Here is a 139,058-nt window from a genome sequence, read left to right on the forward strand (position 1 = left end):
CAGTGACTTGATCCTCGCAGGGGGGTCTGGGGAAGCATTTTGTTTTTCAGTTGCTAAATCCATCAATCTGTTGCAATTTGAGAAATTACATCATCTAAAACATTTCTGGGGGAAAAGCAGGAAAACAAAATGACTGCTCCCTTCTTGAAAAAGTCATGCTGTTCAAGTGGGATCAAAGATGCTCTTTAGAATATTGATCTTTGGAGATCAATGCAAATTCAATAATGGCTCAGTTGAACTGACTGTAACTGGTAACTTTCAGGTTGTGCCACTGATCAGTTTCTATTCATCAATAATGTACTGAAATTAAAACAAAGTGTGAACAGGTTTGGTACCTTTTTACATCATACATACTGTACAGTACATGATAATGTTAGGTCACAGAGTAAGATGAAAAGCATATAGACATACTTCTGATTGTATTTGGAAATATAGTCGCATTATAACCAACTAACACCGATGTTAATCTGATCCTGAGAGCAAGTTCCAGTGAACAGATGGATTCAAAACTCAGAAAGGTTTTTATATCAGCGTGGTTGTTGCTGAAACAAAAATTTGCAGATATTTTAAGCACAGTCATGATCTTTGTTGAACTAGGCATGCTTTTGAAGACCTACATTGCCCTTACCACCTGAACACAGCCACCTCCTTTTCAATACTCCCTGCTCTTTTATTAAAGAAGCAAGCCTGACAAGTTTTGACAGTGCTGCCTTTGGGAGTTGCTGACTTTCTATTTTGGGGGATTTTTTATTTGTAACTTTCTATCTTTAAGGTTTTTCTAGTTTGGGAATTCTCTCTCTCTCTCTAGACAAGCACCTGTAGTCAAACTGAAAGTCAAATCTATTAAACCCCAGTCCACCCAGCTTCAAATTTGACAATTTTGACACATTCATAGCTGTACAGTAAGTATGGCTGGATTTACACTGGAGTAGAAAATATTTCTCTCCTTGACCTGCACTGCTCACACTGTTAGAAGCCTGTGACAAAAGTCTGCACCTTTTTTTTCTCGAAGAATGTATTGTATCACTTGTGTTGTTTCAATGATGACAGTAAGCCAGCCAAATCTAACTCCAACTCCAGTCAATTCAATTCCATTCTACTCTATTGTGTTTTTTTTAATAATAATGATCACAGTCTTTTCTAAACTAGACACCAACCACTCCTGGCACCCGGCGCCGTCAGTCAACCACAAATAACAGCCTACTTCAAAATAAATTCTCATGCTCTCAACATAAAGTACCTATAAAATCTCAAAGGAATATATAAAAAGACATCCAGGTCAACACTGACTACATAAGTTGACAGCCTAAAATGAAAGGTTTAGTGAATAAATTAAGTGGTAGGCTATACTAAAACAGACCAGGACTTTCCCTGGCCCCGTCTGTCAGATTTAGGACGATGCAAGACCAAACACCAAACCACCAAACTAAAATAAAAAGGGAATGTCCCAAACATCAAAATGCTGATGTCCTTAACATAAAAAAAATGTCAGGCACAATATTTTTTTGTTTCTCTTGCCTCTTAAAATGCCCTAATAGTGTTTTCCATAGGAGTTTATGAATGGATTCCAATAGCTTTATGTGTGCAGTGTACAGTTTTTATGGTTTGCTATTCATTTTACTTCGCCTTTTTTCCTGATAATAAAGACTTCCGTAAATTCCCAAGATCCCAGATTCAGTTTGATTCACTTCAATTTACATGTATTTGTTTTCAGAGTTGCTGTAATGTCCCTCTATTTTTGCCTTGTGTTGTTTTTTCATATCCCTAGTGTTGTCGTTGGAGTGCTATGTGTGCATTTCTTCTACCACCAATGAAGAATGCAACCGCAGCAGTCAGAAATGCCAGGCGCTGCTGGACACATGCATGACCATCGTCGACAATTTAGGTAACACTGGACATACCGCATCACATCCCAAGGCAACAACACTACTTGCAGACTTTTATAAAACCCAGGAGGGTTTATCTGAACGTCTTACTGGACCGTTGTATCTGACTAATTGTCTACTAGGACTATAAAGATCCTTAATGATTAGTACCAGTTTACCACTGATTCTGATTGGATTATTAAAGGACATTTGGTGAGTGAGGAGTTTAACTAAAGCTTTGGTCCCATATGAGCAATATGTTCAGTGCCAGTATACTAAGAACTGAGAAAGACTTTGGCAGATTCAACTATAGCATTGCACATCCTCTAAAACCTTGGTTAACCAAATTCTGAATTTGGGGCACAGCCGTAATTGGAAGATTTAAGGCTAAAATAACTGATGGAAACAAATGTCTCAGCAAATATCTCAACTAATGTAACTCCCCTCCCACACAGCATCTATCCTGCATTAGTGCTGTGGGACTTTCCAAACAATTCCTCCAGTTGTGGAGCAACAGGGCAACAGTGCAGCAGCAATGCAGCTAGCATGTAATAGTGGGATTTTTGCAATGACGTCTGCATGGAATGTCACTCTCTCTGCCTCTCCCTCTCACTCCAACATCCTGTGTGTGTGTGTGTGTGTGTTGTTCAGGTAATATGAAAGCCATAGTGAAGCAGTGTGCCAGCAGGGCCACATGCATGGGAGCTGCCTCTACCGCCTCAGTCGACGCCGACGGCAACGGAAACACCATCAACTGCTGCAACAGCAGCAACTTCTGTAACTTTAGTGGAGCGAACGTTGTTCACGTACACATGATACTGCTGGTTCAGTCTCTATGTGTATTACTGCTGATTTTACACTGAAGTCAGCAACATGCTGATACAGTCAACAGCTGCACAGGCAAAAACCTGTGTGACTTTAATGGAGCTTCTGTTGCACACATACAGTACACAGCACTGCTGCTGTATTGTAGTGTTCTCTGGTAAACAGCACTAAATCTATCTGAATATGTTATAATGTAAATATAATGTATAGAGTATGTGGAGTTGTAGCATCAGTTATCTGTGTAACTCCATTGGAACTGGTATTAATACCACATGTTGCACATGTATGCTATTTACAATATTGAGACTTCTAAGACAATGTAAATGTGTCAGTGATTTACAGTAACTGGTCCCCAAGTGGCTGTATTGTATACCATGTGAACACTGAATGTTATGCTAAAAAAAGGCCTGGTGGGTATTGTGTGTATTACGGCTTTGACCCTCACTGAATACAAATTCTTCAGCAATGTTATACAGTTTATATTGAAACCTCAGGGATTGAACTTGATTGCCACTCCTAACTGAAAGACACATGTTATATTGTGCTTGAGTATTCTGATGGAGAGTCCACACTACAACCTAAAATCCAATTAAGTCTGATCAAAATGGATTGAATGGACCCGATCTCCGCTTTGTAGCAAGGACAATTTTAAACTGAGACAATCTCTATAGTAAAATATTGTTCAAAGCCATTAAACACAATCAAATATTGACATAAATGTTTACAAATTCCCTTTCCATTTTGCATAGAACTTCAACCAAATTACAAAAGAATACAATTGAAATTGCAATATTGAATACTGTTCAAGGCGGCCGTACATCTTTCCTACCATTCTGTATCCTAGCTGTGTCGTCTATAGTAACACTGATATAATCGCATTGTGTAATAGTTTAATCATGAGGATGGAGCCAACTTCATACACATAGAAACCACACTGATGCTGCTACTTCTCTATCTGCTACTGACAGACATGACATGATGTTATAGTGGTACTGATATTAACCTGTGTAACTTCATTGGAGCTGTACTTGCATATAGCAGGCTACTCTTTTATACCACTATGTTTTACTGACTGACCTGAGACAATATTAATGCAACACACAGATATAATTACCAGGCATCAGCGTGTCCCTGATTGAATTAAACCAAATCTCTCCTCCCCCAATTCTGATATGAATATTTTAATAAACACTCTGTAATTCTAGACACTCTGTAAATAAATATTTTGAGAGATGGTTTCCCTTGTAAAGACATCTGTTCTCAAATAAAGCTCTCTCATGGATAAGAATGTGGACAGACCGTTTTCCATTTTGGCATTATTTTATTTCATTGTTTTTTCCTCCTATTTGACAAGATGGCCGACTTAGCCCAGAAGACAAAATAAAAACCAGTGTTTACTAGTAGGAGTCCTGTACAGTTTACCAGCGAGACACACCAGTATAGCTCACAATATACCAACATGGGCAGATTTACGCAACAACAAGGAAATAAAATAATTTCTCATCCCTGTGACGCTCAGATATTTGATAGTTTCATTGCTGGCTAAATGTGGAAATCAAATCTGGGTAAGATAAGGTTAAAAAAAATTGGGATTTTTTTTTTGTTGCTGTGCAAATCCACTGATATTCAAACCAGTATATCACATTGTACTAGTATGATCACCAGTACATATTCATATAGCAGTATGCAATACTCCAAGTGGGGTCAGTATTAACAAAGAGACGGGTGTAGTTTCAGTTCAGTGTTCTGTGTCTGCAAGAGAGGAAAGGTTCCAGTTCTGTGGTTCCACATTTCCTGTGTGTGTTGTTTCCCTGGGGACTGTTCTAAGGGGTGACACCAGAAACAGGGGGACAGTTTTAAAGTGTGACAACGGACAGAAACTCGGGACTCGAAGCACAAAAGGTTCCAGTTGTGTGGTTCCACATCTGCTGTGTTGGTTTGTTCCCCTGGTGGGGGGGGGGGTTTAAAGGTGTGACACCAGTCTGTGAAGGGCCGACTCTGAGAGCGACTGGACGACTGTGGGATTGTGGGAGAAAGAATGAGGAGACACTGCCGTCACAGCCAGACAGAGCTGGAGTGTAACTCGTGCTCTGTGACTCGTCTGGAACATCTTGCATTGAACTGTAGTGTGTGTGTGTGTGTGTGAAACTGTAAAGGTCCTGTACACACTGAGCATGCCCACATACGTGATCCTGCCTGTGACAACGTTATCCGCTCCTCCTCCTTCCTCCCAGTTGAGCGGGAAGTATCCAGTCGCTCAGTCTGCATCTTCAGAATCCACCTTCTGTTTCTGCTCATCAGAGTCAATGCTGGGATTGAATATCTGCCTGTATTCCACGTTTCAAACCGAATGCTTTCAGACTGGAGGAAGAAGACACTGACTGTCTGAGCCATGCCTGCTCAAAACAACACCAAAAAAAAAGAAAAAGAAAAATGGAGCCAGCCAATAAAAAGAGTGGAGTAGATGAGCGTGTATCCTGTCTGCGGTGTCTACCAGACAGAGTTGGATTCTTCACAGTTGGGAGTCTTTAGAACCTGCTCAGATAGGAGCTGAGGAAGACTGCAGGAGAGAGGAGAGAGGGAGCAGGGAGAGGGGAGAAAGGAGAGGAGGAGGGTGAGGAGAGAAGGAGCGAAGGAAGGGAGGGGAGGAAGAGGCGGAGGAGGAGGAGAGAGGGGAGGGAAGGGTTGAGATCTTCAGGCAGTTAACCACGGCTGGACTCTCCTCAAGGTTTAATTAATCCGCTTCCGCTTCTCCTCCTGCACCTCCTCTTAAATTTGGGACTCTATAAAACCTGGTGCGAAGGGAGGAAGACTGGAATAGACAGGGGGGAGGAGGGAGGAGAGGTGGAGGGAGGGAGGCAGCGTCCTCCAGCCTTATGACCAAACCTAGACTGTCCTATCGGCACCACACATCACCAGAGCTGACAACACGACGTCTCATCTGATCCACCCCTTGAAAAGCATCCATGGAGAAAACAGAGGTATTTCAACTCACATCCAGGGGATATTTCACGTTTCTAACATGGCTGCTGGCTGATGTCTAGTCCACTCCTCCTGTACTTTAGTCATATGGGTGTTGTGTTTCAGAGTTTCTATTTTTTGGAAACAGGATCAGGGCATGCCCATTCGTATTCTAACCCCGGAGATCTGCAGTCCACACGTAGTCCGATCAGGTCCCTGTTCTGCAAGTTGGATTCCACCAAGTCCGATGCAGTCAGGCAATATACTATCCTCAGCCTCAATTCCAGACCGATCTCATCAATTCAAGACTGGTTCTCTACTATAAATAAAGTGTTTCTTTCAGAGGTTCTTAAACCTTTTAACCCTGGGACCCAAACTGAGTAAATAGTCACTTCAGGTCCAGACCCGTAGTTTAAGAAGCACCGGTGTGTTCCAGCCTTCTCTCAGCTCCTCCTCCTCTCATCTTTCCATTCCAGTCCAAAGAGACTGAAGCTGCCAAGTCCCTGATTCAGGAGTCGTTTTTGCTCTGTTCTCCTATTAAGAGAGTCACAGTGGTGTGGAGAGTCCAATCCCAAAAGAATCGATGACCTCGGTTCACACAGCAGTCCCTATCCTTGTGGCCCAGAGATGGAGTCAGCTTCTGATGATTCTTCATCGACTGTTGTCAAGATATCGGAGCCGTTGATTCTCCATTGATTTAGTCCTTTGATATAAAGCAGTCAGCTCCATTCATTCTCATGTCAGGAGTCACGATTGACCTCATGAATCCAGGAGTCTTTTATTCACCGCTGCCAACGGCAACCGTAACGATGCTGTCCGTCAAATCCCAGGCCAGCTCCTATGGGTCAGCTCAGCTGGCTTGGGGCTAGTGTGGGCGGGACTGGGCCATCATCTTGAGCCGTGATTGGTCGATGACATCCAACAGGTTCTTGGCATCAACAGCGAGGGCGTGAGCCGCCGTCAACATTTGTTTCTTATAGTCCTGTTGGAGACTGGGACAGAAAATACCAAAAAATACATCACTTATATAACATGGATTTTACTAACCAGTAGACATACAGTATAATATCATTATTATTCTTCTTCATTCAGCCGGAGAATAAAAATACGGTTTTAAAAATTGTAAGTCAAAACTTTATGTCTCTGAATTTGCCTTTATTTTCACAGTAACTCACAGCTGATGTCTCCCTTGTGAAAATGTATTGGAACATCACCTGCTTTTTCTCATTTCCTGATTAGTTATGTTTTTGGAAATACGAGTTTTTGCATTCAATACATAGATAGAATAACAGACTGTAACAGAATGTATAAGACAAAAAGGGCAGAGGTGCAGAGTGTCTAATACATGGATATTACATAAAAGTCATCACATACAATATAAGGTACAGCAAGATAAATATTTTAGTAGATTGCCAAGTTGTTGGTATTTGCACCTACCTGGTCATCACATATTGTTGGGCTAGCTTCATTTTCCCAATTAGCTCTGCCAAGTCAGAGTTCAAAAGCTTTTGGGCCATCTCGATCTGTTATAACAAAGAATACCAGAGCATAAAACATTAATATATTACTTCAAACATTCATCTTCTTTATCAACTCAACAAGGTTAAAAATGTAAGCAGGCATCTCTATCTGTTATAGGATATAAAAAAAATACAAGCTAACATAAACGTGATACAAATGTAATTTAAAATCTTTTAGCCATCTATCTATACTATGAAAATATAACGGTACACTTCCATACTACTCAATATTTTAAGCATATATGAATTATTTCATTATGGTCTGGGCCAGTACCCACCAGGCTAAACTTCACAACATTCATTGCTGTCAATGCTGACCCAGAGAGATGACTCTCCACCCGTTTCAAAAATAACTAGGGATTTTTAATGTTCACAGTCAACCAACAGTCCCTAAATAACACACTTCCTCCATTTTTTCCACCACACTTTTACGTTCAGCTGGTGATTTCACAATGATCCCACGCTTAGTCTTGTACACTCATCTCATTTTAGAATAACACAGTTTTTCCCCTTTTTTTTTGTTGCCGTCTGTTATTGTGTAATGACTGTTTGACAGAGTGTGTGTATGATGATGTATGAGATGAGTACTGGAAACACTGTGTGTATTATATACTGTATGTTACAATCAGATGGTTTGATCTTAATCCTTTCTCGTTCACGTCTCGTATTCTCACTGCAGACCTTGGAATGGATGAGAGAGAGAGAAAGAGAGAGAGAGTGTGTGTGCCTTTACCTCTCTATGCGTACTGGCAGGGAGTTGTGGAATGGTCTCATCCACTGTGGCCAGTAACGTCCTCAACGCCAGACCCACATCCTGAAACACACAAACACACACACACTACAGTTGAACATCTGCTTCACTTTCAAAACATTTTTTCATTTTTTTCTCATGAGTTACTTAACCTTGAGGGGCAAGATAAAGAAAAACAAGATTGGTAAATTGATTGATTTCTCCTTTGGCTTTTAAAATGATATTGAAATATGGTAAATCCAAGTAAACCAGAGGGATGTATTGCCTTGTCTCCATTAGTTCTGTTCAGGCCACTGAGGCCTGGTTTAGTATGCAGGACTTGGTTTGCATCTCCATCGATGACCCAGCAAGTCAAAATTATAAATTGATGAGCACATCTCACATACCTAGAATCAATGTTTATTTTCTGCACCAGTGCAAGAGGGCAAACCAATGACAGACGACTGACTGGCAGTCGACCAGACAGAGCATGAATCTAAACTAGCCAATGGAGGCAAGGCCACAGCATATTGCTGATATCAACTGTATTGGCCCAAAATAATATGTAATAACAAAAAATATTAAATAAATGTATATAGCGCTTTTCAAAACACCATTGAAAAATAATAGTAAGTGATAACAAATAAAAGCCCAAAACAGGATTACAGATAATAATACAGGCAAAAAATAAAATAAATATTTCCGATGTTTAGCTTGAGGTTTAAACATGAGTCAAAGATTAGTTATCAAAGATTATTAAGATTAGTCCTAAACGTTTAGAGAGACAAACTGGAAATTGAAAGTGAGCTGCCGAGGCACTGTACTGAGTAAGGTCCCCGGTGAGGAGTGAGATAATATCGGCACCATGTCTCTTTTACCTTGACCATGGGGACGTATTCCTCTGGAGGAGCTGGCTGGATCTTGCTGGACATCTCGATCACAGCTTTGACCAATCCCGTCACGTTCTCATACACCTTGTCATTAGAGCGATCCAGATTGGCTGTGGGGGGCGGGCTTATCTCCTGGGGCTGCAGCTGGACCGATGAGAGCACAAACAACAGTGAGCGGCAGGCTTACTGAGCGAAGAAAGAGCAACAGGCTCGTTTCAGGACGGGGCAGCCAGGAGATGATACACAGAAAATGCAGATGGGCAATATGAGCTTCATGACAACATATTGTTGTCATAATTATTGGCACAACTGCCCATACAACGCGTGATAGTGATGTTCATGATTCATGGCTTTGAGGTTTTGTCCACTGAGGGCCTCTCGGTACAGCACTGACTGTTTTCTCCTGCTTTACAGTGGAAAGATTTTGTTGAACTAAGCATGGTTTTGGCACTATGCACATCTGGTGGTAAAAAGTGGAATCATTTCAACTTTAGGCAGAAGGTCACTGCTTTTCAAATACTGGTTTTCAACAGGTGCAGATTAAGAGCAGGAGCCATGACTAAAAATTCTCCCAAGCATCTGCTGAGCGCTGTAAGCTTAAAAAACAGAAGAAGAGGTGCTCAGTGGACACAGAGCTTACAAAGTGTAGTTCTGTATTCTGGCCGCTAGATGGGAGTGCAAAACTGGCACAACCACACACACAATCATGATGACTTAATCAACACTTAATGAGGCTGGGCTCACACTACACAACAGGTTTATCCCCAATGGACCAGGTGCATAAACATGGCAGTCTGCTGGATGGACATTATTCAGTCCTCCTGGTTCACCCCACAGTGCATACACAGTATTTCTTAACTTACTCTGCCACCTCCACATTTATCTGCCCTCTCATCTCCTTCTCTGTTCCCTCTCCTCTAGATCTGGCTGGCTCTCCTCACCTGACCCTTGGTTGTCTGCGTACTTGTGGATTGTGAATACAAGGATTCGGGCAACTGTGGCACAAAACTAGCATGTCACTCAACCTCTCCCACTTTCGCTCCTCTGCTCCTTCTCTGAATCAATCTCTGCCGCTAAATCAACCTTGTAGCGTTATAAAATCCAATCATCTGTATCTAACCAGAATCTGTATCTAACCACAAGAATCCTATCCCACTCTCCCACATCTTCCTCCTCTACTTGCTCTAAATTGCTCTTGACAGAAGTTAAAATAAAATTCTTTCTACTCCACTCCTTAGCCCTTATTTCTCTTCTTTCGTCTCCATGCACTTCTCTATCTTATATAATTATGTTAGGGTCTCAAGAATATTTTAAGTAAGTCACTCTGCTCTGCATAAGAGCGTCAGCTGAATGTGTAAAATATGTAAAATGCTAAGTGGATGTTAATAGCTAGTTTGCACTGTGGGACAGTGAAATACCTTCATGCAATCTTTATGCACTTACTCCATTTGGCTCATCATCAAAGAGTTTTTCAGAGCACCCTAGTCTAGAAAACTGTATAATTAGTGCATAATTAGTTCAAAACCTCTTCTAGTGTGAATAAGATCAAAGAAATCTGCAGGATTATCAAGTGTGATATCAGGGCTTAGAAGCTTTGTTAGTGTCAGTATCAGAAAACAAAACAAAACGGTTTCCATTTTTAGAACAAGTTGGATATTAGTTCTGAGAGGAATAACACAAGACAAACGAGGAACATGGCAAGTTTCCCACGTAACAAAAGGGGAAATTACATAATGGAATGAATATGCTGACAATGTTTGATTTATTTGATTGACTGATTGATCAAAGAACTGATGGAAGAAGGGAGCAAGATGAATCCCTATGTGATCAACTAGGAGACAAGACGCACAGTAAACACACACAGACAGTGTGCTGCTTACCCGCCAGGGCTAGGGTCAACAGTAAGGCAGAGGGCAGGAGGAGGAGGAGGAGAGGAGGAGAGGAGGAGGGGAGGGGGTGGGAGAGAGGGAGAGAGAGGGAGCAGCCAAAGGAAAAGATAAAGGAAAATATTAATGCTCTAAGCATTACAAAAACATGCAATGTGTGTTTATTTGTGCAACTGGTATATCCTTGTCAATATGTCCGTGTGACACTGTTCTTATGGGTAACAATTGGGTGATAATATGTGTGTTTGTATCTATATGTTTCTATGCATATTTGTGTGCAAGTGTTTTTATTTTGTTTGTGTGTGCATGTGTGTGTAAAAAGTGTGTGTGTGTGTGTGTGTGCGTGTGCGTGTGCGTGTGTGTATACCTTGAGTCCGTCGTTGTAGCTGTCCCCAGTATTTAGACAGGCCAGACTGCCCAGGTGGCTAGGGGCCCCGGGTCGGGGCGGTTTCTTAGGGGGGGCAGCATGCTCTGCAGGAAATAACATTTCAAGTGAATATGTTTCCCAAGTCAGCGCCCACTCTTCTCCTTTCCAATACATATAATTCTTAATTATATTCGATACAATATTACACAAGTTAGAGTACTGGGCATATTGTACCTTAGTCCCTCAGCAGCACTCAGTTTGGAGTCTGCACACTCAATGGCAGTTCACATTAAATCAAAATCAATATCAACACTTCACTGAAGCAAAATGCTTTTTTGAGTGGATTAAGTCTCGGTTCCTGAAATATCAGATATCTTGCAACTTGAACTGAGAATTTTCCTGTTCTAAAGCTATTTTTAGAGGGATGTGTTATTATTTTCCCTGTATTGCACTGTGTGCAGGGGTTGGTGCAGTCATGCTACAGTACAGAACGTACTGCACTTGACACACTCTGTCTGAGGCCACATAAACACAGGTTGGCTCTCACTAGGAGGCTACTAGGCTGTACAGTTCACATCAGATTTCCATATTATGGCAACAGACTGAATACTCTGCAGACAGACAAACTGAGAGCAACAGATATTGATGCTGCTGAAATAAGAAACAGAGAGAGAGAGGGAGAGAGAGAGAGACAGAGAGAAAGAGAGAGACTTGTAGTGGGAGAGACATCTATATACTGAGAACGAAGGAGAGCAAAACAGAGCTACATGATATATACATTGGGAGATGAAGAGAGAGACAGACAGAGAAGGGAGAATAAAACAATAGTGGTTGTGAGACTGTAATTACAGAGGCTAACAAGCCTGTCTATTACCTGGCTTGCCAACGGGCTGGTATATGTGCTGGTTTCCTGTCTGCACAAACAAACAAACACAACGACAAAACAACTGGTTAGAAATATCCACAGACACACAGTTACAGCAAGCGCACACACACAGAAACAGAAGCTTCACAGGAACTGTCAGCTAGTTTTCTTGTCACACAACAGTGGGTCTCGATTTGGTCTTGTTAAAAAAAACAAAAACAAAAAACAAAAAAACAGCAGTTGTATGATTCATAGTCATCTCCAGTCTAAGAGTTTCCAGTGGTGCTTGTTATAGCAGGACGTCACTTATATACAGTATATAAAAAAACATTTTGTTTGACTATGCAATGATAACAGAAATGATGTTTCCTCTGTTACCTCTACCTGTCACAAAAAGAAAAAGAAAAAACACAGAAACACAGTTTATCTTACTTATTTGATGGTTGGAAGCATGAAATAATGCCGCTCTGTAGTGGTGACAGGCATGTGACACATCAGCTTCTGTTGTATTAATATTGAATCTTTGTTTTGAGAGTTGTTCTCTCTTGTTTTTGTCTCAGAAGGCAGTACAGAGGGTTTGCAGAGGGTTTAGAAAGCCTTGGTGCCATCGGAGTGTTGTGGTCTGACAACCACCGACACCCAAAATACTCTACTACAGCTTTACACACACACACACACACATACACACACACACACACACACAGAAACTCAACGAGGGAGATTTTCCCACCACAAACCACAGCCATTCAATGGGAGGAGGAGGACAAGCGAGATGAATTGCAGACAGACAGAAATATCTGGCCCATGGCAACTTCAAACTGCTACAACAACTTCTGCTAGCATCAGGGACGACATGCACAAACAACTCAGCGGGTTGAAAAAAAAACAAAAACACTGAATTTCAGCTTGGAAACATGGTATTTAGCTCTTTGGATTCTAGCTTTAGGATAAAGTTACACAAAAGCTCTGCTCAACAACTTAATTTAGTTCCAGGAAGAAGAAACTAAAATCACTGGAGGCTTGGAAAAAACTTTACGACTTCTATTCTGTTTCAAGTCTACAGAAGGATATGAAGGGAGGGAAGGAGTGCTGAAGCGACTTTTCAACACCACCCGTGTTAAAGCTGTTAAAGATGTGGTAGCAACATATTACCACAATTTGCCTTTCTTAATGCAAAAGTGCATGCATCACCTAACCCTAACTGGGGACAATCATCATCTTCTACTGGTGCTTTTTTAACCCTCACTTTCTAAAAAATAATGTGATCAAATTCAAGCATGTTTTGAGCGATGATAGGAAGTCTTCAAAATGTGTTTATGAATATGCATGTGACCCATTGACTTTTAGTGCAAATTAGCACATGCTGTGGGAGAAGTGACAAGTTGTCGGCTGTCTCATTTACACTGGCTAATGTGTTAAAAACAACACCTTTTAAAGTGTAAGATATACATCTTTGACTGCATCTGGAGGCCCACAAAAACTTTCCGAGACAAATTCCACCGCATTTTCTCTCATAGTGTTTTTCACACCCTCAATGTTAAAAACTAATTATAGATGGAGCGATTTGGGCAGAGCCCAGTAAACTAAAGACTGCTAGCGTGCTGATTTACTGTGGGTAACACTGGGACAGAGAGATGGGTTAAGATGGCTACTTTGTTTCCTTGCAACAGCATTCTATTAATAACTGGCAATGTTATGGGAATCCATTGACCCCTCATAGCTGACCCCGCCCCTAACAGGTCACTTCCTGTCCCTGATCAATCCCCTGGGCTCTAATCAAAACAAACACATGCTTCAGCCAATCGCAGGGAGTCTAACCAGGCTCTGGACTTCCGTCAACATTTGTCTTTATCAGACATTATCGTCTCTTAAAAACACAAACAACTTCCCCCTATTTTTAAAATGTATGTGTGTGTGTGTGTGTGTGTGGGGGGGGTCATGCGACAAAGTCATGATTTTGACAGTGAAAATAAGAAAGGGACTATGTGAAGTCTAGTACAGTTCAGCCAGAAGAAGTCAGTTCAGGACAGATTAACACTAAATTAGCAATTGGTAGTGTGGCTGTCTATCATGCTGGCGGGCAGAGGACTCATGGGTTTGAAACCAGAAACATGAGACACATTCACCTGTGTACTATTACTGTAGTTCTGCCGCGCATGAATGACACCTCAGACACCTACTCATAGTCAAAGAGACAGAGAGAGAAAAGCTGCAGAAAAAGACAAAGAGGAGTAACGTACCGGTGGCTGGAGTCCACAGTCTTCTCTGTCCAGACTCCCTCTGGAACTCCTGGTGTCTGGCTTCTAGACACACACACACAAATATATTATCATCTATTGACAGTATTTACAGTCAAATTGCTGAGTACGGACCCGACCCATTACTTTTACCGGACAATACAGATTGTATACCGTTGGGGCCATTATACAAAATGATTGAGATATAATTTTTTTTTTTTCTCCACTGGAGAGATCCAACATCTTTGTAAAGATCTGTGAAAAAGTATATCAAATCACTCTACAAGTCGTTCTTGGTATTGGATTTCAATACTGAGGATAATTAAGCTCTGACACTAATACCCTATTTTGGCATCAGCTCAATATCCCATACAGTGTTGGAACTGGTGCATTCCTACACTTACATCCTACACATCAATCAGCCAGTGGATTTACTTAAGAATTCAAACACTGAAACATTTTTGGCATGAGAAAGTTATCATATCCAGCCATTTAAGAAAAAAAATGACTGAATGAATACTCTGTCATTAGTACATGGACTGCAGTTTATATTTACATTCTGACTTGACTGGAGTGAAAGTGAACTGACTCCAGCCTTAGATAAACCCCAAGTTAAATCCTGAAGTCTTAACACTGCGTGAGTGAATGAGTGAGTGAGTGAGTGAATGAAGGAATGAATGATTGAATCACAGCAGAAAAGGACCAAAATCTCTCTCTTTCACACACAAACCCACTGACGTATGCATTCAGACAGTTTCTCTGCACGAGACTTCCAATAAAAACAGGAACATACTGTACAGAGTCGTAGGATCCCATAGGACAGGAAACCCCCACATACACACACACACACACACACACATACACATACAGACACTTTTTCCGACCTAAGCATAACTTTTCAATTTTCAGCCTAACCCCACATGCAAACACTTCCCCACCCTCCACACCCTCCACACTCACCCACATCCACAAAACTACCACCCAGCTACCCATGGATACTGTACTCTACTCCCATCCTACTCCCACCAGCCACCCGCTCACACCCCCATCCTCTCCTACCAGTTTTCCGAGGCAGGACTTGAAGACCAGCATTTCCAGCGTTCATCCAAGCTGCTTGATGAGTCGTTTTTTGTCTGAGTTGTTGTTTGAGTCGCCGCGTCTGTGTTTCTATCTTCTAATCTTATTGTTGCTGTCTCTATAGCTCCGTCTGCCTCTCTGACTGTCTGGCTGACTGTTTGGCTGTTTCCCTGCCTGTCTGTCTACTAGCCTGTCTCTCAGTCCGGGCCAGCAGTTCCATCAAGAGGAGAAGAATTCAGATGCAACTCCAGTTTCCTGCCTCCAGCACACTTATATCTGACTCTGACGCACAGACAGAGGGAAAGAGAGAAGAGGGAGGGAGGGAGGGAGGGAGGGAGGGATGGAGCGTGCTGCCAACAGGCCGCCAGGCTGTGAGCATGCCTACCCTTGTTTCCCAAACCATTCTTCCTTTCCCTCTTCCCTCTCTTTCTCTCCCTCCTTCTCCCCTCCCCTCTCTCTCTAGCTCCTCCCTGGAGTGACAGTGTTATAAGAAAGCTACCACTGAGCAGCCTATAACACACACTCACATGTACACATACACACACACACACATACACACACCAGCCTCCCCAGCTTTTCAGTAACCCTGTGTGTTGTCAGTTAGTGGTTGTGGGTCAAAGACAGACTGTTGACTGGGCTGTCAGATTCTCTAAGCCTATCATTAGCTTGGAATTCACACAGGCCACACCTGCCTACAAATGTGCGCACACACACACATACACACACACACACACACACACTATAAAACGTGTAAGCAAAAACCCCAGACAGCCCCTTCAATCAAAGCCCACAAAAATATGCATCCTAACTGAAACCTTCCTCCCTCCCTCCTCCATCTATCAAACAGCAACAAACTCCTGTTTCCTTTTGTCTGTGTGTGTGTGTGTGTGTGTGTGTGTGTGTGTGTGTGTGTGTGTGTGTTTGTGTGTGTGACCAGAGGAAGTGGTCTGACAGAGATGATGAACACAGAATAACTGACAGCAAGTTCGTACTCCCCTGCTAACATTAGCATCATATCTTGCCACTAATTTCCTGTCTTCAAGGAAAGACGGAAAGTAAAGAATGGGAAGTGGAAAATAACTGAATATTTTTTGAGTAGTACAGTATGTGTGTACATTTAAAAAGGAACATCGGTGACTGTAGAGTGGGCCAACAAATATGTTTTCCTTCAACACAACATGTGTTACAGATGTGTTAGTGGCGACACACTGACACTACATGTGATGCTACCAACACGTGCTGAAAAGTTAAAAGTTACAAGCTACAATCAATCATGTGTTGAAAATGACACATCCCTTTTTAAAAGTGTATGTCGTAGATAATAGTTGTGCAACAAAATGTAGTTAGTCACTAGTTACAAACTAACAAGCTGCTAAGCTTCCGATGGGGATTTAATGCCCAAATTTAGAGGAATTTGAAGCCGGTATGGGCAGAGAGCAACTATTTCAGATTATGCACTGTACTTAAGTCTAGCTCATAAAAACCCATGCAGCTCTAATGCAGGTAATGGTAATTTTCCCCACCCTGCAGTAAGCCTCCAAATAATGTGATACTTGAGGAAATTCTGCTCTCTCTTTCTCTCCTCCAAGCAGGTCAGAACAGGGTCTATTTCTTAATCTTAGGGCTTATTTGGGGATGAAGTTGGTCTTAAATTTTATTTGAACTGGCATTACAAAGGTCTTAAAAACTTCAAAGCTTACAGAAACCTGTAGTCACCCTCTGTATGGTTTGTTTTCGCTTTCCCTCAGAAATAAAAGGGATTTTTTTCAGTGATAATTGTCAGATTTTGCTCAAAATACTGTGATATCGAGCCTTGAACCCAGTATCGTGTGTCGAACCAAACTGTTAGCTGAATGTATCATTACATCCTTAGTCCTCAAGTATAAATGTGTATTGTGCATGTTGTGCAATCTGTGCAGTGTTTCCCCACTGTGTATGTGTGTGTTGTTTCACCATGTGTGCATGTGTGTGTTTGGGTGTTACCAGCAGCCTTTCCTCCTGCTCCAGCCACCTCTGATCCTCTTCCATCTGCTGTTGTTGTATCATCAGCTGTTCCTCCATTAACAGGCACTGCTGGCCTACACATTGCTGCATGTCTACTGCCCTGTCCTACACACACACACACACACACACACACACAGGCAAGCACGAACAGATACACACACCGACACACACCAGAAGACAGACATACAGCAACACACATGCACACCAACACAGGGACACACAGACATACACAGAAAAAGAAGTGCACACACAGAAACACAACACAGGCACAGACGCACACAGACGCAGAGAAACATGCACACACACACACACACACACACACACACACATACACACGAGGAGGATATGAAGACAGACAGACACATACACCAGACTGATGAGAGGCTGAGCTGATATGGTGGACAGACATGCTGAAAATAATGGGTGTCAATGGACTGTTGATTTCTATCAGGGATCAATGCTTTGGTACTCTTATGGACAAAGTCAGCTTATAGCAGCAGCACAGCCATCTATCTACAACAGTAGAGCCATTAACATCACTGAGGCTCCAACAGCTCACAAAACCCCCTGACAGAATGTTTCATGTGTCAATGCTGCCAGGCAACAAATGCAATTCCAGCTGGTAGGCAGAGTTTTGTTTAATATTGCTAAGCAACAACATTTCATTCCAGGAAGTAAAAACTAAATCACTGAAGACTTAAACAAGATCCAACCTCTCAGTGTTTAATACTGAGCAATAATACTGTGCAATAAGTATATAATAATAATAATTTCTGAAAAAGATAATTTTGAAAAAACAATGTGGAGCTTTGGAGTTTTTTTTGGACCGCTGAGACGGTGACTGCTTTGGATGCTGGCTAGAACATGAGTAACCTGGCTTTGTCCATCACAAACCAACAGTATGGTTCTATGGTTGACAACATCCCATCCTGACTTACCTCTGTGTGTGTATGTGCGTTTGTGTGTATGTGCGAGTTTGGTCTCCTTACCTCCATTGCAGAGCCCCATAGTGCCATGTCCTGTCCGTGGGGCTGGGGGAGGAGCTGGGCGTGCGAGTGTGTGTGGACGTGGTGGCGTGGGTGTGTGTGTGCGTGGTGTGTGTCCAGCATGGCGGCCTGTGGGGGGTACAGGGCGCTGGGCACCGAGGGGAGGGTGTGGGGGCCCGGGTATCCTGCCATCTGAGACAGAGACACATTGTTAGTTAGACTAACCCTGTTATCAATTCTTTTTTTCTCTGATTACTGCCACCAAAAACACAACGTGCTGCAGACTGTTAACTGCAGTAAATTTGTGTTGAATTATGTAATAACATTTGAAGGGGATGATACACTTACAATTATGTTTACATTCTAGATAGTTAGCTGAGACTCCTACCTTGGTGTACCAAATGCAATAGTAGGAGGAAAAAGAAGTTAAATCAAGTTTTGTTGACATACCTGGTAGTGTCCAGGATGCTGGGGACTGGGGTAAAAACCTTCACTAGAGCGAGGACTGGGATAGCCTGGTCTACTAGGCTAGAGACAGACAGATATAGATAGAGATAGAGAGAGAGAGAGAGAGAGAGAGAGAGAGAGAGAGAGAGAGAGATACAATGGCAAAGAAAGGGACAGATAGAGAGGTGGAGACAGAAAGAGAGAGGGAAAAACAAAAAATCAAATTAAATGCTTGTTTATTTTTTCTAACATAAGCTAAAAGTTAGAGGGCGGGACACCAGGCATTATGACAGTCAACACACAAACCCCCAGGAGCTGTTTGTGTGGCTGGGTTAGCTGTCAATCAAAACAGGGAGCACCAACTGGGCTGCAGTGACCAGCAAGCTGTTAGTTGAACTGTACAAAACTTGTCCCTATGTTACAAACATCAACATCCATGGATAAAAAAAAACAATGTTATAGTTGTGGATTGGTTTGTGGTTCTAGTTGTGGACTTGGACTGACTACTTTGGCTAGGTGTGATGCTGGTGGTAATAGAGGGTTGCATGTTCACCAAAGACCTCTCTTTCGAGCACTGGCATTTTCTCACTATTTGAAAAAAAAAAAGAGTGCACTGCTGTTGACAACGCTGAGAACTGGAAGTGTAAAATATTCCAAATTAAGCAAAACAAATGGGGTTTCTCGTGTCAAGGAGCCACAACTACTGTGTCCCCCAAGCTTCTGCTGAATGCTGCTGGCTAACAAAAGAGGAGCTTGGCGGACGGCAGAGGGCCTAATGCTCTATTCTGTTCATCTGCTGAGTGCTGACGGCTAAAAACAGAAGTGCTTGGTGAACCCACAGCCTAATTTCTTCTGTTGGTTTCTGGTGGTTGGTTGAGATGAAGCTGTCGAAAGTTGAAAAACAGTCTCCCCTCTTGGACTGACTGACGACATTTCTTAAGGATGTAAACATCTAACATAGAGCACAGCAGTAGTGAAACCTCTACCTTCCACAGTCTCTCATAGTAGGTGTCTCTGGACCACACCTCCGACAGCAAGACAACACAAAGACAGACAGGGATACAGGGAGGGAGACATACAATAAAGGAAGGAAGACAGTGAGGGAGGGAGGGAAGGAAGGAGGGAGAGAAGCAGACAAGACAGAAACTGAGGACGAGACAAAAAGCTGCTTCAGACATTCAGACAGATAGGCAGTCAGACCGACAGACAGACAGATAGGGAAACATACAGCATGTTGGACATGCTGACACATGGAAGGATGTGCCACTACACTTGTAAGAACCAAATTATACCCTAGGAGCTTCAATCTGCCTCAAACAGATTCACAGCACTGCAGTGGCCAAATCAAGCCGCGATGAGAACATTTTCTCTTGGAATACCCAGGTTAAAAATAGCAAGATAGGGAGAACAGACTGAGAGAATGGTGTAATGGTAACTATGTAACTATGTAATATTATTGTAAGATAGAGTCCGCACACTAGAGATTGCGCCAAAGGTTTTTAATTACCACCACTATCTTACAATAATTGACTGTCCTTCTGTCCAGCACCTAGGTTTAGTTTGGATGTGCGTGCTTCCCTGCATCTTTTGTCAATAGTAACTACCTAAATCTCTGTTAGTCAAAGACTGGGCTGGGACAGAAAGTCACAATAGGGGAAGATAAAAGTGGGTTCCTATCTGGAATCACTGGCAAGAAAAAAAAGTGTGGCTATTTTGTTGCCAAAACCTTCCCAAGGTAGGCAGAGTAAAAGCTACCTTGCATAGTGTGGAATCAAGATAAACTTTGTTAGTTGAATCCTAAACAACAAGATGCATAATCGCTTTTGGGTTGTGAGAAAAATTATCTTGAAAAACTGTCTCCCTAGAGAAACATGGAGCTTGACAAACATTCCCAGAATTTAACTCACAGCTCCATCTATTGGACATGACTTCAGGGACTTGCACAGATTTAAACATTTAGGGGCAGCACATTTTCCACACATAGTAATTAGGATGTTTTTTTTAGGTTTTTTTTAGTTAACATATCCCTGTGAGACACATACTCATGTAACTTCCATGTAGGCCTATAGCACAACTACATGAGGAATTTTAGGAATGTAGAGCAGCACAGTGTAATTAAGATTTGCTTTTATATTTCACATATCGCCCTGAGGCACATTTACTCCCAGACAGACACATCTATCATCAGAAGGGTCTCAGTGCAGCATCAGCTTAGAAGGGACCAAGAAAGTGTCTCGCTCAAGGACACTCGTGACAGGAATGGATTCTGGCTGTTGCAGGGATCAAACCTGTGACCTTTCCTCCAGCTGAGGGCCAAACAGCAAACTGATAGCGAGTGTAAGCCTTGTCCTACTCAGTTACATTGGATTTCTGTCAAGTTTTAATCACTGTTGTTGCACTGGTGCCATGAGTACCTCTGATTGTCATAGTAGTAATTTTCAGAAAAAGCATTTGCTTTCAAGCATGTAACTCATAATTTAAGCACTTTAACAGCCTTGACAATCATATTTCTTTGGGTAATGGGGAAGTGAGGGAGGAGGTAGGGGGCTGTTAGAGCTCATGGGGGATGAGGGAACTTTCACACCCCAAAACAGGGTCACCTGCTAAAACACACTTATATGCACCGCTACTGACCAGCACCCAACAGCTAGGTCAAGGTGACAGAAAGCAGTTCAGTAGTCAATTAGTCTCCAACAGTCTCCATTGGAGCTACAGCCTTTAGTTAGCTCAATATATAACATATATATATAGTAACCATGTATACCTACGCTCCATACATTCTTATTAACTCCAGCACTAGACACAGCCAGAATACTGGACAGAATGCATTCTGGGATTAATTGTAATGCATCCCCATTCTAGCAGGTCAGAGCCTTTTGAGTTGGGACCAGAGCTGGAGAGTGGAAAAGTTGTTGCATTTAGAGCACCATTAGTTCTGCTTTTTGTGTCCCACCTAGCGTAAATAGTGGGTTTGAAATCTTTTTTGACATCATTCCAGTTCAAAGTGACATTTAAAAGCTGACCGCGAGACTTTTCATTGACGCATATCCATGACATATAAATTCCATGTGTGTTAGATGGGTAAGACTGTAAGCCCAGTGGAATTGGGAGTTATCACAGGCATCTTCAGCAGGCTGGAAATAGGGTGCAAAAACCAGAGGACACATCAACACTATGCCGGACACACAGGCAAACACACACATAACTGTAACTGTAAACGCTCAATCAAGACAGAGGTCATTTCAACAGCGTGTCCTACATAGATACACAGCATGCTACCAGGACAGGCATAAACATACTGATTGCAGAGTCACTGCTGTTGGCAAGCACTGTATCGAAATCACTGCAGTCAGTTATTATTAATGAATGATTGATGATTGATAGTTTAGTCCTGCTATGGATACCAGATATTAAGGTGATATATCTAAAAATGTTGCAACATTCCTTTTTTAAGCCTGCAGCAATTCAGAATTTACTTCCTGAAAATAAACTTGGATGCCATGCAATACCAGCCAAAATTATTTCGTGCTAGAATTGTATTTTTTGGTAAAATGTAAGTGTACTGTGGCTGATAAAGCCCCTTGTTGTAAATTAACTGCCAAATTGAAACACCCCCGTTTTTTCCAGTTGTATTGGATCCTTTTCAAGTGGCAGATTGAATAACACTGCATACTTAACTTTAGTAGTCATGTGGTGCTGGTGAGCGGAGGGATCTTGGTAAATTACAACACTTCATCACAAAATCGCTCCTGGAATGCACTGAACAACATGGATCAATGCTAAATAACACTGTAAGTGTATCTGAGGGTGGAATTTTCCTTTAAATGTTAATCAAAAACATTCCACACCCCTGAATGTTGCAACTTTTTTGATATAGACACACGGGTTCAGTTGGGTAGCAACTAGTTGATGCAATTCTAAACCACCTGCCTTGAAGGGTCTGGACAGGAGACGAGTGGGTCTGTCTAAGTGGGGGAGGGGGAGGGGTGTTTGGTTGGGTGTTCGGCTGGGTGGATGCGGGTTAGTGGGGGAGGGGGTACTGGGAGGGAGAGGGAGGACTCTGTCTATGTGTGGAAGAGCGAGGGGGGAGGGACAGACCGGGGGGGGCCTCGCACATGGCTGCACAGCAGGGAGTCGGGGCTGGGGTGGGGTGCGGGGTTGAGGGTGGCAGCCGGGGCTACAGCTGGGAAAGGGCAGGGCTTTAAGGTTAGAATTTGACTTGGGATGGACGTTTAGGTGGGTTAGGGGATAGGCATTTGACTTACAGCAGGGCTGAAGGTTTGGGTTGGGGCTAGATTGGGAAAGGAGTGAGGAGAGGTGCGTAGGCTGGGAGTAGGAGGAGTTTGACTTGGTGTGGGGCAAATGGAGAGGGTGGTGGTAAGTAGGGGGGTTTGTCTTGAGGGGGCAGTTTCCATTGGGCTGGAGGTCAGAATTGGTGTGAGGTGGAGGATGGGAATGAGGTTGGGGGTAGGAGTTGGCAAGGGCTTTGGGTTGGGGATTTGACTTGGAGTGATAGTCACCATTCGGCTGGGGGAGGGAGGAGGCAGTGTGGGAGGCATAGTAATTGTAGTAACTGGTGTTCTGAAGGGGAGGTGATTGAGGATTTACAGGGGACGCCACGAGAGGGTTGAGAGGAGCAGGGTGAGGAGCGGAAGAAGAGGAGAGGGGATGGAGATGGGTGTAAATTTGCGGAGAAGAGGGTGTGGGGATGGCTAGGAGAGAGGAGGAGCAGGGAGATGAAGGATGAGGGTGTCCAAGGCAGAGGGAAAGCTGTGAGGCAAAGCGTTGGCTTTGATGATGATGGTGGTGAGGAGGAGGAGCAGACAGACAATCCAGAGTGAAGCTTGGCTGCAGGGAGGGACGACGACTAGGCTGCAAACAGACAGACAGGTGGGGTAGAAGGGGAGGGAGAAACACAGGTAGAGCAGGGAGAGACATAAAGCAAAGCAGCATCAGAGAAGCAGATAGAGACCAGTAGCAGACAGACAGGTGAGAGAGACAGGAGGAGACAAAGCACAGACAGCTATGGAGAAGAAAAACTCACACTAACTGTAACCAAAGCCATACAATGACAACTTAAGGGTATAGAACCTTTTTAAACCTCCAGTGAGTAGGCTTTTACTTCCTGGAACAACATTTTAGCTCCTCATGTTGTCATGGAAATAACACAAATCCAGCTCAGGCTTCAAAAACGCCAGGCCTCTAAATCTCTGAACTACTGTTCAAGATATATGGCTTTGGTTGTAACCAAAAGAAGCAGTTAACAGATGTTAACAGCAGGGGCATGGGGGTAGCAAGCAAGGATGAAGCAGCCAGCAGCTGGGGCAACAAGCTGTGAGGTGGGGTGGGGTGGTTGTAGTGGGGGTGGGGGTGGGCGTAGGGTACAGTGGGTGTGTGAACTTATGCTGAGGGCAATTTGAGGAAGAATGGCATTTTTCTTGTCAAAGTAAATTATTCAACACATTACCCTTAATACATTTGTAGGGAGCAGTTTTACGTTTTATGGAAAATGTGAAACAGCAAAAAAAATACCTTCCCACCATATACCTTGTTCCAATTTTAACTAATCCTCCACCGCTCATGTGGGAACAGTTTGGGGGGGGGTGAGGGGCTTAGTGACAGAGTATTTCCGAGACCTGTTAAGTCACCTGCACTCTTATTCACTGTGGGCTGTAATATCAACCTCAACCTACCCATCACATGGTGGTTATCATAGAGAGAAAACCCTCACAGCCAACTGACTCCAGTAATCATTTTGATAAGCATATCATCAGGGAAGAAGTTATGTTTATCCAAAAGGTTTTTAGGATTTGAGAAAAATTTGTTGATTTACCAAGTGATGTTTGTGTACTTTAGACATTAAGTCAATTTCAGTACAACCACTTTACTGTAAAAACAGTCATTTGTTATAAGGTTATTGCTTTAGAAATATGTCACAATAGCTACCCATATACAAGATTGTCTTCATAGTAATGGGTGATAGAAAGATAGAATCAGATATAATCATGTAAAATGCAACACAACAATTTTACCCTAACATGATTATCACATGATATGTCAGAAAATACATCAGAAAATGTTCATGAAAGCCTATGAGAATAACTGGTCGATAATAGAAGTGGCACATCCTGCAGTAATGACTAAATTACAGTAATCCCTAAATGAAGAGTGGAGTGGGCTTGCAATGATAAGAGTCTCAGTGAGCAGATTGTGCATGATTTTTAAGAACACACTTAAACTGATTGATACTGCAAATGAAGACTGACAGATGTGCTGTTAATGAGGATTACCTCTTTATGACTGCACCTGTTGCTTATACACTCTCACACAAATACACACGCACAGAGAGAGACCAACAGAGATAGCCAAAGACACACACACACACACACACACACACACACACACACACTTGCTGTGCATTAGTGTCTTACTTTAGGTGGTGCTTCATCAGAACCTCCAGAGTCCCAGGAAACAGTGACCTGCCTCCTCATCTCCATCCTGCTCCTCTCCTTCTGCTGGAGCTTCTCCTCCTCTAGTATAGTACTGGAAACAAAGAAACACATAATATAATCCGATATAAGATAAGAAAGGATCATTTCTATTTTGTTTCTCTCCTGCTGCACCTTCTCCTCAGTTAATATAGTGCTGGAAAGAAACAGAAGAGATTATCGCTGAAAAGAACAGAAATGTAGAATAACATCCCACATCCCAATCTCATCGCTGCCATTCAGCAATATGGACTGAGGTTCACGGCTGTGGTACAATATTGTTCTGGGTGTTGTTGGGCCAGTCATGAAGTGGATGATGACTGAGATGAGATGGACAGCTAACTGAATGAAACCGTTGTCTATCCTTTTGGAATCAATGTTTCTATAATAAATAAACTCTGTGTGTACTGATAGTAGGACAGGTATGAAAGCTCCAAGAGAGTGTGGCTTGTCATGAAAACATATCACTGTGCCACTGTCTCGTTGCCAAGGAGAAGGTGAGAACGGCCTGTTTTATAACATATTATATACATCAATATAATGCCATCTCCATCCTGCTATTTTCCTCTAGGAAGGTTCTGGATGAAACAGGCAGAGACAAACACCTGAAGCCCTTCACTGTAGAGAATGTGAGATGGGCTTACCATTTGCTATTTTTACTAACTGACCTCCTCATCCATACATGCACCCTCCATACACACAAACACACACGCTCGCACACACACACACACACACACACACACACACACACACACACACACACACACACACACAACTCATTACAGTGTATTCCTTGTGCTCAAGAGGAAACTCTCTGTCTGCTAGAGTGATATTCTACCTCTGGTCGGAAATATGAAAACCCATTTCATTCACATGCCCCCTCTCCACACACACACACACACACACACACACACACACACACACACACTCTGCCTGTCAGAAGCATTATTACTATGCAGACGCGCACGCAAACACACACATACAGAGATTCTTCAAATACACTGTCTGAACAGAGCATCGAAACCAAAACTACCGTGGGCCAAAGCAAAACAGATACTATCAGTCACACAATGTCTTATTGTCCAATCTCTAGCAATCTAACCTCTACAAATGTGTCAGACTGCAACAGTCAGACATGGAAATGTCTCATTCCAGTCTTTACCAGGATACCCAAAAAATCCCCAGTACAATATTCAGTAATCCAATACTGCCAGCTAGTAAGAACGATTCCAGACAGTATCAACAGTTTTGGCTACAACTGCTTGGCAACCAAATTTCAAACCCTATTCATATATAACTAATATCCTATAGCGCTGGGATGGTCAGCTGTTTTTTCAATATTGACTCACCTTTAGTGAAATATGGATTTCACATCAAAAGGTACTGAATATGAGGCTGTCAGCTTTTGAATCAGTTTTTGTCAGCTTTAACTGTTTAAACAATTAATGGCGTCAAAAAAGCACTCTTTAGCGTGCTGTCTTAATATTTAGGATGTAAGAGACTAAATTTAGCAAAATGTCTCAATACTTAACACGATTGTATATTCACTATAACTATCCATACCATACCTCTGTTCTGAACTCTGGGTGACCTATTCCAGCAAGTAAGAAGGAATTCCAGCTAATATTGCTCAACAACAAAACTGAATCACTTGAGGTCTTAGCAAAGTTCCAAAGTACTCCTATCCCAGCATTTTTATGTCTAATGTAGCCACAGAGAATATGTTGTATTCATTCACTAAAATTACCCAAACTGACCTGTTCTCTGGGAAAACTGCTCCAAAACCAAACCCAGATTCCCAAAGGAAGGATCCAAAATGAGTTGATGCTGGAGAGCTGAAGGTCCCACAAAGCAGAATACAATCTGTACTGCCGAACAATCCATCACACACACACACACACACACACACATACACTCTCCACACACTCTTTCTCTGTCTCCACAGGGGTAAGTGCTATTTCTAGCAACACCAATGCCCTCCTGTTCTGTTCTCTCCTGCTGTGTGTGTGTGTGTGTGTGTGTGTGTGTGTGTGTCCGCCCACCTGTCCTAGTCAGTCTCCTGTCAGGTCTAGTCTGTCCTCTCCATCACAACACACACTCTCACACATTTGTACAACAAAATCAGCAGCTACTAAAATAATAGTCCCATTAAAAAAAGCTGTGAAAATAGATCCAAGATCATACAAAACATTGTCTTAAGGATGAACTGTAGTTATCATACCTAGAATCATTTTTCATCACATCTGGATGTGTTTATTTGGTGACCGCACCCTGTGTGTTTGTTTCAGTCAGGGTTGAAACAAGCATGCAAATATTTACATTAATTTTTTATTCTTATTCCTTTTTTTTTTAAACATCAATCTTCAGTTTGAGTTTTATTTTTTAGTAGATTTAATTAAAGGTTTTGCAAGTAATGCCTGTGTAGAGCGTGTTGGTAGCAACTGTTTTGTGTACATACTGTACAAACATAAATTGTCTTTGTACGTTGATAATAGATCTGGGTCCGTTCATTACTAGAGGATTCTCTCTCCACTTCAGCATGGCAATGACCAAAAAAATAAAACTCAGGGTAATTTAGATTATTTGTATTTTATGCCAGTTAGTTTAGGAGGTGAAGATATTTATTGATATTCATTTGTTCTTAGTTATGAAGATGATTCAATTTAGCTTCAGGTTTTCCTGTTTTAGGTTTTATTTTAGTTTACTTAAATATTTTTCTATGTCGGGTATTAGTCTCCTAGCTTTAGTTAACTATGATAATCTTGATTTCACCTTAATTTCAACTATAATTCATCATTATAATCCCTTTCTAGTTCAATGTCTTGATCAGATTTCTGAGACACAAATACATTCTGGAAATTTGTTTGTCCCGTCTTCTCACAGTTCTTGTCTACAGGGAACGTTGTGCTGAAACCTCATATGTTGTGTTCTTATCAGTGGAACAAACAGAGACAATTGACATTAAAATACACCAAACACAAATGGCATTAAAATAACAAGTGGGTATCTAAAAGTAAGCCCTAAAAACATGACTGCTCAATAACCTGCTCACCTCGCCTCACAGTTTAACAGTAAATGACATCATGTATAAATAGGTGTGATGATGATAACCTCACCACCTGGCAACATCAACGCTGGCCCTCTCCTCCCCCTCCTGCACCACACCACCACCTGGAATAACAAGGCCTGTTTAATTTATTTACCCAGGCTAGGTTGACTGCGCAATCTTGCTCGTTTTCAGCAACGCCCTGCTTGACTCTCACGTAGTTACTAACATTCACACCTGGGAGCTGCCCAGTACAAGCACAGTCTTCTACCATTGGCCAATGAGCAGCACCAATGGACTATTTGGGCTGAAGTGCCTTGCTCAAGGGCACCTTGACTGTAGTTCCCCCACCTAGACTTTCCATGTCAGTTCAGAGATTCAAACCGGTGACCCCATGGCCACTACCTTGTCTAACCCTTAGGTTAACACTATGCCAAAGGCAGGATTAGGCTATAATATGGGTAAAGATAAAAATCCTGTATTTGCTTCAGCAAACTCAAGTTCTAGATCAGGGTGCTAAGCCAAAGCCATGTAGTAAAACGGCTGCCAATTTTCATACATCTTGTGTTACTTTCAACACAACACTTTCAATGCAATAACACCTCTTAGGTAAATTACAAAGAAACACAATATGTCTTATATCTCACTAAAAATAAAACTGCATTGAAAAATGATTAAAAGATGGCTAAAGAGGGCCTAAGTAGAGCTAAATCCCAGCAGCACCTTGTGCTGTCCATCAGTCCTAAATACGCTGGTGTGACTTACTCCTTTTTGGTGTCCCAAATTCAATATGCAACAAAGGTTTGTATGTTATTTTGCAAAATATATTAAAAAAAAGTTGTGTCACTCATCACTGCTGAAGATTCAATGTTCCATCAGCAACTTTGAAACAGACACTTAGCTTGCTCTCCAAGGAATTGCAAAAACAGAATTATGTTTTCTCTGTTTCCTCTGCCTTGATGAAAAGATGGGAAATGAGGTGGAAATGGGTCTCCAAAATGTTTTTAAAAATCTGAAGGTGAAATACCGACTTTGTACAGTATCAAAGGGCAGCAGGATGGCGTAATAAGTAAGGAGACTTCCCTTCAACTGGAAAGTCCAGGTCCAAGCCCTCATCACAGCAAGCATGCACCCTGCTGAAGTGTCTTTGAGCAAGACATTGAATCCCAGCTCCAGAGGTGCTGCTCTGTAGCTGAGCCTGACCTCCCTGTTAAGGAGGGCGAGCAAGAAGCCAAATATCTCCCTCGGGATCAACAGAGAATGGCCAAAAAAAAAGAAAAGAAAGGTGTCTAAGAGGGATGCAAAATGGCTGTGGATGGGAACTGTAACATCAACTGGAGGCAAAGCAGTTGAACATATAACCACTGCTGGAGACAAGTGGCACACAAAAATGACGACAACACCCGATGTTAATGATACAAACGTCTCCAAGATAAGAAAAATAATACTTAATACTTAAAGCCTTAAAGTGAAAATAACCCAAACAACTTCATCATGCAAAAGTCACTATCCTTATACTACCAAGTTGAAGTCTTATAAGAAAATGTAGAGAAACTCAGAGTAAAACACCAAGAGGAAAAGCTCTACTTTACCTTCAGATAAGACCAAGCCAACAGCACCACAGTGTATCCAGTCAAACCCGTTAGGAGAACAACATGCCCACTAAAAGGATGATGAGCCAGCAGCACTCAGCACTGACTTGCTGATACGACAGGAACCGTAAAGAATCCCAGCAACACAGAAAAAGGTTAAAACTACATGAAAACTACGTTTGTCTGGCACACTGACTTAAATATGAACTGTTCCAGTTGAAGAAACCCCCACAAGACTACAGGCTACAGTACTTCACCTTACACAGACTTCACCAGCAGGATAATATGGTCCGAGCATCAGGAGCCCTGGTACGCTAGCTTTGACCATGTACAGCACTACAGTACTTCTGCCTGCCTTTTCCCTTCTCTTTCTTTCCTTCTTTCTGTCTATTTTCCCTCTCTCTGCTTTGGAAGGCTGTAGCTCCTGGCAGCTGCCCACTGTGTAACACACACACACACACACACACACACACACACACACACACACACACACACACACACACATACACACACACACACACACTGGTCTGCCGACTAGGAAAACTGTAGTAGTAGCTGAGAGTTGCATATTTGGCAGGGGAACCCTATAATTGATATTATGATATAAAAGCTGGCCAGACCAAATGTAAACCAAATCATATACCCTTGTATGGCACAGCCTTCTCCTATTAATAGTCTGTGACCACAGTTAACATGGTCAATATTGACTTGGTCTCCAAGACACTGGATGGGGCACAGCAAGGGTTCCTCAACTTTGCTATATACCAACATCTCATATTCAATTAGAGGAAATGTTCTTAATTTTTTCAGTTCAGCACTCAAATGTAGTTTAAATGTAGTTTGCCACCCTAAGATGTCAGCTTACTAAAGCATATTAGCACATACATACATGTAACATACTAGCACACTAATGTGGGAACCCATCAGCAACAGGCCCATGACTCCTTTGGAGCCTAAGATCCCTTTTTAAGAAATTGGGATCTAAAAGTAGAGGGCAGAATTAGAGAAGACGATGAAGGTAGAAGAGGAGAAAGACAAGGAAACAAAGAAAAGGAGGAGAAGGTCAGGAGTGGAGAGGATAAAGAAGAGAAGAGAGAAGGTGGTAGTGGAGGTTGAAAAGGAGAATGAAGAAGGAAAAGAGGGTAGAAGAAGAGTAGAATAAGGAGAAGACAGAGGAAAGCTGACGTGAAAAAAATTGGAGGGGGAATAGGGGTGGAATGTAAGGTGTGAGTCATGCTGGTTTTAAGCAAACTCATAAAACCACAGGAGCTAAATATGCACTCCTATTTTCCTGTTTCTGTGTGTGAGAGAGAGAGAGAGAGAGAGAGAGAGAGAGAGAGAGAGAGAGAGAGAGAGAGAAGGAGAGAGACAGAGAGAATGCATGTGTGTGTGTTGAAGGAAACTGATGGCATCTTGCTGTGCTGCTGATACTTGTGGTGCTGTGCTTGTGTGTAACTATGAGTTTGTGTGTGTGTGTGTATTTTCCACATATATCTCCAACCTTTTGTTTTGCTTTGTTTTTTCCTGTAAGTCCCAGCTGGCATTGTCTTTGACATTGTAAATGTTTTGGGATCCTGGGACCAAGCCACACGATACATGATGTATTGTAAAATGTCTACAATATGAGTGTTGTAGTTTCTACCAGTTGCATCCAGTTTTGAATGGCAAGCCAAAATGGTATGAAAGCTTGTTGAAACAAAGTGACAGTTTTCTCTCACTTCAATTCTTCGTGATATTCTCTAAGTTATCAGTTATCAGTTTTTACAAATATTGCAAATGTGAACAAACTTCCAAATACATGTAAAACTCTACGATGTGTAGATGTGCCATAAAGTCACTGATAACCGTACAATAAATCACAAAGTGAACACAAGTCAGGACAATAAAATGCTATGTAAACAAAGCTAGTTGCTGATGGACACTTGCTTTACAAGCATCCTTATCCTGCAGATCCTGTTGTGCCCAGTGGTTAATTTGTTTAATTTCAATCAGGACAATCCCTCTCTGTGTAAAAATGAGAAAACGCTAACATCTGGAAGACCACTGTCATCACCTAGTTACAAAAATAAGAAAAAAGAGCAAGCAAACAAGGTAGTTAGTTCCCACAAATTCCAGTGGTGCCTGCTCTGGGACTGGGGCTCCACCAGCATTACCTACTGTAATCCATGTGCTTGTAAATTGCATATGAGAGATAGGCCAGGGTTACAAGTCAGCTTGATCAATTGTTTCCATTCTAATGATGGCAATAAAGGCTTTCTAGTTCAGGCTGTGTTGTGCTTGACTACAGCAGCCACCTAAGATTTGGAATCTAGTTAGTTAATACTACCACCAGTACTACTACCATTACTGCTATAAATGCTGCCATTATAAGCCACCTTTACAGTCTGCTTGAGGTGAGTGTGAACCACAAAAAAAAAAAAAAATCAAAGCTAGTTTAATGAAGCCGTTAATTCAAGCAGTTTACCTAGCAAAACTACAAATGTTAACGGTAACATCTTGAATCTACCGGACGTATAATTGGCCTCGTTTTAAACCGATATCACACAATAATTATCCATGAGAAAATGTTTATTGCTGCATGAGACACAGTGGTTCCTGTGGATCCCCCTCCCACAGTGTAAAGATGACTAATTCCATCCCGGCTCTGCTACGGTATTTTAACCGCGTCAGCTGTGCAAAGATGGCGGGAAGAGAGTCAATGCTGAAACATCACTTCCAAAAAGCTACAAGTCCGTTCATGTCTGAATGATTATGAATTGTTAAGTCACAGGAGCTGGGAAGAGCTCTACCCTCCCTAATACAATTATAAATGAATCAGAGAGACTCCATTTACTCAAGAACATGAGTACTGGATGACATTATCACATCAGTAATGCAATAAGATAATTGCAAAAAATGAGAGTTCAGCACAAACATTTATGGTTACTTTTTAAGACTGACACATTTACTGTATACCAGAAGAAGAGCAAAAAATAAATCATTATTTCACATGTGGTTAGTTTTCTTGTCTAGTTACCACTATGACATCCTATGACTAATGTATAGGCTGGACCCTTTTGGTGAGAATATTCCAGTGTTGCATCACTCTGGGCCTTATTCAGCACGTCTTGAAACTGCAAACAGCTCTGTCTTGGGAAAACCAGTCCACCCGCGAAGAGCAGTCAGCTCTATCTTATCTGATCACAACATGCCCAGGCTATTGTCTCTTGATAAGATACGGTCTCTCTCATTGCTAATCTGTTTCCAGGCAAAGCTAAGTTGACTGTTAGACGTGATACGGGAGTGATGTATCATTCAGCTAGGAACTAGCCAAGACATCTCGTTTACTCTATCTCTGTCATCATCACATCCCTGTTACCATGCCAACTGTGATGTCATCAGCCCAAACAAGAAGCGTACGAGACTGCTGGAGAGTAGACATGGCCCAAATTTGAATACTTCACGGAACTGTCATAGCCAAAACTATCCGCATACACAGGATATTTTTCAGGATATTTATGAAAATTAGTTGAAAATTAAAATAACATAGTAAAATCCCTTCTTTGGGGAGACACTGATATTAATAATGCTAATGGTCAATTTTTGGGGTGTATGGGACCCTTTTTATCCTCTTATTACCTATAGGTTTTGCAAAGGAAAGGACTTCCGCACCACCTCCCTTATTGAAAATGAATAAATCCTATACTGACATTAGGGGGTTTGAATCAGAGCCTCAGAGAAACAAAACAAAACAAAACAAAAAAAAACCACACCTCTCCTGCCAAGACATGAATATGATCAACTCCATCATCTCATTACAAATAAAAAGGTGCGTCTGTGTGACCTCAGCTGAAAAAAAGACACTGGGGCTAATTCATAAAACTCTGAGTTAACAGAGTAGCGGCATGTGAAATCTGCACCCCGGGAATTTTCCCTGATTCATAAATTTACCACACCCGTGAATACCATGATGGAGCCACATTACCACTGTGTTATCCTCAGCTGTAGCCCAGGTGACAGCCAATCAAAACCAACACGTTAATTAAGCTTTACATATGTAACACCTGTCTGCCTGTGTGTCGATGGGCAGCAGAGACGGAAGATGAACCTCTTCCTCCTCAGTCACTCCTACTGCTGTAATCGCAATGTTGGCCATGATAAACCGAATGTTTATGATGTCACTTACTGAAATTATAAATTGACCGGTGGTGATCACCTGATGAAGACCTATCAAAACGTTGTAAGATAAATATATGGGAGCAATGGCAGCAATGTGCAGCGTTCTCTTTCTTAAATACTTCAGCTCTACTTCACTCCAGCACCTGCTAAAAAGTTTATGGGATGTGCGTATGGTCATCTTCTCTTTTTTATCATGATAAACTGAATCAAATCAGATGTAAACTGGCGTTTATAACCGCAATCAGAGCGGTGATTAATAATTTCAAAGCCAGTGTGTGAGTCATATTTATTAAACATTTTCACATTTCCAGTGATAATTAATGCCCCAGGACACAATGTGACTTTATCTATTGATTTTTGTAATAATTCATATTTGTTTTCATTAGTTAACATTCATTTCTACAATATACCGTCTGACTTGAACAGGTGGTATTTGTTGCGGCGCGGTGTGCTTTTATGAATCGCTTTCCCAATATGTAAATGCTCAAAAGGGGTGGAAGTACGGGGAAAACGGTAACGCTAATAACGTCCCGATATTTCACGTTTATGAATGAGGAAACACCCTACCGTGACGGTATCTGCCCCTAACGTCACGCTAAACCTGCCGGTAAGTTTTATGAATGAGCCCCAGAGTGTCTCTGCTTGCTGGCCCTGCTTACCTGCCTGTCTCTGATTGTCTACATACATTTCAGCTTCTTCTCCTTTCTATCTGCTTTTAATGGTTGGTCCTCGTCTGCAAATTTAACCAGCTGCCAAACACAAAGGCCACAATATATCACTCCAATCCAAATGTACAATATCTACTGTTCCACTCATCCTGTCACATTACCATGACTAAAACAGAGAGAGAGAGCGACACCTGCTGTTAGGAGGGTGTTGCAAACTGCCTCTTATGGAGAACATAATTTGCTGCAGCCCATTCTTTTATCTAAACTACTAATGGGAACGTGGGAATGAGCAGGAATACACACATTTGTATTCATGGTGAAGTATTCACTGTCAACAAGTTGTAAAATTCAACAGTGCTCATTTTATGATTGATGAAGGCATTGAAAGGCATCAAGTGAGACTGGTAGCAATGGTAGCAAGTACTCAGACGGGCTGTGTGCAGGATGTAATTTACTGGGGGGATGTCTGAGTGAAAATATTTTTTTTCAACTTTTCTGAATCCTGCAAAAAGGGTAATACACGTATAGCTGGATTCTCTCTTCTTTTTTTTTTTTTTTTTTTTTTTTTTTACAAATTGTGCAAAGGTCATTTTAATCTATAGGCTTCTTTCACTTGTGCCATTTTGGATGAATTATAACTAAAGCTTACTACGAGGGATGCAACATGGCTGCTACAAAATGGACAGAGGGGAGCTACGACCAAGATATAAACAAAAAGAAAGGTATGTGCAGAAGACGCAGATGCAGATGCAAACATACAGAGACACACTCTTGCACACACTCTCAACACACACACACCGGTCAGTACCTGAGTTGCGTTTTGAGTTCGGTGAAGCGCGGCCTCTTGCTGGGATCATAAGACCAACACTTTGTCATCAAGCTGTAGAGAGTAGGTGGGCACTGTGGGGGCATAGCCAGCCGCTCGCCATTCTCTATCCTGCCAATTACGTCGTTGTTCTTTACTCCCTGGAAGGGCTTGATGCCAAACATTAGAATCTCCCACATACAGACGCCTATGGAAAGAAAGGAAGAAAAAGTAAAAATATAACCACTATGAGATAGCCCCCCCCATTAGCTTTTAAATAGAAAGCACTAGAAAGAAAGAAAGATACACTGACACAAACTCAAACTTACCGAACATCCAGACATCGCTAGCTGAGGTAAATCGTCTGAAGTTGATTGATTCTGGAGCCATCCATTTAATAGGCAGTTTACCTTTAGAGGCTGGGAGACGGGGATGGAGGGATGGAGAGAACAATATCAGTTACATATAAAGAATATCCAATCCTCCTTTTCACGGCTCAGGTCAGTTCACACGAATCCTATGAATAATAATAGAATGCCTTTATAGTAGGAGCTGTCATGTGATCTGACAGACTAAAGCAAGTTAGTAGGAGACAGTGGTATGTGTGTGTGTGTGTGTGTACTCTGTGTGTGTGGATGTGTTATAATTACCTTTGTAGTAAGAGCTATCTTCCATGTATCGCGACAGACCAAAGTCCCCCAGCTTTACACAGTCTGCTGTCGACACCAACACGTTCCGCGCTGCTATGTCCCTGAAGACAACACAACTAGAGTTAGAGAGGCCTGGACACTTTGACATTTATTACATTATTTTACTTGACTGGGTTACATTATGAGAATATTCTATATTTCTCATTCAACTACCTGAAAAATTTCTCATTCCGCATTCAAACAATTTTTGCTATCCATATATGCCAGTACTGTTATGAGCTGGTAGGGGTGTGTGTGTGTGTGTGTGTGTGTGTGTGCGTGTGTGTACTAGTGTCGGGTGATACATATTTACCAGGATATGCAGTTTTATCACTGTATTGCCATGATTTAATCATTGTAGGTGCCAAAATCCTGCTTCGTCTCCTGCCAGTAGGTGGCAACACCTGGCTGTGTTTTACAGAGAACTGATGGATCCTGCCTTCAATAAAAAATAATCTTCCATACCCAACTGTCCTATATCTCATGTTGCGACTTAGGGGCAAATAATCAATTTCTGGACTACAGAATAGTGGATCTATTTATGTCACCAAAAGACATTTACAACTCTGTTGTGGTAAAAAAGACATGTTTTTAAATGATTTTCTAAGCAATAAGTAGGCCTAACATCAGCCAGTGCTTCATAAAATTCAACAACACTTACTTGTTAGGCACATAGCCTAATCTAGTCAACACCAGAGGTGACAATGAATTATAAAAATACATTTGTTCAACAAACAGACTTTAACACACTTCTGTTAGTTTCCATGGTCTTTTGATTAATTTACAATGAGAACAGAAATCATTTTAAAAAATCCAATAAATCTAGACATGTCCAAATGTGATGGAGCTCCAGCCAAGTAGTAGTATTAAAAAAAATTAAAGAATATCTAATATAGGCTACTATCAAACCCAGCTAATCAAATCAGCTGGGTTTCCGATACCGACTTTCGACTTGAGCTCGAAGAACTGCCAAACAGATGCTGAAGCATTTCTCTTTGGCACTAGCCATCTTTTTAATTTCCCTCGTCTTCCATTCAAAGTGTCTGTTTGTTAGCTGTCTGAGGGGATAACTTTGCCCTCCAGCCGCAACAACTGATGTTGTTAATAATTAAGAAATAGCAAACATAATGTGGTAGAAACCGGAGGGATAGGGATACCGTCCAACCCTAGTGCATACCTGTGTACGAAGCGTTTACTCTCCAGATAGGCCAGTGCTGTGCTGAGCTGGTAGGAGTACAGGATGAGACTCGCCAAGTCTAGACTGTACTTCCTCACCTGCAGGAATGAACGCAACTATGGAGGACAGAGAAGGACAGAGAGAGGGATATAAAGGCAGAGAGAGAAGGAGAGACAGAGGGAAAGGGGGGTGCAGAGAAGGAGAGAGAGGTAGAGGGAGACAGAAAGAGGTTTGGGGAGAGAAAGAGAGAGAGAAAGGGAGAGAGAGACAGGACGAGAGAGGCAGAGAGAGTTATAGTGAGCGAGACAAAGAGAAATAGAGAGTGGTAGATACAGAGGAAGAGAGAGGGAGAGAATAACAATAGTCACTTGAAGAGTTCTGTTAAACAAGCTCTGCTATTGCTACTATATCCAGGGGCTGAGTGAGGAGAAATTAAAGGGGATAACATCCTCCTCGTCAACATTTATATGACATACACATATTCAACTTAGGCACTAGATGGCCTGCTATCTACTGCACTGCTTCCCATCTGGTGTGCTGCAGCACGAGTTAAAGTGTGCCTTGAAAATTTGCTTACTGAGAAAATCAATACAACCGGTCAATAAAAACAGCAACATCAACTTAACTCAAATGATTTTCACCTCAAATTTAATGCAATTTACTCCTTGGTTAGAAACTCCATGATGATGCACTGTACATAAGGGTCTCAGTGAAGCCTCCAATTGGCTGCACACACATCAGTTCCTCCTACCTCTCCCAGTGTACAGAGCTCCATGATGATCCAGACAGGATTGTCAGTGATGACTCCCATCAGCTTAACGATGTGGGGATGGTCAAACTGACGCATGGTCACTGGAGGGAAAGACGTGCACAGAAAAAAGGGCCAAAGGTCAGGTAACTAAGAGACAAAGTGCTTTATTCAGGTCGTACTATAGGCACTATGGTGAGATACCCAAGATTTTACAAACCAGCTAGAATCAAATCACCAGTTACTTAGCAACAGCCATGGAGCCATGGAGCTAACATGGCTGCCACTAAAAACTGTAATTACCAATCTCTGGATATCTAGATCTAGGTTAATTTCAGTAGACTCTATTTGAAAATACAGCATGTCGGATTTTCTCATTATTGTATCGCTGTGAAATTAGATGTACTGACACTTTCTCATGTCAGGAAAGTAATGATACCATCGCTGTTACAAACTGTAGCCCCAACGATCTGCTTTTCGGCATTCATTTGGTCTGATTTGGAAGGTCTTATACCCAAAATCGCTACAAAAATCCCTTCTGGTAGACTGGTACGTTATGCATCAAAAGCAGCTGGGAGAGGAAAAACACACACGCACAAGGAACTTACATGCTTCTTGGAGAAATTTCTCCCTGACGCTGTCGGACGTTGAGTTCTTACAGGTCTTCACTGCCACAGACAGCGCTGGGTTCTCCTGCCAGAAACACCCAGACAAAACAACATCATCAGCATCACAACTGTCACTCATCAGCATCATCCGCATCCACTGCCATCTCACAGCTCACACACAGGTGAAGCGCAGAAGTGTGGGATTAATCTGGTACACAGCGCCTCAGGCGTGTTTACTTTTTACACACACTTGAACACTCCATCTGTTGTTGTATTTGACTTCATTTTATCTCTCCATGTGATACGATTTTATTTTGTTAATGCACTTTACATCAAGCCAGTAACTACATGTAACTAACTACATGTACTATGCTGAAAAAAAAAGTCTCAATATCCTACAATATTCCTTAATTGTTGTGTAACTTCAAAACATTAACAATTCATATAGTTTATAATAATGATTCTAGTCAAATTATCTCCAGGGTCTGATTGCCTCTGCTAAGCTTCAGCCACTCGGCCATCTCAGGCCATTTGCTTGAAGACTTTCAGATTGAAATCCTTTCCATCATGCAGTAGCATATGAGAAGGGGAAGGGACAAACTCTTCGTAATTGTTTAATGTTTCCCACGTACGTGCAGCTCTTTGATTTGTTTAGGTTTCAGAGTACACCTACTTATTAAATTTTCAAGTTAACACAATTTACCTCAGTCGTATAACAGCTAGTAATATAACTTGTTTTATCAATTTCTCTTCATCAGTATCCATCTAGTCTAAATGTTACACTGAGCAGACAGGGAACTGAAAATCCATCAGCTTTCAAGTTTCCAACAAATGTGCATAGGAAATTTAATACAGGCCTATTAAAATGAAGTTATTGCATCATATTTTTTATATTACCCTTTTGAAATGAAGTTACGTGACTTAATTTCAAATATCATGTATATCATTGTCACTGAGTGACAAGCCAATCATTTTGCTCTGTTACAACTGTCACCCAGCAATATCTGTACTGTCAGTGTGATATGACTTTAAGTTCATATCACATTTTTTTTTTAGGTTAGTTTCAAAGTCACTTTGCAGAGAGAGAGAGAGAGAGAGAGAGAGAGAGAGAGAGAGAGAGAGAGAGAGAGAGAGAGAGAGAGAGAGATTCATTGGTGTAGTCATTAATTCCAGTTTGCACACTGCAGTGCAGTATGTGCAATATGTAGGTCTAACTGTTGTCAGCTGATATGGATGAATGTTAAAATAATGCTCAAGATCATGATAAACGGTTGTGACTGGCATAAACCAATGAACACGAGCATGAACTTTAAATGCTCAAATGGTCCTTGTGTATAGAGTGAGGAAAATAGTTTTACAGTGCTGTGTGTGCGCGCATGTGTACGTGTTTGTGACTGTATACCGGGCTGATGTAGACTCCTTGGTGGACGTCTCCAAACTGGCCCTCTCCTATGCAGCGTCCCAGCTCAATACGATCCCGCTGAATCTCATAGTCCCGTGCTAGACATATGCATGGGCACAAACACACACAGATACACACACAAATGAGGAAAAACTGAGTAGGCCTTTACATCACACACACACACACACTCTCTCGCACACTTCTTGATCATTGATTTACCAAGCTTATCAGAGTGGTAGTGCAGATCTAGAGTCAGTTCCCATCTCCTTTGAGCTGATTCATTGACAATGTGTATGTTGGTTAAGACTTGATTTCTATGGATTTGTATAATCCATTTCATCATTAGCAGCAGAGCATCACAGTGTGCAGGGTTTGTTTACTTCTGCCTTCCGTTGCAGACGATATTTACAACCGACTACTGGGATCATCTCCTTTTGAAACACATCCGGCAGCAAATATCTGCAAGACCGACAGTTACCATTTGCAGGAGATGCATCTCTGAAATTTTCAGACACCAAGAACCACTGTAAGACACACAAATACTAATTAATCTTGCGTGTGTAACTTTATGATGCCTTCTTTGTTCTTCTTTTCAAGTTTAAAAAACATTTCAAAGAAATTCACCCTCCTAATCTGAGAAGCTTGGTCCGTAGTACAATCAGCAGAGCTCAGTCCCAACAGCATGCAACAGCATTAGCAAACCACAGCCAGACATGCCATGGAATACAGACACACAACAGCCAATAACACTCAATGTGTACATGAACGAGGTAAAACTAATATGGATAAAGTCAGGTTGACTGTATAAGGGAAAGTCACAATTTTCCATCTATATTTTTGTAAAGGAAACCTGATTGTTTTGTCATTGAAACCAAAATAATTTATAGACCTTGCTTACAGTCATCAATGGCATGCAGAACTTGTAGCAACCCTCAACAAACCAAAGGGTAAATAGTATTTGGAGGACATGAGAGCAGAAAATACCTACTGAAAAACACCTACGCTTTTTTGATTCTTTTAAATTTACTTTACATAAATAGGAATCAAAATTTCTGGTTAAGAGGCTGGTGGTTGCTAGATCATTGTTGACCTGACTTTGTCCGTGTAATAAACATCAGCATATGGATAAACATGGAGCAATAGATTTCAATATATTTGAGAAATCTCAGAATATTCTTTTATATATCACTGCATTGTAAATGTCAAAGTACATGTGCAACTTTTTGAGGCAATGATGAAGGGCAATAATTCCTTCAGTGGGGATGGGACTAAATGTGGATAACATAGTGGGCTGCAACATTGTAACAAAAATACCACAAAAAAGGACAGTTGACCTCAATTAATGCCCATCTGCTTTGCCTCAAAATGTCGCCCGTGTACCATGGCCTTTAAAAAGGGAATATAGAAAGCAGTGTCATGGTAAAACAATGCAGTGAGACTGCCCTGCTACTGAGGGCTTTGGGTTTAAAAATGTTACAGTAAATAAATCTATTTAAACCCTTCCCTCTCCCTGCACCTCCTCCCCCAGGCCGTTGCTGTAAATAACAACGTGTTCTGAGTCACCTTGCCTGGTTAAATAAAAGAAGTGAACCGTTGCCATGTTGTTGTTACACTGCCCCTGTAAATAGGTTTCTACAACTGCTACCTTCTTGTTATCATTCTGCAAGTCAAATGATATTGAATTTTACAATCATCGGACTGAACAGAGGTTGCTCCACTTGTCCTTTGACAGTTTAAGTTCACAACAAGATCCTCGTCCAACAACTCGGACTCGGTTCTGAAGCTACCACCGATTCACCCCACAACTGACAGCACATCAACAAAGATCAACAAGGGGGGTTCAAATTAACAGGGGATACAGAAATAAATGGAGAATTTTGTTTTACAGGAGCAAGCAAACGTAAAATAAGAATCACAACAACCACCAACTCAAAGTGCCATCACAGTACAACCAGTTATATGTTCCAATCATTACCTTGATCTAGTCCATAGTATTCTGGGAAAATGGGTTAGTGATAAGAGACAGAAATAACTAGCTGTCAGTATAGAGATCAATATATTGTTACTACAGAGAGATTTTATTAGACTGTCAATGCTATTATAGCAAAAATATACAAGAGGGCGTTCTTTGCTGTGATTGTGGGTACGACAGTGCTGCAGCTAGGTAGGAGGTGCTTATGCCACGCACTGTAGGCATCACCAAAGTGCCCATTATCACAGTAGAGAACTCTCTCTAGGTTACTATGGCCTTTATCCAATGATTACCTATGTATTTGTGTCTGAAGAGGGTTTATCAAAGTAGTGTGCATACATATGAATAAAAACAGGAGAAAGCAACAAACACGAGTACCACTGGTCACCACTAGTCAGCATAAGAAACAATTCATAAAGTACAGTTAGATGTGATTTACAAACTGAAAACACCATTGAAACACCAAATGGACCAATCTGATTGCTTGGCTACCTGTTGTATAATTCAGATGAACACAGAGGTAGAATGCAACAAAGTGAAAACCAATCTAAAACAGAACTCACATAAGTTGCTCCCATACTCTTGCACTGCTCAGTCTAGATTTCTTAACATGACCAGAACAGCTGAAAATGACCTACCCAATGTTGGCTTGTGCATGTGAATGTATTGCGCTTACTGGATCACTTCTAACTACATCACTTATTTCAATGGCTGAGATAGCGATGCGACACGTTGAACAGACTAGAAAACAGAATGGATACTGTAGCTATTTTTGCTATTTTACAATGCGCATATCCAACAATGTCTATGCAACAAATGCCTGAGCTGTATGTCTGTGTGCGCTAGCTCTCTCTGCGTTTGTGTGTGTGTGTGTAAAGGACTGTATGTGCATAGGACTGAAGTGAAAGCTATTAATTATGAATGGCCAAAAAAGCAAAGCCTTGTTGGAAATTGGCTGCATATGCTTATGCTTATGATACCATGGCAACATTTTGAGGCAATTTATATGGGCATTTTTGTGAGTTTATATAATCAACAGTATTTTTTCACTGTCCTTACAGCCCACGATGTTATTCACATTCACCTTGTCCCAGTTGCAATTTGCATCCCTGCTGATGGCAATACTGCCCATCTCTACTGCCTCCAAATGTTGCCAATGTAGCATCAGCCCTTACACTTGCAGTGGGCACTTGTACTAACAACAGTCCTAAATCTGGGCCAGCAGGGCAATGTGAACAGGCACTACTCAGCAGCAACAGCAGCACAGCAGGCCCTTTCCACTCAATTCTTATTTTTAAAGCTATAATCCAGAAGGATGCTTAGTAGGAAACAGCCTACAGTCATCCTCATGCCTGAGAAACCTCCACACTGATGGCTCATTCAGAAATAACACACTGACACACTGAGACCTCATACAGTGGCTTTCCAAAAATGTCCATTGTGATCTAGAGAATGCGGCTAGATAATGTGGTAACAATGTGTCCAAACAGCCTGAGGAACCTGTGATTCCGGCCAAATCTTGTGACAACTCATTGAGACAAATATAGACTGCAGGTCTAATAATACACTGACAGCGTATGGTCTTAGGCTGGGCTTCCCCTTCTCAACACGGTTAGTACATGTGACTATGGAAAATATAGGTATTCATCCACCCCTCTGTCAGGCTATTTATCTACCCATCCATGCATGTATCAAAAAAGACTTGAGATTAAGATTTTTTTAAACAAATATCAAATATGAAATATGAAAATGCTACTATGGATTTTTTTTTTTTTACAGAATACAACACATTATGATTGTTGAAAGAACAATGGAAAGCATGCATCTGGGTTTACAAGTAGTTTTCATGTATTTCTTGACATTATTTATGTAGGGCTGAAAAAATATTTGAGATATGACCAAGAAAAAATAGATCCAAGTCAAAGATTTTCATAATGCAGCTGATTAGTGTTCTCACTCTGCTTTCAACCCACCTTTAGCACCCGTACACAGACACACAGTCAAATTAGCAACCACCACACACATTCATGGATGCTGTATTTACTCTCTCTCTACCCCCAAACCCCTCCTCCACCCCCTCCGCCTAACGAACACACACACACACACACACACACACACACACACACACACGAACGCTCGCATGCACATACAGTATGCTGCATGATCGAAAACAGACCAGTCTGAAGAGATCCACTGATCGGCAGTGCACACACACATGCGCACGCAGACACCTGTCTCTTGGTCTCTCAACTTACTATCACACATATGCTACCTACAACGTTTGTTTGTGTGTGTGTGTGTGTGTGACCACTCACTTGAAGGCATGGTATAGGTGTCCTCCTCATCTATGATCTCAGCGTAATCGTCCGTCTCTGCAGAGCCAGAGGGAGGTGGGGGAGGAAAAGAAAGAGCAAAGACACACTACGTCTCAGTTGTAGATAAATAAAAAGAGAAAGAGTTACCATCAAACTCTCATCCAAAATCACACTCAACGTTTCACTACACTATAACAAGGTTGAGTGTGCTGGAAAGTGTTCAGGCTAACATTTACTTTACATTGCATTTGACATACCATTTGAGGGGGAATGACAAAGGAGGGTATGCATCTTGTTAACAACACACCATAAGTCCTCTTATTAAAACAAAATGTTCAATTTCCCCCTGATTTGTACAGAATATTGCACTTATAGCCCTTGTTAACATTAAATACTTTGTGCATCCCCTCTGTTATCCCTACAATGGCAGCTAGAAATGAGGCAAAACCTTCCCACCACCTCTCATATAACATGTGAACAAATCAATCAGTGCATACACATCAAGTAGCTCTGTGAACACCTCGACACAGAGAGAGAGAGTGGATCGCATAGAAGAAACGGCAACAGTAACAGAAACACACCACCGTCAGACACAAGTACCTTTCCAAAACACCGTCACCATACCCGGCTCCAAACACATGCAAAACCAGACAGATAGTCATGTACGATTTAACAGCTACACACAAGGAATGGGAGAGAGAGAGAGAGAGAGAGAGGAGGGAGGCAGAGAGGGAGAGAGAGGAAAGGGGAGGGATGGAAAGGTTTGTTCTTTCCAGAGAAACACGCTTAAGGAAAACAGGTTGAGTCATGGATAAGACCCCGGACAGGTCAACAGGGAGACACAGAGAGAGAGAGAGAGAGATACAAACACATAGACACAGAGCAGAAACTCCATAGTGTTAATAGGATGATTAATAGAAGGAATGTTTTGTTTACCATCGCCACTAGTGTGACCTGCAGAAGCCGCATGCATAGAGAGACAGAGGGAGAGAGGCGTTAGTTTGACTGTTAGTTAGTTTTAAAGCTAAACAAATAGCTCAAAGATATTATTTAATGACTTGATCCTACTGCCAAGGTCATTTTCATTTAATTCTGCGTAAATGCCATTTAGCCAGTGGTCAGTAGACAGTCATAGTAGAGACAGAGAGACAGTGACTAAGGCTCTCCACGGGGACATCTGGCTAGAGAAGGACTCTTCACTACACACAGACAAGGCTTTATAGGGGAAACAGCTAGTGCTCGCATACATACACACACACACACACATCTATGAACCCTTTATCTTACTCTCAGCAGTCAGACACACTGTCGCTCATGACATTTAGAGCAACGAAGAGGAAAATAGACAGGGGAGAAAGAGAGAGACAGACAGAGAGAAAGAGAGAGAGAGGGATTTCTACCTGAGACACAGACCGCTCTGGTCCGTACTCCGTCCATCCGTTTTTCCATCCGCTTCTCATGATTTGAAACTCTGTAGCGGAGAGGAGAAAGTCATCTTGGGTGTTTTACTCGTATCAACCTGAACTGTAAACCTGCTCCATATTATTCAGAATGAGCTTTCAGTCACAGCTATGAGGATTCCCCACAGTAGTGCCACCCAGAGGACGGGAAGCTCCTCCCGCATCCTGTCCTCGGTGTGGCCTTTTCTGCCTCTTCACAATGTCTAACAACATTTTGAAGATTTGACAAAAACACAAGGAGTGCTGTGTTTCAGATTGTGTAAGCAATATTATTATTCGTATCTGGGAATTTCAAGGAGTTCAAATCTTATCATCGACTCTTTAGTTTGCTTCAGGTGTTGCTCTGGTCTGTTAATCATTTGAGCCGTGGGCTGAAAAAATTTAACCCTTGTTGTCAACACAAGCTGAATGCTGCCATGCTTTAGGTTTACAGTCACATACAAACTGCCACAAAAAAACATTTTGACTTGGAGAACAAAATGTGTGAAGTAACAATGAAACCACCAAAGTGACAAAATAAAGTCTGGCCAAGTGATGAAACCAATTTCTTCCATCTCACTAGGTTTTAGACTGCGTCCCACTTATGTCTCACAGTGTACGATTTCATAGTTATGTAGTAAAGTGACACCTTGACATTTAGAATCTTATTCTGTGATTTTTCTCCATGAGCCACTTGATGAAAGATAAGGAGCCAGTTGACTTACTTGGGGATGGAAGGCAGGGCTCTGTCCCCCTCTGGAAGACAGAATGAGCACAGGAGTTGGAGACAGAATCGACTGGCTTCATGTTAGAGCTACAACATCTCTGCAGCCATTGCTTTGCAGCCACGGTTATTTTTAGAACAGAAAAGACTGATTGAACACAGGCTGGTTACTCAAAGTGACAAGAATACAGATTTACCAGCCACATCCAAACTTTACTACCATTTGAAAGATGGCTGATGGCAGACCTGAGTACTATTTATAATATAAGGTAAAACAAACAATATTTACTGTAGCATAGATACCTCCTGAGTACCTGTCATGAAAAATTATTACTCCAACCTTGTCTAGACATCCTAGTTCAAATGTCAGGATATTAGTTCTTTGCTTCAAGTTACTGTTACCATGGAAAGAGCAATGTGGATCTTAAATGTATTGCAGCTCCACACAACAACAAAAAAACATCATCACAATCATCATTTAGCTCCACACAACTGCACCACCATAATGCTGAAAAATACCCCATGATGTCAAAATTATTGTGTGTGTATATAGTGTGTGTAAGATGTGTGTGTGTGTTTCTAAGCCCTACCTTTCTGGACTCTGATAATGAAGGAGTGAGTTGCTGAAGAGACAAGCCGACAGTAGCCGTCAATCAAGTCAGCCATGTTTTCTGCGGTAGTCAGCGATGCAGTGGTGACTGTAAGAGGCTACACACACAAGGATGAACAGACACAGGCACACACACACGCGCACGCGTAGACACAGATGCACGCACACATGCGCACCACACACACATACAGACAGAGACACAGAGGGATTAGTGTAAAGTGGGACAGAGAGTTGTTTCAGAGTGGACTTGGACACAATTGGAGCTTTATCACAAATAACATCTTCTACCAATACACACACACACATTCATTCTTTCACACACACACACACACTCCCGCACACACATACTCTTGCACTGATGCACACATGCTTTTCCACTAGTAACGCCTGCTATGAATGCACACCCACTATCACACAGACACACTCATGCTGACACTCGTACACAGATGGCAACGCACTCACCACCCCTCCCCCCCCCCAATTGCTGCTTCCATCCCCTCTTTCACTCCTATGATTGTCCTGCGGTTTGTTTGGTACAACTTCAAATACGATGTTTAACAAGCATAAGCTCTTCCAGGGTTGTAACAATGTAAAACTCTGTGTCAGCACTACACTAACATGACTATCTCACACTCTGATGATGGCAGAAGCAGACAGATATTTGCTGTGGCTGACATCATGACAAGCAAACAAAAATACCAAATAGAGATTTAGCTTTGGCTCGCCATCAATCTAAATATACTGTATGTGTTTTGGATGGGAATCTATGAGCAGGGTACAAGTGTGTATCATGCTGGCCTTGTTTTACTGCTTAAACCCCTCAACTCTGTGTAAATCTATGTTTAACAGCTAATCAAGGGTTTATCAAATGTGGAATAAACTTGATCGAAATCCAAACATGGCATACGGATTTAATGCTCCTAACCTGATATTCATTTACAATAGGCAAAGACGGGCATGCCATGAGAATACTATAAACAGCATAAAAGTGTGTGTATGTGTGTGTGTGTGTTTACCTCTGGAGCCCCCGCTACGTTGAGCTGCAACATGCCTTTCCTGTCTTTCTCCTCCATAGCAGAGTATTGGATGGACTGAACCTGGGTGAAGTTAGCTAGGTGCGTAGGCTGGAGAGAGACAGAGAGACGTACACAGAAATATCAAAAATCAAGCTTCCAGTATATGTCGGTGCCCTTTTATATAGCACAGTGGCAGTACTGTAGTTCCAAGAGAGAAATCTAGGTCCCACGTGCAAATGGTTGAGACAGTAAGGCATGCTTTCTTCAGAGCACCAGGCTTGAATCTAAATCAGACCAATATATCTATCGCTACATACCACAACGATAACATTAATAGTAGCCTAAGGATTTAACATTGGACACAAATTTAACATTGGACACAAGATAGGCAATGTTCTCAAGAATTAACTTCATGGATTTATGGGCCAAAAAGGACAAGCTATGATTCATTTTCATGCAAAGACTAACTTATTAAATCAATTGCTAATGTTTTGGCGGGCAGTACGTCTTCATCAGGGCAAAATTTAATAAATCAAAGTTATGAGAAAGACTTTTATGCATTTTAAGTCTTCACCGCAGCATGCACCTCTCTAATCCAGGCGTGTGTTTTCCCTAAACTCTTGACTACTCAACGATTACCTCGCCAGGTGCTCAGATTTCTAGCTTTTAAAACAAAATTTCCGGCCTGCACTCTCAATTTTGAAATTTTGAGACATCCAGCATTTAACAGTGATTTGCAGTTTGCAGATGATGTTGCCAAGGGGGAGTACATATAGAAAACACAGAATAGAGCCTAAAACAGGCCTCTGAAGTACACTGTACTGACTGAGGAGACAAGAGTTTCTCATGTAAGAAGTGAACCAGTAGAGGGCAGTATTGGTGATTCCCACTGTGTGCTTGCAATGACCTAAATGGTGGAATCAGCTATGGCGGTGAAAGCTGCGCTGAGTTCAAGGAATACTAGAATAGAGCAGCTATTAGTTGGTATAGATAACTTTACCAAAATTCAAAAAGAAAGGGGACTTTGTGATGGCTACATAGTTATCAAGAGGATGAAGTTAGGTTTGGTGAGAAGAGGAGCAGAGTTTTGTGTGTGTGTACTCACCGTAGAGCCCTTATCAGTGAGGTAGCTGATTCCTTCCTCTGGTCCGATAGCCAACTCTACTGATATTACCCAACTAGACTAGAGACGGACAGAGAAACAGAGAGGAAAAAGAAAGCATTCAAATAGATGTCATATTTCATCAGTTCACTTATCTGTTTTATTCATTGAACATCGTAGTGGCAAAAGGGAAATCATGTAAAACCACTTTAAGGTTCTCATCCATTGTTACTACTTTTATGAATAAATGTGCTCTAAGAGGAAGAAGGCTTTGCACCCTGTAGATGGCACTGCTTACATAATATTATAGAGAACTTAACTGTATAACAACAACAATATACATAACATCACCATTGTGGCATGCTCATCATACTTAAGACCTGCAGATATAGACAATGAGCAGGATTGTGGAACAAACATGACTGCCACTGAAAACTGTAATTGCCAAGCTTTTATGGCTCTGACTAGACATTTAAATTAATAGAGACACTTCACTCACAGACACTTCTCTCTCTACAAATGTGAGGGTTGCCTTACCCCCAAAGCACATTTGAAGCACTCCTTGTCGAAGCGGTAAATGGGAGAGAGTATCTCAAAGAACTTGTGGATGCTCTGCTCATCGTTGAGGTTAGCAAACTGCTTAAAGGTCTGCTGGATCTGCTTACGAAGAGTCTTCGCCTGACAGAGACGGGGAGGGGGAGGAAACACCAAACAGCTCAAGGTCAAGGAATTATCTCTCTGGGAGAAAGTTGGTTTAGAGCCAGGAAATGCGCAACAGACAACTGACAAGGCAGTCTGAAAGTGACGACAGCAGCATCAACTTAATTCCAGACAATCAGTCGTTCAGTCAGACAGTCATCGACTAAGTCAGTAAATCAGCTGGTCAGTCAGTCTGCCTGCCAGCCAGTCAGTCAAGCAGCCTGTGAGTAACCAGCCCCAAAGGCATTTCTGCCATTGAGCCATTCCAGCATTAAGTTAATCTCTATTCCATTTTCAGCCAATGGAACTAAAGTGAGAAACCCTGGTCAGTCAGTCAGACAGATGAAAATCAGTCAGCAAACAGAGGGGTTTCTAGAGGGATCTAGCCCGGCTTAATTCTTACCTTGAGGGAGTCCAGCAGGCTCTTAGGGAAGAACCTTCTCAAACCAACGTCTTTCCTAGAGAGAATAACATGGTTACAACATTTGGATAGTTGCAAATTTATCATTGATACAATTTGTATACATCAAATGTAAATCAATTACAGAAATGTACTTTACATTAATAATTTAGACAGGCGCGAAAGATATCAATAAATGTGAAACAAATCAATCTTACTCTAGTAGCTCATAGTTGGATTTCTTATCCAGGGCGTTGCCTGGCATCTCTCTGAAGAACCTCCTGGAATGTAAACAAACAGAAGGAGATCAATATCATGTAGAAATAGGGTTACTAGAAATTTTAATCAAACATTCCGGAAAACTGCTCTGATATAGGTGATGACTCATAGTTTGTGGCGAGGTTGGCTTGATTCCTATTGGAGCACCTACTTTCTGAATGGAGTGCGTGTGTGTGTGTGTGTGTGTGTGTATGTGCGTGTACCCACCTGATCTCCAAACAGCCCAGTTTCAAAGCAACATCTTGATCCACCTGGTCAGCTATATGTTGCATGTAGTCACTCTTGACCTGGAGAAACACACAACTTCTTATTCTATTATTGCTCTTCATATAAGTTGCTCTGGATAGAGCTACATGCATTAAATGTAACATGTATACTCATATCAGGTAGTCACACACAAGTGGAGTGTGATCTATGTAATTCAAGTATCTTTTTAAATCAATAATTGTGAGGAATTTCTGCTTCATTAGACATAATAGTGACAACAAAGATGTGACGGAGGGGATGACATGTGACAGGTTTAAACTGATCGATGTGAGTAGAAGCCACCAGGCCATCCCATCACTTATACCTTTAAACAAGAATGTCTACAGTATTTACATATTGAGGAACAAGGTGGCTAATGTGGCTTCAACTGACATCAGCACATGGAGGTGTGATAGAAAGTGTCTCAAACAAATGCACTCTCAATGCTTTCATTATTTCGTTTTTTTTTGATGTCCCTAATATGCACCAGGAAGACCCTGTCTGTTTCTTCTGATTCTATGATCCTGCTGTGTCTCACCTGATGATAGAGGTAGTTGAGAGAGGGTTTGTCTTCAGAGAAATGACTGAGGTAACCTTTAGGAAGGTACCGCATCCGCAACTCATACCTGAGAATCAGAGAGACAGTATAGTTAAATAACTGCACACACACACCGACCTGCATGCACAAACACAAACACACACACTGAGATAACCTTTAGCATCCTAAACCAATACCTGAGATACAAAGACAGAAAGAGCATGCTTGTGCACACACACACACACAGACACAGCCAATAATGGAGCATTCATTCTTAAATATTTTTAACAGGGTGGATACAGAAATTTCTTCATGTCAAACATTTTTCACTATTCGAATGTGAACAATCCTCAAGCATCAACAATGTAAGTAGCCAGATAGGTGCCATGAAAACAAAAAGTGCCAAAACGTAGAATAACGTAGAACAAGAATTCTGATTTATTTAATCTAATGTAAAAAGTATCTAATTTTCGCTTGCCTCCCTGCACAGGAGGCAGGAGGTGAAATCACACATCAGTCACATCAGAGAGCAACACCCCTGGAGCTGGTAGGGATTCGGTGTGTTGCTCAAAGACACTTCAGCAGGACGGTGAAGTGACTTTGAACCTGGATCCTTCAGTTAAAGGATGGCCTCCCTACTCACTGTGCTACCCTGCTGCCTGGTGGCACAGTGAGCAGTGACTACATATTTGGCTGACAGTAAAGTACTAAGAAGTGATAACCTTGTAATGCATCAAGTATAATGAGACACCTGCAGTAACACTTGCCAGTTTGCCGTACCACACAAGTGCCCAGATGGGCCATCAGTGTTTATAGTGACATATTATTTCATGACTGACATATTGTGATGACTACAGTGGGGAGAACTGGGTCAGGAGAATAGTGAGTTCGTAGTTGCTGTAATGCCACAGGCCTGTAGTTAGATAACAAAGGGGATCAAGGCTGAGGACAAAATGAATAAAACATACTGCATTCTATAATGAATGAACCAAAAAGAGAGTGTGAGAGAGAAAGTGATGTGTGCTGAAGAGAAGAGAGAGCAGGATGAGAGAGAAGAGAGAGAGAGAGATGTGAGAGATGAGAAAGAGAGAGAAGGACGGAGGGAAAGATGAAAGTGAAAAAGACTGTGAGTACGCGAGAGAACGCACGCAAGGGAGCGAGAGAGGAGGGAGACAGAGTCGATCCATCCCCTGGGCTACTTCTCCTGTTCTAACAATAGCTTGGCAGCAGCAGCTCCTGTGGGCTTGCAGCTCTGCCTCCCTCTGAGGCAGCGGGCAGCAACTAGCAGAGCCGCTCCTCTGGCTGGCTCTGCTGCATGTTAATGCTGTACAACTCCTGAACAACTTGTTCCTTTTTGGGGAGTAACGCATCACCCGCCCCGGTGACTAGAGAACAATGGACTGAATAAGTCGTTAGGAGAGTTGTGAACAACGTCAACTGAGGACCGCTAGACACCAGCACAGTTCAATTGTAGATTAAAATTGGAGAGAGAGACGCTTTCAAATAATGAGAAGTACACAGAACCAATAACTGTTCTGATCCCCATTCACCGGACAGAAGAGTTGAACCTCCTCTCCAATGCTTTGAGAATATGTAGGTTGTAGTAGGTAATATTACAGCTAATTGGGTGGAAAACAGTGTAAATATTAACTCTTTCCACGACATAGCTTGACCAGGTGAATCCAAGCGAAAGCCATGAACCCCTCTTGATTTCAGCTATTAAATCCTCTTCAGTCATAAAGGGGCAATGTAGATAAATGGAGGGAAACACAATAAATAAGGATTTTTAAGCCTTAAGACAACCGAGACATAAATTGTGCTGAAGGTAGAGCAACTCAATATTAGATAGTCGATCATAACATTTTTTAGTGGGTGTACGGTGCAGTAATTCAGATCAGTCTGTTTCAAAGTCTGGGTCGATGATTTATGGGAAGAATAAAATGGTCCCCATTGAGACCATATGTTATGCAGCTAAAGCCCCGTTTGTAAAGTAGGCTTAATAACATACTGTTGGTTACCAGGCTTGTAGCTTTAACAAGAACAGTTTCTGTATAATCCCAAGGGTCATTTGTGACGATGGCATATAGGTCGAAATGAATGATTAATGATGTTGATTTGAATGTGATCTCAGCTCTCTGGCTCCCTAGTTGATCAGCTGCCTAAATCTCTTCTATGGAGAACACACGTTAGGCTATTTGGCTTGCTGGTTGATGTTAGCTACTGAACCGTTAGCAAACATAGCTCATAGCATATTACATACATACACACATACAAAAGCATTGCTTATACAGCAATGTGATTTATTATAAAATGCTTGACAATGTGGTGTCTTGCTATTATCAAAAGCACACTATACATCACTGTATGGTAGTAGTTGATGCAAACTAATAGATGAAGCAAGTTCCTCTGTTGTGTATTATGGGCCTTGTGTAAAACATCAATGCTAAGGTGTGGATATTTATACTTAAAAGCAACTTTCCACCCAAACTGCTTGACCTGACTTTGGCTCTTGGAGAAAAATAAATAAATAATCAAAGCCTGAAAAATCAGTTTTGGGTCAAGATAAAAAAATTGTGGCTCCCCAGAGAAAAAAGTTACAAACCCTGGTTTAGATGGCTTGATATAAACTTGTGTGCCGTCAGTAGCAGCTAAGTGCAGTACCTCTGGAAATGTTTGGATTCATGGTTGGAAATTTGGACAGAGAAAAAATCTTCCATGGAGGTTGAGTCAGACGCCTACTCTGATCAATCAGTACATAATGCAGAACGGGGCTGGAGGACTAGCAGCAGAGCAGTTCCTCCTGGAAAACAGTTCCGCAAAATGACACACTGTACTGCAATATAACAGTCAGCTAGCAATAACAGTGAAACATAATGTAAACACACATTCAACACCTAGAAGGACACAAGTTAAGGTTGTAAAGGAGGTTTGTCAAGTCTGACACTAATGAGACCATTGCTGAGAAAATGAGTTTATTCTACGTGTTGCTTTCTATGTGTTTATTCTATTTGTCCCCAGGCAGTTTTCTGCAAACTGTACAGGGCTGACTTACAGCACAGAGTCTTACCCAAAACAGAAAGAAGATTGCCTCACTTTGAATGAACAGTGTGAAGCTACTTAAAATGGCAGATGATGGAACCATCCTAGCTACTACAGCTAAAGCTGACTGAAGATTACTCTACTTGTTCGTGCGCAAACATATACACAGAAAATAACTTGCATTGTTGCACAAGTTTATTCCAGTCCCATTACTCAAACTGCAACATGACAGTTTCATGTTACCTCTTCTGTATACATATTTGTCTTCTTTCTGCAGATCTGAAGTCTCGCTTCCTTTCTCTTCTTCAAAGGGCTTTTAATTTGTAAACATTTGTGACAGTGATGTAACAAACTACCACTAAGGGACTCATGGGGTTGGCAAAGTCACCAAATTCAAATGCTATTGGTAACAGCTTTAAGGTACAAATGACATACTGCAGAAGGTGAACGAAATAAATCTGTTATAGAAAAAATGATACTGGGTCGAATAGTTGACACTCAAACAGACTCTCAGCCAAAACAGAATCTGTCTGACCTGCATAAGGACATTTAAGCAAAGGCAGGAGTAAGCGTTACCTTTCCTGTCTCTCTGCCTTTAAACGCTCCTAACTGGATCTAGGACAGATGTGTATGCCAGAAAATATTAAATTTGTGGGAGGCAACTGTGCTGTCCTAGAGAGATTAGGCTTGATGTGGGATTACTATACTGAAGTGAATTTGTTACAGCCAGAATCCCAATTTGTCTCCTCTTCATTCTATCTGTGCCGTCCCCCGACTCTACCGTCTGCCTACCATGGCTACAGGCTGACATACTTTAGCCCCGGGTTCTGCCTCTGGTCTGCATAACACACACTCACACACATATGCACATGGGCATATAGACAGACACAGGCACACACATACACACACACTACACACTACACTCTAGTCCTCCTTATGGAAGGAAGAGGAGAGAGTGATAGTGAGCGAGAGAGTAAAACGTAAAAAATGTTTGTAAGTCTACCTCCACTCCTCCTGGGGGTGCTGTTTCTCGTACTTCTCCCTGACGTGAGACACGCCCAGATCAGGGTGCAGCCAATGGAGGGCCTCAGAGCGCAGGTGGGTCAGACGGAGGCCCAGAGAGGACACACAGCGTAATTTGTGGATCTCTGCTATCTTCTGGATAACGCCCTGTAGACAGAAGGTGGAGAGATAAAGAGAGGAAAGCATGAGAGGAGTGAAAGGATAGGGATAGGGAGTGGGAAAGGAAGGGAGTGTTTGTGTTTGTGTGTGTGTGTGTGTGTGTGTGCGTGCGTGCATACTGTGTATTCAACCTCTCTCTTACCCTGACATCTGTGGCATCTCCATGCCTGATATTACTAGCCCAGGTACATGGTTCGCTGTTGGTCTCGAAGTAATGGAAGATCTTCAGAACCCGGTCCATGGAGCCCGGCGGCCGCTCCAGGCCTCCAGCGGAGCCACTGGTACCAACGCCGGTGCCACCGGGCCCACCGGACCGGGACTTCACCCCACAACCACCCGCCGCCGAGTGGTTGAGGTTGGGCTCCAAGTAGGAAGACGACGCCATGCCTGACTTAGATGCTCCTGCTGGGGCTAACTGGCTGTCATATTCTGGGGGAAGAGAGAGGGATGGAGAGAGAGGAGGAGGGGGGGGGGGGAGGAAGAGGAAAACAAGGGTTAAAGTGTGACTTCATAGTTGACATTGGGAATAGTTTCAAAGCCCTGAATTTGTGAAAGGGGCATTACACAGCAGGGGAGAAAAAAAAACAACAGGTTCAAAAAGGAGCTTAGAGCACATTCATCAACACTGGTTCCTCGTCCCATCTAAAAACATTGTTAAGAGATAGCTGAAACAGTCAGTCAGTCACACAGTCAGTCAGTCCTCAAATCAATTTATAGTGCATTTTACAAAGAATTGTCACAATACCCTTCACACAGACATAATACTGGACAAAAAACAATAAAGGAACAAAATATGTTAAATAATCATACGGCCAAGAGCACACATACAGAAAAAAATATAGCCGCATGCGTCAATGAACAGGGTCCAAGCACAATATGCTAATTTGTCCAAAGATGAGAAACATAAGACATTATGATTAGTTGACCATACTATTGATGATTGTGAGCTTGCAGAGAATAGTGCCCTCATGTGACCAAGTGACTCCAGACTTGGCAGGTCTCCTATACTTGGCAATAAGGCTGACTTGGACACAGTGATGTTCATTTTATGGGAATATAGGCACCTTTTCGTGCTCGTTAGCACTATATTGACATAAAACTCATTTGGACATAAAATCTCAAACATTTCATGTTCACAAAGTCACTCTCCAACTATTTGTCATTTGAGCACCTCAAGGTACAATGTAGGTAAACAATATCAGCCCCTTCTTTGCACTGACAACCCTTGCCTCCAACAGCAGTTGACCTACACACTGAGCTAGTGAGGGAGTGGCACCACTGTTGCGTTTCTCACAGTATGACTTTACAAGTGCTTGGCTTTAGAGCTGATGCATTTTAGAGATCTTTATTGGTCTAATGTCCAACAATATATTTTGCCACTGTTATCATGGAAGCTGCTTGAACAGACTCATTTTGTCAAAATGGTAAACTGCAATACTATTCTCTGCAAACTGATTTCTAATTATCTACTGCAAACATAAGGCAAACTTACAAACTCCACACAGAAAAGACCAAGGAACACTTCCCATGCTTGTTGCTGTGAGGAGACAGTGTTATGATTTGAACTCACAATCCTTTGCATTGCAGACCTATTCATTAACCACTAGGCTACTAAGTCCACTGGGTGGCTACGACTGTCCATTGTCTATTAAAAGCCTTAGAAAGAGTATTTTAACTGTATTAGTGCACTCCATTAATCAATTTAAACATGGCTTTACAGATCATCTTGAGAGTACAGACAGCATTTGTCTTTAGTTTGATAAAGATTGATCAAACTATCTTGAACATATCACATTGTCAATTTATCAAACGCTTTGCAGCTACATATTTCAATCTACCCTACGCTCAGTTTTCAAGATATCATTAAAAAATTTTGTCTGTTTACTAATTAAGGTATGATGATTTCAAAAATCATGTTTTTTTGTTGGCCGGCTCCTAAAAGAAAATACTATCATCTATAATACAGCTAAAAAGATAATATATACAGTATATATTTATATACAAGTATATATATACAGAATATAGTACTGTATATCAATGAAGAATTAAGTACATAAATATTAAAATAAATAAATAAATGCTATGCTAATAGCAAAAGAAAAAAGTTCAACTGGGTTGAACTTTATGTCCGTCAAAACGGACGGAAAACGGACATAAATCTGACAGAAACAGACGCGCCATCAGCGCTGCCCGGACAACAAACAGCTCTCATTGAAAATGTGGCCGCGGCTTTACTCAGAGTCACAGACCTCAGATCAGGTCAGACTGCAGCCTCCAGCAGGCCGGTGGTGTCCAGAGTTTGTGTAGAGGTAAGACTCTCCACTCTGGAGTCACACGTGGCCCGGGAGCCCGGGATCCAATCCACCAGATAGCAGCAGAAAGGTGAGTCAACATACAAGGTGAGTGCTGAAAAAAAAATCTGGGGCCGGCCAGATGTAGTGTAAGAGGAAAAAGAAAAAGAAAGTAACACCAAAGAAGGCATATTTATTCGGCAGTACCCAGGACTCAAACTCACAACCTTTGACACAAACGGCAAGTCACAAACTTGTTGAGCTATCTGAGAAGTGGTTTGAAGAGAGGAGGCTTCACACTATGACTAAGGCAACCAGCAGGGTGCATGATAGTATCTGATAGTACCGTACAACTAAGGGGAGGACTCTCAGTTCAACATAAGGACTCTCAGTTCAACATAAATCAAATAAAACTGAAACTGGAACCATCTCTTTAAACGGTGAGTCAGACCCACCAGTACAGAGGACAGGTTCCCATCGCCAGAGGAAGCCACACTATGGTATTTCAGTTTTAGGAAATATTACATTCAGCCATCTAGTCAAGTAGTCCATCAGCCAGTCGGACAGCCAAATGGGCCAACTAGTAAATCAGCCAGTCTGCATCTGCAGCAGTCAGTCTCGTCAGGCAGTCAGTTAGCCAGCCAGCCATTTAGTCAGCAAATCAGCCTGTCAGTCAGTGAATCAGCCAGCTATTCAATCAGCTAATCAGCCTGCCAGTCAGTTAATCAGCAAGCCGTTCAGTCAGCCAACCAGTCAGTAAACAAGTCATTCAGTCCTACCTGCAGTGAAGAGTGGAAGTGGCCAGCAGGTACAAGCCACACCTGAGTCTCTCTGCAGGACACTCCTACCACCCTCACCTGACTGCATGGCTGCTACTCCACAAACTCCTATCTCTTAAAATCTGGCTCCAGACCCTAAAGTGGGCCGCGGGAGGATTGTAGCAGACTGCTGGGTTGTTCTGGAGAAATTGGTATCCAATGGCAGTGGCTGTAGCATGGTACTGAAGTCTTTCCAAGATCTTACAATGTAGGGAAAGCTACTAAAATACTGTAGGCTAGTTGGGTAGTAGCCTAAATGTAGGATGAAATCTCAAAGATGAGCCTATAGAGCCTACAGAATTAGGCTTTGGGTCACAAGAAGTCTCATTTCAAAAAGATGTCTTCCCTACGAAAAAATTAAAACCCACTGTTCAATTCTAACCCAGGTTTACTATGCGACTACAGAGGCAACAATAGGAGTGACAGTCACACTCAAATGCTGAACAAATGCAGACTTTTGCAATCTACTTGAACTAAGCAAGAGCAAGCACAAACACGTCCTCTCACTAATTCTTCCTTTCTGTCTCTGATTCTCTCTCCCACCCATTCACCCTCTTTCTGACTCTTTCTTTATCCAACAGCCGCCTCCCTCTACATTCGTCTTTATGTTTCTTGTCCCTCACTTCTGTGTGTTCAAACACACACTCCACTGCTTCCTGTGTCCGGTCGTCACTTCCTGGATATCCCAGCATGCCCTGTTGAGTCATCATCACCATGGTGACTGGTTTCAGCTGACTGTGAAGGGTGGTTGTCATGTGGTGACTAACTATAGTAAACCAAACCAACATCTTTTTTTTACAGTAGTCATATCAGCAATGTCTTGTTCGTGACAGTGATTGAATCAGTTTCATGGAACATTTCCAGGACTGGGAAAGTTACTTTCAAAATGCAATCCACTACAAATGATTGTTAATTACAAATTACAATTTACCTGTTTCAAATTGCAATCAGTATCATATTCTACCAAGTTATTCAAACTCCCCAATGATCACATCTTTCATTACATTTTGGATGACTAATCCGCTTAATATGAAGGAGGCAATTAATCCAAATTACAAAGTGTGACTTGAGTGGTGTTATTATCATCATCTACAGTTTTAATGATCAGTCATTATTAATGTATACAGTCACTGCATGTAATGTGTTCCTCCCCAACCCTGGTCATTTCAACCTTCTGGACAGCCTGTAGTTTGAACCTAGAAACATCACTACTATGGATCATGGTTGGATCACTTCATATGGAGTAACTGAGAGAGAGAGAGAGAGAGACAGAGATAGTCTGATACAGGGAAAGTCTAATTCAGCACTTCTAACAGCTTGACCTACAGTTGCCTCCTCAAAGACGAAGCAAGTGAAACACATGCCTGTGTGTGTGTGTGTGTGTGTGTGTGTGTGCGTGTGCGTGTGTGTGCGGCTATAAGAGTAAAGTAGGACATTATGTATCTGATAACCCGACTCAGCATTCTCTTGCAAGAACTTACTGTAACAATAGCTGTGTGTGTGTGTGTGTGTGTGTGTGCGTGTATGCACATTTTCACATTCTGTGTCTATGGAGAGACATTGTATGAGTCGCCTGTTGCCTTTGGCCTGTGTATATGTGTGTTCGTGTGTATGTGTGTATGCAGTGTCCAAAATGTATTTTTTTTGCACACCTGCCAAGGGCTAGAAAACAAAAAATATCTATCTGCCAAGGATAATTTTTACTGGCCCAAATAATTAATTTACATTACTATGTGAAACATAGCACCTGATTCTACATTAATTTAAAATTTGCTCACTCACTTATGTAATGGATCGTTTTTGTCTTCATCTTCATCTTCATCTTTTCCTTTTTGGTGGTCTCACACCTGCTATCAGTGCTATGTGTCGCCATATGGGAAACAAGTTAAGTTTCAAGAAACGTTAGGCTAGTTTACCATCCAGGCAGCAGAGAAACAGAAGTTTACACGCTACCCCTTTGTGTAGAGCAGCGTAACAGCAGCCAATCAGGGGCCTGTTTGATACAGAGCCATTGTTCTGCTGTGATTTGATTGTCTCGTGATCAGAGAAAGTGTACGGTGGCCGGCAAGGACAAAGTTTGAAATCTGCCAAAGAACAAAGACTGTATATAACCCAGCCATTCAAATGTTATCATCTCAAAAAGTTACCAGATAGTGTGGTGCGTGACCCTTATTGATTTATCTGGACCCAATGTGTATGTGTGTGTGTGTGTGTGTGTGTGTCTGTGTGTCCATGAGGTCATCCTCCAAGAGAAAAGAAAAATAAGAAAAATATAAGAAAAATATTTGGAAAACAATGGAGACAGAGAGAGTGATAGTTGACATTCTTTGGTTCACCAGGGCTGCTGTAGGTAAGTATACTGTTAAGAGTGAGCACAAACAGAGCTGTACTGGATAGAGGTCAGTGTATAATGGTTACGGCCACAGTCACAGACTGCATAGGTCCTCAAGGCTATAATCCAACAGATTGGTGTGATCAGATTAGAACTATCCCTCTATGTGATGGCATTACTGTCATAATCCCATTAAAATTATACCACTATGGCTATGATACAGCTTTATTAGGTGGCTTGTTACCGTCCCTCAATCTGAGGGTATTGCTGCCGTATTTACATTAAAACTGATACTAACACTTCATCATCTGATTATAATATTATAGTACTAGTTACCATTAATATAACTACTGACCCTCTGTCCATCTGATGCTATTATAATCCCATTAAAATAATACCACCACTTGATCACTACAACTAGCATACTAGGGCTCTGTTTGAGCCTTAATATTCCCTCTACCTGATGGTATCATATACAGATGTAGCATACTGCAGCCTAGAGAGGAGAGAGTTAGTCACATGACCAGAGAACAGTATTTTTGGAATGCGGCCGCCACACCGCTCAAATTCCAAGGGACCGGAGCAGCACAATATTTAAAATATTAGTTGACATTGCTTCCACTTTACCTTAACTTTAGTTTACCTGGACGGAGTTGTTTCTTTTCTGATGACTGTACAAAGACACGACATACACAGTAATGTAAATTCATGCGTACTGTCGCTGTCAAATAAACCAATAATAAATAAACAAATACAGAACATCACTGTTCTGATGACTTAACTGTTCTGATATCATTTGATTCATATGAGAACTTTCCATTTGATAGAACAAAACTATTGCAATAATAACCATTTATTTGACCATTTGTTTGACTGTATGTGTGTGTGTGCTACTATCTCTGTTTACATCCAGCCTTCATGCCGAGTCTCAGAGGGGCACGTTAAAAAATGTATGGGGCCATTATCTTAACTGCAACTAGTTTTTAAACAGAAGCAATTGCACCAGAGGAGCTATAGGGGAGTCACAAGCCACAGTCAGCCATCTGCTGCTATTCACTCACTCAGTAATAAGATTAGAAATTAAGCACACAAACGCTGCAACACAACACATCCTAACCCTACAATGCTGACACAAAATCACCCACACATAACCACCAACACACACATGCGTGGGTAATCCCAAAACGGTTCAATACTATACATACCATACCTAACAACTACATACAGCTTAATACAATCCTATTACAGATGTAGACATACCTACACTTGCCTCGGTGCACACATACTCTAGACCTTAAATAGTGTTATATCATACATAACTAGAGCATAGAGTACTATTACATCAGTATGTCTAAGTGTTCCTGAGTAGCTTTTAGAGAAAGAGGTTGTTTTTTCAGTTGGGTAATATGTTCCAGATTAGTACTGCAATTCTGGGGCAGCACAACAGTGTAGCAGCAGTGCAGCAAGCATGCAAAGAGGGAATTTTACAATGGCTACCACTGTGGACAACAATCTACACGAAGAGTGGCCCGAATAACATACATTCCAGTAGGGACATGTCAGTCATAGATTAAAATGGTCCCCAAATCACTAAAGCTACTGGTTATGTTCCCAAATCCCTATAATGTAGGTTGTAGGAAGAAAATACCATGTGATAATAGGTTAAATAGCCTTAATATCCCAAGTTGTTTTTGCTTGATTACCTCCGATAACAAAGTTGGAAGCAGGTTGTGCTTTCGCCCCTGTCTGTCTGTTTGTTAGTACGATCTCTCAAGTAGTTACGGATTTGGCTGAAATTTGGTGGACAGATAGTCCTTGACCCAAGGATCAGTTGGTGATCCGGCTCTGGGATTTCCGCCATTAGACGATTTTCATTTTTTAGCCATAACTATTATGCTGCGTGGGAAGGTCCGACATCCAGAACTTCCAAGTCGGCCGCTAAACAGCACTGCATTCATGTGTCATTTTGTCAGAAAATCAAACCTGGAAGACAAACTATAAACAAACATAAACCGTTACGGGGGCTGCAGCTTTGCAAGAGAAGGAGAATTGATCAGTGTTGGCGGAGGTTTGCGCTCTACCGAGTGCCTTCTGGTTACCTCATCGAACAGCTTGCAAAATCAGTTTTGGGGCACTAAAAAAATACGGATCTCAAAATAAATAAATAACAGTTTGAAAATAAGTGCACTACACAGCACAGTACAGAAAGCATCTCTCACTGCACCACTTTCTACTGGACACAACTGCACCAATTCTCCCCACAAACACTCCAATCCCCAACACACACACACACACACACACACACACATAGAAAGAGAGAAATCAAATCAACTAGGCCATGCAGGCAGCCAGGAGAGGAGCATGCTGCTGAGCCAAGCCCACCACCCCCTCTCTCGGTGGGGTTCCACTAGCTCACAGTCAGCCTGTTAAGCTGCAGAGGGCTGGAGTTGAGGTCTCCTGTAGCGGCAGCAGAAGGCCTGTCTATCTCCTCTATCTGACTGGTATCTGGGTTACTGGGGTTAGCAAAACCCTGGGGGATCCTATAGGCCTCTCTCTCTCTGTATCTTTTTTCCCATCCTTTCCTCTTCTCCTCAAATCGCTCTTTCCTCCCATTCACGCCTCTCTTCATGTCTTTCTTCCCTCATAGCCCCGCATCTTTTCCTTTCTCTCTTGTTCCTCACATGCCCCATCTCCCGTGTCCTTCTTACTTTATCCTCGCCCCTCCTCATCCACAGTTCTTTTATTCTCCCCCTCTCTTCATCTCCTTCTGTCGCTCATCTCTTGCGCCGACAGACCTTTTGGTTCCTGTCTTACATCTCCACTTGATCCTCAACTCCAATCGAACCACCTCTCTTCCTCCCTCCTTCTCATCTTTCTCTCATCCTTAAACAATCTCCTCTGCACCCCCACTCTCTTATTCTGTCTCCTGCCAAGGATACACATCATCTATACCAGGGGACAGAAGAGAAAAAGCCTGCAGTCTAAACATTGGTTGTGTGTGTGTATGTGTGTGTGTGTGTGTGTGTGTGTGTGTGTGTGCGTGTGGGTGCGTGTGGGTGCGTGCTACACTGTTCCAGTGACATCAGAGCTACCTGGCCTACTTATAACCACCATCTCCCCCCATAGACTCACTAACCAATCATAGCATATACCAGTTTGCTAAAGACACACTACCAATTACAGCTCTGACTGGTTAGTGGATCTAAAGAGAGCACATACTCTACTCTGCTCTTATTTGTTTCTGTGTTTTGCTGACTGTGGGCCATACTACTTTATCAGACTAATACTAATACTACTTTATTAGACTAATACTGAACTGTTATTGGTTCATTTGTCAGGGTTAAAGTCATGTATGAGTTGTAAATGAGCCATAGTAACCACAGAGAACTCTGTATGAGTCTAAATTAAAACTGTAGGAAATAATGGTTTGATTCCACTTCATACACACAAACCAGCCGTGGACCAGTCTATAAAGCTTGGTGTTTTATCTTACCATCTAAAAGAAAACTACAAATGGAAAATGGAAACCTCAAAATGTCATGCAAAACAGTTTGCATCTTCTGTATAAGACTCCTGACTTATTCATATCATTTTTAAAATATGTTCCAATAACCTTGTGTTTGTTCCTAAAGCATATTACATAATCTTAGGTAGTCTTCAAAAAGCCAGTCCCTGTGTGAGACCCATCCCACTGGTGATGTTGCCACCTAAACCTCTCTAGAATCTAAACACATCCCACTGGTGATGACCTTACAATCTAAACCTCTCCAAAAGGAGGGAAAAATTGGACAAATAGGTTTTCCCACTGTCTGATTCAGGTTTCATGATGTAAAACATATACAGCCTAGGTCACTAACATCAACCAACCCAACATGCTTTTGGTAGTAAAAGAAGATCTATCCAAGCACAGAAAGAGATGCCGAACTAGCACTTTGCAGCAAATCATGAGGGTGTATATTGAAGTACACATTTCATAGTAAATAATGTTACCCAGGCACATGCAGGTACTCAAGGAATAGCTTACATGTGATAATGAACAAGTATGGATCTAGTACTACTTAGTTGTGAATCATAAGGGTTAGGTAGATTGTTGATAGTAAACAAGGGTTTGTAGGCGGTATGTTGCTACAGATATACTTGTACGTACTTGGTAGGGGGTGCTGTGCGTAGATGCAGGCCCCCTTGCTCCAGCAGAGAGGGATGCAGCCGCTGTTCTCCATTTGTTCTGTAGGGGGAACTGTCCCAGGCCTGGCCGCAGGGCCCAGACACCACCGCTGGGCTCAGACAACAGCATAGAGCCCAGGACTACAGCCTGCTAGCCTAGCCACTAAACTGGCTTGTCATAACTCAGGAAAAAAGCCTGGTATGTCAAATTGAGTAAGCCAAGGAAAAGGGATAGAGAGATACAAAAAAAAATAAAAAAATGTACCAGTTGTGACCGCTATGCTGACAACTGGGCTGTCTTTCATTACAGGGGTGCAAACCTTCGGTGTGCAAAATTTAACCACCCCACAATGCAATGGAAGGAAATGAAATGCAATGCAAAAAAAAGAAGGAAAAATACAAAATCCAGTGTCCCAGGGTGGTAAGTCAATCCAACAAAGCAAAGGGCCAAGTGAGAGCCTTGGACTGGAAAGAGAGGAAGTAGAATATCCTTTGTACAGTAAAATCTGGTGACACAGCAAGTATCCCCACAGGAGGTAGAAAATGTACCAGTCCGTTGTTGTCTCTCCTCAGGTCTCACTGGCAACAGTGACCAAGCTTCAGTACAGCTGCCCAGGCTTCTCTCTAGCCACACCGGCCCGACACCTATCATCAGGTTCCAAGTCCAGCGGGATGTGATTCTCAAACCGCGTTTTTACCTTTAAATAACACTGAAATGCAGGTTTGACTTAGCTCCCAACAGCCACACTGGCCCGACATGTATAATTTACCATTTCCAAGTCTAAGCTGATCTAATATTCAGACCTTCAGAAAAAAAATCTAACACATCTAACACTAAAACTATTTAAAGACACTAAAAACTGCATTCAAGTTTGCGGTGCAGAAACCCAGGCCACTGAGCAGGGCACTGATAACCTGACTTCAAAGACTGTGACTCACTCTCCTAAAGCTTGCTGAAACATCATTTTACTTCATGGCTTCGGGAAGTAGCTTTAGGTCTAAGTCCTAGCAATCAATCCTTGAAGTCATGATCCTGGAGCCTAGCAAAATACCTTTTTCCAAGTGCCACGTGATACTTCATTGATCCCCCTAAGGAAGTTCTCTTTTTGCTCACGCCCCTCCAAGGAGGTCAGAGCACAGGGTCAGCTACATGCAGAGTCCCTGGTGGTGGTGGGGATTCAGTGTCTTGCTCAAGGACACGTCAGCAGGCCGGAAGCTTCCCAACACAGGGGCTTGAACCTGGGTCCTGCAGTTGAAGAGCAATCTCTCTAACCATTAGGCCACCATGCTGCCCAGCAAATCCTCACAAAATATTAAATTTAGGTCTTCAGCCAGGAGCTGATGATCCAATTAATCAATCCTTGATGTGAAGTTCAAAGAACAAGGGATGCAAGGTTACGCCAGAGGAACGTTGGCTTGCAGCAATAAATCAAAAGTCACGAGGTCTGGCATTCAATATGCAATATCCACATTACAAAATAACACTGACAGCTTTCAGTGATAAAGTTTAAAGTCCATTCTAATAAATCAAAGCGCCGTTTTAACATGTAAAGACTGAAATCCAGGGAAGGATAGTAGTTCCGTTCTGTAATTCCACAATGTTGTCCAAAGGAGACAGTAGGAAGGATGAGAGAAAGAAGAGGAGAGAAACTAGCATCAGGGAAGAAAGAGATGAGAATGTAGGACGACGAGGGGCGTAGAGAAATGGAGCACAGTGAGGGAGAGAGATAGATGAGAGCCACTGAAGTAGGAGGGTAGGAGGAGAGAGGGAAGACATGGAGGAAAGGACAAAGAGATAAGAGGAAGAAAGAGGAGAGGGATGAGTAAAGGAGGAGACATGAATGAGGGAAGGAGCGGGATGAAGAGAAAGAAAGAAAGAAGGAAAGAAAGAAAGAAAGAAAGAAAGAAAGAAAAAGAAAGAACAAACGAACAAGAGCGGGAATGGATGACAGGGGAAAGAGAAGGAGAGATGAGGAGAGAGGAATGAGGAAGGAAGGAAAGAAAGAGGAGAGACCCAGGGGAGAAGCTCAGCTTCACATCCTTCAGAGCTTTCCCACAATGCTCTCTGCCTGTAGGAGCTAACCAGGTCAAAGCAGGTGTCTGATGTCAGAGAGAGAGAGAGAGAGAGAGAGAGAGAGAGAGAGACAGAGATCTAGAGAGAGAGGCAGAAAGAGAGAAAGATGTGAAGCAAAGAGGAAAGGGAGAAGGACTGAGAAGATAAAAATGATGTTGCAGTAGTGGGTGGAAAAAAGTATTGATGCAGTAATTCCGTTTGGAAGTCAGTCAGCTGTGTGTCGGTCTGTCTGGCTTCTGAAGGCTTTCTTCTGTAGCAGCAGAAGAGCATCGAGATCACAACAGCCGTCTCTCATTCTCTCATGCTGGCTGCCGACGCAAACACACACACACACACACACTCTGCCCAACGCAATCCTTTAGCAGTCGAAATGAGTGCGCCAAATAGACTGTAGAGTGAGAGAGAGTACGTGTGTAAGCGAGAGAGAGGGAGAATGTGTGCGCGCGAGAGTGGTATAGAGCGCGTGTGCGAGTGTGTGCGAGAAAGTGAAAGAGGATGTGAGTGTCAGCAAGGGAGGGAGGGTGTGCGCAAGATCGTGTGTGTGTGTGTGTGCGTGTGTGAGCCAAGTGTTTCTCCTCTGCTGTGTTTTCAGTATAGGCTGCTGTGACCACGTTGCGAAAAACCTGCCCAGCTCACTAACTAAGGCAGAGAGCGAGAGGGGAGGGTTCTGTGTGTGTGTGGGTGTGTGTGTGTGCCTGTGTGTTTGTGTGGGACAGAGGAGAGAGAGAAAGGGAGGAAGGAGAGAAAGAGAGATTGTAATTGAGACTTGATGCAGTGGAGATTAAGCGAGCTGATTGGACAGTGCTTATTAATATGCTAACTCTCGTTCAGCTCTCTAACTTTATTTAACAAGCAGGCAAGTGCAGCCACTCACATGGATACACACACACACACACACACACACACACACACACACACACACACCAGGTTTGACCAGGATCAGCCACTGAGAAAACAAATTCCACCCTTTGACCCCCCCTTCCTCCCCTTACAACACTCGTTTCCCTCTCGCTTTCCATCCCTTATCCCTCCTCCTTTCCTCCTCCTCCTCTCTCTCTCTTCCAATTATCCCTCCTCCTTCCCTCCCTCCCTCTCGCCAGAGGCCACAGCAGGTCTCTACTGCCCTCTGTCCTCACTCTCTGCTTTCCCTCCTCTTTCTCCCGAAACATATTTCACCTGTTCCTGGAACATACCAAAGCTTCAGAGCGCAGAACAGCATTGAGCCTACAATCCCACTGACGTATCAAAGCAGAAGTTGAACTAGTAGCATATAAGTTTCCATTGTTTTCTAAGATTTCAGAGCATAGCCAGTGCTTATTTACAAGGGTTATCGCCCGGTTGCTAGCCATCACTCCAGGCCAGACTGTGTTTTCAACACATTTTTTTCATCAAGTCTTATCGCCATTTTAAACTCCTGTGTGACATAAATTCTGCCTTAACAGAGTTGCAGAGGCTGGATGTTAGGCTCAGAATGCTCTCCACTAAAAAATGAGCTCTGATCCCTATCAGCAGCACTGTGAATTATAGTATCTGCAGGGCTGCTGTTGGCCATAGATGGACAGAGTTTGGCCAGCCTGTACTCTGGGTGCCATGCTGCTGTCACTTTCTAGGCAAGCTACAAAGCCACAACTCATCACAATTTTCCACTTAACCCTAACCTTAACCTCAGACTCCCTGGAGACTTTGTTCCAAACTATTATATATTATATATATAAAAATATTTTTTATCACTGATTTTCAAATATCTAGCATTTTTTTTAAAATGAGTAACTTGGCAAGAAATGAAAATTATGTTGCTGCCCTTCTGTGCAGCTACTAATTCCTGGCTGCATATATGCATCAGCATCCTCCATAACATCACCTTGGTGAAACATTCTAAAGATCAGCTGGCAGGATCAACAGGTGCCTAGCAACAGCCATGGTGAAGGATTGTGGAGCTAACATGGAGCCAAAAAATGTCTATCTATGCCTCTGAATGTATTTAGGTCTATCTTTTTCCATTCCAAGACATAGCAAGACCAGTACTGATGGTCCAACTCAAGACCAAGACCAGAGCAAGTCGCATCTTACTGAAGAACAAAATAGTGGGCAAATCTCCCAAATTTAAGCAATATTGTTCAGCATACACAGAACATTACACATTACACAGAACAGTTAGGGTGCATTGTGTGATTTTGATTTAAGTGGTTAACATTATTTGCATTGCTCTCAGACAGAAAAATGAGACATTTGGTACAAAAATATCAGACAAACCTGAGACTGACACAAAGACAAATTAAGTCAGAGTGCAAAAAAGGTCTTGAAATGAAAATCAGACTCGTGCATTTGCATGCACACACACACATGGACAGAGACGCACACAAATTATGTGGCAACCCAGAAAAACATAATGGTCTAAGTAACCATGGCCACCACATTAAAGATGTTGAGGGACCACCACTGGTTGACAGCTACTTCAATGCACACCTGTAATAAGATTACTTTATTGAAGATTTCTCTCAATTACAGGGAGGACATGTCTTAAAAATGTTACTCACCAGCGTAGTATGATATTCTGGAAATATCTGGAGGAGAAAAAGGGAGAGAGGGAAAGAGCAAAAACAAAATATTACTATGATTAATTGATGCATATAACTGCTATTGTGAAATTTTCACAGACCGCATCTTTGTTTTATGGATCAAGACATGGCATCAAAGGGTGCCAAAACGAGAAATGTAACACTTTTTGTACGTAATTGTCCATGACCTTAATTGTCAAATCACACAGAAATTTGTATTGCACGCCTGCAGTGTCCAAAACAACAGTTGAAGCCACACAGTTAAAAAACATAAAACAAACTATAAATGTGGCCTCTATTGAAAGACACTCCCTCCCCCTATGCCAGCAAACACCTTTACATACAACACCAATACATGCAAGTCCTGACACATTACCTGGAACTACTGAGGCCTCAGTGATTTCAGAGGTACAACTCATTTTTATAGAGCTCAGCATGGCAGCCATACCGTGATATCAATTGATTGAGGATCTTCAAAAACCAAAAACAATAACTGCTTTCTATTGACCAAGCATTCCATATGGAAGGAAGATCTGAGAATCGATAGGTCAGTTTTATCAGTTTTAAGACTGTACTTAACATTATTCAAGGAATGAATATGGGTAGTCAAAAATATGTTCAGACTTTTTCAGGACCTGCAGACCGGTTGTCAACACATTTTCCCCTCATTTGTCACTTGTCACTTTTCAGAAATAAAAACACAATCAGAAAAGTAGCTAAATCTAGTGACAAAGTAGCCAGCCATCACTAGGGACTACTAGATCTGTTTGTCAGGTACTCATATTTTAACTTTGGTGCTAAAGGAAAAAGCTCCGGCGACAAATTGATTCCCTACGCAGGAGAAACACTGAATACCGATTCATCCAGGAATGACAACATAATAACAAAACATCAGCAGTTTGCAGTGGCTGAAGTTAGGAGCACTGAGCAGGTGTAGACTGCTGATTCTGACCCTGCCTTTGTTTCCATTTCCCTCTTCCTCTCTCTGTTTACTAAACCCCTGCTCTTCAAGAAGGTATTAAGAGAATGTTTGAGTGACATGGCAACAGCCAAACCCCACCTGTTTGTGTGTGTGTGTATCCAGTCAACTGTGCGATTACATTCACAGTGCTGCTTAGGACACCTTGTTCAACTGACAGACAAATAGGGGTTTTAGTACTTGGCAAAACCAACTGCCCAATCACACTGATTACAAACCCTACTTGACTGACAAGAGTCAATCTCCAATCGCATTGAGCACATCTAGGGGGGTTAGGCTATATGTTTACCAGGACAGACCATCCAGTGAGTCTGCAGCAGCTCTGACGAATCAGGAGGTTTTAATATGGGCTACATTCCAAACAGCTAGAGCAAGGCAGGAATCATGAGTCGGCAGAATATCGCTGCTCTGTCATGCTGTAATAGCTTCAACCACTGGCCTCATTCACCTCTAAAGTCTGTCTCATAACCTCAGTCACATTTCATCTCCTCTCTTTCCCTTCTTTCCTGTCATTCTTTTTTGCATTATCATGCAAAACTATATAAGAATTAGCAATATGAAATGTCCAACATTCTAAAGATAAGCTGACACCAGTTACTTAGCAACAACCATGGAGCAGGACTGGGGTGCTAATATGGCTGCCAAGACAACGGCCAAACTGTCTTACACAGACAAAGACTGCCATATAAAGATAACTGTGTAGGTTATGAAGTTATTATTTAGGTTATTACTTTGACTCCTATATTTCACTTGGACGGATTCACTCCTGCTCAGGGTGTGTTCTGCCAATTCACATAATTTCCCCTAATCACATAATCCAATTTGTTCCTGGCAGCATTTTGTCCAAAACCTTGGCTACAAGCAGCATTATTCTCTCTCTCACTCTCTCTCTCTGACACTTGTTACACTAGTGATGAAGGTAATTTTTGTGCAAGATTGGCAATGCTTCCAGCAAGAGGCAACAGAGAAGGTCACTGCAGTGTTTTCCATACATAGGCTCAGCTGTGACGCACTGCCACAATATCAGCACGGGGCCCGCCACAAAATACAAAGTTGGTCAATGTATAGAAACTGATCTAAATCGATCTCTAACGCTGCGCTTAAGAGGTGCACATCACTTTATTGTCTGTCACTGTTACTTGTAAACAACACACATGCCTTTTTTCCTCATCTGCTTATATGAGACAGACATCACCTGCTAGACGGACAAGGGCGCAGTCTGACTTGAAAAGATGTGTCCAGTGTGGAGAGTCTGACGAAAACCTGACATCGACTTGACAACGGAGACAAAGGTAATTGTTAACTAAACTGAGGTAGATGCGAAACATGCAGAATAAACCTAACAGGAGAAGCCCTAAACCCTACCAGTTGAAATTAATTAATGTCAGGAGTAGCTACAACAACATCCGTTATTATCACAATGGAAAGGGAATGCACTGAAACGAACAAACAAACAAGTAAATAAATTGTCCAAACAAAGGATGTGGTCCATGTGACAAGTAGACACCCTTATGAAGGCAGCTTTGTCTACTAAAACATTTTATTTATTCATTCTTTATTTAACCTTTATTTAACTACACCGGCCAGTTTAGAACATACTCCCATTTCCAATGGCCTGGCAAGTGACAAAAACATTACTGCATGATGTTCAATACATCTGTAAATCTGAGCTGTGAATGTTGTGCAATGTCTTTTCGAGTACATTTTCTGCCCTCTTGCTCCCCCCGTGCATCTGCCTTTAGTTTAGACATTTTTATTCAAATGTCCCACAATACAGCAAGCAAAAGTATTAAAATAAGCACATCACTACACTTACATATTTTGTTAACAAGATGGGCCTTTTCACACATGGTTTCAAACTAGCCAAAGAGGTATTTTTCCAGTGTCAACAGAAATGACCTGGCTTTATATCCAACTTTAATCTTTCACATCCACAGATAATGACTCCAAACTAGAGTCTGTTATTATAAACACTACTAAAACATCTCTCACTAGAGCCGTTTGATACATTTTTCACATGGGTACACACTGCACAGAGCTTCTCCCTCCTACTCTCTCGCTTTTTTTTTTTTCCTCTCGCGCTCGCAGCCTTTTCTTTCTGTCTCCCACTCAGAGTAGAAAACTATTGCCTCTGGCTGTAAACCACAGAAGCTATGCTACAGTTGACACTATGCTGCTAATGGAATTGCACAACTCCATTCTGACACCAAGACAACAACAACACAATCTTCTGAGGATCCTCTGAACTGATCAGCCTTTCAGAATAAGGGAAAGGAATAGAATAGAATAGAATAGAATAGAGGACATAATGGAATAGAGCGGAACAGAACAGAGTAGAATATAAGAGAGGGGGATAGAGCTACCATGTCCGCAGCAGCTAGAGCATTAATAAAGTAGCTGTCCTGTGAGTGGCAGCTACTTATGAGAGTGGAGTTGTAGTAATGGGAGTACTGCAGAGAGACAGAGGGACAGGCAGAGGAAGGTCCGATACACACTAGCAAAAAAATGCTGCTTTTCACATCTGGCTTTGACAAGACCTCTAAAGAAGAGAGACGTCTCTTGAAGTCAGTTTTCCAGAATCAACTAATGCTTGTCTACTCTCAACAACTATGTGAATATTCAGCCAACAAAAATAATGAATGAATCATTCATAATTGCCTAACTGGTAGAAAATGTGGTTATCTGTTGGCTCTATGTAAATACCACATTAGCATCATGCTCTCCAACTGAAATCACTTCAAAATTGCATTTATTTATGCATTTATTATTTATGCATTAGATGCACTTCCTATTCAACCCAATTGTCAACAGTTAGGAACGAGAAGTCACGCTGTACAGCATTTAAAGCCATATCAATTCTGCTTTGTTTTGTTTATTTATTTGTATGTTTGCCAGAAGGACAAGCATCTATGTGTGCTGATGTTGGTAAGACACTGTAGGATTTTCATAATTTCATGTTGAACTGTGTATTTCTCAGCATTAAGCGATATAAATCCTTTATAGTTAAAGTGTATAACATCCCTCAAGTGTGCATGCTGACAACTGTATAGCCCGTTAGCTCTCAATTTTGATAAAGCCCTGATTCAACTAAAAATATTTTTATACAACATAATATTGGAGTAATCAAACTAAATAAATCAATGCGATCAAGTAAATGCCGCATGTTAATTTGTTAGCATGAATGATGAAATCGTGCTTAATGGACTACCACCATAATTACAATCAATGTACAATAAATATCTCCTCACCTAGACAAATGTTTGATACATCAAAATAATATATTACATCATTAAAGCCATAAAGATTTAAAAATACAAACTCCAAGTAAAACATTTAGAAAATTCATAGAATTCTAAATATAATAGCCTATGTAACGCTACGCTATTCAAAGCGGGTTTCCTCATACTCATTTTATGCTTGCCAGAAGGAAAACATCTAGCCTACATCTGCGTTTGTCGCTAAGAGACTGTAATATTTTCAAGGGTCCTTGTTGAGCTGCGCATGTCTGAAAGGCCTGTGGTAGTAAGCTGATTTTTTTCTGTGGCAATTTAAAAAGAACACGGATCTGCAATCAAATCGTATTTGGGTTATGTTTACAGGGAATATCACTTGTTTTCACTGTAGAAATATACATATTTACCCACTGCTTTGACTTGTGTTCCACATATATCAGCTAGAAAAGATGTATGCTTGTGTCAGTGAAAGTTATGGCTGTACTGAGAGAGCCTGAGATTGTATTGTAGGCAGCTAAGATAGCAGAAGTCTTCAGCAGCCCTGTTAGTCTCTGGCAACCGATCTGAGTTCAATTGTAACGTTTCAACTTGTCAAAATGTAGTGCTGATTTTCCACTCAAAGTTGCCAATGCAATGAGTATTGTGTTGTGTTAAGCGATCTATCTGGAGTGTATTGTCTCTCTGTCAGGCTGACAGTCAGCTGAGGTGAATTCCTGCCTCTCTTATCACTGGTGCCGTGGTGGAAGAGATTCAGCTGCTGACATGTTTCTTAAGTGACTGGCAATGATGTAGTCCAAATCATTTTATAGTGCCAACCTAATTATAGACTAGGTAATATGTCAGGTATAGGGCATTTGTTTTGTGTTTATTGAAAAATGTGTATGATTTCCTGAATAGTAGGCTACCTCAACTCTGATTTTGGACTTCATTTTTCATATTTTTTTCAGCTGTTTTCAGAGGGAAGATTAGTTTGTCCATGTAAACGATGTAGCTAATAAGATAGCCTAATTGAATCAGATCAATCACTTGATGCTAAAAATAATTGTCAGCTGGCCATCACTACTTCATCACTACTTCATTTGATGTTGAGCACACAAGTTGTTACACATCAATGCTGTTCTCACATTACCCATTTCATTGGAAGAGTAATTACTTTCTGGTTTTACATGAAGTCAATGGTTTTACCAGACAAGACTACTGTGTGCACCCCCCCCCCCCCCCCTTTCTATTCCCCCTATCCCCCCCTCTCTCTTTCTGTCTCTCACTCCCTTCCTAAAAATCCACACAGATTTACAGTTTCAGTTTTCAAACTGACAGTGTTTTACACAAACAAGCCTTTTTAACAAGGCGTTTTATGGCTCTGTCTCAGTGTGCAGTGCACCGCACCACAGTTAACATTCAGACATTCTCAAATATATTAATCCAAACCTCCGCATCTCCTGCAGAACCCTTGCATGTCCCAAAACTCTTTCAGGAACTGAGAAAAAAAAACTTTTTTCCTGTGGACACCCACATATTGGTTTAGGTTTTGCAATACGTTTTCAGACGTATGAATTGCTTTCAACATATTCTACATAGCCTACATAAGAGTGTCAGTTGTTAAAACAAAAGAACCAATGACATGATTGTGGATACACAGTTTTTGTGAGGCTTTCAAACTGAAAGGTTTCCCAGGTCATGATAAATCAGAACGAGGGACAAAAGGCCATCATCCAAACAACAGTGACACAACACTTCACAGCTGGAGCTGCCCAGCCCTGGATTAATATATCTGAACCGAGTTTCAAAGCACTTCAGGTGCACTTGACTTTTCGCCAAACAACCTCTTGAGTAAACATTACTCAAAAGCAAAAATGAATCCAGTGCTGCTCATGTTTTTATTTGACTGCTACTTTGCTCTGGTCTGGCTGCTGCTGTCATTTGACATGAAATATCTACTTCTCCACCATTTTCAGATACATTTCTACAATAATGCAATCAGTGAGTGAGATATAATGTGCAAAAATATCTGGTGGACATGCCTTACTCACATTCAGAAACACTGTGATACAAGGAGGTTGGTCAGTAGTGGGAAGTCCAATGGACAGTGTCAGCCAACATAAACTCACGTAGAAGGTAAATGCATTCGCAATATATACCACTGTAGTGGGGCTACTGAAAGATATTTAAAAGACCACCTAAAAGGAAACTAGAAAAAAATGAAAGCTTGACTTTGAAAAGTTATATTATAATCACAGTACCCGGCAAAACAATATATCAATCAGTATGATAGTTTGCCTCATGCAGCCATAGTGTATGTTGACTCAGGGAAAGTTAAGCAAAACAGTGAGCTATGGATGCAAATAGGGAATGACTGGCAACACCACAACAGGAGCAGATGTTCAGTCTTCACTTTCACTGGTCAGCCTGAATAGCCTGGTGCTGCACTGTCCCAAAACATCACAGCCCACATCATGCTTGTGGCCCCACCAAACAAGCTACAACAGTGTTTTCCAAATTTTGGGTCAAGACACAAAGGTGGGTCAAAATGAGATTAAAAAATTGGGTCACTAACATATTTTGGCGAAGTTACAAAGTTACATTTGCCATGTTATTTTTAAAAAAGACACATCAAGTAAGCTGATTAAAGTACTGGATGCTGGTCGGTCAAATTTGTTGGATTAGCCTATACACCGTAATTTCTGTTGTAAATGTAGGTGCCCAGAACAATTTTGTAGGGCACAAAAATATTTTTTAATTCATTATTCCAGTGAACTGTTCATTAGATACATCAGGTCTGATTCTGCTGATGTCATGGAGCCTATTTCCACTGAACATGAAAATCCCAATGCAGACAGAAGATGTATCAAGTGGGACAACAACAAATAGGGCAACAGCAGTTGAACACAGGCACACATTTGCTCAAGAATGAGTTTGCTTATCTCTTCTCTTCTCAACTCATGTCTCTCCTGAAATGTAAATGTAAATGCGTCATGTAGCTTATAAAAATCTGTTTGGTAGTATGAGCTGTATCTGCCATGTATTCTGCTATTAGCTATACTGGCTCTGACACAACCCATCAGGTATCTGAGCTATAGCTATCACTCAGATACCAGAAAACATGGCCCGGGGCACAGGATGGGTGTTGGAGGTAGAACTGTCCCGGAATTCAATACAGTGCAATAAAGCAACCACAACTGAGACGAGACACGAGACAACATAGTTTAACTAAGATCATAAGAGAGAGTAATTTTGTTTTCATACATCCTTTATAGATGAAGGGGCTATGTGTCATTTCACATACCACTATTAGACAGACAGACAGACACACACTCACTCACTCACTCACACACAACGTATTCGTTTCCATTGGTCTGAGCACCATCTGTATTCTACTATCAAGCACAGACTCATGTGTGGGCCCGTTAAAAAAAGCTAAAGCTGGATTCATGGTTGAATGTTCTGGTTCTTCATAAGAAAATGAAAACACACAAACTGTTCACCACTTAGAAGATTTGAATTTCAGTTAAAGTATCAATTGCCAGACTTTTTCTTATTTGTTTTTTGACTTGTTCACTAGCACACTCTGTCCTCGGTTGTCAATTGTAGGCCCAAGTGTAGGCCTGCTGTGGACAAGAAAAGTGACATTTGATAGCTGTAGGCTGTGGTTTTGTTTGGCTGCATTTACATGGGAACAGATATCTGATTTTTAACCCTCTGTGGCAAAGGTCCGACCGTGTCATGACTGCCTGAAAAGGGGAAGATCAGATTCCATGTGGTTTCTCTCTGTTCAGAAAGCAATGAGAAGATCAGATGTGGGCCACAAGCACAGTTCAAAATCAGACCTTTTGTGCCTGTGTGAATATAGTCTTTGAGGCACAGGATGAGTTTGAGGCGTGATTGGTCAGGGCACACAGAACCTCAAAACAACGCTGAAAGGCCAACAAATTCTATCCTCCTCTCACCGGCTGTCAAACTGATGCCTGTGGATAAGTAGGTTGTTAAATTACAGCTGAGATTTTTTTGTCCTTCGTTGCCATAGTCAGTGTGCCTATCTATGAAGTGTGACAGCATTTCGGTGGAACTAGCAATAGTAGAGACAGTAATTGTCACAGTCAGAATAGCCGTGACAGTAATAGTAGCAATAGTAGCAGCAGCAGTAATAACAGTAGTAATAGCAGTGGTTGCTGTATCCCACCTTTAAAAAATGTATCAACCGTGGCACAGAAACAAAACATGGCAGGTAGAGCAAGTCAAAAAAACATTCCACAAATAGACAAGCAGCACACAGTCACACTATGCGGCATGGAAGCAAGACTAGCGAGTGAGATCCAAAAACTTTCAGTGTAATAGATATAAACAAACACTTCATTTTTCAGACATTTATTCAATTGTCAATTCTGTTGTCTGAGCCCGACCATCCAAGCTACCAAAGGAAAACAGAGCAGGCTGACGCTGTATCAGAGACTTCTGCTTCTTTGTTTGTGCTCCACACTCTACCTGTCTGTGAGGTTTTCACATGCAAGTGCTTGTACAGCGGTGAGCAGCGCAAATTCCTTTCCAACCCTCAGCCCGCCAGACCCTCTCTACCTCTGTAGCACAGAACACCCATACACCAATCCAGTCACAGCTGAACACTTTCACCAAGCTATCAATGAGACTACACACATACCTCCGTTGGTGCAGCCCAGGAAATCCCAGAACTGCATGTCGGCAGTCGGTACACAGAGGTTTAAACCTCTGCTTAAACACAGACGGCTGTACACGTTCCTTTTCTGCCTCTCCACTTCCTAGTTGTATGCTGTCACAGCTATAGGAGAGGGAAAACACCCTCCCACTGACCCTCTCTGACTGACACACCTGGGGGCCGAGTCCCATTTCAAAACAGCTGCTCCCTTCTCTCCTCCTAACCTCTCCTTTCTCCTCCACTTCCCATCTCTTCTCCCCGCCCCTCCTGTTTCATCCACTCCTCTCTTTCTCTCATATTTATCTTCCCCTAACTTGAAAGCAGACAGGTGTAACCAGGATTCCAGCTAACATCCTCCATGTTGCTTTCCTCATCCCTGCCTCTTCAGATCAGTGGAGGTGATGGAGAGGAGGCAAGGAGAACAGACAGGTGAAGGTAAGAAGAAGAGACAGGGAAACAAGGCGACTGTGGAGTAAAGCCTCTAGGTCTTCTCCAAGCGCTCCAGTTCATCTCTTGCACACCTAAATGGTGCACAATTTGGGATTTCTATTAAAAAATGTACTTGAGATGAGAAAGCTTCTTTGTGGAAAAATACCTGAATATTGTTATAAAAGAGAGATACTTTCAAAAATCTATTGGTATGCTAGGTTTTTATATCCGACCGCAATCCTATGTACAACACCACAAAAAGGCATGACTATAACACTGACTATAAATCCAATCTAGCAAATATGAACTAGATTTCCAATAATAGTTAAACTGAAAAAGGCTTGCGTCAGTCTACTTTTAATTCAAACAGTTCAGGAATTAATTATGTTGATAATTCAATCAAAAAAGCTGCCAATAGCTAACCTTTTCAGCAATAGTTGGAAATGGGTGATCATTAGCAAATGAAAAAGTCATATTTTTAGCTGACTGAATGGAAAGTCATTTGACACCAACCCTGACAAAGTTGTAGAGTTATAGCACAGTAGCCCTGCGCAATACTTGGAATTAGGTTCTCAGCTGGTTTTGCATTAGGCACTAAATTTGCCCTTGTCTATTAAAGCTGTCACCAAATATTCAAAGTTGCTCCAGAATATCCGAGTCCACACTCTGGGGTCCTGACCCACCAGTTGAGAACCACTGCTGCCAGTATGACCTGGATGTCTGGCAGGGATGTGATCAGGACAACACTCACATAAAAGCAGGAAACAACGTGGGGAAAGGCAAGAAATCAGGAATGTCCATGAGACATGAAAGGGGAGCTATGAGTCCAAAACCACTGAAACCCCGAAGAAAAAACTGACAAATCACATCCATGGTGCCGCTGGGCACTAGGCTGTGCGCTATGATGTTTAGCACAGTATTTCAGCGTTACAATTAACACATATTAGTGTATAATCCTACTGAGTACGCTAAACGCATAATTTGTAGTCCTAAAGCTAGGCCTCCTTCGAAATATTAATACATTTCAATGGGCCTACTACAACAGCAACTGTACAATATTTTGGTTGACAAGGTAGCAGGCAACCCAAACATTTGAGAGGCATAAGTAAGGAATGATCGCCTTTGTTTCAAAATCGTTGCTTGCAACACTAAGTTAAGTCTTTTGGCTTATCGTTGACATTATTTCAACAAAACACAGATGTTTTGCTACAGCGTTGCTGTGCAGGAGAGAAATCCTCCTTGGCTTGGACCTTTGCACCTAACTAGGCGTTAGAGAGAGGGACAGGGGTGGTTTCGGCCACTGCACCACTGTCTGTTAGGAATACAAATTACTTCACGTTGTCAAAATGACCCGTTTGTCGTATTATGTAGTCCCCGATATCACCTCATAAGCTTGATATCAACTCCAAAAACACACCCCGTGTATTGCAACGGTGTTACCCCCATTGTCTGTGTCTGTTACCCCCCTGATGCTAAGCTAGCTCAGCTAACGGTGGGCTATTCCCACTCAATCCGCCCCCAAGTATGATCAACGTTCAATACTCACCCTCTTTAGCTCCGTAGACCAGCCGCACCTACTCTCGGTAACCGGCCACCTTTTCCAACCAGCGCGTTTTTTTTATGTAATGTATAATCCCGTTAATATCAGAATGGGTTATGTGACTGTATTCGTCCGTTTGGGGTTCCCTCTCCCAGTCTGTTTTTGTCCACAACAGCGCCGTGCCCGGTTGTCGGTGTCCAGGCAGTGACGCTAGCTGTTAGCTGGAACGTTACATCCAGTCAACGCTGCTGCTGGAGCTGGAGCTGCTGCTGCTGGAGCCTGAGGTTTTCCAATATGGCTGAAGCTGGCAGGGCAGACAGGCAGGGGGAGAGGGGTCCACAGCGGCGCCCTACGTGTCCACTACCACAGGGGTCCCCAAATGTTTTCATGTCGGATCCCCATTTGATAAGACTGTGTTGCAAGGAACCCCCGATCCGAGATTTGTCTTGTTAGATATGTCTATGGCTTGGTGTAGAATTATGTACAGGGATGTAGTGGAGGGTAAATGCAGGCTCAGTTTACCCACCTTGGCGGAATAGAGTTTACCCACCGTTTAATGCTAAGGTGTATCCTTATGTAAAAAATATTTTTTACATTAATTCAATTAGGATCAAATTGATGTGAGATATACGAATATAGAGTCTTTTAAGGGAGGAACCATACATCAACATCACATCACACATCACTGATTATGTAACTGACCATTCTGTAGGGATATAACAGCAGTGGGGGGCAGTCACATACAGTCATCCTTAAACATTCCCTCTTTGTGCAAACATCTATTATAGTGAATAGAAAAGTACCCATAAATCCCACCCTAATGAAAAATCCCAAATCTGCACTGAAGCAGATGGAAAATTGTGCAATTTAACATTTTTATGACATGGCCCATTGCACCAAAACACAGTGAAATGACTGGGGAACAGAAGATTGTCTATGTAAGATTAATCCAACCCACAGATGTCTGATGTTTGAATTCAATTTTAGAATTTCAGTTAGGCTATGCATAATTCATCATAGTATTATAATGTAAGCTAAACAAAAGACGCCTTGAAATTTTGAAGTCACACACACACACACACACACACACACATAAACAGACACACAGACACACACGTAACCAAATTTTTGTGACTGTGATGCTGACTGCCATGATCCTATCTTGGATCTGTGTGTTCCCACTGTCTCACAGACACAGTCCCAAACAATCTATCCACTGACGGCCTACACACACAGACCCACCTACACACACATCATGCATGCAGCCATGCACACACACACACACACACACACACACACACACGCACACTTGGCAGTCTCCCATCTTGGCAGCTAAGAGGATAAACAGATTACTTTTTGTTTCAAATTATCTTTTTGTATAACTGCATCATTAAATAGTTCACAGAGAAAGGTGGGGGAGAAAGGAATTAAAACCCACAACATCAGGAGTACAGAGTAATGATATGATAAACCAAAATGAACCACAGTGTAAAAGGATTAATGTGTCAATGGTATCTGCAAATTGCATACAGTGGTGACATGATTTGTATAGTAGAATGTCAGAAATAACAAAAGCTTTTGATAAATCTAGAAATATTCCAAGAGCTTATTATTGTTTAGAGCAGGGTGGATTTTATCACCTTTTTTTTTTTTTCTAAATCCATACTGATAATCATACAGAATGAAATGAGCATTCAGATGCTTCAAAATTCTGTTGTACACCAACTTTTCTAAATTCTTTGGAAAAAAATGGAGGTGCAGAGATAAAGAGAACTGTGAAAGGATTTTTGGTCATCAGATTTAAAAAGGGGAACTTTACTTTTGCAGTTTTGAGGGCATTTGGAATGATTAAGCTTGAGAGTCTGTTACTCAGTGGTTTGATAACAGACAAAGCTTGCAGCGGTAGTGGAATAAAAACAGACAATTTGCCCATCGCTTAATACTGAAAGGGTTTTGTCTCTCCCCAAACCCACGCCTTTGACTGAAGCTATCTGTGGTGGCAGTATCTGAACGCCCGTAGCCTACTGGTTAGAGATGAGAATTTGCAACTTGGTTTGAATCCCTGCTGGGAGAAAATTTGGCAGGGAGAGTAAGGGAGACATGCTTTCCCTCCCTCGACCATTGAGGTGCCACTAAGCAAGGCATAAGCCGACCCATGTTGCGCCTGCATTCCAGTTTGAACATATAAAAAAGGTGTCAGTTTGATTTCGTGCCCTGTACTGTCGATTTTATTTGGCAAGCCATCTAAACAAATGTTCACAACAGTGTGTATGACAGGTACTGTGCGTAGGGATGGAGGAAAAAAACAGGGATTTAAAACAAAAGCGTCACGACTGTTATCTGAGGATGCAGTGCACCTTAATCCACTCCTCTGGAAGAGGGCCAGGCTGAATGCGTCAGGTCAGGATGCTGTAACATGCAGATTTGATTAAAAATACATCCGAAAAATACTAGCTGTAAAGCAATAAAAAAGGATCCATGTTACTGTGCTACATGAGTGCTGGTAATCATACAAAACAAACAGATTCTGGACGTGCATCAGTGCCATAAATTTGGGGTTCAATATGATTTAAATGTAGTATGTTAAAATGTCATGTAGCATGTTTGCATGTTTTCATACACTTTATGGATAGTACAGAACATGCAGACCCTGAACATGGTGCTTTACTGTTGTGATGACAGAGAGGAGAGCAGAGGAGGTTATAGAGCTTCATCTAGTGGACAGATAGAAAAAGTACACTATGATTTGTCCTTTCTTCTGTCTAACAGAAGCCAACATCTCTGATTGTTGATTTTGTTGTTATAGACCAATTTTGTTGATTCAGTTTTGCTTTACTGCAAGCATTCCCTTTATTATAGCTGTTTTTTTTTATATGTTTGTGACATTCATAGCACTTTGTAGCTATACAAATAAATGTGTATTCTGGTATCAAGCCTTTCAATGTGTGGTAGAATAATTTTTGTATTCCAGTTATATTTTGATCATTTGCACACATTATCAGTGATTAGGGCTTCCAACATCAGACCATTATTACTATGATCATTTTCTTATGGCCGCAACATGAAATTAAGTCACTTTGTCATATCTTTGGTTTTGCTGAAATGATACCACTATGAGGTTTGCAGTAAAAAAATGTTTGCAAAATTATTTAACAATCAACATTTTATTTAAGAACCTTATTGTTGAGGTGCGCTAAGATGGTATTTATAGGGAAACCACAGGCCTCCTTAGGTCAAGCAAAATCAGATGAGTCCCCCACCACCTCAGCTGCCTGAGGTGGTTGTGTTGTCACAGCAGAAACTGGTAAATGGTAAAAGGAATCACACTGAGGAGAGTGGAATAGGGCAGAAGAGCGTTGGTGGGAAGGACAAGGGTGGCCTTTGGCTTGACTTATAGAGCTATGCTCATGTTGATTAGGTTACCCTTTTCTTTGCAAACACAGCACTAAAAAGAAGAGAAAGCATCTGGCTAAATGAGACAAAGCTAATGTTAACATTTTGGTGTTTGCAAGCAAAGCAAGCATCGCCTGAATTAAGTTAGTCGGAGAAGTAGCAAGAAAGTGAATGGCACAGCAGCATACGCATCACATTACTGATAGGAGTACTGTTTGTGCTGTCGTTGGCTGTAGCTGAGGTGGGCAGGGATGAAAATACTTTGGGTAATATGTTTAGAGTGAAATAAGGAGGTCAGTGTAGTTTAGTTAGATTCACTATACTATTCCTGTGGCCCTTTATACTTGAGAGTTTGGGAATGTAAAGTTCTGTGATCAGAGTAGTTATGGGGTATTAAACTTTTAGGTTCTCACATCCCATAGCAGATTGCAAAACTAATATAGCCATCTATATCAAACTTCAGCAATATGTTAAGACCTGTTTTAGAGCTATATGAATAAATTATTTTTGACTCAAATGTCAACCGGATCCTGTCATGATGTGACTCCAGGATGAGATAAATGTAGAGTAACACAGTAGCTCCACTTCAATTTCTGAGTTTGATCGTTTAGGAGAGAGAAGAGAAGGTCCTATTATTAACAGCATTTAAATGGCAAAACTACACAAGTAATTGATAGTTTATAAATAACTGTAAAAACAACTCTAGATCCAACACAGCTTTTATATTTTCTCTCCAATGTTGTGTTTGTCCAGCTGTCTTTAAAACAGTGAGAGTCTTGGTTGACAGAATTTGGTCCTTGAGAAACCATAATCCAACTTGATAGTTGTTGTCCATTTGCTTAAGTAATTGGTGATGCTTTGCTAGCTGATCTTTATCATGTTGAGCTTGTTACCATGGTGACATTATGGGAAGCATAAGCCAACATTTCTTAGTTCCAGAGAAGGGGCAACAACATGGTGTACAAACTGGTATCTGTCTATGGCTCTGACTAATAAATAATGGTAGAATAAATGACCAGCTATGCACCAGTATAGCTGTTTATTAAGAATGTTTCATCATTGATCACACAAGAGATGGTTATATCAAATCCTCTGTATTGATAATTGAATTGAATATAACATATCTTTACAGTAATGAATATATGTTGATTTTACACAGCCTCTTTCTTAAAGCAGCTCCATGTTTTATAAATGAAAGTATATGTTCATTACACATTCCTACAGTTAATAATACTCATCTGTCTCACACAGCCTCTTTCTGCATATATAGCATAACAGTATATAATCAATACACATTGCTACAGTTATGAACATACAACTGTTATACAATAAATATCTTACTTACATCTCAGTTACACTCATCTTACATGAATACACATCTGAGTTTTATACAAATCCTTGTCGGCTTGAACAGGCCCTCATGACTACAAATGCAAGTTTTAGATGAATACATTTCAGTTTTTACAATTTCCTTGTGTGCGTCAGTTTTACGAGCCCATTTACTGCAGTCAGTGTAAATCAGCGTCAATATCAGAGAACTAAGGCCTGCAGCAGAACCTGTGGTAGAAAAAGTCAGCAGCAACAGAGAGGAGAGGAGAGGAGAGGAGAGGAGAGGAGAGGAGAGGAGAGGGGAGGGATGAACGTAGTGGGTGGGGACAGGGACAGAATCAGATAGGATGAAGGATAAAGGATTCAGAGCTAGAGACAGATAGCAGTGGGGCAGACAGGGCAGGACACAGAGAGGAAGAGGCTGAGGAGGAGAAGCAGAGCGGTGAGGATGGGTAGGGACAGACAAAGTGGGTTGGAGAGGCTGAAAAGACAGACAAAGGACAGGATAGGGGGACAGAGGAATGGATAGGGACAGACAAAGGACAGAGTAGCTGGATAGAGAAATTGATAAGGACAGACAATGGACAGAATAGGTGGATAGAGTAGTGGATAGGGACAGACAAAGGACAGGATAGGTGGATAGAGGAATGGATAGAGGGAGAGAAAGGACAGAGTAGGTGGATAGGCACAGACAAAGGACAGGATAGGTGGATAGAGGAATTGATAGAGGGAGACAAAGGACAGAGTAGGTGGATAGACACAAAGGACAAGATAGGTGGATAGAGGAATGGATGATGGCGAGAGAAGAGAGGGATAGCAGCAGAGTAAGGTGGAGGTAGACGATAGATAGGGTTTGGGGAGGGAGAGTAGGATAGAGAAGGGTTAGGACCACCTTTCAGCTACAGGCAAGGATAGAGTGGATGAAAGGAGACAGAGTAATGGAGGAAGAGAAGGGAAGACAGAGAAAGAATGTAACATAAAGGTTAGGGTGAGGAAAGATGGTGAGGTTAATGAAGAAGGATTGGGGTTAAGGGCATATTGGGATTTAGGGCGTAGGGGGACGCTCTAGCATGACACTTGGGTGGACTTTTGGACGATCTGGTCCACGTTGCTGTTGGAGATGCTCTCCATGGAGACGTCGGTGTGCGAGCGCCCCCGCTGCTCCTCGGCGGCCTGCGAGTGCGTCCGGCCGCGCTGCAGCTCGTTGGTGTGCGCCCGGCCCCGGGAGCTTTCAAAGGACGAGACGCTGGAGCTGGAGGTCGTCCGCGACCGGAGTCTGGTCATACTGGAACTGGACACTGGTGAAAGAGGGGTGGGATGGGGGGAAAGGTAGAGATAGAAGGTTATTGGTTTGTACTATCCTGTTACTATCCTCTACTATCATGAGGATTTACTCTGGATTTGAAGGTTAGAGGAAGAGAATTGTTTGGTAACCACTGGACTATCTTTGGGCAGATGTTGAGGTGTAATTTTAAGGCTAATGGTATAGATAATGTTACAGTTTATAGCTTAAGGTTTGATTATAGCTACATACTGTATCCCAGGCCCTGGATGAAGTATTTGAAGGCTTCAGTCAGTTTGGCTGGCTGTAGAGAGAGAGAGAGAGAGAGAGAACGAGAGAGAGAGAGAGAGAGAGAGAGAGAGAGAGAGAGAGAGAGAGAGAGAGAGAGATCAGAGTAAGTTTCCAACCAGCAAATCCAACCAATCAGGAGAGGATATTCTACAGCATCATCGGCAGAGTAGCCAATAGGAGGTGGAGTGTGAGCCTACCTGATCGGCCTGAGGAAGTCCTCCACAGTCTGCCATCTGGAAAGGCAAAGGGGAAAGATTATGAGTACGCTTCAGTCTGAGGTGAAATGTTTACCTGGTGTCAGCTTAATGTTCTTTCAGTTGAATCAATTAAAAGGTAAAACTGTGTTTGAAGTCGATGTTCATTTCACAATAACAGATCATATTCATTCTCAATTATTTCCTAATAAGTTGGATATGTCAACTCTCTTACCATGACTATGTTGTTCAAGGTTTAAACATGAATCATAGATAACTCCTAAATTCTGCCATTCTGCCAATGTTCAATCCCAAACATACAGAGTGTTTCTGAATTAAATTAAATAATATATGTTTGTTTTTGTTTTTTTTGCCCTTTGCAGTCGGTCAGTTACCTTGAGCAGTGTGGTCTTGGTGGGGTTGAGCTTGGAATTACAGTCGACCACGGCCTCCACAGCAGGAGAATTATCTCCCACAACGAGCAGAGCGGAGCACCTATAAACACACAGACAGACTGCTCAGAGAGATAGACAGGGCGGACAGACAGGCTGGCTAAGGAATCACAGTGTGACAACAGAGCCTCACACATTCAGAAGCTTTGGGCATAGAAGTGTTTCCCTCTTGAGTGTTTTGCATTTATCATTTGAGGAGCTGGACTCTGCTGCAATGATGCAAGCCTTCTGTTTCAGAGGAGCCATTTTTTCTAAATACTGGCGGAACAAAATATTGGCAAAACAACAAACAGTCCAATTTTCACTTTTTACAGTGAACAAGAAATATTCAAGAGTGTACAATCCGAAAACACAATTTTTAAGATACGCCCTCCCTCTTTAAAGGTTAAAGGTACTAACTTGAGCGTCCGGACATTAATGTTTCCTCCAGGAATGGGCCTCTCCACCTCCAGAGCAGTGCGGTTGTTGTAGGAGCGGAAGAACTGACCCACGTTAGACTGGTTCATTGACGTCGTGATGTGGTGGCGGTATGTAGCAATGAGGTCATGGTTGGTCTGGATCTCATCCTGAACGATCAGTTAGAGAGTAAGTGTCATGATAACTGAAGCCAGCTGCTGTAGGCAAAGTAAGGTGAGGTAAAGAAAGATAAGTAAGCTTACCTTTCCGAACAAGTGTGTGATGACTGTGTCAGGGAGGGTGTGTGTCCATTCAGTAATCTGTAATACATACACACACACACACACACACACACACACACACACATCATCATCATCATCATCAGTAAAACCTCTATGAGTGCTGTAACATCCAAATCAATCCAATTAAATCAAATGTCCAGCAGCATACAGGCCTTTGTATGAATTAAAAAAATCACAACATCTGCAGTAGGTTCCAGATGTTGAACTGAATCAGGGTGCAGCACACAGAGTGGGTGATCAACACACACACACACACACACACACACACACACACACACACTGCTGACCTTGTTTGCAACAGTGTCCATTATTCCTTCGGCATTGGGGTTGATGTTGATCAAAACCAAACCATCCACCAGGTCAGGGTGGTTCAGCTACACACACACAAACAAACAAAGAAGTCAGATTAGGGGTTTGTTCTCTCAGTTTTTACGTTTAAATCTGATTTTGATCAGATTTGATTTGATTTGAAATCTGATTAATCAATAAGTTAATAAGTCACACACATAATCTCAACACATTACTTATGTGTCATTCTCAACACAACTTGTTAAATGTATCATTCACAGCATGTTTTGCTGGCACATCTCTAATACATGTTGTTCAATACATGTTCACACCACACTGTCACATGGCTTTTGGAGTTACTGATCTTGTCCTTGATCTTTTCCAGAGCTACAGAGTTTGACTAGTTTCTACCAGACACCATCTTGCTGCCCCCTCTCTAGAACTAAGAGGTGTTTTTTGTAAATCCTTTACAGTGCCGTCCATAATATTTCTATAGTGAGACTTTCTAAAGATCAGAGAGAGACTCAGTAGATGACATTATTGTCGCTGGAAACTCAATGGCCACAGTTTGTTTATCAGTGGCACTTGTCTTTTTGACTCTCTGAGAGTCAAGTGACAATCCTGATTGTGTCTTTATGGCTTTATTTCAAAAGGAAGGAAAGATTTAATCAATAACTCTGTGGCACTGAATACTGTTATTGATCATCTCCTTGTGTAGACAGCCAAGAGAGGATCTGTGCCTCAAGGAGTGAACAATCAGGTCTTGTGTTCCTGTGTAAATGCAGGCCACGAAACAAGCTGGGTGTCACATTATGTGCTGCATCTGAGTTCAAGTGGGATTTAGAGACTAGATGTAAACTCACAGCGAATCTAGCCAGGATGAAGGCTCCTGCTCCAACTCCCAGTCCAATCACACTACGGAACCTGCAAAGCATTGGAATATTATTACACTCATGTGAAGGCTTGGTTATTTTCACATATCTGTAAATATAGTTTAAAAAAACACACATCTTGAGTTAAGTATGTCCAGTATGTTGTGTGAATTAAGATGCTAAATGTGTTGAAAATAGCACAGCCGACTCAGAAGTGTCACCAAGTGTTTGATGACAGTTGCAGTCTATAGTGTTGGTGCTCATCATCAGTGTTATCAGTATATCAGGCCTGTCTTACCCAAAGTGCTTGAGGACAGCGGGCAGTGTTTCAGACAGCTGGTCCATGGAAGGGTAGGTATACCTGAGGGGTCAAAGTTCAAGAACACCATTACCAGGGATGGAGTCAGTTTTAACTGTCAAACTTATAAATATTAAATTATCATATTATTAATATTTAAACTGTGAGTCAGACTGCTGTATGTAGATTAGATAATGAGATGAAACTTTGATTCTACTGGGTAAACAAGAATACAGATCAGACAGACAGACAGACAGACAGACAGACAGAGTAATACAGACAGACAGACAGACAGACAGACAGAGTAATACAGACAGACAGACAGACAGACAGACAGACAGACAGACAGAGAGACAGACAGACAGACAGACAGACAGACAGACAGACAGACAGACAGACAGAGAGACAGACAGACAGACAGAGTAATACAGACAGACAGACAGACAGACAGACAGACAGACAGACAGAGAAACAGACAGACAGACAGACAGAGTAATACAGACAGACAGACAGACAGACAGAGAGACAGACAGACAGACAGACAGACAGACAGAGAGACAGACAGACAGACAGACAGACAGACAGACAGACAGACAGACAGACAGACAGACAGAGTAATACAGACAGTGTACTGACCCAGTAGGGAGGGTATTGGCTCCCTCATGTTGTCCTGGTGCTTCAACGTGACAAACAGGAAAACGTCTGACGATTTCCTGCATGTCCTCATGGTTGAACAGAGTCTCAAAACATGACTTGTCTATGGAAAGGGAGAGAAAAAATAGATAGAAATTCTATTATGTAATAATTTAATTGTATAAACAGATGAGCCTTGTCTACAGAGACAAGAAATTCGATTAAAAAACTAAGATGACAAAAAGATGAAAAAAAAAAAAAAAAAACATAATAAGAAATGAAAATATATATCAGGTATAATTTGGGAAGATGTAGAGTACTCGTATATTGAAAACACAGAATAGGTTTGAATTAAAACTAGAAAAGAATTAGAGTGATGGAGATTTTAATGTCTCCATAAAAAACTGAGACCTTCAGTGTGATGAACCAATACCTTGTGTTTACTCCAGATACACAAGTAGTATAGTAATTCAGTTTTTTAGTTAGCTGATGTAAACATGATGATTCTGCAATGTCAAATAAGATACCTGGGATATGTCAATATTAGCTGGGATATCAAGACATATATACCTTATCCTGTTTACTCTAATTGGCATTCTGTATAAGTTCTGTTTCCGGGACTTACGGTTCAGTCCCAAATCATGATAGGTCAGGATGATTGGGCAGTCCGCCTTTGGTGTTCCTGTGATGGTGCAGTGGACTTTCCCATACTGGGTCTCTACATATTCCTCCTGAAACAGACACATTCACACATAGTCAGATAATCGACACACACTAGTTTTTTGTACATACTTTGTACCAATACAGGACAGTAAATCTGGCTGAAGCTGTTCTCAAGTGCAAGTAGAGGCAGGAGTGTGTATTTCTTCAACCAATCTGGGCTGGGCTAGGAGGTTGTAGCCATGGAAGTATGATATTATTATTACTGACTCACTTGGTCTAAAACTATGGCAATTGCAACACAGTGCCCTCCCCAACTGATAGAAGCAGAGGTGGAAACTATTTCACTGGGGAGAACAGCTGTTGAGTCAGATTATATATACATCCAGACATCCACGCATGCACATGCACACCCACCTGCCCACACACACACACACACACACACACACACACACACACACACACACACACACACACCGTCATGGACATTCCTCCTTGCCAGAGGGGTTTGCTACTGCTATGCTGCATTACAGTCTGAACACTGGGAGTTCAATGGTAACTACAACCACTTAAAAGCGGACTGACACAGATAATCTCGTGTTTAATCCTATATAACCCACATGTGACCCACATTTGATCTTTGGTTGCACATTTATGATGGAAAATCACCATTTTAGCTTGCATAGCACCAGCTTAACAATAATGTCTGGACAAGTACATAGCAGAGTTTATACCATGGCCTGGGAGAGTTCTTGATTCTGATTTAAGACGCAGCATTACATTTGTTTAACGTGCAGTATAATGAGACACCTGTGAAGTACTACTGCAGCTGCTCTGAAGCCTGAGTCTGGGTCTGTGATTTTTACATATTTCCCAGAGGAACTGGACCAAAACTGGACTCAATTTACTTACTAAATTATCAATGCAAATGTCGATAGGAAATGCACTTAAGTTTCAAATGACAGAGCATCCATTCTAAATTATTTTGAACAGGTTCGATAAGAAAACCTTCGCATGCCCAAAGCTTTTCAATATTTAAATATAACTAAGTAGTCCTTGTTGCAGCCAATGTGGTTCATAGATAAAGAGTTTATCTCCTGTTTCTATTTGAATACTTTGAGGAAATCTACTTCCTGAATTGATTGATTTGATAGTGAACTGAAGCCAGTCCTCATGTTAACCTGATGTTACACTTTCAACCAAACCCAAACAATAACTGACTGCTCTCTGCTGCACAGCTGTGATACTAAGGTTAGGGTCACTTCACTTAGTGTTAAGGTTGAAGTTGGTTCAAAGGGTTAGGGTTATCTCTCTAGAACAGCAGATCTAGAGTCAGTATGAAGAGTTAGGCTGGACTCAGGTTAAGTTCAGCTCTCTGTGACAGGATACTCACAGTGATTTGGGGCTCAAAGACAGAGTCGTACTCATTATCCTCCAGAACCATGGCTGCTGGTGTAGAGTAGACCACAACAGAAACACGGCAGATATACAATAGATGCGCAGTAGATAAACAGAAGATGTCCTGTGTCTAGTGCAGATCTGATATCCTTGTATCCTCTTTCGTCCTGATTCTCAACTTCCTTTAAATTTTTCTGAAGATAAATATTCTAAGCTTATTTTATTCCCAATCTGTATTCCTGGACAGCGTCAGTCTGACGGCAGCAAAGCATCAGAGAGTGAGCGTGTGTGTGTCCGACAGACTATCTTGTTGAGCTGGTTTATATATCCACGAACACTGATCTGTCACTAAGCCCTAACCCCAACCTGGCTCCCACGCAGCCAACTGGCCTCTTCCTGTTTTAATCTGACCCAGGCTGCTGCTGGCCCACAGAGACAGCGCTGGCTTCTATAGGGAATTAGCTGGTTTAGTGAGGTGCTGCACCTGTGTTGGAGTTATCATGCGTTTTTGGATGTTTTGAGTAAAATTATCCTGCTGCACTGACATATCATTTTACTATTTCCAATAAGTTTCACTATTATGACAATGCAACTTGTTTCTAGGCATTTAACTTGTTTAATGCCTAGAATAAACTTAAAAATTAAATCTTCTTTGAGGATTTATTCTTAGAACAAGCCACATTATTATAAAACAACTGAAACTTCTTGAAACTGTAAAACTATCTCCTTTGTGCAGTAAGGAGACATGACTAAACTAATATCCTGTAATAACCTTTATAAGTCTGAAGTGAAGATAAAATCACATGTAAAGCTTGTTTTTTGCTGTGGGGAGTCAGGGGAATCATGACATCTTCAGCCATTGGCAGGTCAGCTGTCTAATCCCACTGTGCCATCTGCTCCTCACAGCAACACAAGCTGCTCCCTGCAGTTTAACTAACCTTGACCTGCTCCGTGTTAGCTAGCTCTACAGTATAGTTTACCTTAACTCTCATCATGTGAGGCAGCCTTAACACATCAGTAGAGCTAGCATCAACTCTCAAACTTGCTGAGTAAAGCTTATAACCTTAACCACCTCTCTGCAAAGACAAGGTCCTACCTACAATAAGTATGAAGAAGTAATATACTTTACAGTAAGATTACTTTTTAAAGTATACATGAGTATAAAAAGTATACTAACTTTTGGGGAATTATAAGTGTACTTCTAAACATACTTTTTGTTACTCTGACTAAATTGGCCCACTTTTTAGTTTATAAAAGTATATTTGTAAGTATACTTTTATACTTTTTATATATTAATTTAACTACATACTACTACACACAAGTAGTATACTTGATGTGACAGAAATAGTCCATTTAAGTTTATATATCTGTATACTTTTAGTATACTTGAACTTGACTCACACAAATACTCAAAGTGTACTAAAATATACTTCTGGGTAAACCACAGGTACTATACCAGCAAGGTGGGGAGAACATGGGAACTCCACACAGGAAGGGCCGGGACTCGGTCCCAGGATCTTCTGCTAGCCAGTGAGCCAACAGCAAGTATACTTTAAGTATACTTTAGAAGTACTTAATTCGCAACAAGTTACTGTACTTTAAGTATACTTCTGGTATCATTTAAAGTATAAGCCTAAGTATACTATGCTCAGTACCTTTTTGCAATAGTATTCAACAAGTCTAAAAATACAAGTATAACTTTAAGTATACTATTCTCAAGTGTACCTTTTGCAAGTACAACAAAAGTAAAATAAAAGTATGCTTTCTCTTTTTTTAGTTTAAAATAAGTATACTACTGTAAAAGTGCACTGAAGTAAACATCTTTTTTCTAAGGTGGCTTTCACACCTACATCGTTTGATGTGGACTTTATAATTTTTTGCTAAGTTAGGATCATTTTGACAGGTGTGAACATGCCATGCGGACTTGGGTGCGGACCAAAAACTAGCTATCACCCATTTAATGAAACATCTTTACAGTAAATGGTGTGGTGCCTTTAAAATTGGGTGGGGTATCTGGGTCTTGTAGCTTTGAGAGGAAGGCTTTCATGTTTACAAATGTTGATTGGATTGTCCTTGGCAATTTAATTACTCTTACAGTAAATTAAGTGATGTTAACCTGGCAGTCGGCTAAAGGTTTGTCAAGACTGGCTGCAGAAAACCTGGGAGGGGTCAATGAATGAGTAACGCTCTAATGTCAATCAAAAACGGTTGTAAAGTGCCCTTGCAATTGTAGACAGCATACAGTATATTCCCTGGATCAATAAGGAATAAAAACATTCAGTAGGGGGAGTAAAGGCTTGACAGTAACAGCTGACAGAGTGGAAACAAAACAGACTGCGCTGTGATGTTCTTTTGGACATAATGTCATCACTGCCTTAAACACACACGCACACACGCACACACACACACGCTCCAGTGGCAGGCCGTGTGTGTGCAGCAGGTCTAATCCACTTAGTGCTGGCTGGAGAGCAGAGAGCAGCAGATGGGTCTTACTCAGCCTAATGTCAGTCTGAAGCCATTTTAACATCATATAACCCTGACTAAGCTTTGGCCTGCTAGCCTATTTCATTGTTGCCCATTGTCCCCTATTTTGTTGTTTGTTGTGATCAAGATCATTTTAGATGAATCATTGTCATTCTGCACTGGCACACATCACTGCACATCAACACAGGTGCCAGCTAGGTGTCTTACCCATTAGTGTCACTTACAGAAGTGATGCGTTAAACAGACATAGATCCAGGATTTTTTTTTTTTCCCTCTCTTCTGTTTTGTTCTATAGTGTATGTGTTTGTGTTTTAGAGTGTAATTGTTTGATTGGATTTCAGTTTGCCAGATTAATTATGGGAATTTCAAACATATCTATTTCCAATGCAGCCATTACTGTAATATTACATTTTTATCACTTGGTAATCGCTTGGACTGGTCAAATGGTTGGAACCACATGCTGAAGTTTGTTAAAGATAAAAACTCACAATTCTTCCAGAAACAGGGAATCCATGTGACTTTTAACCAACTCTTGCCATCATGTCTACAGTCTGAAAAGTGTGCTTCAGTAAAATGTTTTATGAGATCTGTTTGCATGATCATAATCGCCTCTTTAACCAGTCAGACTGCTTGCTTGGATGGAACAGTCCAACTCATAACACACACACACACACACACACACACACACACACACACACACACACGCACGCACACACAGATAATTCTCCAACTCACCTGAACAGACAATCAGCACCTGGAGGGCATGGTCTCTCTCTCTCTCTCTCTCTCTCTCTCTCTCTCTCTCTCTCTCTCTCTCTCACACACACACACACACACACACACCATCAGTGGTGTTAAGAATGTACACAGACAGACACACATATGTAAAAGTCTCTTTCAATGTGATTAAGGAAGGTAAGAAAGCATGCATCACAGCGATACTGGAATAAATCAGAAATGACTTGATTGCCTTGGCCTGGCTGCAAGTTGTTTATCCAACTGAGATGTAGCTGGAGTATTTACTCTCTTACTCTTACCTCTCACCTCAACTGGATTATAGTAGTCTTATAAACAATAATCCAAATGAAACTTGAAAGTTATTGTGTGTTTTTGCCGCCTAGAACCGGTAAATCAACCCAAAAGCCTGACAAACTTTTCATTTGATTTACAGTAGTAGAGATAGTCAGATTGCATGAATGTCAAGACTCTAGTGGCAAACTCTGGACTTTTGTGTCACTTCTCTGTAGTGACCACTAGATGGAGTATAATATCTAGGTCTGGAGCTTGTTAGTCAGAATTCCAGGGGTCCAAACACATAGTGCTGGAACTCTATTGTTTTTGCTAGAGTTCTTCTTCTTTCTGTCTTTCTTTTTCTCCGCTAAAAGTGTCTGCCTCTCAGAAACCGTAAGTCCTACAGCAACCATATTTGGCAGGAGGGCTCCTATGGCCCCCCAGTACTCAGGCAAGGCAGCCCACACACGTTGGCCAGATGGTGGCGCTATAACAAGCAACTTACATTTTTGGCCAATAACTTCTGAACTGTGTGTCATAAACTGAAAATTCTTGTGTCCATAGATTCTTTGGAAGGTGCCGAGTCCAACCCATATATCACTTTTCAAAAATCTCATAATGGACTGCATAGATTTTTATGAAATTTTGTACACATGCTGTAGGATGATGTCCAAGTCAATCCATTAAATTTGGTCATGATTGATGAAAGTGGGCGTGGCTTATTGCATAATAACCAAATCTACATAGGTAGTCAAAACTTCAAAAATTCAAAAAAAAAAAAAAAATCAGCCGTATGTCCTATAGAGTTGAAATTTTCAGGACATGTTGGCTGAAGTGAGATAAATCTTTCATACACTGGTACCTACCCCCAATTGTGAAGTCACCCCCCTCTGTTTATAGCAAACTCTGACAGTGATCCCACAGTGTTGTCCTCCTAAACTGTATGTTACAGGAAAAAAACACCATGATTTTTGAAATTGTCATACCTCAATTGGTAAACAGACAAAACATTTTAATTACATCTTGAGAACTGAGCGTACGGTAGATTGACAAATGATGTCTGGACTCTCAAGATGATGTCTGGAAAGCCATGTTTAAATTGATTGATGTGGGGCACTAATACAGTTATTATTTCTGAGGCTTTCAATATGGGTTGGACTATCACCTATGACCTATCACTTGTCCCTTTGTGTTGTTTCCCCACTGTGGAAGACCAAAGTGGAAGTTGGCAGAGTGGCTAAGCTCAGGTCTTTGGGCCGCAAGGTTTTGAGTTCTAGTCCCTGATCAACTGTCACCATTTTGAAGTTTAATGAAAAGTAAATCAACACTAAATCACACAGTGCAGAAAACTCAAAGCAGGTGTTTGACATCATCTGTCAATGGCAAAAAAAACCCATAGAGAGCAGTGCAGCAGCAGTTTTCTGGCCCATGTGAGTTAGTGTTATTTTATTTGTTAATGGAGAGCACTACAATGTTCTATAAAGTGATTAGCACTGCCAATCACAGGCTGCAGTATCACAATACTTCTCCCTTTAGTTACTTTCTCTATCTATGCAGTCAATTATGAGATATTTGAAAAGTGATATATGGGTTGGACTCAGCACCTTCCAAAGTAAACCTGTAAGGTGTTTGGCTCAGTAGGTGAAGGATCAACCTTTCATGTGGAAGATTGTGGGTTCAGATCCAGACTTGTCCTTTCCGAAGTTGTTAGTTGTCAAGAACAAGGGGCATATTTTCTAATAGAAAGTTTGGCCATTGTGAATAACTTCAACAATGTGGTTACAATGAAATGATTAACTTGACAGAAGTGGGGGGTGGGGGGGTGATATGTGATATCTCCAAAATCATCTATCTATTGCCAGAAAGCCTTCCCCACGAGGCAAATTCAGGTTAATCAGTCAGTCCGTCAGTCCGTCAGATGGCCTCTAGAGGGCGTCTTGGGCTAAGAGATCCAGTAGACCAGCAGTATTGTATTCAATCTGACAGAGCCTCCAGAGAGAACGCTTTTGTGTCTGTGCACCACCTCGATAACACCACCTTAATAATCCTTTAAAGGTTATCTTGTAGGAGGTCCTTGAGGGATACAATAAATTGTTTTAGGTACTAAGGTCAAAATTGGTGACAGACTTATTCCTCTTTATTTGTAGCCTCTCCAAAGCTGCGGGGTTTCCTGATGCAGTTCTGGGCAGGATGGAATGTGCTCCCCAGATACCTGGATGATGAAATGGCGGACAGCAACTTCCCCAAATCTTCCACCTGCTTCCACCTTTTACAGTTCACACACTAAAACTGGAACTTGGGACACAATCACTAAAACCTGAAACGCATGTATCAAATCCCTAAACCGACTCTTCAAAAATACAAGCACATTTTCTGCTTTTCACTCAGTTTGCAATTCTCAGTCACACTTTTTACAAAACACCACACACAGTCCTCTACACTAGGCACAACATTCAAAAACTAAAATCACTTAATAATTAATTTGGAAGCACTGCCACTCCAAATGCTAACCATAATTTACCAATTGTACACATCCACTCCTCACAGATATAAACACTAATATCTGAATTGTTCACTCAGAAATCAGAGCTTTAGCACTCCTGTTTTTTGAGAACAATGGAAGCCAATGTTGCAGTGACAGCTGGAGGAAGAGGAGTGAGAGGAAGATGAGGAAGAAGAGGATGAGGACAAAGAAGAGCAAAGAGAACAGTTACTGTAATACACCTGTGTTATTACATACACTTAATCACTCAGTTATTGTTTTGCAGCTAAAAGCTGTTACAGTAACAGAGGGATAAAATCAGTCAGCACTGTTCTTACTGTAAACAGCATGTACTGTATGTTGTAATGCCTTGACTGAACCTTCTGATTCTAAGAAAAGCTAATCTACAAAAACATTTCAGTTCTAACATTTCAAAGACATTCTATTTCATAACTTGAAAGCTGTTATATTTTGCTACCAACTAGAGGGCAGTCAATTTGCATACAATGCAAGGCTTTTTTTGTAAATTGTGAGTTAGTCACAGATTGAAGTTGCTTACTGTAATGTAGGAAGTGTAATGTAATGTTTTGTCTATCTGTCTGTCTTTTCATATTATGCTTTTTTTAATTCATATCAGTATTAGTATTACTGTAGTAACTACTATTTTTCACCTAACTAAACTATGCCGATTCTTTGCGACATGTGCACTATGATTTCAATTCCCCTTCGACTTTGTAAGATATGTTACTTTTATTTCTAACTGTTATATACACATAAATGGCAGAATGGCAGTTCAGATGAGCTGGAGGGGGCTGATGATGTCACACTTGTCTCAAGTAGGAGCTATGAATCACACAGTGGTGAATAGCCTTTCTACTGTTCCAGTGAATTTGTAACTCAGTTGCTGTTGAGTTTTGTTTTGCTGCTGTTCATGTGTTTATTCTGAGAAAATGTCTGTTTTACTGAGGTCAGTGCCTATTTATTTGTGTGCTGTGTATTCTTACATAACCTCAACCTTGAATTTATCTTATAATTTGCCCTATTTTATGCTTGTTTACTGTAAAACTATTTCACACAACTTTTTTTAATTGTTTTTGAAATCATTTATATGATACACATAAATGCATATTGGGTGTGAAAATAAAGACTTTGATGTGCCATAAGTAATCTATGACTTCCATCCACCACTATCAGCGACCAGTAGGAACTGCAACAACATCGACAGGTGTCCTGCACAGTGGTTTAACAGTGGGTGGTGGTGGGGAGACTGGGAGAGTCTTGAAATGCCAATGAGCTTTTGTCCCAAAACAGAGTGGAAAGTGAGTTTTGAAAGCCAGAAATCTGAACACTATTGAGTCATTGGTATTGTTGGAAGCCATGGCAGAGTAAAGTTGTAGTGTCATGCTGACAACTGGTTGTCATGGTAACTAGTCAGTCTGCAGGTGAAAAGCCTTGCTGTCCGACTCTCAGCTTTCAAAACATTCTAATTATACACACAGCAGCTGCTGCTGCCGGCCACATGCTTGAATTTCTGTATGTGCGTGTGTTTGTGGGTGTGTGTGTGTGTGTGTGTGTGTGTTAGTGAGTGTGTGTAGGTGCTTCTGTGAGCCTCGTTCCGTGAATGTGTGCATGCATGTGTGTGTGCGCACTTATGTGAGGGTATTACTGTGAGTGTAAGTGTGTGTGTGTGTGGGTGTGTGTAAAACACACTGGCCCTTTCCATGCAGCCTCGTGTAAAAGGATTAGTTGGAGGGGTATGTAGGGCTGGAGAGGAAGAGGAGAGGAGAGGAGGGCTTAGGCACACTGTTCTGTATTATTCTTAGAAAAACACAAAATGGTTAAATAATGGTTAAATGGTTAAATATGGTTAAATAATAAATACAAAATTATTATATATCGTATCATATATCATATCATATCAGGTCATTTCATGTCATGTCATGTCATAGATGACATCAAAGACTCCTCTACCCAGAATGCAACATGATGTACTGCAACTAACCACAAACAAAGTCCTGAGTCACACTGTAATCAAACATGCTGCAGGTAACATTTCACTAGTTCATTTGCTTACTAGATTAGTCAGCCACTGAAACAGAGTCTGATCCTCATGCAGACCTGACTCTGATCTCCACCACTGAGCCTATTGCTGCTTCCCCTGCATGAGAGGCTCAGCTTCAGAGCATGTTAGTGATGCACCTGCTGCATCCAACGTGCAACAGAAATATAGCAAGCAATCAAATAGCAAACACTCAAATGTGTTGAATGAATACTACACCAAAGTTTGGAATGAGTGCAAATTATTGATTTCTGTATTTTTAATTAGCAGTAAGTGAGCAAAAATGGACAAATGATCCTCACAACATTCATGGCACCACGGTTAATGTTCAAATAATCATTTTGAGTCCTGTGACACCATATGTGGCCATGTGTGCAAGCATGTTATTTTTAAATAACATGAAAAGAAGATCATTAATGTCTTTATAGCCTTAAAGGCCCTAAACATTTACTTTATGAAGGTATATTGTACCTTGGCTGAAATCTTAAGAAACATTATTATTTGAGTGTATTTGGAAGTCATTAACAACATTTAAGATATACTAAAGTGTGAATGGAACAAGAAATGACCACTTACAGTTTAGAAGATACCTGGTAAAACTGTGGAACAACATGTTTCATGTTTCACCAGTTTCACCTTAGTTTCTCAGGGAATTACTTCTCAGTAATACACTGCTGCATGCATAGTACACCTGGGGGACAAATTACAAAACTACTCCATGAGAGGATGTGTACTTGATAATTATACATGTCAACATGGTAAATTTGGCCTTTTATGAAAACATAACCTAATTTAAGTAGTTTGCTATTAAATTTGGGCTATTACCAAAATAACCTGTACAGGGTTGTTACATGAACTGATATAGCAGATGTGTTTTTAATAATTCAACTGGAGTTTCTCAGAGTTTTTATACTTATTTACCAGCTGTATTTTAGCCTGTAATTTACAGTTCTAACCATGTATTTACCTGGTAAGTTACTCATATGTAGGGAACTGTAAAAAGAAGGATGATGATGATGATTATTATTATTATTAGTAGTAGTAGTAGTAGAGTAGCATTATTACATAAGCCGGCTAATAAAGCTGTTAGTTATGTTTGTTATATCACTGAACTATGTTTGTATCCATCAGACAGAAATAGAGGAGACTGAGATGAGAAGCCATTCAGCCAGATTAGAGCTCCTCGATACAGTAGATAGGAGGTTTAAATAGCACCATTACTATGTAATACCAAGAATAGCTTACTGAGAAGAACCTAGTTCATCAGCCAGAAAACTGTTCACTTAAAAATACTAGGAATAATTGACTGAACAAGGTAATACTTCACATGCTGCCATCCACAACAGAACAACATAGAAACATTCATTCCTTATTCCTGTGACTTTACAGTATACTTAGAACCAGTCAGTACTACTTTCAGTTTTCAATCAAAAGCCTGTCGTATTGTATAGTACAATCATATACTAAATAGTACTTGGAATCCACTATTAGTTTAGAATAATTTAATAAAACCAACCCAGATCTACCTTCATTCAATAACTTGCAAAGATCACATTACACATCAGTGGAAATTTATACAAAGAACAAGCTATAGTTCAAGAGTGGCCTCACACAATCCACAATATATTACTAAAAATATACTAAAAACCAGTTTGCTCTACCATCCATAGACAACATTACACAAAGAACTATTGCACTACACACACACACACACACACACACACACACACACACACACACAAACACAGATAACGGTGGTGATTTAACTTTTATACCATTCATTAGATAACTGCATGCATCCAGAATTCATCAACAGTTGTGGGAATAATACACATGAACAACCAGGAGCCTGTCTCACGGAGGCAGATTAGTGGGTTAGCGAGCTAACTCTGGGTTTAACCCTGGCTTTTCGGTCTCATGATGGTAGCTCACTTCATCGCCATGGTTACTGCACAGCTAACCTGCAGGTTATGTTTAGTAAAAAAGCCAATCAACTCTCTGGCATTACCACTCCTACAGGATCCTGTGAACTGGTGCACAGATAGTAAGAAGAGCCTTCTGCCGGGAACCCCCATGTTTTCCCCAATGATTTATTATATCAGAGATTTAGCATAATAAAATGTTTGTAGCATTTCCAAGCCATTTGCCCACACTCACTATAAAAGTGCATCTATTAAATAGCAGGTAGCTTAAGTGTGCTGAAATTCTTTCATATGATTCCAGAGAGTGATTGCAGATTGCAGTTGTATTCCCATCACAGCAGCCCTAGGGAACACGAGGACACAGGGCCGGTTTTAGCCTGCTATATTAGGGTGGGCTGGTAGAAATAATAGGTGGGCAACTTGGGCAGTAGGTAGCCCAGAGGTTAGAGAAGCAGACTAGTAGTCCGAAGGTTGCCGGTTTGAATCCCTGGCCAGATGGCACAAAAATCTGGCAAAATGACAGCTGGCAACCGGAGGGTTGTCAGAGTCAAGATCAGATGCAAGCTTGTGTTTGTGTATGGGGTGTTTGGATGGGTTAAATGCAGAAGATTAATTTCCCCATGGGGATTAATAAAGTCGTATTTTATTCTATTCTAATTTATAAAGAACAATTTGAAGCAGGGAAATTGGGAGGTAGTGAAGCAGCGTTTCTAAGTTTGCTGCTACCCTATGATTTGAGTCAGTGGAGGGCAGGTTGATTTACCCTAAAATAAAAAAATTCCTTCATCCAGATTTTAACATAATCAACTCCATAACATTTCTTTTCATTGGATGAGCTTAGTTCTCAAATAAAATTAAAACCTAATCAAGTGAGACTTCTCACCATAGCCAATATTTACAAAACTAGAAGGTAGTCTTATTCAAACTCAAACTGAAAAGTGACAAAGAAAACAACTAAATCAACTAACTCAAGCCTATACTCAAACTTCAATGTAACTATATACTGTGTATATATATATATATAAAAAAAAAAATATATATATATATATATATATATATAGAGAGAGAGAGAGAGAGAGAGAGAGAGAGAGAGAGAGAGAGCAGCGGTGGTCGAGCGAGCTAGAGAGTGAATGAAAAGAGGAAAGCCGGGGAATCAGAGAAATAAAACGTTATTTTCTGATTGTTTCACAGCGGTTACGTTCTAAAGCACAAATAAACACGCCCACACCCCCGCACACCTCCGCACAACCCTGCGGGAAGTGCCGCAACACCTGATTTGGTGTGAATACGGCCACACTGTGCAGCGGACGGGTCTGCTTCAGAGCTCTGTGTGTTTGTGCCTGAACACGACGAGAAGGGGGGGTGGGCAGTGGGCGACTTTGGAGGCGGGCTGTAGGCTGCCCACCCAATCAGAAGTTAGAAACGATACTGGTATTTTCTGTGCTATTTTTCCATTGGCTGAACAAAAAAAAATTGTTTTCTTAACTTTTGATTGGGTGGGCAAGACGAACGTTTGGGTGGGCTGAGCCCATAGCTACCACCGGCCTTGCGAGGACAACTCTCTGAATAGAAAATCTTTTCACAGCCTCAATGTGATGACACAATATTGCATCAATGAAAAGCATTGTATCAATGAAAAATATAGACTTGGTTAGAACCTGTCTGATTAGCCAAACTGCTTCAGAAACAAAACACAGACACATTGTCTCTCTTTCTGTCTTTCTGAACACACAAACACATGACTTGACTTGAGGTCAAGCAAGGTAAAGCTAAGGCCATATTGTTAACCATGTCTGGTATTTAGCCATGCTAGCACAGATTCCCATAGATGTTACACTGAAGGGTTTAATATAAGCGAACACGGCGATAAATAATCTCTATTCAGAGTTGCTACTTTAGTCCAAGCTCTGGCAGGCAGAGCCTCAGCATATCAAATTCACGATTCATAATCAATCTATGATGCAGAAACAAACTGTTCCGCTGGGACTAGGCTGAGTCACCATCATGCCACTTCTGGTTTATAATAAGAAGGCTGGAACACATTCTGGGAGAGGGATGCTATGCTGAAGGCCGTAGCTGGCAATATCTGCAGGCGTCACCCAAGGCTAATTCAAACCGGCCCAGCAAGGCGACCCGTTGCTTTCGTCAAACTGAGCGAGAGGCCCCGGCCCAAAGTGTCAGTCAGGCTCCTCAAAACAGCACAAGACTGCCAGCTGAGGGTTGACCTACAGGGTGTCAGCTCACATTTCCAGAAACCATTGCGACAACCAAGCCTAGGCCAGTGCACTGCTGCCTGTAACATCAAAACAAGAGGTCACACTCGTCCCAGGTCATACCTGGGAGGATCGGATGGAGGAAGCCAATGAGAGGAAGAGGATAAAGTATGAGGATTTGGAGAGTGAGTACGGCAGGCAGGGGTGGCATATACCTGGTGACATCATTTATGATGTGTCCAAGTATATCAGAGGATGTATGTATAAATCTAGACTCTGTTTCATGTACAATCAATCAATGTATCTGATTTGAAACCGATAGCTTTGCAGTTTAGAATGGAAATCCATGAGAATTACACCAGATGTGGTGTTGTTGAATTTGGCTCCCTTGTCAGTACTTGTCAGTCCATTTAAGAATAGGGCCTATCAGATGTCCTGGTGGCTCAGTTAGCTAAGGTGCATGCCATGTAACTGGGTTATCCTGGGTTTGAATTTGGCCTGGGAATTTAGTTGAATGTCACAACCTCCCTCCCCTAATCTTTCTTGTCTCTCTGCTGTCACCTGTCTAATAACGGCAAAAATGCCCAAAAATAATCTTAAAAAAAAAGAATAGGACCTATCAACTCATCTTCATTATCACTGAAAATAGAACAAAATATAAGGCTTGGCCATTGTTTGGATTAATTCAATTTGCTTTAATCCTATCCCCAGAAACAATCAATAAATCTTTCAATCAAAAGCAATCAAAGGGAATTGAATATGAATTTTAATTGCAAGCTTCCTGTCTGTAGCAGGGAAGGAGAAAGGTCACCAAAATGAAAATCAAATGTGGGATAACACTGGGCTATGGTACAAAAGTTAGATTGTGTTGCAATGCACATGCATAACAAACAGAGCTCAACCAGGATGGAATGTGAATATCAGTTTTTGAGGTGGAAACAGTCTTGATCAAGTGCCCAATTAAAACCCATTCAGTTTTTTTTGAGCCACAAGCAGGTTAAACACTTCTTCTGCTCAGCACTCCCATGATTCAACCTGTGAGTAAGTAGAAAATGAATGTAATATACTGTAATGCATTCCATTTGTGCCACAGCTAATTTTAGCTGGTCGGAGCTCTTTTCTTTGAGGCTCTTTGTGTGGGTGAGCAGTGATGTGAACCTTCACTGCAGTGTGATTGATAGTGAGCTGAGGCCCCAGATTATTCTGCTTTAAAAAGTTGTGCTAGTGGCGTCCTGGTGGCTCTCTGGGCTCTGATATATACCATGTACTTTCCTGTCGCTATCTACTATGTTCTGTCCAATAAAGCAAAATGCCTTACAATAATCCTAAAACAATCAGAACCAACCAGTTTTGCCACTACAACTGTGCAGATTTCTTGTAAGCACACTTCACTGGCTGCTAGTCTGACATATTTGTCCTACAATATTCACCTTGCAGTTTCACTTTGAGTCTTGCTAACTGCCATTCACTCATGGAATGGTCGGTGACTGCTCCGTTGAGTCCCTTAAAAGGAGCATTCACTCAACGGCTGATGCCTTACGGCAGCATCTGGGGCCCTGTGGCTTCAAGTATAGCTTGGCTGTAAAGAAATAAATTGGCTGGTAAAATTCTTATTCCACTTGGCACTATGGCCAGTTGAGGAGAAAGTTAGTTTCATGAACTGGGCCTCGGTAGTAAAAGCTTTGACTTCTCTAATCTGTCTGGTAACTCAAAGGAGCGTCTATTTTTAGTTGGTTCAGGGAGGGGAAGGGGGAGCGAGGGAGGTGGAGAAAACAAGAGCAGGTCCAGACAAAGATGTGGTGGGGCCAAATTGTTTTTCACAAATTCCTTTAGTCAAACATCAAAGAAACATAAATAAAAAAAAGACTCCTGTAAATTTAACTTGTCACCTGGGGCAGCCATTGTGCTCTAAAGCCGATCCTGGTGCCAGACCACAGAGTTATTGACTTCCTCAAAACTTGTCTGAACCTTGTAATCCTCAACCTAGGAGAGGAAGGGCGAGGAGAGGAGAGGAGGAGGAGGAGGAGGGGGAGGAGGAGGAGGAGGAGAAGGAGGAGGAGGAGGAGGAGGGGATAGAACCTCTTCTCGACTCCCCAAGTGCATAGGGGAGGAGTGGAGGGAAAGGAGTAGAGTGTAGAGGAGGGGAGGGGAAGGGAGTGGAGGGGGGGAGGGGGGGGGGGTGAGGCTCTTCTCCTCCTCGTAAGAGCATTAACTGTAGAGTGTTCTGGTGGTGACAGGGCTGTCAGGGTCAGATGGCTGCTCAGCCTGATTAGACCAGCTCACAGCAGATCCTCAGCCCAGCACACTGCACTGCTACAGCAGGGTAGAGCCACACTCTGGTCGACACAGCTCAGCCCAGGAGGAAGAGGAGAAGGTTGACAGTTCCCTGTTACAGCAGGGCAGAGCCACGGACTGCTAGATAATACTTCACTTTCTGCCGCCTGGACGGGTTCACTCCCCAGCTGCTAGATAGATCAGCTTCTAGTAGCAGACTTAACTAAAAGCAGACTCTGCTGGACTTCACTATAGCAAAGAGACAGAGGGACTGATTGTATTAGGAGATGACACCGAAGAGCTAGACCGGTCAATATTGGACCATAAAATCTGTGGTTGACAGAACAACAAAACAACATCTTTTTAGGCCACAACGACCGGTAAGGACAGCAATTCCATAGGCACATCATTCATTTTATTGTTTTTTTTGCCAGCAACATTATGTTTTTCTCACGATCAAGTAGCATTTAGGAAAGGTTTCTGGGTGCCTGCCATAGTGTTGTTAGAGCAGACAGACTTAGCAGCCAAGGGCTTGGCAGCAAAGTGCCGTCCTCCTTTCTGTTCCAACAGGTTTTGTAACAGTTGAGAGGATTACTTTGGTGTAACTGCATCAGAATAGCAATAGAGATACAAATATAGAGAGCAGCTATAGATACTCAGTTCTACAATAGCAGCATTGCTAGAGATCCAGTAATCAAGATTCAGCTATTACAGAGCTTCACTGTGACAGACAGTCAGTAGTGAGGATGACAGAGGTGTAACAGCACTAGAATAGTATTGGAGACTGTTGTTTCTGCAGGAATTTGATGTGTCATAGAATCAGCTGCTAATATAGATACAGCTATAAATACAGCTATAGATACTCAGCGTCTGCAGGGCTTTCTATAACTGGCAGTCAGCTGGTAGTGTAACAACACTGACACTGTTGTGGAGGCTGCTGCTTCTACAGAAATTTGGTGTAACTGACAGCCAACGGTTGGTGGATTTTCCCGTTCGGCAACCAAGCTGTTCACTGAGGTAAGAGGTGAGGTTAGGTTTACAGGAACAATTATAATTTAGGCATTTAGCATATGCTCTTCCCAGGAGTGACTTGCAGTTAGTGCTGCAAGAGATAGAGCTACAGGGAATCCACTTCTACAGGAGTTTACTGGAACACAGTAGAGGCTAATGTAACAGGATTTAGCCTGTTTTAGGCTCCTAAACTACTAGCCTGCCTAGTTATTTTTATTCAGCCTGCCTTCTCTTGACTACTAACCTACAAGCCTACAGTGTTATTCAGCCTATCCTACATTGCAGGGACTTGAGAAAACTTTGGCAACCTAACACAGACAGTCAGCTAGACGGCCAACTGTGGAACCACCTGTTTTTACAACTTAAACTGCCCTCTGAGGTAATGGGGAAGGTTGACTTCACCGTTTGGAATTACAATTACAATCCAGCCATTTCGCTGATGCTCTTTTATGCTTTCTACTTTTTATTTGAAGTATTAGACGTCAGCTAAATGCCTAAATTGACTGACTGCAATTGTACCTGTAACAGTTAGTAGTTATTTTGTTCCATGTTTAGATGCTTTAATGCCATTTTATATCTGGTCTGTCTGTCTGCGTCAGTGTATCTACTGTTATGTTCATCTACAACAGTGCCTGGTGGTGTCATGTTGCTTTGTGCAATATCTGTGTGTATTGCATACAACTTTGTCTCTGTGTATTTTTCTTTTAGCTCCAGAAGTGTTATCTGTCTGGCTTTTAAATGTGTGTACATTTTTAATTGTCAGTAAGTTTAACATCACGCTCAGGGACAACAGTGGGAGCTGGATGATACTGGCACACTGGCGCACTACAGAAATGTTGATGTGCACTGTCCCAGTAAAATCCTGTAAAGTTAACTAAAGTAGAATGAATGTTTTATTTACATTTTGAATTGATTGAATGGAAAATAATTGACCCCGACCCTGATTAGGGGTAACACGGGATAAATTCCTAAATATAGGAAGACAGCAAGTTCCTGGAATAGACTACACTCCTCTGGAAGAGTGAGTGACTATTTGTGTGTGTGTGTGTGTGTGTGTGTGTGTGTGTGTGTGTGTGTTTATGTGTGTATGTGTGTGTGTGCATGGTAGCTAAGAGGTGAGGAGGTGACAGAGATTACCCAGATTACCTCTGGGCTTTCTCAGGTTGTTTGTGTGAGTGTCGAGGCACGTGAGTGGGAGTAGAGTACTACAGTGCAACACCTCTCACCACCGCCCACCACCTTCCCCTCTCCACCTCTGCCCACTTCCCTCCTCCACCTATTCCTACACTACACTTAGCTCTCAATTCTCCCTCTCTTAAGCAAAATCAATTTGTATTTCCATGTGGATATTGCCTTCCTGCCAAACTGGTTATGCTAGAGATATAATCTACCTGCATTTATTTGATTGTTGGTGGTAATTTCCCTCCTTGCTAAAGAGGCATTTCACCCAAAATACATCAACTCATCAACAATTTGATGTAACTGATTATCCAGCAAAGGTGGATTTTTGGTAAGGTCTTTTCAATTCCTGAAAGAAATATTCACTGCAAGCCTACTAAGTATATAAAGCAACTTACTAACTTGAAAACTATATTGCCCCAGTAGTGTCCTTCCCTGAGACATGCTATTGTTCAGTTTAATCATTTCACTAAGATCTATGGAATCTAGTTTGTCTTTGGCTGGGGTGAAGGCCAAAGACAATTTACCGAACTAATTAAGCATAGCGGACGTCCTGGCCAAATTCTTGAGATCAGAAGACAAAGGGAATTTTCTGTTTAAAGACACCCAGATCCTTTCAAAATGAATGGGATTTTCTCTGGGCAAAATAGGTCAAAATTTGGAGTTTACCCTTTTTAGGCAAAGATGGAATATCCCACAGACATTTGTAAGATCAGCGTGATATACTCATGTCGGAGTTGTTCTTGCATCCCTCTCAGAGCATACAGACGTAGAAAGGTTTTCTGGCAGTTCAAGAAATCTTTATAGCTCTTTTCATCCTCAGGAGGCTTTGAATTGAATCAGGAAGCAAAGTCTGAGCATTTTTCTTATTGCCTGCATGAAACAGAGCCTGGTGGTTTTCAATCTTTAAGGCCCTTTATTGCATTGTCTGCTTATGCAAGGGTGATTTGTGTTGTTGAAGACTGACATCTATACTGATATTTCTGGATCGAAGCTGCCAATATTTTGTGGCAATTTTCAATATCCTTAAATTTGATATTTAACATGCCAAATATTTCAAGTATTCAGTGTTTCAACTAGAAATATACTCTTAGCATTGTGGAAAAGCCTCTGAAACAGCATTCAGACCATCATTTAGACCCAAATACTCTTTATTGGAACCCAGGATAATTATCACATTAGAATAATTTCAGGTTAAGGACTTACCATAGACAACCAGTGTAGTATTGATCAGATATACAATAAATATGCAATCAAACAACCTGCATTATGTCCATTCTATGGCAAATTGATTTATCGGTCTAACCCCAGTCTATAGGGGGATCAGCACTAGCATACCTGAAGTGACTAGTGAGATAGACTTCCATTTTACCTCCCCATACTGTTGTGACATTGACATAGTACAGAGTTGTGACACCAAGACAGTTTGTGTTCTTACCTCCTAGATCTCATTAGACTCAGTGTTCCTCTAGTATGCTGAAAATCCTCCTAGACTAGTGAGCTAGACCACTAATTTTCAGACTTTGTCTCAAGGGAAATGCTCTTTAAAAGTATTTTTTTTCCAGACCAAATTTAATTTTGTGGGCTCCTGTGCAGGCTAATCTAATAAAATGTCCCATTTGTTGTGGGCCACAACGCGCATTAGATTCTGGCTCATGACCTACGTTGCATCTCTCATCTCTATTCCAGCTTTCCAGTCTCTCCCCTGTAAGTAGGGACATCTACAGTATGCCCTTCAGTTGTTTCAGTGGCAGAACTCTTTAATATACAGTATAGCATCAGGTTTGGTTACTGTGAAAGTCGATTGTTTACTCTCACTGTGTGTCTTGCACATATCAAAGGTCTTGAATATGTTTGCTGGTGGTCCTGATATTTGTCAGCCATTGGATTTGTTAATTTTAAACTTAATTTTAAATGATTACAGTTTGTTGACTTATCCAACAAGGGCCAAACAACTTGCAAACATCTGTTCAGTCTCTTAAGTGATAGGTAGCCAAGCTAAGACTGAAATGTCTTTAAGCCATGTTAAACCTCTCTAATATTTTAATCTTTTGCACATTAGAATTGGGTTTGGTAGATTCAAATAAAGCATTTTGTGTGTGTGTGTTTGTGTGTGTGTGTGACGGCTGTCATTGGTAGCCGGGCCGGCCATATGCTGATGTAGAGGTGCAGAAACACTGGGTTACTGAAATCGATTAGATGGATTCAAATGAAGCATTTAAGATTTGTTTATTTCCTACGGCTACGCTGAAAGTTGACTGTTTAATCAGTATGTTTTTTTGTTTTTTCTGTGTGTGTGTTTTTACTTTAGACCTGCCGGTTGATGGAGTTTGTGCGGCGGAGTGGTGACTACTGCCACGCCCAACACATTTAGACACGCCCCCACCTGAGATGAAGCTCCACCCTGCGGCCCTGGGTCCCTGAACGACCTTTGCCCTTTGCCCTCTGACCCACCCAGCTCATGGGGTAACCAGTGGAGCCTAGCCACTGGAAGCTAACTGGAGAGAAAAAGAAAGACAGAGACACAGAGAGAGGGAGAGAGACAGAGAAGGACTAAAGCAACGACAGACAAAGAGATAAAGAGAGAGAGACTGACGTGGGAAGAGCCGACACACTGCAGCCTGCTGGACTATAGGAAGTACTCCACTGATGGGGTAAAACACTATTCAAGACAGGACCTCAGAACTGGGAAAATATCTTAAACGGCCATAAACATTTCCTGACAGGTGGTTCCACATCAAACAGGAAGTCCGGAGTCACCTGCAGCACTGATCTCCCTGACTGGGTGCTGGAGACAACAGCTAACTGCTAACCGCTACAGCTGAAGCTAAAGGTGAGGGGTGACTGGTCACCAGACCTTGACTAAATATAGGGATGCACCAATACTTTTTACTGCCGCACTTAACTGACATGTTCTGACATTCTACATGTGACTGTTGTTATTTATACTTTAGTATTTTAGAAGTTATGTGATACCAGTAGTTGTAATAACTGTTGTTAGTGTCCAAAATTAACTTTTTGTCACCTGCCAAGGGCTAAACTAAAAAAATATTACCGGCCAAGAATATTTTTGTAGCCTACTGCCTAAAATAATTAATATACATTTTTATTATAAGTAAGTCACCCTACCCATTTTCAGTGCCATTTCATATATAGAATGGGGTACTGTGTATTAATTTAAAACTTGGATCAAGTTTCATGAAGTGCAACAGAATTCAAAGTGAGCAGCCAATCAGCGGCCTGTTTGATACAGAGCCAATGATGTGATTGACTGATGGTCAGAGAGAGTGTACAGTGAGGGACAAAGTTAGAGATTCCTTTATCTGAACTCAACAAATAATGCAATAAGAAAACACAATCATGACCCTGCTGACATTTACAGAACAGAATACATCAGTAACAGTAAATACAGAGTAAAACTATCAGGACGGGTCAGGTGCGGCTCTACTGTTCTCACTCCAAAACTTCACACTGCACTATAGGAACCTCTCTGTGGACATTCAGGGAAGTGTAACCTTACATTACAGTACTGTGAAATGGATAAGCAATATGGCCCAGGATAATATGAACATTAGACATGGCCTTCTTATTGTACAGTTCGTTCAGTCGCTGAAGGTTATACCCAAAATTGGTACTAGCTTATTTGATCCTCTTTAGATTGTTGTCTTCCTCATCTGATTCATTCCTTTAGCGGGGTGTGAGGACTCTATTGTATAAAAAAGAGAGACAGAAGCATCTTGTCACAAACATGAAAAGACTTAAGCTTATGTAAGAAGTACAGCCTCAATTAGGATTGTTATAAACCTGAATACTCTTTTATACACCTCCAGTTAAGCTTGCTGACAGAATAATACCTCTCCCTGAGTGGTTTCCTTTAGCCTGGTATCACTCTGACAGCACTGATCAGTGTTGGTGTTGTTGCTTCTAACATCATCTAACTAGTTGTGTACATATCGAAGGTATGTGAGGCGTGCTTGGCTTTTCCTCTCTTGCAAAAGTGGTGTGGCCACTTTAAGATCACTGAAAGGCAAAGTCAACTCTGAACTATACTTCACATCCCTGGAATTCCTATTATCTTAAACAGATGAAACATGAGCAGCAAGCCTCCTGCAAAGCTACAGAAACCAGTCAACAAAAGACACTCCACTGACAGTAAATTGTTGACTGACCTTGTCATGTTTGTTTTAATTTTACAGCCAAATGAACTTTATTTAAGTGTAATATTAATGGTTTTTAAATGCATCCATATCAGTAAACATTTGCAAATCTAGTCTTAAGAGTCCAACATCATAGGAATACCTGAAATCTGTTTTAAGATTAATTCCCCCCCCTTTCTGCAGTATCATGTACTGTTGTCCCACTACTGGATTTGCTTTTATTCAAAATGTATCGTCTGATATTTTGATATATAGACTGCCAGTTTATATATCAACTGACTGTGTTATGAGATGTCTTGAGATTGTAAAAGGTTTGGTCTAATTTTGAATGTGAAATATAAGATGATTTAATAATTATGTGAATAAGATCATAATTAATACTTGTATGAACATATCCAAACCAAATTATACAAACCTATCAAAAGGATGTTTGGTATTCAACATGTGTAACCATGAGGGGGCAAGCTTGCAGTGTTTCAGCAGGCCGTGCTGAAGAGGCATCGAAGATAGAAGATAATGACAGTGTGTTTGGCAGCGGTTGAGCCGAATCTCGTGCTTTGTGTGTGTTGTAGTCCCACTGTAATAAACAGTGAAGTAAATCACACCTAACTTTTGAGTTAAGTTAGATTATGAAGGTTCAGAAAGTTTTATTTTCCTTCATCTGATACATTTTAGATTGTGTGTACAAGTGCCTCAGTAGGTAAATCAGGTGCACCTAACATAGCTCAAAGATTTGAAACCATGTTCAAATTTTCTTCATATGTTTCTCCTTGACATTGGGCTTGTGGCTAACAGCTAACTGCTGACACATAAAGGTCAGAGGTCATCCTGAGAGTTCAAAGATCATGACGGCCAACATGAACCGTCCAGCTCCAGTGGAACTCTGCCACAAGAACATGAGATTCCTCATCACACACAACCCCACAGACAGCACGCTCACCTCCTTCATAGAGGTAAGAAACGTGCGTGTGTGTGTGTGTGTGTGTGTGTGTTTGTGTGTGTGCATAGCGAGACTACCGGTAAAACACTGAATAGCTTCATAAAGATAAGATATCGCTACACACACATACACTCTATGAGATCTGGCTTCTGATACATTTTCTCCCCAAAGTGTTTCAGCCAGATCTTGTGCTACTTTCCCCTGGTAATAACATGCAACTTAAAACAGCTAATAGACATTCCACTGCAGTCGAATGTTTCCACACACCCTTATGTTGTGGCTTTGTTGTGTTGTGTTCCCCCTGCAGGACCTGAAGCGGTACGGTGCCACCACGGTGGTTCGAGTCTGTGACATCACCTATGACAAAACACCGCTGGAGAAAGACGGCATTACTGTGGTGGTGAGGACACACTACACACACACACACACACACACACACACACACACACACACACACACACAGAGAGACTAGACGCAAATATACAATTCTATGACAAAACACAGTTAGAGAGAGAGACAGGATTACTCTCCGGCTTCTCTTTCAGGATTGGCCGTTTGATGACGGCGCCCCGCCCCCCAGTAAGCTGGTTGATGATTGGTTGAGCCTGCTGAAGAAGAAGTTTCAGGAGGATCCAGGATGCTGCGTGGCTGTTCACTGTGTGGCTGGACTGGGGAGGTCAGAGACATGAATCCAAACAGAGAGAGAGAGAGAGAGAGAGAGAGAGAGAGAGTGAGAGAGAGAGAGAGTGAGAGAGAGAGAGAGAGAGAGAGAGAGAGAGAGAGAGAGAGAGTGTAACACACACATATTTTCACATTAGGGATTAACACATCCATTCTGCAAAGAAAAACCTGAAAAAATGAAATACATGCAAAAATCTGTTACAGAGGTTTCATGTTTCTTGTGTAAAACTAGGTCAGACCAGGTGGAGCACATTTGCAACATAACAAAGAAGTTAGTGGCGCGCAGGTTTGATGATTTAAGATCCAATGCCTGTCATTGCAGTTCTAGTGACATTTTTCTCTCTCTTCTGCATCTAACTCTGTTAGCATGGGAATAAATGACTAAACCTTGAACAAAATCATTAGCTGGAGCCTGATCCTATTTCCAGAGCAGCATTTCTGATTTCTGAAGATGCAGAAAAACGATTGTTGTTTTGACATGGACACCAGCAAGTGATGCCACATGCCATATCATTTCAGGGACTGCTTACACTAAACTTAACACTTGCACTTGTTGATATTATAGATCAACAGCAACTAACTACCCACCACCAGTCACCAGCCCCAAGTTTTAGACCAGGAGGAGCAGGACACCACAGACACAGACATGACTGTGTGTGTGTGCGTGTGCGTGTGCGTGTGTGTGTGTGTGTGTGTGTGTGTGTGTGTACGCACGCATGCATGCAGGGCTCCTGTGCTGGTGGCTCTGGCTCTGATAGAGAGTGGGATGAAGTATGAAGACGCCATTCAACTCATCAGACAGTAAGGACATTTATACACTACAGCCTGTGAATTTATCTTCATGTAGAAATAACATCTTATAAAACATATGGAATAACATAGAAGCATATGGAAGAACACTTTCTATGCCATATGAATATATCTTTATACAGTAAGGACACTTTATATGCTACAAAAAAAATCTTTATACAGTAAGAACAACTTAAACAGTACATGAATGTCTTATGTTATCTTAAAATACTCTATATAATCTATATCTATAATCTATAATCTATAATCTATACTCTATATAATATAGACAATTTTTTATGGTATATGAATGTATCTTTATATGGAAAGCACAATTTATACACTATATAAATGTGTTTTTTTATAGTAGCCTAAGACCACATACTCCTTTTCTCCATTTTCTCCATTCTCCAACTGATGTAATTTTAGTGCAATTTCAATTTTAGTGCAATTTACTAACTGTCCAGTTTGGTGCCAGAATCCACTGTTGTGTATGTGATGCAGATTGAAGAACACCAAATAATTCTGACCTCTAGAGAAGTGACAAAAACATAGCACCCATGCTAGCCAATCAGTCTCTATCTATGGCTTTACACTGAATGGACAACATGTTAGGCAAACCAACTCTTTTCATGAAGTCCACTGATGAGGTGAATTCAGGTAAAACCCATGGGCCCTTATTGATTTCACTTATTAAATCTCTACCAATCACAAAGGAGGAGATGTCGATAAGAAGCATTTTTAAGCTTTGAGACAATTAAGGTGTGAATTGTGTAAAAAGGGCTGAAGCTCAATATCAGGAAGATGCCCCTAATATATTGTACATTCAGGGGCGAATTCACAAAGAATGGATTGCGGCCGCTAATAGCACCATGAATTGCGTATCATTTGCAACCGCTATTTGCTCCGTCTCAAGGACCGATTCACAAAAGATATTGCGCTAATGATATGCCAGCGCAAACACGCCCATAACCTGTTGCAACTGAGTGCAATTTGCCCCTGTTTTGCGTCTGATTGCAATTGCCAATGTGGCAAAGTATAAACGTTGCCTTTGTGCGAAGAACACAGTAGACAGGACAATGGCAGAGAGAAAGAGAAAAATGAAATTTTTAGACCGCGAGCTGCAAGTCCTGATGGACGAGGTGCAGAGGCATTCCTCAAAACTTCAGGCAGGAAATTTAACCGGGACTGCGAGAAACCATATTTGGGATTTAATATCCCAGTCTGTCAGTGCTGTTGGTGTTTCCAAACGCACCTTCAGACTGCAAAAGAAGGTGGCATGATTTGAAGCGGAGAACAAAGGAGAATGTAGGGGAGCTTTATTCATTTATTTTTCATGACACAATTGCATCCTGTCACTGCATCCTTTGTTTATCATTGCATCTCACTGCATCCCAAAATAAACTAGAAGGGCACTCGCGAGCGCAGACCTCCGCCAAGGCCAATCCAGTCTTCTATGATATGCAAATGTGCAAGCGCAACCAATATACGGAGCCGCTCCAAAATTTAATGGGTTCTTCCTTGGCCCGTGCTACACCCTTCCACGAAGTTTCATGAAAATCGGGCCAGTAGTTTTTCCGTAATCCTGCTGACAGACAGACAAACACACACACAAACAAATGGCACCGAAAACATAACCTCCTTGGCTGAGGTAATACTGTAAATGAGTTTGAGCGGGGCTGTCTGTCTGGCTGGCTAGAAAGGGGGCAATTTTGCACCAAATGTATGCATATTACCTAATTTAAATACGTGCAAATAGCACAGGAGCACCGAGACGCTATTTGCGTGGCAGCGCAGTTAGCGGGGCATTTCACCCTTTGCGAGTGCTTTGTGAATTACACGGTTTCTTTTTGTCTTATTTGCACAGGTTTAGCGTCAGCAAAAGCCGCGCAATCCTTTTGTGAATTCGCCCCTCAGTGTACAAACACAGAAACAATAAAAGGAGCATTTTAAAAGGGAATACCACTGACTTCCACCATTGTTTGTTTGTGTCTGTGTGTGTGTGTATTGTAGGAAGCGTCGAGGGGCCATCAACAGTAAACAGCTAACCTACCTGGAGAAATATCGCTCCAAGCAGAGACTCCGCTTCAAAGACTCTCACACACACAAGAACAAGTGTTGCACCATGTGAACACACACGCACGCACACGCACACGCACACACACACACACACACACACACACACAGACGAACATCTTCTACCCCTCAACACATGCTCTCAGGAATCCAACCATAATAGCCTTGTGTCATTTTCACACACACAGATTTACATACATACTTTCACTGATAGCGGGCTTTCACTGCCCATGTGAATTGATTTGCGTGGGGAATTTCGGGTCGTTTATATAGTAATTTCTGCCCCTCTTTCTCCCCTTGTGTCTACTAATTTCATGTCTTTTTCTTTTAAAGATTATTTTTATGGCATGTCTGCTTCTTTAGATAGTTTACAGTAGAGAGAGACAGGAAAGATGGGCGAGGGAGAGAGAATGACATCAAATATTATTCTAATATTTTTTAAAGCTTATTTTTGAGGCATGTCTGCTTTATTGGGTAGAGTGGTAAGAGGCAGGAAAGGTGGGCGAGGGAGAGTGAGGATGACGTGTTGAGGGTTATGAGCATGATTCAAATCCACAGCATCACAAATACTGTACATGGTATGTGCCCCAGTCTGCTGAGACACCTTGACACCTGCAAGGATTCAGGTTTGACTTGTATGGGTTTTTGAAGGCTGATACCTGGTAGGCCCTTTAGGCGATATTTTGTTTGTTTCACACACAAAAATTACAAACATTCAGTGGTTTCCCTTGGAATTGTATTCTTGGCAGGGTGGAAAAGCCCATGAAACAGCTTTCAGACCATCTTGGGACACTAAAACTCTCCTTTGAAACCCATACAAATGACCTTCTTTTAGGTAGGTTGGCAGCTCCGTAAAGGATAATATCGGTGTTTTTTGAAGTGTGTGCCAATTGTCTATTTTGCCCCTCTCCTTTACATTATTCCTGCTGGTGTCTGCACACAGCGTAGTTGGGGATATCGGGGCTCGTTTTCCTCCCTTCAGAATCAGCCATTCGCTGCCATCGCTTCGCTTGAAAAACAATTTCCACAGACTTGAAAATTACCTGAGCCAGATAATCCTTCACTGTAAACATAAAGCCGTAATTTGGTTTTGCCTGGGCATGCATTGCAAAATGACTGGGAGATGTAAACTAGATGTAGATGGTAGTAAATGGGCTCTAACTCTAAATGACACCGGTATTCTCCTTTAAGGCAGGGTGACCCACCCCACCTAGTCAGTGGTAGGGGAAACTCATTAAATGAATACATAACGTGCAAAGAAAAGAAAAGTCATTGCAGGTTTTACAAACTGTTTTTAAGTAGCTGTGGTCAGGGAGGAACCTCCATCATATCGGCGGTGGACGATACTGACTGGCCAATATCTGATATTCAATTAAAGGCCAATTTGGGGCTAATGTATCGTAAGAGATGTAACTGCTGTGAGGTCGAGGATTTAACTGCTGTTACTGTACATCATCACATCTTTCAGAATAGGTTATATGGACTCATCATACACATTCAATTACTTTATATTTAACAGTATAACATACTGTACTTTGTCTATGGACTGGATTCGTATTGTTCCGGGTCCAGACAGCCACATATTCTAGGATCATAATACATGCAATGTTATTAAATTTCACATGAACATGCATAGCACAACTATCTGAATTCCCCGTTGCCATGGTTCCATGGCATCAGCGCTCATCTGCCAGCAGCCGTCTCTTCCACCGATCCACCGGACTGTGAGCCGTCCAGCTGTGAGGATTCATCCCCTCACTGTGGAAACCTCATATAGACTGATAACATGTCTGTAAACGTGGACTATGTTTTCACATAGGCACACAGTGTTTCACCGTATGTTACAATAAACTCATTTCTGTTTTCTTGTGGGGTGCAGTTTACATAATCAGTTGTATTGTTCCTTAAAGATGCATGTAAACAACAGCACAGCAGGAGTTCTTTCACTTTACATTCAAAATATATCGGGTGATAATAGAGCATTCACTTTCTGTTATGTCTCGATAGGTTATATAGGGCATCACAGCGTTCTCATGCCACGGTTTTCAATATTTATGCTATGAAAAAAATCTTCCACCTGAATTGATGAAATTCAACTCAGTCCTGAGTTCAGATTGTGGGAAAGAGGGGCGAAGGAGAGGAGGTAAGGGAGAGACGGAGAGAGGAAGTTTTATCTGAACTCTGAACTTTTTTAAGAATTACTCTGGGATAAATTGGCTACGGTTTTGTCTGCTTGTGCATATGATGTGTGTGTGTGTGTGTGCGTATGAGTGTGTGTGTGAGTCTGTGTGTATGCGTGCGTGCCTGCAAGTGTGTGTTTGGTAGCCTTAGCCATTGTTGATCTGGATCATTGGGACTGATCAGAGCCGGCACTTATGAAAAAAATCGAGCTATGTGTCTGTAAATTCTTGTATTGTTTAATAAAGTTATGTGTCATTTCTCTGTGGCCTAATACTTGTTCTTGTCACTTCTCCTGTAAATAAAGTTATCTGTCATTTCCCCTGTCAGCTTTGCAGTGACTGTATGGATCCCCTTTAGGTAGACAAGCTTCAATCTGCTGGAAGTGGTAAATCATACAATTTAAGACAGTTCCCTTTAAATCATCAACATATCGCTAAAACCAACAAGTCAGTTACAACATGCATTACTAAGCATAAATATGCCATTATAGGAGAAAATATAAGGCAGTGGGAAACAGAAACTTGAACGTTCAATGGGATTGCTACCTTGCAAGTGTATAAGGTAAATCACTGTAGGCTACTACTGTATCTTTCTTTGAGTCCAGTCAGCCCACAAGCTGCTAGCTCCAAGCTTGCAAATAGAGATTTTGAAATCTATAGCTGTTATAGATAGATGTAACATTATAGCAATAACAAGGCACATCTTCTTTTCTGATCCTTTCATCCAGGGAAACACAACTCCACTGCCAGTGAGACCAGTTCATATTTTTTAACACCCATCTAATATGACACATTATAAAAACAGTCAGGATTATTATTATATTACCATCCCAGCCAAACAATTTCTGTTATGTCCTGCATAATATTTTGGGGGTAATTTGGTCTTCTGTGTCCTGCTGATGATGTGACGTCATGTCGGATAGGTTTAACATCAAAACATTCCCTCTAAGAGTGTACAAATTTATATTTATTCATATCCATTCCTGGTTAAGTCTTTTCATTCTATGTATCTGCATGCCTATTAATTTGTGCTTAACTAGTTGTTTTGACATATAATCACTCATTACAGCCTTTTATCAAATTAATGTTTTTTTTCTTCTTCTAAAATGTGCTCAGGACATAAAAAGATGAAATAAGTAATCATTAAATGTTTGTGTGTGTGGGAGAGCAAGTGTAAGATAATCACTGATCACTGATTGTTCTTATCACAGTCTCAAAAGAAGTTTCCTGATGCTCAGTTGAAAGTGGCTGCATCAACAGCAATAATGAGCTTGGTAAAGTTATCTCTGTCACTCATGTTGAACACCTAACCATCTGTTTGCAAGCGCTTGATCGTGATACTGACCACCTTGTGCTGCCTTTAGCCTTCACATGGCCTGTAAAGGTACGCCGCCACCTAGAGGCTTCTGGGTATTCTCACAGTGCAATGCGGTTGGTGACTCAGACCATACTCAGACAGTGTGCATCATTCCCTGTAGCAAGGGTCCAGCAACAATACTGCAGCCTGGTGTGTTAGCAGCCTAAACACAGGGTAAATGTTGTTACATTGATTTACACAGTGGACAACAAAGTATAAATGCTCATGAGAGAAATCATTGGCTAAACTGTTTCTTCTTGATGCTTCAAAATACTGCAAATCATATTCACCCGCAGTAAAGTCCTCCTGCCACAGAGGGCGCTGTGCGCGAGACTGCCACCACGACCTGCCCACTTCCGCTGGATGGAAGGACTTCTGTCGCAGATTCGACAGAAATTTCACCTCACGCAAAGTGAAATTTAGGTTGTAAATCTTTATTCAATGTTTATATTAAGCTATATTTTCGTTCACAAAGACCACGAAATTAGTGTCCTTGTGCTATTTTCAGGCTAGGAAGAATGGACGGGCATAAAGCAGGTAGGAATTGGAGCTAGCCTCAACTCGAATATGTTTGCGCGGTCTTCATGTTAGCTTGGGTCAAATCAAAATAAACAAGCCTGTCTTGGATAAAAGTAGTGTCTGCTTTGGTTGACATACTGTCTATGTTATATTCACGTTATGGACATTATTTACAGACTACTTTTAGGGCGATAAACTTACATTTAGTCTGCAGAGTTTGGTTTCCCTAACTGGATAGCTGTTTGCGGGCTCTGGTGTGTTTCTGACTAGGCGCAAAGTTTCAGACAGTTCGCCTCAAGCTCAGTGAGATCTGTTGCAAACCTCCTTGTCTGTTGCTAGTTAAATTGTAAATTAAACCATGGCGACAACGCACTGTGTGGTTAACGGGGGGTTGTTGGCTAAAATAAACACAAGATGAGCAATTATAAATTTGCTTCTCTTTCCATTTTTGTTTGTTTTTACATAAAATGCATTGCAAAAGCATTTGATTATGGAACATGTCATTAAAAAAAAGAGATGCAACACAAAACCATGTTCTAAAAACTTCAGTTCAGCTGAACATAATAGCTGAGGATGATCGTTGCTTTAACTTTCATTTTTCCAACTTCTGCCTCAGTATATCAGCAGGGCCTCAGTCAGCATCTTTTTGACTACATTCAAAATGTCACATGAGAAAAATGGGAGACAGGCAGCAAGTTAGGTTTGGCGAAGTGAAATCATAAGGTCTTGTGAATCTTTACACCCCCAAAAGTTTTATTTTACTGTCGCAGTATTAATGTTCATTTCTTGCATTTAGCACTTTCCTTTTAAGATGAAAATTGGGGTGACATGGCGGAATTATTGTGGAATATAGCCTAACTTTTAAAGTTCTCTTGGTGCTGCTAATGCAAAAGTAATTTCTCTGTGAATCATGCCAGGGTTGATGTAAGATTTGTGTCCTGTCCATGTGAATGGCTTATTGTGCATTCAGTCAGTGACAGTGAACACAGGCAGTGATTCACCCACATCCAGCATTGTTCATACTCCACTGCCTCCCATCTCTCTCTCACCCACACACACACACACACACACACACACACACTCACATATGTACACACACACACACACACACACACACATCCTAGCCCAATGATCACCACACCTCTGTTGCAGATTGTCACTTCAAAAGCCTTGGATAATTTCCTTTCGGGTTATGTGGGTAAATCAGCTTGTAAAGATAGCATACTGGTCCTCTCAGAGGAAAACCTCATTTACCAAAAGCCAGTTTTTCAGGAATTGAAAAAAATATATAGTTTTGATATCTGATTGATGCCTGTGCGGCTGTTGAACCCTAAATGGGTTTAGGATAGTGGTTTAGTTAGGATAATGGAATTTACTCGGCATATAGAGGACCATCTATTCTTTCAGTTCACAACAAAAAAATAAAGGAGAAAAATTTAGTTAGGGTATGGGATTTTCACATGACACCAATATACATTGATCATAAAGTGAATCCCTTTCTTTCTTGAGACAGTGGAGAACAGGCTGCTGTTTAGGGCTCAGGGCCTATAGGAAGTCAGTATGAGTCATTCATGTGTTCCTCAGAGTACTGTAGAGGTTCTTGGCAGAATATCTCAAAGGAAGAATCTGAACAATTTGGTGATTGTTGATGGTTAACAAAGTTGAAGTCGTTTTTATGACCAAATAAAAACTTTGTGACTTATTGTTCAATTAATATGTCTAGATTAGTTTCAATTTAGGAGTTCGCCTATACAAAAGTTGCAGAAAGGGGATTTTGTAGAAAAATGAGAATTAATTGAAAAATGTAAATATCTGCTAAACAAAATGTTTTATGAACTTTATCAACAATTTGAGGACTAAACTCCCCCAGCTCCCCCAGTTACAGGAGGGTAGACTAACACTAAAAAGCTTTCAAGTAAAGAATATTAACATACACAGACATGTCAATGGAAGTGGAAATGGAACAAATTGATTCACTCTCATTCAGTTACTTTGCACATTAGAGTCTGTCATCTCAAATAGAGGCCGTGTGTCTGCGTAATGCTGCAGATGAGTGTGGAATCTGCTGTATGAGGCAGTGGTACAGTGCCTCCAAATCAAGCATTGAAGTGCAGTTTCTCTCTCTCTCTCTCTCTCCCCCTGTTTTACATTCTTCTTTATTTGTCTCCATCTCTTCCTATGTATCTTCCCCCTCTCTTTCTCTCCGTCTCTCCAGCTGGTTCTATGTTTATGTGTCGGCTGTGCAACCTCTTCTCTCCCAGTCGCTCTCAGCTGCTGACCCATTGCTCCCAGCTCCACCCCCAGCAGGAGCCTCCTGATGACATCATCATTGCACTGCAGCCCCTTCCAGCAGGATCTGTGGAGACGCTGACAGGTCAGACCGCTGAATACTGCTACTGCTGCCACTGCTGTCATTATCACAACTACTACTACTAAAATATATATAAAACAATAAATAATATATATGTACAATAATCAATACCAGGACTGGGCTCAATTTACTGCCAATAATAATAACAACAATTATAACTAAGTCAAATGTAATAAAAAGCCATTCAATAATCACACAATAAGACTCCAGGGTTAATCTTCCCAATTATATTGTTTGCATGTCCCAATTATTTTTATTTCGCCAAATAATACAATTTTTCCTTCTGGGCTAATCTTCATAATAATAAAGTCTGCATGCCGTAACTATTTTTTTTTTATCACAAATTAATAAAGTTAACCAGTTGATTATATTATTATTACTCCTAAACACTCCAAAATGAATGGATATAATCCTCTAGGGATTCTCCCGAATAATAAAGGGCAGGGGTTAAAGTGGGTGCCCCCTTCAGGACGATTGGGTAAATATTTGTTGAGCTAGTATTGGGTCATGGTATCTGTCATTGGGCCAAATTTGATGTCTCTGCGATGTACCAACTCACGGGAATTTGCGCCAACGCGGATGAACAATAACAAACAGCACAAAAACAATAGGGTTTCAGCCCTACGGGCTTGAACCCCTAATAGAACATTTATTTATAGAGCACTTATCCAAACAGAGTGCTGTACAAAGTGCTACATAACATAAATACAAAACAAGAAATACATAAAAACAGAGACATGGATTATGCAGAAGAGATTCTGCACTCCTGTTGACACATCCCATCTGTCAATCTGTGCTGCTGTCCTGTTGGCCCACAGAGAGCCCAGTGAAGCGAAAACGAGGAAGACCGAAAGGCTCCACCAAGAAGAGACGCTCTGATTGGACGGAGGGCAAGACTGGCTCCGCCCATTCTCCAGAGGAGAAAGATAAGAGAGAGGAGGAGAGGCGGAGGGAGGAGAGAGACAGACAAGGTAGTTCAATGGAAGGAGGTATTGTGAGTGGTTGTTATGTGTCCCCTCATTATTTGTTTTTAATGCAGGAGACAGGACAGACTTTCTCTGCATGGGACCAGACTCATGGTTAAAGTGAACCTGACAGAAATTGTGGTATAATCTCAACATTTGTAGTAAATATCACCTTGCTAGTTGAGTGACAAGTAGTGTAACTTTCTCTACTACAGTTGACAACATCAACAACAACTTTCACACTTGTACACAACTGTAAATATAAATTCACAATGAGAATCTTCCATATCAGATGATCCCACTGGTCTGTTGAGTTTTTCGGTTGAGTATTTCCGTTAGTATTAGTATTCCTGCACTTGGCGTTCTGACCGCTCTTTGTTTTCTGCTGCCAGGTGAGAGCCATGACGGGACGTTGGGGTTGGAGTGTAGGAAGTGTCATCGCTCGTTCAGCAACAGACGACAGATCCTCAAGCACATCTGCCTGAAAGACGAGGAGGAGGAAGAAGAGGAGAATGGTGAGAGGCGGAAAGACCTAAGCAGTGACTTGAAATGAGTACCAACAATAGAAAAGAACATAGAAAAACATTTGCCAAAGAGCCTGGTGAAGAAGGCATTGAAAGAAAAGCAAGCAGGTGCGATCTGAGGCAGCGTGAAGGGAAACATCCCACTTAGCATAAACTGTATGAGTTTAATAGGACAATGGCGGGGAAAAAAGACATCTGCATCCCATTTGTGATACTTTATTGATCCCTGTGGGGAAATTCTCTTTTCTTCTTTTCGCTTGCGCCCTCCACAGAGAGGTCAGAGGTCAGGGTCTGGTAGGGATTCAGTGTTTTACTCAAGGACACCTCAGCAGGGCGGACACTGTCACAGGGGCTTGAACCTGGGCCTTTCAGTTGAAGGACATCTCTCTACTCACTACGCCACTATACTGTAGTAGTTTATTTAATAACATTTGTGGTTTTGGCTTGTCGTTTATTTTATCTTTAGGAAAACCAGCGACAAACACATGCTGAGATTAAACCAATCTTAATTCAGTATAACTGCTTTGCTGTTCACTACACGTCCTCTAGAGCTGCAACCGTACTATATGCCACTCTGCATGAGTGCTCATAATGTTTAGATGTTGCATGTGCATTTGTAGAGTGATTCTGTATAGTCTGTTGTCTATCAAATGCCTTGCACTACACAGGAGGCAGTCCTCGTGCCACATGTCAGTATGTACTGTGTTACTGTGTAAGAGTGTATTTTTTGTCCCTGTTCCTCTAGGTTCAGAGAGCGTCTCTGGTGGAGCAGGAGCTGGCGGTTCTGGGAGTTTGGACCTGGGGGGTGGAGCTGATCCAAGCCAGACTCACCAAAACCCAGCTAGACCAGGACTGATGAGAGCAAAAGGTAAACTGAGGAATGAATAGGGGTTTCCTCAAACGAATGCTGACTGGGAGAGACACAACATGGCTGAGCACTGTAAAATGGCTACTAAACGTGAGCTGTGAAAGCAAAGGATTGTCTGTGATGTTCTGTATATCCTACAGTTCTTACATGCAGAAATGTCATGTACTCGGGACTAGAATGAATCAGCAAGCTGGAGAAAGAAAATCTGAAAAATTGTTATCAAGACAGTGAAAAATCTCAAAATCTATACTGAATGTCAGCTAGTTAGTTGGCTGGCTAGTGGTGTACTGTAGCCATTTTTTTTTACTATTCATTTAAAGTGGTTGAAATACATCTACAGGTGCTTAACAACTAGCATAAATACCCAATGTTAATCTCCCCCATCAGACTAGTCCTGAATTTGCGGTCTGACCCTTCCTTGTTCTCTGCTTGCAGAAGTGGACGGCTGCAGAGCTCAGAGAACCAATAGGAGAAGTCGGATGCTATGTGATGACCGGAGCCCCGCCTCTAAAGAAGGAGGCCTAGGAAACAGGAAGCCGGTCATCAGTGTTGTTCTGGCAGAACATGAAACACTTCCAGGTCAGTCTAAAGGAGCTCTTTGTCTTTATTTACAGTATTGGAATGCGGCCTAACCACTGATTTTACTGCCATATACATTATATTTATGATATATGTATGAAAATCCTACATGTGTTACCTTTAATTTACCAGGTGCTACTAAGATGGTTCCAGTAGAGGCCAGTCCAGCAGAAACAGAATCTGCAGCCAGTCAGGCTCAACCTCAAGTAAGTCTAGGAATACACAGGCACCTAAACACTCAGGCCGATTTCCATTCTTGAAGTCATGATTCAATAATCTCATAATTTCATGATAGACTAGAATTCATCTGTGAATCCCAATATTACATGGATTTATTTATTTTATATTGTTTGGGCCTGCAGGACTCTGCAACCTGCCAGACTCAGACACAAGACGCTGCCAGCCAAGCCACTGCCTGCCATGATAACCCTAAGACAGACCCTGAGCCGAGGTAATTCAGTGGAAAGCATCATTGATGGTAGTTTTGTATCCTATAATGTCCTAGATTAGAAGTATCCTTCTAATCTGTGTGTTTTCTACTCCTAGTCCTAACCCTGCGAACAAGACAACAGCAGCCAGCAGAGGCTTCCAGGAATATTCCATCAAGCAAGATGCTACTAGGTACTAGAGAGAGAGAGAAAGACACACACACACACACACACACACACACACACACACACACACACACACACACACACACACACACACACACATACTCTTAGATTATTACTGTTGTTTATATTATATTGTGGTTGTTATATTTATATCTGTTTTCTAGCTTTGTTAAGAAGTAAAGTGTGGTGGACTTCTCCTGTGTAAAACACACTTCAAATAAATTTGAGTTTGGCTACTTACTACTAGTTTTATTAATAGAAAAGAGATGTTTGGCAGTGTTGTTTCTTATTTTATGAAGAAATAAAAGTTGATTGTTTGCTAATTGGCAATGCCAATGCCTGTCTCCCTGTGTAGCTCAGAGCCAGCTAAAGAATTTCATCTATTTTATTAATATCAACAACAATCACCACAATAGCAACAATAATAATATTGGTCAGTTGGTAAATCTAATATTGTTATTCTTTGTCTCCCAGTCTGATTCAGAGCCAGTTGAAGATCTTTACCTGTGAGTTCTGTAATAAGATCTTTAAGTTCAGACACTCACTGATCGCCCACCTCAGGACGCACACCCAGGAGAAACCGTTCCAGTGTCCGCACTGTGACTACGCATCAGCCATCAAAGGTAAAGTATGAAGGTAAATATGTTGCAAAATGCGAGAGCTTGTAGACTTGATGTGAGAACTTGTAAAATACGATGTGAGAACTTGAAGAACAAAAATGAATGTGAAGTCACAGAAAAAATATTCACAAATGTGTAGATTGATATTTACACGAATACAATGACAGCTGCAAACTTGTAATCCAACATTTACTCATATTTATTTATTTTACTTGAGTCTATTTTCCAGTACAACCACAACTCCGTGATTACAACCTCTCGAATCGGTCACTGCAACTTCACAAATGTGCTCTCTTGCATCACAAAGTGACGAATCTGCGCGCCTTGACTTTTGCATCACTTCTTGCGATAAATGTGTTGCAAAACTCACTTGTAACTGTGAGAGAGCGCCCCACCCCCCCTCACCCCGGATCTAACTTTGGACATGGAGGACGTCCTGAGGACAGCACATGGATCAGAGCAAAAGAGCGCTTCGTCTTCCGATTTCTGATTGGTACAACCCCCCCCCCACGCTCTCTCACAGTTACAAGGAGTTTGCAGCTGTCATTGTATTCGTGTAAATATCAATCTACACATTTGTGAATATTTTTTCTGTGACTTCACATTCATTTTTGTTCTTCAAGTTCTCACATCGTATTTTACAAGTTCTCACATCAAGTCTACAAGCTCTCGCATTTTGCAACATATTTACCTTCATAGTAAAGCCAGACTTAGTAAGAACTGTCATCAACTGTTCCGCTGTCCTTACTGTGACCACACCTGTGCTGCTGAAGGCAACAGCAGCGCAAACTCCACAATCAATAAGAGGAATCATTCGCATCCAAATTAATGAAACCCTGTCAATACTTCACCCTAGCCATATATGGACAATAGTGATATTTTCTGATATGGCAAACAAAATAATTTTAGTCGTAAAGTGATATTTCACTTTGGTTTGAACATTTCATTGTCCTGGTTATGTCTTTACTGCTCCATCTGGGTGTATAGTCAAGCTCCTACTTAACTGCTAATGACTATTATTATCAATAAGATTAGATAAGACTTTAATGATCCCCGTGGGGAAATGTTGCTTATTTGCAACACCAACAGTTGCAAATAAGCAAAGAAAACTTGAAGATATAGCAAACCATGTCAACCTCTTATTATTTATTAGCCTCTTGTTATTTTGTAATTGGAATTACAGTTTGAAACCCACCAACAGCTACTTACTTCTGTTTGTTGTGTTTTTTCCTTCAAAGCCAACCTGAACGTTCACCTGAGGAAGCACACAGGAGAGAAGTTCAGCTGTCAACACTGTCCTTTCACCTGCCTCAGCCCCGGGCACCTTAAGGTATTATTGTTAGTACTAGTAGTATTAGTAGTAGCATTGGTATTGTTTGCATAATTGTTGTTATTATGCAGATCTTCAGCCGCACTGTGTTTCTGCTTGTGATTGTGGTTCTGTCTGTCTGGTTGTACAGGTCCATATAGAGCGAGTCCATCTGAAGGTGAAGCAGCACTGCGGTTTCTGTCAGAAGAAATACTCTGATGTGAAGAACTTGCTGAAACACATGGAGCAACGGCATAACCTGAAAGACCCTGCTGTCCACCAGAGCTACCAACAACTCAGGTTGCATCTTTACCTCTATCTATGTATCTATCTGTCTATCTATTTATCTATCTATCTTTCTAATCTGTCTGTCTATCCCGTCTAGGTTAAAGACTCGTCAGGGCCAGAGGCAGCTCCTGTACCACTGTCCCACCTGCAACCGTCGCTTTAAGAACCAGCTGGAGCGGGAGCGCCACCTGTTGGTCCACGGCCCTCAGCGGCCCTTCGCCTGCCTGCTCTGTGACCATGCCGCCACCAAGATGGCCGCCCTCGCCGCCCACGTCAGAAAGCATCTCTTCCTGTACGTGTGCTGTAGGTGCAGGGGGAAGTTTGTCAGCTCTCAGAGGCTGAAGAGTCACCTTAAAGAGTCTCACCCCGACTTGGACCAAGAACAGGCCTTCACCGACTGCATCAACAACAGCTACTACCTGATACAGCCTGGAGGAGATGGGTGGAGAGAGGGGCAGGAGGACAGGAGGGGAAAGGAGGATGGGAGAGATGAAGAGATGCGAGAGGAAGAGGAGGGGATACTCTTGGGGAGGAGGGAAGAGGATAGGAGAGAGGAGGAGGGGCAAGATGAGAACAGGAGGGAGGAGGATAGAAGAAATGCCGTTGGAGGAGAGGAGTGGAGAGATGGGGAGGGCGAGAGGCTGAAAGCAGGAGCGAGGGAAGAGAGAGCGCAAGAGGAGGAGGAGGAGCGAGCTAACTGTCAGGATGAGAGGACAGAAGAAGAGCAGAGGATAGAAGGAGAGACGGGGAAAAAGGGAGAGTTAGAAAATGGCTGTTCAGAGCCTGGTTCCCAAGGAACAGTCCATCAGAAGGTTTCCATAGAAACCACCACTCCCACTGACAGACAGGAGGGAGAATGTATGAAGGCTGCTGATTGGTCAGAGGCAACAGCTGGGGAGAAGTCACAGGACAGCACAGCAGACACACACACACCTGTATCAGAAAACACACACAGACCTGAAGAGAACACACACACATCGTTATCATCAGAGAACATACACACCCCTGCATTTGACAACACATACAGAACTCAAGAAAACACACGCATGCCTTTATCAGAAAACACACACCCAGCTGATGAGAACACACATGCAGCCAAAAACACACACACATCTTCATCATCAGAAAATACAGACACACCTGATTTGGAGAACACACACACACCTCCATCATCAGACAATACACAAGCATCTCCGGTGGAAGACAGCCTAACTCCACATTCTGACAAGGTAAATTAAATACAGGCATTGCCAGCTGTTTCTGTGTATCCCGTAATTGATTATTTCTTTTAGAGATGCATAAAACTGTCAGCACCTTTCCTTTGGTTTCTGGTGTTTTATATGGTTGTTGGTATTGGATTTCGTTAATGGGGGAAATTCTCTAATACTAACTACCCTAATTTAGTCTGGTATTGGTCCAATATTTTATGCTAGTATCGATATTTGGCAATCCCTGATTTCTTTGATTAAATGATTTTATCTGTTAATTCATTTAATTCATTCAGTCATTTTGGTAATTCTGCGTAGTTCCCTCATGTAGAAATGTTTTAGTAAGTTCTTCTACATGGCTACTAGCTTTAACTATTTTAAATGGCTGCTTTCTTGTTGATATTATGTTATATATGCAATAATTAATATTTTCGATTTACAGTACAAATCACTCATTTATTCATTTATATGTCTGAGATAAATGACTTAGAGGAATTTTAAAGCATGACATGAAAAATCTAACATCTACATAATCTTTCCTTATGATCCCTGGTTTAACTTGTCCTTCACTTCCAAAAAACCCTGTTCTTCTCTAGTTTTTAATGTTGTATAGCATTGTTGTTTTAAATTCCGCAAAACTTGCAATTATGTAATTTGACTATTGCATTTGTATGTTACTTTAGATATGAGCTTCTACTAAATGCCTAAATTGTAATTAACCTCTCCTTTTTCAGCTCCTACCACTATATCCCATCTTTTTTAGCTTCTTGTAGTATGGGCCCTCCTTTAACGGCTCCGAGCAGCCTGACTCCTTGTCTTCTGCTCCCAACAGTCTGACCCCTCCATGTTTTCTGCTCCCAGGTGTCCGAGGCGGTCCACCAGACTGCGTTCCAGCAGGTGGTGTCATCTCTTCAGAAGACTCAGCTCAATATGGAAACTTTCCAACGACTCAGAAAGATCTATGGAGACCTGGAGTGTCAATACTGTGGTGAGATGATAAAACACCCATGAGTAGGCTGGTTCTGTTCTGCTCTATTGTGTTTTTCTTTTTTTTTGCTATGCCTCTTCCTTGTCTTTTTTCTATCAGCCTTGAGTCTAAACAGGTTCTGCTGGTTTTAACCAAGTCTTCTGTGCTCCACAGGTAAACTGTTCTGGTACAAAGTCCACTACAACCTCCACGTGCGCACACACACCAAGGAGCATGTGCATTACTGCTCACAGTGTAGCTACTCTTCCATCACTAAAAGCTGTTTAAAACGCCATCTGGTCCAGAAGCACAGTGGCTTGCTGCTGCCTTGCCCCAATGCCGGCTGTAAATACACCACTCCTGATAAATACAAGCTACAAGCCCATCTGAGGACGCACCAGGAACAGGTAACCAGCCTTAACCTCACCACACCAGCAGCTCCTTCAATTCTGGTCAGGTTAATGGTCAAGTTAGTAACAAAGACTATTGAAAATTATAATTCATTGTGCAGCCGTAATGTTGTAGAACTGTAATACTGTAACTGCAGTTAACCCCTAGGCCTAGGAAAAATCTGCCATTATACATGAATCTCTCTATGAGGGATGTGAAAAACGACACTTGGTTTCTCTTGGAGAGATCTACAGAGGTCTTAATGTGTCTGTCTTGCTGTTGTTCACAGGGGAAGAGCGTGGCCTGTCCCGTCTGCCATCAGAGCTATCCAGAGCACAGACTGAAAAACCACATCAAAACATCCCACCCTGGTAGAGAACACACAAATATATACAGACATTGACGAAAACACACACACACACACACACACACTAACTTGGTCACTTTTTCACTCCACTCCTATCCTTTCTCTGCTGTGGGCCGAAGCCAACAACCTCAGCACTAAGGCCTTCGCACAGAGCCAGAAACAGACAGTTTGGCCTTTTCACTTTTCAGTGGCAGCCATGTTAGCTCCACAGTCTCCATGGTTGTTGCTAGGTAACTGACAATTGTATTTCAGCTTATATTAATATTATTGGGTATCTCATGGTGATGATATGGGTGGCATGGTTACATATAGTACAGCCTGGCCAAACGCTTTTTGTTTATAGCTCTGGGACTATAGATGCTCATTTGTTTTGATTGTGGAAGCCAAGTTCAACTGTTGACAATCAAGTTCTAGTAAAGGTGACAGGCAATTTTCCAAGGTTGTTGTTTCTATTTGTGTGTGTGTGTGTGTGTGTGTGTGTGTGTGTGTTATACAGACACAGGTTCCGTGCAGGGTAAAGGGCTGATGGTGAAGCGTGCAGAGAAATGCCCCTACTGTGACTCTTACTTCCTAAAGAACAGCAGTGACCTTCAGCAACACATCTGGGCCCACCAAGGTGCACACACACACACACACACACACACACACACACACACACGCACACGCACACAGTACCAACCTGCAGCAACACATCTGGGCCTATCGTGATTACTGTGCTTCCATCTGTTTCTCTCCCTCACCTCAGTCAGGACTGCAGCGCTGCCTGAGTCAGTCCCCATCTTCCATTGTAGACTGAAAACAAACTCCTCGGCCTGTTGGTCAACTTACTCATGAAGTGATGAGAACATAGACATTGAATGAGACTTGTTTATTTCATAGAAAGTGAATATGCTGGGTGATGGGAGACTGTATACAGCTAAAAATCACTGTGCAGTGGATGAATACGTGGTTGTTCACCTGAAATAGTTCCAAAAATAAACCATGGCTATGTCAGCTATATTAAAGCTACAATATACAACTTTTTGCCTTGAGGCAGGACATGTATTGTTAGTCCCACCTCCTCCTACTCAGTTTGTCAAATTCCTGCTCCAATCATCTTGATGAGCTGTCACTGTACTTTGAAAAGGCTGATTAACCGGTATCTCTAAAGACACCACAGACATTGAAGAAGCGGATGGTGAATGCAGCCAATCTGCAACAAAAAAACGAAAGTAATATATATAAATAATATTCACCTTTTCTTGTGTTTCTTACTGCTGTCACCACCCAGCTCACCGCTGTCCCAAACATCACTGAGAAGCCAATTTAGGCATGTACCCACAGGATTACAGACTGATCATGTATAATATCGCCTAATTATTTGTTATTTTAATGTGAAAAAGTTTGAATGAAATGAATCTACAGGCCATAAAATAAAAAAACTAACAATTTTTTATTACTAAAAGCTCAGTCTTCTTACTTTGGATAATGCTAGTTGCCTACAGTCACTCAGCATAGTGAATGGTAAAGAATTAGCATGGAGCAGTGGAGCAAATGATCTACTGGGGACACATGGATGATTTTAGTGTCTGTGTTCTCAATTGTCATCATCTTATGGGTAAGCTGACCAACAGGCCAGTGACCCAAAAACTCTGCGTATTCCTGTAAGGCTTCTCATCATCCCTATCTGCACCCAAAACCTCTTCCTGAACCTGCTCTTCACTTTGCACATAGGTGTCCCTCACCTATAATAAAATCTTTTCATAGGACCTTGTTGCCATCCCATATGCTTGTTCCTTATTCTTTGCTAGGCTGCTGGTGATTATTGGACTCATGAGTGTGTGTGTGTGTGCGTGTGTGTGTGTGTGTGTGCCTGTAGGTTTGAAGCCATACCGCTGCAGTGTGTGTGACTATGCAGGTCGCAGTAAGAGTAACCTGAAGACTCATATGAACCGACACAGCACAGAGAGAAGTCACCTGTGCGACCTGTGTGGGAAAAAGTTCAAATCTAAAGTTACGCTGAAAAGCCACAGACTCAGCCACACCGCTGAAGGTAAGGTACATTGTTAGTACTATTGTTGTCACTGCTTTTTTAACGACATTGTACATTTTATTATCAGTGTCGTTATTTTGCCATTTTGTGTTCTGTGTAAAGACGGCTTGAGTAGCAGCAATATGAGGAAGAACACACTAATAATGATGATAATAACGAGGACAATGATGTTGTTTTTGCCCAGGGAAACAGTTTCACTGTTCAGAGTGTGACTATACCTCTGTCTCTAAACCTGCCTTGCTCAGACACATGGAGCAACATGCTGAATTTAAGGTTAGAACACACACACACTCACACTCACACTCCATCCTGCTAAGCTGACAGCATTCAAGTTCATAGATATTACATAACAAACATTAAGTTATATTACATCTGTGGCAGACAGAGAACATGAGTGGAATGATAAATTTCAACAAGAATAAATCTCACCCAGTAAATCCCCTAAAAACCCTTTTTATCCCATGCTTGACGATACATTCGCCTGCTTTGTTCGGGAGTCAGCCCTTAAATTCATTCAGTCAAAAACATTTTTTTTTTTTTTTTTCTATTTCATTAAATAAAAGATTAGTTAAAAATGAACATCTAACACTTCACCGTGTCCAATACAGCTTCCAAGTGTAAAAATCACTTTTGAATAAATAGTAGTTGACAAAAGTCAGACAGACGTAGCATGTTTGAAAGTGAATAATTATCCAAATGTTAATGCAAATTGTAAAAAGGAAATGCAATCCAACAATAGTATTTTGTTTTTCCACTTCACTTTGAAAAGAGAAAAACATTGCACACATTTGCTGTTATATTTCCACGTTCTCGATGCAAATGGCAAATGGGTCATAAAGCTATCCTGCATGGTCCCGCCTTGACAGAGTGACTGACAGGTTGGGAGACAATGCATAAGCGTTTTCCATTACTATTCCTAATTTAGAAATGTCTTACGATCATGCATGTATGTATTTATTTGTGTGTGTGTGTGTGTGTGTGTGTGTGTGTGTGTAGCCTTTTCGTTGTGCCCACTGCCACTACTCCTGTAACATCGCCGGTCCCCTGAAGCGGCACTACAGCAAGAAACACCCAGATCAGGAATACCAGAATGCCGGACCTGGACTGCCGAACCCAGATACTCTGGAACAGCAAGGTCTGTGTTTCTCTGCTCTTAAAGTTGTATTTCACTCTGGAAGAACTTCAGGAATCAAGCAGAACAGATTAACTTTCTCCTCTACACTGATTTATTTTTGATATTTTACAATGCATTATCAATAGGAAACATTTTCTGGGAAACAGTGGCTACGTTTACATCAATATTTTAGCTTTAATGTGATTATTAAAATGCTGCTTTTAAGACATGGATCATGTTAACAACTTAATCTGTGTGCCTGTGTTCAGGTGGTATGAAGTGTCCTGTATGTGAGTTTGTTTATGGCACCAAGTGGGAGCTGAACCGCCACCTGAAGAACAAACACAACCTGAAACTGGTGGACACAGGACAAAGCACCTGGGAGGTACACACACACACACACACACACACACACACACACACACACACACTGCAAACACACAGATGTAGATACACACTAGACACACTGACAAAAGGCATTTATTTCTGTCCTCATCCATTGCATTGTTAGGGAAATAAATTATGAAAATATAGATATCTGTGTTTCTTGGCCATATGAATGCTAATATGCTAATTTAAAACCGGCTGTAAAATGTCAGGGGGTTAGCTACAGATATTTTAAACCACTGTGTAACATTAACCAACACATAGTCTGTCCAGGACATAGTCTGACATGTTTGGAAGGTTTTTAACCTTCTGGATATTGACCATTTTTACTTGGCAAAACCCAACAATTGCCAGCTAACACAAACTTTATGTGTGTGTACGTATATCCAGGTGGTGGAGACAGTAGAGGAGCAGTATGTGCCTGTGGAGGATGAAGAACAACAGACAGAAGCAGCTGTAGCAGCTCTGCAGGACAGCAACAGCGGTAAAAACTCTGACTAACTCAACAACTAACTGACTCTGCAGGTAGTGTTAGCAGCGCTACAAGACAACAACAGCACGGTAAATAGATGGACTGACAAAGTGATTGACAGAGGTGGCTGCAGCAGCAGGGCAGGTCAACAGCAATGGTAAAATAATTAACTAGCCTACTGACTGATTGTCTGACAGACTAACTAATGGACTAACTGGCTGACTGGATCAAGCAGGTCACCAAGTCCCTGCATCCAACAAGCACCTTTTTTTTGCTAGTAGCCCTACACAGATGCTTGGGGGAAGTGCTGGTTGTGGCTACTGCTGTTGCTATTATGCAGTAACATTGTTTTTGTTAATTTATTGAAGCATAGTGTATAATATAATATGTAGTTAGTAACATACATAAATGTTTTGTGTCTTTGTGTGTTGTGCGTGTGTACAGGAGCAGTTAATATTCTCCAGCAGATTATTGAACTGGGTTCAGAGAGTCACGATGCTGTCGCCTCGGTGGTTACCATGGCTCCAGGCACTGTTACTGTGGTAGAACAGGTAACAACAACAATACCGTTTACCCAGGAAATCATGAATGTCTACATGTCAACAAATTGCTGATGTTGAATCAGCTGAAATGGCATGACTGAGTTGTGACTGTTGTTGCAGGTGGCTGATGAACAACAGGCCGGTAACCGCAGCGACCAGCTGATGGTGGTGGACGGGGAGGAGGGTCGGACTGGTGACCAGGTGATGGTTGTGGAGGAGGCGGATGGCCTGGAGGCTCTGACGGTCTTCACTCAGGGAGACAACACTCACCACTACATTGTCTATGTCCAGGAACAGACTGTAGAAATCAACTAGTACTGCTGTTATTTGCCATAGGACTGTTGATCTGTTAGTTCTCTTTTTCGTTTTCTTCAAGCCGCATGGCACAGGCATGGCTCTATATGAGATGAGAAACAAGGTTTCTGTAGACATTTGTGCCCGAGCTCTGGTTTGCTGTCTTTAAGTGAAGGAAGAAGTGAGTATGAGCAGCCAGCTGCCATTACCTGGAAAATGAGTGTTAAAAAATATGAACTAACATAGGATAGGACAATAAGCAAGAAAATCAGCAGAGTAAAATTGTTTCCTTTTCATTGTTAAGACTTTCCTATTTTATACTTAGACTTCAGTAACTTGGTAATTATGGAAAAAAAGTATGTGCAATAATTGATTGTATGATAGTATTTGTGGACATATAGTGTATTTACAGTTTAGTAACATAAACTATTTTTTAATAAAATCCCTGTCCAGCAATGCTTGATACACTGAAGTGGCTTCATTATACTTCTGAAAAACCTTATGCTCAAGAAACTTTGTTTCTCAAAAAAATCCTATTTTTTTCATTGGCCTTCAATCGTTTTTGCTATTTAAAAAAAACATTTAAAGGTTTGGCTTGGTTTTAAGAATGTGACACTTACTATACATAGGGGATAATATCATCTGAGATAATACACAGACAATATTGGAGATGAGCGCTCTCTGCAGAACACTAGCGATATATTACCAAAAGACCACATAAGGAAACTTGTCCATCTCTCTGAAAGTGAATTAAGAGTAGCATAGCAGATAGTGCTGAACAGTTTGAGTAAAATAAAGGAGGAAACCACATGGATAAAAGGATAGGGGAGAGCTACAACTGTTAAGGATGGTCATCAGATTTCTGGTGGTTTGTAACATGGAAACAGGGGTCACATTTTACTATACGGCATACAAATGAAAAAAGTAGAGAGAGAGAATGAGACTTTGGTACACAGCTGATACAGCATTGATATGTTGGGTTGGTGGTACTCACTAAGACACATGGACAAAAGTCCAGAGAAGGGTCAGCTGCCACCATCACTGTGTAGACAAAAAGTCATCAGCACAGAATGGAGATAAAAATTCCTGCTTCTGTGGTGTTTTAAATAGGGGAACGTACCACATGAAGATATGATCTCTGCCAGGAGATGGAGCCGGTGCAGCACATGTTAAACGAATAGTTCACCCAAAAATGAAAATTCTGTCATCATCTACTCACCCTCATGCCAAATGAAACACAGGTGAAATTTGTTAGTCCATATAACACACAGGGAGGTTGCCAGCACAACTTTGTAGCAGCCTTCTCCAAAACAGCTGAAGTCAATGGGGACCTGTTCTT

At 41.5% G+C, this 139,058-nt stretch overlaps 4 protein-coding genes and 1 long non-coding RNA gene across 10 annotated transcripts in view; 3 read left to right on the plus strand and 2 right to left on the minus strand.

Annotated features, from left to right (window-relative positions):
* The window catches only part of LOC139923416 (uncharacterized), a 2,827-nt gene extending 292 nt beyond the window's left edge, over positions 1-2,535 (plus strand). The window contains exons 2-3 of the long non-coding RNA XR_011785185.1: positions 1,769-1,885; positions 2,517-2,535. This is a non-coding gene — a long non-coding RNA (uncharacterized LOC139923416). The remainder of the gene's footprint in view (positions 1-1,768; positions 1,886-2,516) is intronic.
* Positions 2,536-4,634: 2,099 nt separating this feature from the next.
* On the minus strand, positions 4,635-80,832 carry LOC139923413 (focal adhesion kinase 1-like). 4 transcript variants are annotated; one of them, XM_078287178.1, is made up of 34 exons: positions 80,693-80,832; positions 69,819-69,845; positions 55,745-56,031; positions 55,424-55,590; positions 51,382-51,469; positions 50,805-50,884; positions 50,537-50,599; positions 50,322-50,376; positions 49,757-49,897; positions 49,223-49,300; positions 48,118-48,225; positions 47,082-47,199; positions 46,493-46,523; positions 45,729-45,799; positions 45,265-45,282; positions 44,329-44,385; positions 40,042-40,139; positions 38,640-38,724; positions 38,035-38,135; positions 37,284-37,399; positions 36,068-36,168; positions 35,747-35,836; positions 35,421-35,625; positions 25,092-25,203; positions 18,664-18,741; positions 18,217-18,405; positions 17,207-17,332; positions 14,150-14,212; positions 11,919-11,958; positions 11,045-11,148; positions 8,780-8,935; positions 7,905-7,985; positions 7,089-7,174; positions 4,635-6,643 (listed from the first exon to the last, which is right to left on the minus strand). In XM_078287178.1, exons 3-34 carry the CDS (start codon positions 55,985-55,987, stop codon positions 6,517-6,519), a joined length of 3,276 nt encoding a protein of 1,091 aa, XP_078143304.1. In that variant the 5' UTR covers positions 55,988-56,031; positions 69,819-69,845; positions 80,693-80,832; the 3' UTR covers positions 4,635-6,516. The 4 variants fall into 4 exon arrangements, with proteins under 4 accessions (XP_078143304.1, XP_078143306.1, XP_078143305.1 ...); XM_078287180.1 differs by lacking the exon at positions 45,265-45,282; XM_078287179.1 differs by lacking the exons at positions 69,819-69,845; positions 80,693-80,832 and adding an exon at positions 58,673-58,732.
* Positions 80,833-86,473: 5,641 nt separating this feature from the next.
* On the minus strand, positions 86,474-92,520 carry LOC139908944 (protein NDRG1-like). The gene is made up of 12 exons (XM_071895836.2): positions 92,470-92,520; positions 91,042-91,147; positions 90,420-90,540; positions 89,784-89,846; positions 89,477-89,537; positions 88,613-88,699; positions 88,287-88,343; positions 88,027-88,193; positions 87,571-87,670; positions 87,179-87,214; positions 86,943-86,994; positions 86,474-86,706 (listed from the first exon to the last, which is right to left on the minus strand). The coding sequence occupies exons 1-12, from the start codon at positions 92,518-92,520 to the stop codon at positions 86,474-86,476; spliced, it is 1,134 nt and encodes a 377-aa protein (XP_071751937.1).
* Positions 92,521-106,923: 14,403 nt separating this feature from the next.
* LOC139908948 (protein tyrosine phosphatase type IVA 3) lies at positions 106,924-118,032 on the plus strand. 3 transcript variants are annotated; one of them, XM_071895839.2, is made up of 7 exons: positions 106,924-107,299; positions 111,421-111,942; positions 114,062-114,219; positions 114,514-114,606; positions 114,752-114,882; positions 115,614-115,688; positions 117,690-118,032. In XM_071895839.2, exons 3-7 carry the CDS (start codon positions 114,112-114,114, stop codon positions 117,805-117,807), a joined length of 525 nt encoding a protein of 174 aa, XP_071751940.1. In that variant the 5' UTR covers positions 106,924-107,299; positions 111,421-111,942; positions 114,062-114,111; the 3' UTR covers positions 117,808-118,032. The 3 variants fall into 3 exon arrangements, with proteins under 3 accessions (XP_071751940.1, XP_078143322.1, XP_078143321.1); XM_078287196.1 differs by having other exon boundaries at positions 114,082-114,219; XM_078287195.1 differs by lacking the exon at positions 106,924-107,299 and adding an exon at positions 108,268-108,309.
* A 3,775-nt stretch (positions 118,033-121,807) lies between these two features.
* Positions 121,808-138,109, plus strand: zfat (zinc finger and AT hook domain containing). The gene is made up of 25 exons (XM_078287099.1): positions 121,808-121,826; positions 124,024-124,182; positions 124,998-125,150; positions 125,537-125,659; positions 126,414-126,536; positions 126,972-127,115; positions 127,248-127,321; positions 127,478-127,566; positions 127,662-127,736; positions 128,204-128,352; positions 129,588-129,679; positions 129,810-129,958; positions 130,044-130,398; positions 130,489-131,175; positions 132,016-132,142; positions 132,296-132,528; positions 132,801-132,882; positions 133,375-133,494; positions 134,737-134,910; positions 135,095-135,183; positions 135,907-136,045; positions 136,294-136,409; positions 136,802-136,895; positions 137,328-137,434; positions 137,546-138,109. The coding sequence occupies exons 1-25, from the start codon at positions 121,808-121,810 to the stop codon at positions 137,738-137,740; spliced, it is 3,867 nt and encodes a 1,288-aa protein (XP_078143225.1). The 3' UTR covers positions 137,741-138,109.
* The last annotated feature ends 949 nt before the right edge of the window (positions 138,110-139,058 follow it).

This window comes from Centroberyx gerrardi, chromosome 12, assembly GCF_048128805.1.
Source record: "Centroberyx gerrardi isolate f3 chromosome 12, fCenGer3.hap1.cur.20231027, whole genome shotgun sequence".
Taxonomy (NCBI): Eukaryota; Metazoa; Chordata; class Actinopteri; order Beryciformes; family Berycidae; genus Centroberyx; species Centroberyx gerrardi.

Excerpts from the sequence above, each read along its gene's own strand:
- LOC139923413 (XM_078287178.1), bottom strand. The coding sequence starts at position 55,987 with ATGGCGTCGTCTTCCTACTTGGAGCCCAACCTCAACCACTCGGCGGCG. Across the intron at positions 25,204-35,420 it reads GAACTCAAAACGCAACTCAG|TACTATACTAGAGGAGGAGA; the intron begins GTACTGACCGGT and ends CTTTGTTTCCAG. Across the intron at positions 18,406-18,663 it reads AGCATCCTGGACACTACCAG|ATGGCAGGATACCCGGGCCC; the intron begins GTATGTCAACAA and ends TCTCTGTCTCAG.
- LOC139908944 (XM_071895836.2), bottom strand. The coding sequence starts at position 92,520 with ATGGTTCTGGAGGATAATGAGTACGACTCTGTCTTTGAGCCCCAAATC. Across the intron at positions 89,847-90,419 it reads GCCAATACCCTCCCTACTGG|GTATACCTACCCTTCCATGG; the intron begins GTCAGTACACTG and ends TTGACCCCTCAG. Across the intron at positions 86,995-87,178 it reads GACTTCCTCAGGCCGATCAG|CCAGCCAAACTGACTGAAGC; the intron begins GTAGGCTCACAC and ends CTCTCTCTACAG.
- LOC139908948 (XM_071895839.2), top strand. The coding sequence starts at position 114,112 with ATGACGGCCAACATGAACCGTCCAGCTCCAGTGGAACTCTGCCACAAG. Across the intron at positions 114,220-114,513 it reads CGCTCACCTCCTTCATAGAG|GACCTGAAGCGGTACGGTGC; the intron begins GTAAGAAACGTG and ends TTCCCCCTGCAG. Across the intron at positions 115,689-117,689 it reads GCCATTCAACTCATCAGACA|GAAGCGTCGAGGGGCCATCA; the intron begins GTAAGGACATTT and ends TGTGTATTGTAG.
- zfat (XM_078287099.1), top strand. Across the intron at positions 125,660-126,413 it reads GGAGGAAGAAGAGGAGAATG|GTTCAGAGAGCGTCTCTGGT; the intron begins GTGAGAGGCGGA and ends CTGTTCCTCTAG. Across the intron at positions 133,495-134,736 it reads ACACATCTGGGCCCACCAAG|GTTTGAAGCCATACCGCTGC; the intron begins GTGCACACACAC and ends GTGTGCCTGTAG.